Source organism: Corapipo altera, unplaced genomic scaffold (assembly GCF_003945725.1).
Source record: "Corapipo altera isolate COAL_440 unplaced genomic scaffold, ASM394572v1 48, whole genome shotgun sequence".
Lineage (NCBI taxonomy): Eukaryota > Metazoa > Chordata > Aves > Passeriformes > Pipridae > Corapipo > Corapipo altera.
In genome coordinates this window covers 2,580,881-2,701,196 of record NW_020884931.1, presented here as the reverse complement: position 1 = coordinate 2,701,196, position 120,316 = coordinate 2,580,881, and the positions used below count along the sequence as shown (strand labels likewise).

The 120,316-nt window shown below is 41.4% G+C and overlaps 4 protein-coding genes across 6 annotated transcripts in view; 2 read left to right on the top strand and 2 right to left on the bottom strand.

Moving 5' to 3' along the window:
- Positions 1–3,191, bottom strand: part of SPDYA (speedy/RINGO cell cycle regulator family member A) — an 8,328-nt gene extending 5,137 nt beyond the window's left edge. Inside the window, exons 1-5 of one of the 3 annotated variants that reach the window (XM_027659210.1) lie at positions 3,072–3,166; positions 2,930–2,944; positions 2,144–2,390; positions 1,231–1,289; positions 888–973 (exon numbers count right to left, since the gene is read on the bottom strand). In XM_027659210.1, the coding sequence (XP_027515011.1) occupies positions 888–973; positions 1,231–1,289; positions 2,144–2,372 (374 nt within the window). In that variant the 5' untranslated portion in view covers positions 2,373–2,390; positions 2,930–2,944; positions 3,072–3,166. Of the gene's footprint in view, positions 1–887; positions 974–1,230; positions 1,290–2,143; positions 2,391–2,929 lie in introns of all 3 variants that reach the window. The other 2 variants (XM_027659208.1, XM_027659209.1) reach the window with 2 other exon arrangements.
- A 12,140-nt stretch (positions 3,192–15,331) lies between these two features.
- EPCAM (epithelial cell adhesion molecule) lies at positions 15,332–21,922 on the top strand. Its single transcript, XM_027659351.1, has 9 exons — positions 15,332–15,479; positions 15,886–15,990; positions 16,597–16,837; positions 17,117–17,182; positions 18,360–18,423; positions 18,788–18,889; positions 19,056–19,250; positions 19,624–19,665; positions 20,312–21,922. The coding sequence occupies exons 1-9, from the start codon at positions 15,407–15,409 to the stop codon at positions 20,351–20,353; spliced, it is 930 nt and encodes a 309-aa protein (XP_027515152.1). The 5' UTR covers positions 15,332–15,406; the 3' UTR covers positions 20,354–21,922.
- A 5,398-nt stretch (positions 21,923–27,320) lies between these two features.
- Positions 27,321–73,972, top strand: MSH2 (mutS homolog 2). The gene is made up of 16 exons (XM_027659341.1): positions 27,321–27,551; positions 29,620–29,774; positions 30,200–30,478; positions 30,788–30,934; positions 31,934–32,083; positions 34,039–34,172; positions 51,392–51,591; positions 56,656–56,765; positions 58,953–59,076; positions 60,129–60,279; positions 63,162–63,259; positions 64,370–64,615; positions 66,098–66,302; positions 66,680–66,927; positions 70,968–71,140; positions 73,560–73,972. The coding sequence occupies exons 1-16, from the start codon at positions 27,332–27,334 to the stop codon at positions 73,731–73,733; spliced, it is 2,814 nt and encodes a 937-aa protein (XP_027515142.1). The 5' UTR covers positions 27,321–27,331; the 3' UTR covers positions 73,734–73,972.
- Positions 73,973–92,149: 18,177 nt separating this feature from the next.
- KCNK12 (potassium two pore domain channel subfamily K member 12) lies at positions 92,150–120,312 on the bottom strand (the record flags this gene model as incomplete). The annotated part of the gene is made up of 3 exons (XM_027659225.1): positions 92,150–98,343; positions 101,817–102,708; positions 119,985–120,312. Coding segments are annotated over 3 exons (1,257 nt in total), but the record flags the coding sequence as incomplete, so codon positions are not given.
- Between the last annotated feature and the right edge of the window lie 4 nt (positions 120,313–120,316).

Sequence of the window (120,316 nt, the reverse complement as noted above, 5' to 3'; positions counted from 1 at the left end):
ATAGATGATAGATAGATAGATGATAGATAGATGGATGATAGATAGATAGATAGATAGATGATAGATTGATTAGATAGATTGATTGATTAGATAGATAGGTAGATTGATTAGATAGATAGATTGATTGATTAGATAGATAGATAGATAGATGATAGATAGATAGATAGATAGATGATAGATAGATAGATAGATAGATATGCCTGTAGGTATAGCCAAATATGGAGGGATTACGTAGGCTTGGGAAAGACAGAGGACAGATTGCTCCTCTGTTTCAAAGTACAGACATTTTACAGCTGTTCAAAAGACTTCTCAGAAATTCTCTAGCAACATTTTTACATTAAATCATGGTGACAAACTTTAATAAAAAGTTACCCCTGAGATGCAAATCATGGTGAAATGTTCTGCCACAAATGCCTTAAAGGCTGGCAAAGATATGGAATATGTCTTATAACAGGAACTGTGAGCCATGTATATGTTGCCATGTATTGTCTTGCATATATTTGTTGTAAAGCTTTACAAAGTTCACAGATTCAGGTTTGTTTTTTTTAATTTATTTTAACTATGTATCACTACAGCAATGCAAAATCCCCTCTCTGCTGCTCAAGCTTGTTCCATCAGAGGGAGAATGTTGAATTTGCACTATTTAGGTACAGTATGTAGATTATCACAGAACCATAGAATGGTTTGGGTTGGAAGGGACCTTAAAGACCATCTAGTTCCCCCTGCCAGCCCCTAGATCAGGTTGCTTATGTTTCTATACTTCATATAGGACAGAAACAACTGCACATCAAAGAAGTCTTATCACTTATCATAATGATCAGTGTCATAAAGAAATAAAAGAGTGCGAAGTTTATCCTAATAAAACCAGATAATTTAAAAGTACTTACAGAGCAACGAAGAAGTTAATTCTGGTATGCTCACTTGTTGTGAAGTTAGCCCTCTTGAAATAAACAAAAGTCATTGCCAAGAGATACTGTTTTAAAATGTAAAATGAAGTGTCAATGTGTTATTTCAGCACCTTATTTCCTAAATTGACTAGCACATTTATCTTGCACCAAGATATTTCATCATTTTCATCAAGGACAAAAGCATGAATTGAGTTCCTTGAAACTTCCGTATGAATCCATTAGAAAAAAATTATGTTCTGTATTTGCATTAAAGTATCGAGTGATTAAGGGCACATTTCTTTCTCAATGTATTTTCTATTAAGTAAGAAGGAAACACACTTACCTTGTCTGCAATTTTACAGCAGCAGTCCATCCAAAGGAAGTCTTGGATTAGATCATCATCTGCACCAAGCAAAAGTTGTAGCATTTCAAACACCAGAATTGTTTATGTTAGAGAGTATTTGTAAATAAATAACAGATGGTCGTTTCATTAAACCAAATAAAAGGAAAGAAACTAGACCCACCAGTGGAAACAGAGAAACTGAGGGGAGTAGGAGATCAGGCGTGAAAAAATTTAAGGGACAAAAGAAGACAAACCACTATAGAGGCAAGATGGAAAATCTAATGACCAAATTTCATCCATTCTCAGTAACAGCAAGTGAAGGTGACAAATCACAAGTATTTCTTCTATTTGGGTCACTTCTTCCTGCATTCAGTGGTTCCAGGTAGTACCACACTGTTACCTTGGATGCACTACAGACTGTGGAGATCTCTGCACCTTGATTACCTTGCAGCCTTTACAGGGCAATACTTGTTTATTTGTGGTCAGAGCACCACTGTAGGTGAACATGGACCGTAAGTAACACGACCTCTCTGAGTCACTTCTGCATTTAAGGGGCGAATAAAAACCAAGTGTAACCTTCCACTATTATTTAATGTCTTCACTAAATTAAATAAATACAAAATGTTATGTGAAAGAGACACAAATAAAGAAGAGATGCTTGGATTGTCTATGGTGGTATTCAAACCTACCCTGGCTTCATTTGTAATTTAAAAAAGATACTTTTCATCAGTTTGGTAGCCCTTCTTGTATTTTTAACTTAAGCATTAAATATTTATACACCGAAATATAACAACAAAATATGTTTAGATAAAGAATTGCCATTAGTGTTCATATAAAAAGCACTCTCAAAATTACTGAGCTTAGAAAACATTCTGTTCAGTCAATACATTTGTATCTGTCATTATTAACCTACCAAATAATTTAAAGAAAGCTGTCATTTCCTGACGCTGAATAACTAGACATGGTCCCTTTGGACATTTATATTTCTGACTAGGGACCCCTTTTTCACAATTTTCTTGATGGTCTTTAAAAGCAGGTCTCTTTAGTCTATAAAGTTTTTTTTGCTGATGTGATCTGGATGCACTCGATTTTACATGAACAGTGACAGTGGGAGGTGTCTGACACACCAGATTGTGTTTCATTTCGGTAAGTAAAGGTTCCTGTTAAAAAAGAAGAAGAAATTAACTACAAAAACAGTCAGTTTGAGCATTGGTTCTCTACATTTCTTTAGTTCACATGAAGCGTTTCAGTAGAGCTTATACGTCAGGTGATGGAAAATCAATTTTATCAGTACTGATTATCTAAGCAGCCTTGTGCCCTAAGCCAACTATGTTGAGTCCTTCGATTTAGTTCTAATTTGATAAAGCTTTTTTTTTTTTCAGTAGGTGCCTTCAATCTTTTTCCAATCAAAATTTTGAAAAATAGGAAAAGAGCCTTTCCATAAAAAGTTGCTGTTTGTCAGATCCCCATAGCTCCACACCCTTACTTAGATCTACCAAAAAATCTGTGTTTCTCTGCTCCAATTTGTGATTGCGTCTTTTTAAAAGAATATTAATAGAATGCAGCAGAACCATGATGAAGCCATGTAACATTAAAATCAAGTCTTGAGCGCCTTTGTTAACATTTGGTTGCAGTCATTGGGAATTAAACTTTTCCCTCAAGTTGGGCGTACCCTGAAGGCACAACCAAGGAAACATACCTGAGCTGCTTGTAACTGCAAAATTCAAGAGGACACCAAATGCAGAGTGAGGAAAGGTATTTTTAGGCGGTATTAAATGTATTTACTCCTTCAGAAGGTCTCTCCACATGGGGCTGTTTGAGGCCAGCTCACAGCAGCCTACCTGACTCCCCAGGGCTTAGCTGGCTGGCACATAAACAGAAAAAGCCCTCAGCTGTGGCTGTAATTTTGTTTCCCCGCGGGAAAGCCCGAGGCGGCTTCCTTCCCTTCCTCTCCCTTCCCTCTCCTCTCCTCTCCCGCTCCGTTCCCGCCTCCCTCAGCCGCCTCCCCCTCACGCCGCAGCCGCCGCCGCGCGCCCGGAGTGGCGCCTCTCGCAGCCAATGGGCGCGCGCCAGGCGTCCGTCCCAGCCAATCGGACGGCGGGGCGCTCTCACCTCCCGCCCCTTCGCTTGCCGCCCGCGCCGCGGCAGCCAATGGGAGCGGGGGCGGCGGCGCTGCTGCGTGAGGGAGTCCTCGCCACCACGGGCCGTGGTTAAGGCTGACTTTAGTCTCTCAGCTGCCCGACAGCTTTGTGAAATCTTCCTTACTCCCTTCCTTCCAGTGCCTGGGGGGAGCCTGCGAGAAAGACGGAGAGGGGCTTTTTACAGGGGCGTGTAGTGACAGGTCAAGGGGGAAGGGATCCAAACTGAAAGAGATTTGATTAGATTAGATTAGATACTGGGAGGAGATTCTCTGCTGTGAGGGTGGTGAGGCACTGGAACAGGTTGTCCAGAGAAGCTGGTGATGACACGTTCATCCCTGGAAGTGTCCAAGGCCAGTTGGATGGGGCTTTGAGCAACCTGGGGTAGTGGGAGGTGTCCCTGCCCATGGCAGGGGGTTGGAACTGGGTGGTCTTTAAGGTCCCTTCCAACCCAAACCATTCTTTGATTCTATATTTAAAACATCTCCCCAGGATGATAAACATCTCCCTAGGAGATGCACGACACAAGGGAGAAGACATATTGAACTAAACATCAAACATAGAGGGTGCAGGACACCCTGCTTCCACCAAAGCAATCTGTGTAGTAGTGTGCAATTAGTCTAAGGCATTCTATTAAAATGTAATAAGAATGAAAAATTCCCTTTGCTAGCAAGATTCAGTGTGAAATTTAATGTTGCCTTTTGTTATAAGAGCTAAAGGTTTATCCAGGAAGAAATATATCCATTTTCATTGTTTCTTCCTGTACAAGCCGATTAAAGTGTAACTGGCCTCATCTGCTATGATAATGAGAAGAGAAGCCTCTCCTTCCTCATCTTTAATTAATAAATTGCTAGATTATTTAGGTGCTCTGAGTTAGTGAGCATATTCAGGGAAAGGACATACCAAGTTTCTGATCAGATAGGGAGATAAAAGACATATCAAGTGGTAAATGTAGTAACTAACAACATCTCTGTTTGAAACAGGCTGAAATCAGGAAACTTGGCAGAGGAGTGGAGATAATACCAAATACATCAGTCAGGCAAAAGTCTGTTTCTTTGAGGTTGTCTCTTCATATACACATGTTCACATTGACTTACCCTTCATTAAATTATTCTTTATTTTTGCATAATACTTTTCATCTAAGGAATTCAAAGTACTCATCAATTAATTGCTGTTAATTTGATAACTGTGAAAAACAGAGGAAAGGCAGGGTACAGAAACTTCCATATAACCATCTAAACTGTTCAGACCGGGAAACAAACTTCTTTTTGTTTTCCTCCTACTGGAAAACATAACTGCAATGATAATTGTGACGTGCATGCTTCCTTATTCTTTATACCTTTATATCAGTAAAAAGTGGTTTACAGTGTAAGTCTTTATCCACACAGAGCTTTACAGGGTTTGTATGGTTTCTCCTGTAGGTCTCCCCTTTCTAAAATAATTTTTGAGCTGGCGGTTCTGCAACAAAATATTAAAAGGTTTTTTTCTTTTCATTCAAAAATTTGTCACGATCAAGTTATTGAACAGGTATTGTCACTCTCTTCCCCCAGTGTGCTGTCCCCTTCCTGCCAGGACCGAGGGCTCTGCTCTGATTCAGATGAGCTGCACCACCTTGGCTCAGACTGAGGGAACTAAAGATACGAGAAAGAGCTGTGAGAACGTCTGGAACTCCACCTTTCTTTCCTTGCAGGAGTCTGAAGCCTGATGTAGGATTGTTGAGATGGGGATGATTCAAGGATTCAACTTGGAAACACTGTGGAAAAACATCAATGTGGAAAGGTTGATGCCTGAACACCGTGACAATAAGGAAATAGAACTTTACTTAAGTCCTCTGCATGATATAATAGACTTAGCTGATTCTCAACTTTGCTTATTATTAACTACAGTTTTTAGAGGGTTGTTGAACAATTCATCCAAGAATATCGGGAAAAATGAAACTTTTAGACTTCCAAGTCGCTCGCTGGACATCAGGGAGCGCTGTTTCACCAGCAGCAGTTTAAACTGAGACAATGCAGTGTTTGTCCAGCACAATACACTGGGATTCATGTTGTACATCATTCCTAATACTTCCTGTAGGTGGACATTAAACCAGTTTAGCCACTCTTTATATGTAATCACAGTTTGAAATCATATTTTAATATAAAAGTATAAATAATTTTAATTTTATATTAATATATTTATAAAGTTTAATTATGTTTTTTATATATATAATAAAACCTGTGTTTAAAATACCTGGGAGTCTTACAAAATCTTATTTCTGAATAAAACAATGTCCATATATACACTGGAACTTGATTCTGTGAGATATATAGTTATATAGATATCCAGTAGCTGGTCCAAAGAGACAGCTGCAGAGCAGTTAGCTTCCTTTGCATGAAAAAAGAACTTAAAATTTTTCAGTGATTGAGATGTTTACAGATAGATTAAGAAGCATCACTGAAGAAAAAGAGGATTGGTATGGTGATAAATTATATTTAGGATATACCTACTTTTTTTCCATATTTTAATATTTTTGAGATGCCTTTGGGCTCTGATATCCTTTCAGTGAATTTTTTTTGTTTAAGAAAGATAAAATACCACAGGAAAAACACGTGATATTTCTTTTCAAGCAAAGTCATGAAGAACCACCATTAGTTCTTTTAAATGCAGATCATTGTTCACAATAAAATATGTATTTTTCAATTATAGACTTTTCCCAGGTCTTGCAGAGAAATAGAAAAAAAAATAGAAATAAAAAATAGAAATAAAAAATAGAAAAAAAAATCTCTTTTCCCTGTAGAGAGGACTGCTGACCTTGCTGGGGGAGCCTGGCCTCAGTCAAATATGTTCTAAATTAAATGTACACAGGCTGAAAACTCCATTCCTAAAGACCATAACGAAACTGAAACATGCATCTAAAAAGCAACTTTGGACGTGTGGTTAATTCTTTCAGAATAAAGGGTGGAGCAAGTCACACGAGTTTCAGTAAATTAGAGAGGAACAGGTAAACCAGCTGAACCCACATCTAACACCAGAAACCTATTTTTTTTTCTTACGTGGGAAGAGAGAGTAAAGATTTAGATGAGTTGTGTGAAACAAATGATTATGGCATCATGGTGTCAGGGCTAGGGCTGAGCATAACAGATTGAATATGCCTTACCAGTTTGCTACTGGAGATAGCGAGCAAGGACACTGGAAAGGTGCCTTACAGCTAAATCCTTGCTTTTGACAAACGTTACAGCAAATCAGAGCTCAAATCAGTCCAGCAGTTTAATTACCTAGGTAGCCTCATCTCCTTGGACGGTAAGATTGACGGAGAGATAGACAGCAGGTTAGCAAAGGCATACAGTGCCTTCGGAAAGCTTCATAAAAGAGTTTGGCGAAATAAACACTTGAAGAAAAGTACCAAGATCAGTGTTTACAGAGCCATAGTGCTGTCTACTCTCTTATATAGATCTGAATCATGGGTCATCTACCGCCACCACTTGTGACTCCCAGAACGCTTCCATCAACGCTGCCTCCGTACAATCCTAAACATCCACTGGTCAGATTATGCGACCAATACATCTGTTCTAGAACAAACAGCAGTCACAAGTGTTGAGGCCATGTTAATGAGAACACAGCTGCGCTGGGCAGGGCACATCTCCAGGATGAAGGACCACTGCCTCCCTAAGATCTTGCTTTATGGTGAACTTGCCTCCGGCTGCCGCAAGAGAGGAGCCCCGAAGAGAAGATACAAGGACTCCCTGAAACAACATCTCGGCCTTGGCCATATTGATCATCATAACTGGTCTACTCTGGCCTCCAACCGGGAGGCCTGGAGGCACACCGTCTATAACACTGCTGATGCCTTTGAGAAAGCACACAGGATCACTCTTGAGGAGAAAAGACAACGCAGAAAGAATCGTGCCTTGCAGAATTTACCACCTAAAGAGTCCTTCTGCTGTGCCTTTTGCAACCAGACATGCCTATCCCGTATTGGCCTTTTTAGCCACCAACGCGCTTGTAACAAACGTGGGTAGAGCCCTTCCCAAATCTTCATTCACAAAGCCCGGCCATGATGACAGTATGATTAGAACCAGAAATGGTTCGGTGTCACTTAAGTGTATGTCACTTATGGATGAATGGGCAGGAAAACTGCTTCCAGCTTTGTTTACTTGAAAAGAACTTCTAAGCATACAGCAGCAGCGTTTTCTAATACTTAAGTCCCAGGACAGCTGTATGTGTCTTCAGGTACTGAGAAATTCAGGAACTAGAAGAAAAAAAATAATTTTCAAATTAAAGAGTGAATAAGAACTGCACTGACTAGACTAATATAGCAAGTGGTAAAAGAAGGTGAAGGCTGCCAGCAAACACAGTGCATGTTTCAACATGCTGCTCCTGCATACTTCAAAACAGTCAAGTACTCTGCAGCAGCAAATCCACATGAAGTGCCAGGGACATAAGTTTGAACTTGCTGTTCATTCCTGCTGTAAATAGACTGATATATCTTCTATGAACTTAACTAATTCAAAGCAGACAGGGGAAGCCCTTAAGATTTATTTTTAAGAATTGGCACTTGTGTGCTGGTTGTAAATGAAATGAAGCAGTCTTATCAGAAGAGTTCAAATTGCTTTGCCAAAATAAATAGATGGGACAGACTACATTACGTCTTCACTATCGTATCACAACAGGGCAAGTGATGAATGATGGATCTCTCAACATGGCTAACTCAAAACTCTCAGTGCATATTTTATGTCAAAGGGAAAGGAGATCTGCACGGTTCTTCTCTAAGCGTTTTTTGAATCCTCTGATGTTATCCACCAAACTGTAGCTTTTTTAAGCCACTGGAGGTTGTATTTTGGATTCGTGAGTATTTAATAACCATGGTTTCTTGTTACCCGGTTGTACCCATGCCGTTTCTTCGTGCTGAATTGTGCAAAGCCCTCTATAAACAGGACTCCTCTATACCTCCATGACCCTGGAGCCATTTGTTCCAGCTGCCAAGAGCACCAGGCTTCCTGAGGCACAGGAGCAAGGAGCAGGTGTGTGTCAGCCATGCCCGGGGCACTGCCGGAGTATTGCGCATGCACCTAGCGACTGGGTTGCCTACATTAACACTGAAAAATGGGGACTCTTCAGCTTCCCTTTTTCTCTACTTTCCTCTCAGAAACAACTACAAACCCTGGACTTTGAAAACATTTCTGAAGCAAATGTGGCTGAACAAAGAAAACTTCAAGAATTTTACTTAAGAAGTCGTTTTTATAAAATGGCGTTAGCTAAAGAGTTCCGTTCTGCCTGGCAAATAACACAAATGCTTTGTCTCACTGATGTAATGTATATGCATACATTAATACACTAAACTACAAAATATCTAAGCAACCTACTATCCAGGAAATATATCTTGTGTTATTATCTAGGGACATCAAAAGTAGAAAAACATTGGTGCTTTCAAAATAACATCCTAATTCTTTTCCTGAAAGCAAGTTCAGCATTTCTTAAATAAGAGCTGTTTGAGTGGCTGAAGAATAGGTGGGAGCCTTCAAACTCTTACCTAGCTGGCTTATTATTCTATAACTGGACAAAATGTGTTAATTTAATCAATTTTTCTCATTTCATTTTCCAGTTCCAAAGTTTACTGATCACATAATTCACATCACAAAATTCAGATCACAAAGTCTTTCAAACATGGTATCTATTTATTCTCTGTTTTTATACCGTTGAAAACAGTTGAATCCTTTTCCATGACAACATCCCCTATAATAGGGGAAACAATAGTAGTAATTAAGAAACAATAATAGTAACAATAGTAGTAATTAAGACAGGACAATTTTTTTGTTGTCAGGAGCCTTCATGGCATGGCATTCAGAAGACTCAAGCCATGAAAGGATTAATCAAGAGTAGTGTAGCTATAATTTCCGAAGGAAGAGAAAATTGTTTTCCTATTTGGCTCCAATGCCCTCATGCTGCTAAGAAAGGAGCTGCATGAAGTTTCATAGTGGGAAGGCAGAACTTCAAGGGCAGCCCTTTTGGAGACTAAAAACAGACAAATTAAAATGTCAGCTGGAAAAAGCCCAGGATTTTTTTTTTTTTTTAACTCCACACACAGTTAAATTAGAGTTGCCATAGTTTGTTAAACATTGAATGCCCCTCCCAAGAAGCAATGGGGTCTATAATTACTCCACAACAGGTCAAAAAGCCTTCTTGTTTCTCCGAGTTCGGTATTAACAAGCTGTAAAAATTCTCTTACTCAGAGTTTGAAGCAATAAAATGACTAGTCAAGGGTTGTAAATTAAAGTGCAAAGAGAAACAGATGAACTTTGGTAACAGCTATTGCTAACTGGAAAAAAAAAAAAAAAGGGAAACTTGTGAACTGTGAAAGTAGTCACAATACAAAAGCAATTTATTTCAGCGAGGGGAAAACCCCTGACACCAATGGTAAACCCAGCTTTCTTAACCCCACTCTCTACTGTCCGTTGTGCTATGCTAAATGGTGTTTGTGGGATGAGATTTTTCTGCCCAGCTCATGGGTGTATTTATTCACCTTTGCTTGGGGTATGACTACGCACACAAATTAGAGTGAGGCAAGAGTGGGTGGGGATTTACAGCGTGTTAGCTGCTCCCTGGAAACTGCCTCTGTGCATGCTGTGACCCTGTTTTCATTGAGGAACACAGGGCTTCTGCTCACTGCTGGGCACAGCTGTGTCCATAGGTTGTTGATGTGGGTTACCTGACAAACTATAAATCCACACCCTCACTAGCCTTGCAGCAACCTGTACCTATATAAGACAAGTCCAGCACAAGCAAATTCAATGGCAGACACCTTCAGGTTGTGAGAGAAGTACTCAGTGTGCCTTCTGATAACACCACACTGAGAGACAGGACAACTATCTGTCTGTATAACCATCTGCTTCAGTTCTGCCCACAGCACAGAGATGTTCTCATGTGATAAAACATGTTAAAAACCACTTAGGACTCTTCAAACAATTTTTAACAAGTGTTTTGACAAAGTTCCATCTGTATCTTCTTTCACAGAAAATGGCTAAAAAGGAAAAAGAAAAAGTATTAGATGCCAGAATTGAAACTATTTTAGTGTAAATGGAGCTTCTTTTAACTACAACTTGTGATCTGTTGTTTTCCTGTGAGCCCCTTCCAAACCTCACTAAACCAGTGAGTGTTCTAAGGGATCGGGCACAGTATGAAACCAAAAGGCTTGCCTTGCTGCTACACAGCAGTTGGTATGAGGAGTTACTAAGTATTTTACATCTAGTGCTGTTCATTTTAAGCAGCTTTGAACGCTGACAATAGATGTTCTAAAAAATGCTGTCAGTAATAGAGCCACGGAGATGTATTTTCAGGTAAGTAAAGACGAGGATGACAAACCTGTTACTGACCCCACCCTCTGGAGTTAAGACTAAGCCCTGGTAGAGAGGTGAGGATGCCACAACGTATCAGACAGGTTGGTTTCTATGATCCTCAAAGACGCAAATAGAACATATGTTAATGGCATGAGCATTTCTCTCCTGTGGCTACACCCTGTCTAGTTTTATGAACCTCTGAACCAACAGCCCTTTACCTCTTAGTAGCTACTCTTACTTTTAGGCAAAGGTCTCCAGCCCAACAGAGACCCAGGTTGTGGGCTTCTGAAGCCAAGGACAGTTTTATGAGGGTTGCCACTGCCTCTGAACTAATTTCCATCTCCAGTGTGCATTAAAATTTTGTCAAAATACACAGACATATTTTTAAACTTTTTTTACTATTAAAAAGAAGTCACAATATAGAAAGAGGCAAAAAAAACCCCCAAATGTGTAAACTAGCTTTTTTTTCCCTAGTGTTTGGAAGTTGTTAGACACTCAGTCTAGCAGAAAGACATGACTGCTCATTTGTTTTCTTACTGGCTCTACACCTGACCAGCTCCATATGGCTAAAACATCGAAGTTCTCCAAGACTCTCAATGTCCTTATTATTCAAATCAGCATAACAAGACTTACCTGTTATATGATGGTTTTGAAACCTGCAGGAAAAATAAAAAGTGCAGAAGCACCAGTTTTATTACAGTTCCTTGAGCAGCAGCATATGTCAATTTGTGATGACATGGAATATTCAGAAACATGTCCTGGACAAGATACTGTATATAATTTCTCAACACTGTTCTCTTCCTACAGTCCTTTCACAGCTTCATTCTGTGTAGATGGTCCGGTCTGCCAACAAATTTGAACGCAAACATCCTAAAGCTACCCTAATAAAGTTCCTGAGCAAGTCTATAACATAGGTGATGTATATAGTAACATCTACTGTTCAAAATAGCTGTTGTCACTTTTGAGCGTGTTTCTGATTGTTTCTTTCATTGTCAGCCTTAACCAGTTAAAAGCCATAATGAATTTTGAAAATCCATTGATTTTGTTAGAAAAACCTTAGCAACATTATGTTTTGCTATCTGCTATAATGCATGACCTATTTTCTAGGGACCAGACTTTGGTTATCTTCACAAGGGTACACCCAAAACCAATCAGGTTTGCAGCCTGTGAAGAATCTCAGTTAGAGCTCGATTGCCAAATACCCCAGTGGCACTGATCATGTTCTCTCCACTCATCTCTCTGATCTGCTGACCACAGTGCATGTCACAGCCCCACCTTGCATCGTTTCCTGATACTTCAGGAGTGACTCACACATCCTTGCGACTTTCCCTGAAAGCAGATTTCCCCACTTTCCTGTGCCTGGGGAGTTTCACAAAGCCCACTTACCAAATTTGTAGTGAAGACCTGGAAATGACCCGGTAAAAACCTAGCTCAGATCCCAGTATCACACTAATTCTTATTGGCTTCAGAAAGAGCTGGATTTATCTCTTCAGATCTGATTTGCAGTTCACAGAAGTCAACAGAAAATCTCCTCCTACTGGTGTCAACCTCTCCTGAGTACTTTAGTGAATAGAACTTTATTCTCCAAACAGACCTGAAGCAGATGTAAATTACAGAGCAAAAGTTGAAAAATGAAGATCGCATCAGTTTTCCAAATATAGTTTCACCTAGTTGGTGTATGTAGGTCTTGGTGACCAAAACTTTTTTTTCTTTTTGCTATATGGCAGAGTCAGTAATGTGCTCGAAGCATTTAAATTATAATTTGTCTGAGCTGTAATTATGATTTAATAAGAGTAAACCACAACTAGCCTACACTGCACTGCCTAATCAGCATTCAGCTATTTGATAAGAGGAGGTATCTCCAACAGTTGATAAAATTATCCTGTTTATAACCAATATGCGAGACCTTACCTTTAAAGCTGTGGGCTGAGGAAAGTTAATATAGAATAGCCATTGAATAAGGTCACGTATTCCAGCACAAAGAGTTAAAATTGCCACAAAAGTTACAAAGAATACACTGCCTCCCAACCCCCCGGAAACCAAAGTACTTGTGGATAAAACTACTGCAATACTCAGGTCCTTGCATCTGTTTAGCCACATGCCTGCTCTACTGGCTTTGATTCTACGAAGATACTTCCCTCAACTGTGAAAGAGGGTAAGATCAACACTATTGTGAATGGTCCCTCATTTCCATTGTCTTGCTGGGGAACAACATCACATAGAGCAACTCCCCTTCAAAACTACTGAGCAACATTTAAACAATTATTTTTTCAGATTTGGAAACCTAGTAAAATCATACATTGTGAGCTCTTTATTAGGTCCTGCAAACTGGACCCAAATTAAGCACCATACTACGAAAAGCAACATGATACATCTATCTTTGTACCACAGTTATGGTACAACTTTCTATAAGTAACACCTCACAGTTTGTAATGTGTCACACTAAAGAAAAACCACTGTAAGGGGCTTTACAGCCTTAAGACCATTAAATCCTTTAGATACGAAAGGTTAGGGCTATTTTTTACACTTCTACACTTTGTAGAAGCAGGGCTGTTTTCAGCAGTAGCCACTCCATGGTTTCAAGACTGCAGAGTAAGGCTTGGATTTTTAAAACTAGGCACAGAGGTTTGTCTATAGAGAACAAGGGCCAGGAGGAGAAGGAGGATTAGCATGCACCCAGCCTGTTCTGTTCTTCTACATTTAAGTATTTGTAATAAAAAAAATAAATAAGAAAAAAGGGCAAAAGGCTATAATAAAATTTATTGTTCCTTATTATTAGGGCTTGTGTCATTCAGCTTGGCAATTTGATAACAAGATAACTCTTCTCATCTTGAACAACCTGGTAGATTTACATAGAAAATGAGCTTACAGTAAGGCAGGCGTTTCTGAGCCCATTGATGCTGCTCATCTTTCCAAAAAACACCATCATTTGACAGCAGCAATGCAAGATGTATCTGAGTCTTCAATCTTCCCAAGTTTTCATACTGCTAGGATCAAGCTTTTATTTTGAGTCTTTGACAAGTGTATCAGAAGAATATAAGAAGCCACAAAAAAACTCAAAGAGAACCAAGATAAATGCTGCAAAACACCAGCCTGGGCGGTACCAGGAGCAAACCCAAAGAACAGCTCTTTAACTTGGACCCATCTGAGACAGCACCTACCAGATTGCAGCAGGGCGCTGGATACAAAATACAAAACCAGATACAACACAAACAAGCTGCGCACAAAGACAAACCCACAAAGATAGCTCACCTGCATTTCATTTCAGAACGTGTAAAGCTTCCAAAGTTTCATTAACTGCGGTCTGCCTGTACAAACGCAGCAACATGTTTTTATTGTGCAGTGAACTGGTAAGAGAAAATTTCAAGTCTTTGAAAACGCTGTTAATTTCTCATACGTGCAGGAACAGACTTAGAGGGATGTCATTCTGCTTTTTTCCTGTACTAAAATAACTTGTTTTTCTCAGGTACTAATATATCTTTCAGAAAGATCTATGCATATTTTTTAACTGAATTAATAAACTCAAGCTTCAGAACGTATTTCCAGTGTGGCATATCTTTTGTCTTCCATTTTGGCATTGCTTTTACTCTTAGGAAAGCCATTTTAAAGCCTGCAGCAGGCTTTCGCGTGTTTCCTTCTCAGCAACTTCGCAGGGCTCTGGCACTACTTCTCATTTTGTAGGTTCCCACAAAGCTGTGCTGCTCAGAGACAAAGCACCCAGGACTACGTTTTCCTGAACAAGGAAATGCGGGTGTTGCAGCACCAGGAGCGACTCTTCAGAACAGCCCTGAGGTAGAGAGCTCTACTGGGTATAAGAAACAAACAAACAAAAGAAAATAAAACCGAAACACATAACCAGCACAAAGATCCTTACGAAATAGTTCATTCTATACAGACAAGAGTTCTGATTTTTAAGTTAACTGAGGAATTATCAGGAGCTATGTCCAACACAGAGCAGCTCACAGGGCATCCCCGGACGCGAACAAAGCTCGCTATGGAGTACGAGCATTCACTGCTGGCTCTCGGCTCGACGAGGGGGGAGCGGAGACACCCCCCGCCGCCCTCCCGAGGGAAGATCCCGGCGGCCACGCGGCCAGGGCAGGGACCTCGGGGCGGCCGCCCCAGCGCGCTGAGGGTCAGCGGCCAGCGCGGGAAGCCCCGCGCCGGGAGGGGCGCCGGCTCTGCTCTCCCTGCCCGTGTGTCACCGCGCAAACACGCCCGGGAGCTCCCTCGATGACTAACAGTTTCTCCTCGACGGCGGGGGCAGCTGTCCCCCGGATCGCCGCCGCAGCCCCGTCCCGCCGCCCCTCACAGCGCGGGCGGGGCGGTTTCGCAGCCCTTTTACCGGGCACGGCCGCGCCTCGGGACGCCCCTCGCTCCGCTGCTCCCCCTCCCCATCCCGCCAAAGAGGCTCTGCTTGGGCCGGGCCGGGAGCGGTTCCCGCCCTGCCCCATCCAGTTTCGCCCAGGTGCGGGGGGAGGAGGGGGCGGCGGTGGTTTAATGCGCGCTCGGCTGTCCCGGGGGAGGAGCCGCCGCCGCCCCCCCCCGCGTCCCAGGTGTAACCGGAGCCGGGAGGGCGCGGCGCAGCCACCTCCACCTGCGGAACCTGTCGGGCGGCTCACTCCGCTCCGCCGCCGCTGCCGTGCACGTACCGCTCCCTGTCCGCCCGCGTCCCCGAGGACTTTCCCCCGGCCTCCCCGCGGCCCGCCGCCCGCCCCAGCCATGAAGCCGCTCTGCGGGGCTGCGCTCTTCCTGCTGCTGCTGTTCTGCACCGCCGTCTGTGCCCAGCAGAGCTGTGAGTACCCGCATCCCTCCGCCCGCCCTGCGCCCCGCTCCCGACGGGGCTCCCCCACCCCGGGACCCCCTCCCGCCCCCCGCTGTCCGCGGGGCCGCCCCGGCGGCGCCACCACCAAGTTGCACCCCCCTCCCTCTGGAGGTACAGGGAGGGATCAGAAGCGCCCGACCCGCGCCCCTTTGTCCCCGACCCGAGGGGAGCCCCGGCGTTCCGAGGGAAGCTCTCGCCCCGTTCTCGGGGAGGGAGGGCGGGTGGCCAGGTGGGAAGCGGTGGGCTGCGGGCACGCCACGCCCGGGCGGCGAGGGGCGGCTTTGTCCGTGCTTCCCGGCTCCCGGCGGCGGGGCGCGGGCGGCGGTGCCCGGCTCCCTGCCCGCCGTACCCGCTCACGGCCGCGCTTCTCTTCCAGCGTGCATCTGCGAGATGAACAAGCGTGTCACCAACTGCAGGATAGACAATACGAAGTGCTTGTGCGACGCCGTCGGCTCCGGCATCACCGTGTACTGCGACACCCGTGAGTAAAAAGGGCACGGTGGGGAGGCAGAGCGCCGGGATATAGGTGAAAATGACCCTTGAATCCTCAGCAAATAATGGTAGTAAAAAAAGAATGTTTCTCCCTGGCCTTCCAGGTCAAGTGGTGACGGAAGATAAGCGTTTAGGGTTCCTCCCGTGCGACTCCTGTGGAAGTGTGTACGCTTATATTGATGCAGGCTCTCCCCTCCTCCTCCATATTCTTTCTTTAGTGGCAAGGATTCCTCAAAGATGAATATTTAGCTTCCTTGCAAGCACATATCGTCACTTTTCCTACGAATCTGGAGAGGAAAGAGCCTTGTCTCAAGACCTTACTCTAGGTTTGAGCTCAGCTGAGCTGTAAGTGAGCCTTTAGCTGTAAAAAATGGAAGCTGTAAGACCTAAGGCTGGACTTCTTTGTCTTGAGAGGCCGACATACCCAGTTGTATTGACTTTATGCACCACCTTACACCTTAGACACCTGCTCTTCCATGTAATGGCTTCAAATCTGGTTGCTGCTGATGTAATCTCGTGTTTCTACGGACTAAGAGCTCTGTTTTGGACATGCGTGGTCTGATGCTGCATAACGTGACTTTCTGGTTATTTTTAGTGACTCCAAAATGCCTGTTGATGAAAGCAGAAGTGATGGGCTCAAAATCAGGGCGTCGTGAGAAACCAAAAGATGCATTTGAAGATACCGATGGCCTTTATGATCCTGAGTGTGAAAACAGTGGTGCTTTCAAGGCGAAGCAGTGCAATGGAACCACCTGTTGGTGTGTGAATACAGCTGGTGTTAGAAGAACTGACAAACATGATGCAGACTTGAAATGCAATCAATTAGTCAGAACGATGTAAGTCTTTCAACAGGGTGTGCTGTGCATGAAAACATTCCTGTATGAGGCTCTGCCTTGTGTGAATGATGTGCTGAGAATGAATGAAGATGGGGCAATAAGCACTTGGTTACTGCTGGGGTTTTTTCTTCAGAAACAAGGAGACCTTGAAGGAGTTTGGAAGGGGCCTTGGTTGCTTTGTTTTTATCTCACTGTTCTGTTTTTTAACCTGGGGTTAGATTTTTTTTTTTGGTATGAGTTTTATAGGCACATGCTTTAAGAATATTCATTATACTTTAGTTGGATCATCATTGAAATGAAACATGCTGAGAGAAATGCTCCTCTGAACGCCGAATCTTTAAAGAAGTAAGTGATGATTGTAAGATGTCATGTCATGTCTGCATGCTCTACTAGATACCTAGTGTAATTCTAAAAAATTTTTTAAAAGCACTGTAAAACTTATGAACTGATTTGTAAGACAGCTGAGACGTGAGCTTCGAATCCTTCATAGAAATGGCTTAATTTTTTATTGGAAATAAATTAACTGCTGAGATTCATTTCCATTTAAAATTGATTTCTACCTTTTTTTTTTTTTTTCTAAAATCAATATACTAAAGGAAGGGGGAGGTGATAGGTGATACTGGCTGGAAAGTAAACTGACAAAGATGGCAGCGGGACTACATAGAAGCAGCGGGAGAAAAAGAACAGTTTAGTTATTTTACCTGTAACAAAATCCTATTTCTCTCTGTAAGAGGTCATATAGCAAGAAAGATATGCTTGTAGCTATTAGATATTTCACTTTATGGAACAAAAGCTGCTGCCCTCCAGCTCCTCTTCTGTATAACACTGCAGTAGTGTGTTTATTTTTCAATAAGTGCATCTTCGTTGTTAGGAATAACTGAACTGTAGTATACTTTATAAAGAGAGTGTACTGGATTTGGTTTGGATGGAGTTAACTTTCTAGGTGGCAGTTTGTAAGGTGCTGTGTTTTAGACCAATGACCAAAACAGTGCTAATAAGTCACTAATATTTTAGATGTTGCTGAACAGGGCTTACATAATGTCAAGACCTTCTCAAACTCTCACTCTGCTGCCCCAGGGAGTAGGTTGGAGGTGGCCAAGAGGCTGGGAAGGGGACAGGGCTGACCTGAATTGACTGAAGAAATAACCCATATTGTATAATGTTACGCTCAGCAATAAATCTGGGGGAAAGTTTTTCCCAAGTAGCCATTGCTAGTGCTGAGTGATTGTTGCTTTTGCATCAATTGGGGGTTTTTTTTCCCCCCACCCAATGCTTTCACTTATCAAACTGTCTTTATTTTGACCCATGAGGAGTTTTTTTCCTTATTTTTGCCCTTCTGATTCTTTTCCCGATCATGCCAGGGGGAAGTGAGTGAGAGACTATGAAACATTTAGCTGCTGGCTGAGGCTCACCCCCCACAGAGAGACTGCAGGAAAAAACAATTACACTGGTCTTTTCTGCTTCTGAAATGATATGTGTAAACTACTACTGTTTCTAACACGTGGCTTTAATATCCTTACAGGTTCTTCATGGATACAATTACCAATCGCTATTTGCTGAATGGACGCTATATAACTAATGTTGTGGTAAGAGGCACATAATTTTTAGTAAAGCATCATTATTTTATTTTGCTGTGAGTAACTTTGAAAACGCTTGTTTGACTAATGCAGTAGAGCATGAGTCTTATTAGAAGCTCTCAAAGTAGTGACACTTATTAAGCAGTTAGCAAATAGCTGTATCTGAACTGAATGCTGAGAAATTACACTGTTCTCCTTAGTCTGTAGATGAATTCTTTGCTTCCATAAAAAAGTGGAATTTGAATCATACTGTAAACAGTTGGCTTGAGATGAAGTATCATAAACTTGATCCAGGATGTGGGTTCGTGAGGTGGATCATAATATTTTGCTAGGCTTTAAACTCCTTCTTAATACCACACTGTATTTTTTGCAGTATGAAAAGCCGTACATTACTATTGATCTGAAGCAGAATTCCTCAGACAAATATTCTGGAGGTGTGGATATAGCTGATGTGGCCTACTACTTTGAAAAAGATGTAAGTGTGTCCTAGGTAAAGTCTGCCAGAGGCTGGCTGTGTGTATTGCACTGCATTCGGGAATCTTGTTGTGTACAGGCTAAAGCAAGGTGAATTATTGCAGGGCCTGGATAAATGCCTACTATGATGGGAACTAGCAAGTCTCTCCTTTCCTATTGGTTTTTAGGTGAAAGGTGACTCCATCTTTCATACTAACAGACTAAATCTCAGCATTGATAACGAAGAGCTGAAGCTTGAGAGGACAGTGGTCTACTACGTTGATGAAATAGCACCAGAGTTTTCCATGAAGTCTCTGACTCCTGGCCTGATTGCTGTCATTGTTGTAGTAGTGATAGCAATAGTTGCTGCAATTGTTGTTCTGGTAAGTTCTAACAAAGCTGCCAACGGTGCAATTTGGGAAGTAATAATGTACCAGGGTAATTGGATGCTGATAGAAACAGTCTCCCTCTCTAAATTGGCTCACTTCTGCAGACTTGAGAGGTGGGAAATTGATGATAGGCATACTGTTAAAGTTAAAACTGAAGATTGTCACCTGAAAAACAAGTATAGGGAACAATTCACTGAGAGTAAGAAAGTACCTCTTGCTTTAAAGTAGTTGAGAGTGACACACAACCTCTTTTGTACCTCACTTTGGAAGGATGGGGGAAGGACAGCTTCAAGTTTTGTGTTTTAAAGCCAAAAGCAGATTAAGTTACAAGTAAATCAAGAATAAAAAAAATTGTGTTCTCTTACAGGTCCTCACAAGGAGAAGAAAAGGGAAGTACGTGAAAGCTGAGGTAAATAATTTTTATTTGTGGTCTACATATGGGGAGGAGGTTGACCAGAAACTCCGAAGTTTGGTGTAGGTTGAAAGCTTGCTTTGGGTGCTTCGTCTGTGTTCAAGGAGACTGAAAGTATTCGCATTCTGTAGCTAGTTTTCACATCTGTGTAGTTCTGCACTACTTCCAGTGGGAACTGGTGATCTGCTGTTTCGCAGATCTGGGGGGTGGGGTGCGCTTCTGACGGCAAGTACTACTTTACATATCTATGGCAAGGGGCTGTACAATCCACAGGAAATACTGATTGTCTTGTTCTGTAACGAAGACCTTTACTGAGGTATTTGCATGCAGGTTGCAGTGTCTATTGAAGAGCTACTTTCCAATGGAATAGAAAACGGTGCTTCACACCAAGTGTGGAGTCTTTTGTAAAGTAATTCAAACAATGATGTAGCTAAATAAAAACGTCTGCTTCATGCACACACCCTAAATAGTGCTTTGTTCTTAACAAAAAAAAAACAAAACTGGTGGTTTTAGTATGGTTGATAGTGTTGCATCAAACGCATTTGCTAGTAAAAATCCAAGCTGCTAAATCCCACCTGACTTCTTGAGTCTTAACGTTGAGAAGTAGCACAACTGTTGATTTCCCTCTACCTCCTCCCCTCAGGTGAAGGAAATGAATGAAATGCATAGAGGACTGAATGCTTAACGAAAACAACTGAAGACAAGCAAGATTCAAACAAGAAGACAGCAAACATAATTGAAGGCATGGATCTTAACTCTTAAAAGTTTCCTCCTGAAAGGGAGGCAGTTGTGCTCACTTACTGATTGGTAAAACAGCCAAGATTGGTAACCATGCTTTTACTATTTGTTGAGGGTTAAATCTTAAACGCCCCGTCTTACTCAAGTCAAACTTAACTATTGCTCCCTGATTTTACTTTTTTTTTTTATGATGATAAAATGAGTTGTCATCTGCTGTTACTAGGGTTTTGGAGCATACATGCTTAAATGGTTATTTTGCCCTTGTGGGAGTTTTGTTGAAAATGATTGTGTAGCCATATTGTAATGAGACTGTCTCCTGTATAACTAAACATGATGTTTTTATGGCAGTTTGTACATATTTGAAGTTGCTGTAACTTTTTTATGACTTGAATTAATAAAACTTGGAAACAGGCTTCTACTTCTTCCATGTTGAAATGATGATCTGCTAAGTTATCATGCTTACAAATTTGTAGTTTATTATTTCCTTAAAGGAAGCAACCTCAGCATAGGTGAAAATATCCTAGAACTCCAGTTAAGCAGTTTGTATTAGCCATCTAATATCTAAATAGCATGATAGTTTTTCTTGAAACTGTGAAAAGCTTGCAACAGGAGTGAAATACGGATTGTTGTATAAAAAATCAAGATGCTGAGAATGTAGTAATTTCAGGAATGCATAGACTACTCTTTCAAATGCTATGTTAGTATTTAAAATAAGCCTCTAATCTAGAACATCTCTGGTGCAGGGTTGGGGGTGGGCAGGTTTGGCATCTGATAGTGCAGCTGGGGAAGAGCAATTCACACTATTACTGTGATTTGCTAAGCTGTCCATTGCAAAGCTGTTGCACAGCAAGAAGCTGTTTCTGCTTTTGTTACTGTTCACTGTCCTGGAGGCAGACCAGACTTACACAGGCTGTCTGCCTCCCAGAGCCTTGGACAAGAGAGCTTGCTTTGACTGTCAGTAATCAGTGTCACATATGTTGGCTAGAAATCCATCCAGCATATCTGATTTATAAAGGAAATGCTGTAACTCCTGTTGCCAAAGAAATAATGAGATGCAAGATAAGGAACTGAATGACAAACCTTGTTACTAATGTGGTGTTTGTTTTGACCCCCACTGCCCAAAATGGGAAAAGTAGGATAAACTACTGAGAGGATATTTTATGTACTGTTCATAAAATTAAATGTGAAGCACACCCTGTCTGTGTGCCTGGCAGATACCACAGGGAAGTCGCTGAACTGTGTTGATGTACCTCTGTCACAGCTCACCAGGATGCCTTCTGCCTTTCAACAGGGTGGTACCTGACATGCTTGTGTTGCTGTGTTGGATATTGTACAAAAGTCCTGCAGTAGGGGGTTTACTGGAGTGTTTTGTAGCCTGTTCCAGCAGCTTTGTCAGTGGTAACTTCTGTAGGGCAGGCTCTCCCCCTGCTGATACATGCCACTCCCTTTGTGCCCAGGTATTTGGGCGGTTTGCTGAGGTATGAGTTTAGTACAATTCTGTAAGCTGTTAAATAAATAAAGCCAAGTTTTCAGTAAGTTTCTCTTGTGCTGAGTCCATGTGTTTTATTGTCTTCCCCAATGGTCCTGTGTCAATATTCTTTAACTCTCTTAAATGCCTGCAATATGGTATCTTTGCCATTTCTTTCTTCTCCCTAAGATCCTAATGCCATTGTTTTCTCTCCTGCTCTCCCTACCCTCCCCATCCCAATTTCAACCACGGTTTTGGCCTGTGGGGTGGAAAGAGTTGTGTGCTGTGGCTGAGCTGGAGCTGCACATGTGCTGACTTGACTGGGTTGGCTGGTATGTACCTGCTGTGTGGCCTGGACCTTCTCCCAGGCCGTTTGTTTGAACATCATTTTCTCCCTACTTTTCCCACACTAGAGGAAGGCATATAGACAAGACACTTTTCAGTTTTTTTACCTAATGAAGTTTTTGTGTTAGATATGAAGCTTAATGTTTCAATGTTGTCTTTTGGTCAAATTTGTCTGAAACTAGCCAAGGGGTTAGAAAACCACAAAGTTTACAGAAATGAAGTATAAGTGGAAGTAACTACTCTGTTTCTGAACTCAGTTACTATTGTACAAACACGATGCTGCTCAGCTCTCAAAATGATGATTAGTAATAGGTTTTTTTTCCTTAGTTTCCTGTTATAGTTTTATTGACCTCTATATTGGCTTTTACAGTGTTCTGTTTTGTTTACTAAACACTGCACTTGTCCAATAATCTGGATGTATAAAAGTGTGTACTTATAGGGAAATGGAAAATTATGAGGGGGGGAAAAGACCTGAGAAATTAGTATTATTTACCAATTATTGGTATCCTCCAGGTTTCATAGCCTTTTTTATAGCTAGAGGACATCAATGTGCTGGAATAAAGGCTGCTATCAGATAGTGTCAACTCTCTACATATGCATATAATACTTCTCATATATAGAGAACTTTTTAACTGCTGGCAAAAAAATAATTGCTATTGAAAAATAATACAATATTAAATAGCAAATTACTAAGTGTTCTCTATTTTGATACCTGGAAAACCTTCAGTAAAGTTAAGTGAGTTTCCTGTAAAAGAAACAAAGTAATAGAACTTAAAGGACTAGTAGTCACTGCATCAATTTTTAACTAGGTAAATATTTTGATGCTTCCATTTGTCTTATTCATTAACTACCTTACGTGAAGGAGCATATATTTTTAAATGTGAAGTTCTGCACAAAACTGAGATACCATGTTTCCCCTCTTTTAATGTAATGTCAATTGTGAAAAAGCATATGAAGGGCAGATTGAAGATTTTTTAAGCAATTTGAGACTGGATGAGAGTTTTTGTTACAGAGGAAAGATGGACACAAACTGTGCCAGAAACCCTAGTAATAGTATTTATCTTAGTGCCTATGTACAGCATGGGAAAATAGTGTTTGTACAGGCAAGTGCAAATCTATTACTTCCTTGTGAAATATTACATTAGCAAATATATATTATTATTACTACTGAGTAAAATTAAATACATGTTTATGCAAAGACAATGAAAGACTTTTTAGAAGAGGGTATGCAAATGATGTATTTGAGAGAGAATGACCAATAAAGTCTATTTATTACAACTTTCTTCCAAGACTTAAATAATCCCTAAGTGCAGTTTCCACAACTACAAAATGAAAGGTCAGCATTGCCTGTGTAGGGTCTGTTGACAGTTCTGTCCTCCTTATCTTCCTGAACAGTCAGAGTAAGTTTGGTAAGAGAAATAACATTGTTTGTGAACCATGTTTATTTATATCCTCACCTGCTGGACTTTGATCAGTATATTATACAGTGACTTCGGGTTACAGACTGTTTGAAATAGCCTGAAAGACATTCTAGGCAACTAAAAATGCTACCAGCCCTGCTGCTCCCATTTTACACCTGGTAGTTAGTGAATTCTAGCAGCTCCCAGGGGAGGCTGTGGGCTGGTATAACTAAGGTCCATCGCTGGGCATACAGGCAGTCAGGTACACTGCAGGGGTGCCTTGTATGCTGGGGACAGTTGGGCCCAAAACTGAAGAGTTTTATGAACTTTGCTAAAACCTTTGTCCTCCTTGGCTTAGCAGTGGCATGCAATGGCTGGCACATGCAAGAGAAAGGGTAGTGGATGACAAGGAGGTGATGTGTCATGTTAGAGGAAACACTGACCAGCTTATAACAGTGTGTAAACTTCACACGCGTTCAGGTGCCTGCCAAGTAGAGCATGGCTGTGCCAAATCTGAGTAAAAAAAGTACACAGAAGAAAGTTAAAAGGTTCTTTACAGGGCAACAGGCACATTTTCAGTTTTCAAACTTACATTATCTAAATATTCTTATCTTGTTAATGTTATCTTAAGTCTCTGCTGCACTGTATGTGTGCACATATAGCTACGCATCAGTTTAATAACCAAATTTTCTGGTGGCATGCCCACCAACTTGAAAGCATTAGAGATGCCAATGATCACACTTGTATACTGGTTAACACCTGGTGAAAAAGAATTATTTTTTTCTTAATTTTTTTTCCCTGTAGAGTTGTTAAAGCACATCCATTTTCCTAACTGAAAAGCCATTGCAACCTTTCTCTATATGCCACTTATGCATAAAAAGGCAACAAAATTAATTAAAGTCTAGATTAGCATCCATTTTCCATCTGTCATGTGTGTAACAATTAAAGCCATCTTCTCATTCCTGTTGCTCCTGGTAGGCAAGAGAGAAAGCAGGAAGGGTTCTGTTACCTACAGCATGGTGAAGCAACCAAGCCTGGCAACAGGGAACCGATCCCCACTCAGACCTGTGGGGATCAGCTGGTGCACTGCTGGAGCTGCCCTGGAAGAACAACTGAGACAAAGAAAATGGCAGAAGCTCAAAGGAAAGGTAATCAGTCCTGTGATGTTTTATGCAAGGGATGTCACAATATAAATGTTTTTCACGGACTGTGGTCACCAGGCTAAGAACATTAGCAGCCAATTGGGGTGGAGGCTTTAGGCAAAGGGAGCCTGCCTTAAGCAAACTGCTGAATGAGGAGGTGTAACCAGCCCAGGGGAGAGAGGGAAACGCTGCAACATGCAGCAATTACAGCTCAGCAGGCTTTACTTTACCTCTTTTGAAGATGGTAATGAGCTCCCTGGAGTCCACCTCCTCTCCAGCTGTTTGTACAGGACACTCTTCTCCTTCTTGTCCCATCTCCCACCTTATCTGTATGTAGCCATCCCTGCATAAGTGTACAAAGACAAGCAGTCTTTGTACAGCTATTAAAAATGTGTATTTTGAGCTGACCTGGTATTATTGCCTCTTGACAAGATTGCCTGACACCGTAGGTGCCTTAAGAGGGTTATGTCTTTGCTAAATGACAATTTTTTAGGCTGTTTTTTCCTACATGAGTACTGCTGCAAGCAAACTTTTTTGGGTAAGGGAAGTATTGGACCAGATTAGCCACTTCTAAATGAGCTGTCATTTTTACAAGTGCTATGGAGAGAAGAGGAAGATTTTGGGCAACTACAAATCTGTCAAAGCTCTAGTAAACTGCTTTCCTCCTTCCTTCCTAAGTCAAATGAAGGCAGATGGACTTTCTCTTTGCCACAAGAACTGCCTGTGGTCCTTCAGCAAAGGCATTTACAGAAGGGCTTTGAAGGCTTTTTCTGGAAAAACTGTTACCTCAAGGGTACAGGATTGGAGCTTGAGCGGGAAAGGCTGAAGTGGGGATAGGAAGCCAAGGCAAGCCCTGGTCAGGAATGGGGCAGAGGTGGAAACACCAAAGTGTTCCCTGGAGTGGAAGAGGCAGCACATGGCAATACCTTCAGACTAAGTTATTAGTGGAAAAAGGCCCAGTGGAAAAAGGATAGTGTGAAAACCCAGAGTAGTTCTTATGTGGGCATCTGAGGGCCTTTTGGAAAGCATCTATGAACACCAATATTAAAGAGGAGCACGTTGATTTCCTGAGTAGAAAAAGAAGTCCCAAAAGCATTCCAAAGCTGGAAACAGGGCTGGGCTGGGAGGAAGAAAGGAAGGATGGCAGATGATTTTCAAGAAGCTGATGAAAATAGGGTGGAAATGAGAGAGAAAGCAGTGGTATGCAAACAAAGGGACACTGTAGCAGCAAGGCACACAAACCAGAAGAAAGGATTTATGTAAGAAATGCTGAGGCATGTAAAATATGTGTTTTGTCTGTGGGTGATAGGGTGCAGGCAGCTGGATCGGGAAAGAAGAATAATGGTTTAGAACTGACTGGAAAGGTTAAAAGCACTGCAAGGCAAGAGGAGTTTTCAAAAAGACTTGATTTAGCTGATGAAACATGGGATTTCTCATTTCTTTCACAATAATCACTACATGAAAGTTTCTCACCTACACTGTTTCTATTCTTTTGTGTCTTTACAGCACAAGGAAAACAAACAAAAAAGAAAAATGCTTAGGTCAGTGCAAGGAAAAATAAAAAAACTGAAGCATTCTGGGCACAAGGGCTGCACTGTAGTCAGGGCTGGGGGTCTCGCTGAGTGATGCCAGGCAGTCAGTGCCCTTTCTGTCCCTGGGTAACCCCGTGGGTAAATGGGGGTCAAGTCTTGGGGTTTTTTTTGCCATTTGTAATATTCCTGGTGCTGCCCGGGAGGAGTGACCCCTCCTTGTAGGACGGGCAAGAGAAGCTTTGTGCTTGCCGGAGGGGGCACGTGGAGTCTCTGGGCACCATTCCCGCTGTAAGCAAAGCAGGGCCTGTCAGCCACGGTCCCTGCCTGCTGGCGGTCTGACTGAGCGGGGTGACAGCCCTGCTCTGGGGCTGTGTTACAGCATTTGCCTTCTGGCAGCCTGTGAAGCAGCTCAGCACACTGAGCCCTGAGGACCTCCATGCTCCAAGTCCACGGGACACTCTCCTCCTCAGTGGCACCTCGGCAGGGCTGCCAGGGGCACATCGGTTGTCCAGCATTAGGCGGGACATCAGGAGGAATTTCTTCACAGAAAGGGTGAGCAGACATTGGAGCGGGCTGCCCAGGGAGGCGGTGGAGCCACCGTCCCTGGAGGTGTTTAAGGAGGGACCCGACGTGGCACTCAGTGCCATGGTCTAGTTGACGTGGTGGTGTTCGGTCATAGGTTGCACTTGATTATCTCCGAGATCCTTTCCAACCTTAATGAGTCTGTGATTCCGAGACTAAGGCAGCGCCGCCTCCCGCGCTGACGCCCCCGGCCCAGCCCGAGCCCCGCGGGCCCGGCGTTGCCATGGCGGCGGCGGGGGCGGACCCTTCGCGCTCCGGCAAAGCGCGCGCGCACCCGCCATTTAGGGGCGGGGCGAGCCTGACGCGCGGCGCGGACTCCGCGGCGATTGGGCGGGGCGGGGCGGGGCGGGCGTGACGCAAGGTGCGGACCCCGCAGCGATTGGGCGCCGCCGCTGGCGCGCGCGCGGCGCTGTTGGCGGGAGGCGGTGGCTCCGGGAGCGGCGGCGGCAGCGCAAGATGGCGGTGGAGCCGCAGCGGGAGGCCGTGTGGCCCGAGGGCGCGGGGGCCGACGCGGGCTTCGTGCGCGCCGTGCTCTCGCTGCCCGAGAAGCCCGAAACCACTGTGCGCTTCTTCGAGCGCGGCGACTACTACACGGTGCACGGCCCGGACGCGCGGCTGGCGGCCCGCGAGCTCTTCCGCACCCGCGCCGTCATCCGGCAGCTGGCGGGGGCACCGGGTGGGTGGGGGCGCGGGGGAGCCCCGGGGTCGCGACTCGCCTCCCCCGGGGCTGGCTGCGGCGGGGCGGGACCCGGGTGGCCGGAGGGGAGCGGGGGAAAGAGGGAGCGGCGGGCATGGTGGTGGCAGCTGCCCCTGGTAGCCCCTGGAAGCCCCGGTAGCCGGTGCAGCGGTGCCCCGTTCCCAAGGGCAAGGCCTGCGGGGTGTCACAGGGATCTGGTGGTGTCTTGGGCAATATGTTTGCACGATATTTTCTGTACTAACCGAGGATGGGCCTCATAGCGTTCCATGGTGCAGGTGATGGGTAAATAAGGGTTTATTATTTACCATTGAATAACGATGGCCTGCAGAAGTAAGTAACATTTTATTATGAATTGCAGAAGGCTTTCTCTGCCGTCCACCCACTGATGCTTTTCATTTATCTCCTGGTGTATGATAGAGCTTGCAGATGTCGGATGTAAGAGCATCAAGATAAATTATCTTGTCAGAAGAGACAAACCTTAGTATTAGCCTTAATCTTGAGGAACACAGTGTTGCTAAATTATTGGCTTGTACTTTGCAAAATAAACCTCTTTGTAATGAATGAAGTTTTCTTGTGTGTGAGCAATGGCACTAAAAACAGAATGACATTCTCATGCTCTTCACTTTCTATTGTGATGAGCTCACATGTAAAAAAAAATAAACCAAAGAAACTCCAGCCCCTCCCCAAAGCCCCTAAGCTTGATGTGTCTTTCAGACTAGAAACACATACATCAGTATTATTTTTGTATTCCATTCAAAAGTGATAATTTTGTAGGTATAATCATGTGACTGTGAGCTCCAGTTTTAAACCCTTTAAAGTCTTATCCACCATATCCAGTTTAAAGTCAAAATAAAACTAGACATTTTACTTTCAGAATGATTTCAAAGCACACATAAACATCAGCTGCCCCCCTGCTAATGTATTATGCTGTCTCAACTGAAAAAAATAAGAAAAATTGTGGGGTTTTGGATAGTTCTGCACTGTGAAAGAAAACCTAATTATGTAGAATTAGATTTTTTACCTGTTTCAAAAAAAAAAAAAGTCTTACTAGATGTTTGAGGAAAGAAGAGGAAAGAAAATGAAAAAATACTGTCTAAAATAAAACCATAAAATCCTATGGGTATGGAAAGTCACCATTTTAACATCTTTCATGTAAAGGGAGTAAGGGCCTCAAATGTGAGGAGGGCATGCTACTAAAAAGAGAGATGTGATATTCAGTATCTATTGCTTGTACTTGGTATGTCATCTAGCTCTCATGTATCTGACACCAGTCTGAGTTAATTCCACTTCCCAATCTGGCAGAAAACTTAATGTACTCACCTGAAATCCCAATTTGTTCAATAGTGGAACTGCCTAATTCTGTGAGTAGGCTGCTGCTGGAGGTGGGGAGGTAGAAGTGTTGCTCCTCTGGGCAGCTGTGTGGAAATAAATTTGTTCAGCTGCATCATCTACCTGAACACCTCAAGGAACAGAAGCAAGAAGGTTTTAAATTAAGCACTTCCTAAGTTAGATGTTAATGTAAACTATGAATGGTTTAGGTTTTTTTGAGAATATGTTGTTTTTATAGGATATATTGTGATAAAAGGGAAGTGTCTTGCTGTCTTCTGAGTGTGATTAGGGTGACAGTCTGTTCTGTCAACAGAAGCTGCTTATCCAGGAAAGAAAAAATGTTATCCAGAAGGAAAACCTGTATCGGGCTTCTATCACTCATTAGATCAAAATGTGTGAAATGGTAATTAGTAAACCAAGTCAAGAATATCATAATGAGAGGGGAAGGGTGAGGGGAACGGATCTCTTTGTATATATTACCGTACAGATTTAGTGAAATTTGGAAATGAACACTGTTTTTATTTGGAGTTGGGGTATGCTTTCTTCATTAGTATTAATCAGCTGATTGTTGTGGGGTTTTGTTGTTTCATGGATTCTACGTGTTTGCTTGTTTGATATTAGAATAGTGGCTTTCCTGAAGGCCGTTCTTGGGGGTTCTGATTACAGAAAATAATTTTTATGAACAATTAATAATTGTGGGTTTTTTTTTTTCTTTTAGGAACTCAGAAACTTGAGAGTGTTGTGCTTAGTAAAATGAACTTTGAATCTTTTGTGAGAGATCTGCTTCTGATCCGTCATTACAGAGTTGAGGTTTACAAGAACAAAGCGGGGAGCAAATCTGTCAAAGAAAATGACTGGTATTTAGCTTACAAGGTATACTGTTCAACCTTTCTTTATAACTATGAGTTGAAAGAAAAAAAACCCCGTCAATCTTTCCTAAGCTTCTCTGCTTGGAGTTTTGGGATTTTAAGGGGCTGACATGGGGGGTATGATGGTAAATCATACGTGTTTTTAATATGTTGGTTATATATCTGTTATTTATCACTGTATTTTCTACTGATATAAGGCTGAAAGTTGTTCTGTGTTTTTGCCATAGGCTGGGAAATAAAGGAAACACAAAGTACTTTGCTCTGTGTAGATAATATGTAAAATTTAAATGCTTAAAAAATAGAACAGCTATATATATTAATGGACTGTTCAGTACTTAAGTTTTACCATTTGTTGTTCTTTTTAAAGACAAAAAAGGAAGTATATGTATATACACGCTCTTAAAAAAGTATTTTTCTTTTTCCAAATAGGGTTCTCCAGGAAATCTTGCCCAGTTTGAGGAAGTTCTCTTTGCCAACAATGACATGTCCACGGCCGTTGGGGTTGTGGGGGTTAAGCTGTCTACTGCTGATGGACAAAGAGTAGTAGGAGCGGGCTTTGTTGACACCACGCTGAGAAAATTGAGTGTTTGTGAGTTTCCAGATAACGATCAGTTCTCAAACCTTGAAGCTCTACTGGTTCAACTGGGACCCAAGGAGTGTGTCCTACCAGGAGGAGACACTGCAGGAGAGATGGGAAAACTGCGACAAGTAAGAGAACCATGGTGGCTTACAGTCACACAAAACTTTGTCTAAAAAGCCACATTCTAGTTTATTAGCTAGGCTCTATGATTTGTGGAAAAATTAAGGACCAACATGTTAACTCGAGGAAGTTTTGATTTATGCAAACGAAATGTGTCATGTGTCTGTTGACTCACTTGATTTTGATCAGGAAAAGTTGTTCTAAAATCTTGTCTTTCCTGCAGTGTAGCAGGAAATAAATACGTCTTCAGGGTTTGCTCCCGTCTGTCCCCTGAATATTGAAGGTAATTGATAACTCTGTGTGTTTGTGAACAACAGGTCGTTCAGAGGGGAGGGATCCTGATTACAGACAGGAAGAAGGCGGATTTCACAACAAAGGATATTGTTCAGGATCTCAATCGCTTGTTAAAATCAAAAAAAGAAGAACAAAAGAATAGTGCAGCGCTGCCAGAGATGGAAAAGCAGGTGAGCACAGAGCAGTGTTTAATGTTCCTTTGTTTTTTAGAAGTGGAGTGGTGTGTGCACCTGATGTGACCTGATCTCCTCTACACTCTCGCTGAAGTGTTTAGCAGTTCTGCTCAGCCTGAGTCTGTGTCAAAGCTGGATACCAGGTGGTCCTGGAAAAAATTGAGAAAACCCTTCACTTATCTCTTTAAAGTAGTAAGCTCTGGTAAGCAAATAGACTGCACAAGAGGTGCCTCCTGTTCATAATCCATCTAGCCTAAGGACTGAAATACAATTTGCATGACAGGAAAATTGGTATTTGAAAACAAAGTGATGTTTATGATAATATTTTTGTGTTGTCTTGTAACTTAAGTATGTGATTTAGTGCCTGCATGTTTGTTCTTAGCTGCAAACAAGAGGCAATTTGTTGAGGTAAACATGCTATAAAATGCCCTTCACTGCAGATGCTCACTGCAGGTGTAAGGTTCACAGTTATACTCCCTTAATGTGTCATTTCATAACAGATTAAAATTTTTTGGAGTGTGTTGCAGCTGAGCAAGTCAGTCATGCTGCTGCCTTTCTTTTGTACTGGCACTAGATTTTGTAATGCCATGCAGCAAGTCAGATCAGATCCTTGTTCTGGCTGAAAAGTAACCCTGAAACCGTGTCCTGAGATGATCCATGATATCTCATTTATCTGCAGCAACTTGTTTTTGTTCCTCAGCTGGAAACATCCTGATAACAGCTTTGGAAAACTGGCAAGGTGTGCACTTCACATTTTGTTTATCAGATTATGCAAATGTGGTTGTTGTTCTTGCACCTGCCTAGAAAGACGCAGCAGTGCCATGGAACGTCCCTATGGAAATGAAGTCTTGTCAAACAGGATGAGTCTTTCATTGTCCTGCCAGAATTCACATGGCTCAAAGTCTTCCCCAACTGTAATTTTCTAGGATCATTGATCAAATAGATTCAGGAGTGTTTCTAACTAGTATGTGGTGTGTTTTTTTAAAAAAACTCCAGGTTGCTGTTTCGTCCTTGTCAGCCGTTATCAAGTTTTTGGAGTTGCTGTCAGACGAGTCTAATTTTGGACAATTTGAACTGACTACTTTTGATCTCAGTCAATATATGGTTCTAGATAATGCAGCTGTTCAAGCCCTCAACCTTTTTCAGGTAAGAAATACATACTTGAGTTAGTAACTGTTTTACAGTATACTTACTTAGCTGCTTGCTAACTAACCTAAATGCCCAATTACAACTCCCCAGATCCTGATTGAGGGCAACTTGTGCATCTTAACTTTGTTTTCATTTACTCCTGCTCAGTGTGTGATTTAAACATTTAGCTACTGTTACCACCTTTTTTTGTTTTTGTTTCCTGTTAGTTTGTGTTAAATGTAGAAGTGAAGAACATCCAGGAGGTAAGAAGTGGCCACAGTGTACAGTGCAGTGGGAAAAGCCATAGCAGTTCCTCATGGCTGTAACTGCTGAGGAGTCTGGTTAAGCAGTGGGGGGAATACTGTGTCTTTCCTGGGGTTTAGTCAGAGAAGTTCACATCTCCAGTGGCAGGAGCAGATTTGGGGTGTGGGAGGGGAAGAGAGTTGTATGTACTTTTGTGATATGATAGGGAGTGCCAAAGCACAGTTGCTTTATACAGTAGTGCTGTTTGGGGAAGAGAACACAAGCCTGAATTAGATGGTTACAGGGGAACATGTAGCATATGGCAGGAGCACTGCTGCTGGTGACGAGAAGAGAGGGCTGGCTGCAGGGCAATGAACAGGACAATACTTGAGAACATTCTGAAAGCACCACGTCATGCTAACTGGATGATGTCAATTTTACTTTTTTACACACATTTTCTACAAATCCAAACAGGTTACCAGGCTCCTTCATACCTCCCACCATGTCTCTTTTTCTGCTTTGCTCCTTTTTATAGTTGTAGGAAAATGTGGTGTGTTGTATCAGCTTTTCTCTTTTGTTTCCACATTAGTAAGGTTTGGTTAGTGATCTTTGCTTGGACCTAATCCACTCGCGTTTCAGATTTATAGGAAGAAATCACAGATAATGGTCCCCTGTTTACCTTAGAGTAGTTTCTAGAGGAAAACAGAGCATATATTCAGCATCTGAGCTGGCTAACCCTGGAGAGAGAAGTTCTGAGTTTTATTTGGGTTTTGTTCTTTATTTCCTGGTGCTGTGCCACTGTCTAGGGCATGAAGCGAAAATCATATCTCTTCTCCCTATTTGTGGAGCTGTTCCAGGAAATTCTGTTTTAGCTGCATTCCTTTACAAGCCCTTGCAGGTGTTACACATTTTGTGATAGGAAATCCAGTGCCATATCTATGTTTAGGGGCTTTGGAGCCAACGGTTTGCCATTTAGCAGGAAGCTGCTTGTGGGGAGGTTTTTGGACAGTTTGAGTTGCCCTGTGAGGTATGTAGGTAAATATCTTATGGTGCAGCAGATGCAGTTGGTTATATGGAACTGTACCTTGCAAATGGAATGTGCTGAAATAGGTAATTTGTGTATAATGTGTGTACTCTGTGACACCATCTTACATTCAGAAATTTTTCATGTACAGTACTGTTCAGAACACTGAAAATGGGCACATCCACTTTAGGTATTAGATACTCCAGGGGCTAAATGTGTCAATATTCCTTCTCACTGTGTTCATTTCCTGTTGTCAGGCTTCTAGTTCTACATCCAAATTTTTCACAGGCATCCAGACCTGTTCCTGGTTGAATACTTCCCTGCTGTTTTAATTGCAGCTGTTCTTGTGTGGAGAGGGTTGAGATTTTAATTTCGAGTCAGGAGTTGAAACAACCTTGATTGTTCTTTTTCAATAATAAACAAAATTTTTCCTTCCTAGCTGTTTGTGCAAAAACCAAACAAAACCTCAAGAAAAATACCCCAAACTCTGTCTTAGGTCCAGCTAGTATTAAACCTAAACTATAGATAGTAAACTATAACCTGAACAGAACAAGTTTAGAAATGTTTTGTAGTACTCTGAAGATGATCTGGGGAAGCATGATAGTTGAATAGAAAAAAATCCACTGACCTGTTCCTAAGTAACAAAGCTGTGTGCCATTCATTGGGTGTCAATAAGCTTCACTAACTTTCTTTTTTTTCTTTTCAGAGTTCTGTGGAAAATGGGAATACTGCACAATCTCTAGTTGGTTTGCTCAATAAATGCAGAACCCCTCAAGGACAAAGACTAGTTAATCAGTGGATCAAACAACCGCTTATGGACAAGAACAGAATTGAAGAAAGGTAACAATATTATGTGTTTGATAGACTTACACAAGTTAGTAACTATTTTATACATGACTCTTTCTTTTTAAGCACAAAATACTACAACTAGGGAATAATGGTGGTTGGAGGCTTTGGTGAGCTATCCTGTAATGCATTGTAGTCAGAGCAGAATATACTTTTCCTTGAGATGCAAAGTGAGAGGTTACTGTTAGATTAAATGCTTTTTACAATTGTGTATTTTAAAGAGGAGGTACAATATGTTTAGATGATCGAAATGATTCAAATGATTCTGTGCTACAGGCTAAGGCAGTGTAGCAGCTGCTTCCTGTTGTTAATACTGCAAGTGTTCAGTCTGTGTAATAATATTTTGATGTCACTTCAAGTTTACCACTTAAAAAAAAAAACCAAAACAAAACAGCAAAACACCCAAACAATTAAGCAGTAGTAATATCTTCCTATTTCCAGAAAAAAACCTACTTTTGGTTTGGCAGTAGGTCACTCTTATCATATCTTGCCTTGATATTGTGAGCCCAAGTACGAGGGGTCTTTTTCTTTCTTACTCTTTGATCCTGCTGTCACTGTGTGGCTGCCCTACCAGTAGATAGCAGTATCAGTTGATAAGAAGCCTTAGAGAATCTGGCAAATCTCAGTCCTTCAGAAAGGAAAACTGCAAAGGTTCTGTTCCTACGGCGTGCGTTTGTCTTGGTTATGTTCACCATGCAAATACAAGTTTTTTGAACTCCTGCTAAATACAGCTCCATTCTTATGATCTAAAACCGAACTTCATGCAACTCTAGTGATCAGCAGGTTAATGCATTGCAAAATGTATATTAAAATATATCTTGACAAAGCAGAAGAGGCTGGAAGACTGGATTTAACTTTGATAGCTTCTCTAACACTCATATTTTAGATGAGGCATTGCAGGTATGTCTGTATATGCTGTTGGGCTTTGGCACAGATCCCTACTACCGAAAAAGAAATTTTGGCTTGGACATGCTGATATTTAAATAAGCTGTGTAGTAGTTGTCGTGGTCTAAGTCCAGCTGGCAACTAAGCACAGCCACTTGCTCACTACCATCAGAATGATAGTTTTCTCTCTAGATTTCTGGAGACTGAACTATTCTGCTTGTCTTCAACAAGTTTTTCTACTTTTCCTAATTGTTTGCAGAATGAAGTGTAGTAACTTGATCAGAGCCCACTTAGAAATGTTGTTAATGTGATACTGAAATATTTGTTCCCGGGTTTATTGGATGCTACATCTTACCTCTTGCATGTGTTACAAAAGCTTTCGTTGTTCTTGAATAAGTACCCAGGATCTTCTGCATCTGTCAGTTTTGGATCCTAAGATCTGATCCAAGTTTAATTTTAACCAATTTTTTGTTGTTTTTAAGATTTTGAAAGTTATAGCTCCCATTTTGTAATTTTCTTATGTCAAAGTAAATGTTAGAAATTTTAACTTTTGTGTCAGACATGTGTGCATCAGAAGTCTTACAAATTTGGAAGAGATACACTGTTTTCTTTATAAAGCTGGGGTTGAGTTGTAGCAGAAAATGTAACTTGACCTGTTCTGTAGAGTTAAGATCATCTCCACGTTTTGTGCTGCGATTCTGTATGGCTGATGTTGACTGTGTTTAGGAAAAGCTATATTTAAAGGAGGAGGGGAGTAATTAAATGGAGTTCAGTTCTTAGTGAAGCTTGTAAAGGTCAGTGTATCCAAGTGTTACAAAGTTGAAAGAAGTCCGTTGATAACCTCCTGTATATTGTCCAGCCATGGAGTCATTTGAGCTGTAATTTGTTAAAGGTTGTTTGCTTTAACCTTTACTTATGGGCACTGAGATACCACAGTCATACTTTTTCATTTTATTCTGCTGCATAGCTAAACTTGTCTGAATGCATCTTGCTTTGAGGTACTACTTTGAGAAATTTAATTCTTTGGGATAAAAGCAATGTCATATAGTCATAAGCTGTTTGTTTGCCATCTTCCCAAACTTCACGTTTTTCAAAGTGTGTAGGACTGTTCCTTTTTAAATCCAAAGGAAACAAGCATAAGAGAAGTCGTTAGTGGGGCTGATGAGATGTATTGACAGATTGAAATATCTTTTGATAGATTTGCAGTTGCCAAGTTGTTTTCTAAAGGCTTTGCAGTATATTGTGGCTGTTTTAAGGATTGCAAACCATAATGGTGTTTTGAGAAGGAAATACCTGGACTGCTCTTCCTTTATGTTTCCTTTGTAGTCAAGGGAAGCTACTGATGATTTCTTGGCTTGAAGTGTGCCATGTTGAAGGACCCCATTTAACTCTAACCAGTGCAAAACTTCTCAAAATAAGCAGAACTGCCCAAGCTGGACTGGTGTTTGGTGACAGTGTTTTGAAGGAAGCTTCTTGTTTTGGTTGTATAGGAGGTATTTTAGCTTGCTAGTTCTACACTACTGGGATAATAGTTTTCTGAAAGTTTGACTTTTTAAAAAAAGTTAGGCTGTTGTATTCCTCCACTAAGACCTCCAGGTGGTGCAAGTCATCCTTTGGAGCTAAAGGAATCAACTTCTTTCTGTAGTTTGTAATCTGCAGTGTGTTGTTAACCTCTATGGATAAGTGGAACACGGTGTTGCATCAGTAGTGTGTATTAACCATTGATACAGTAACAACACAAATTAAAGTACATAGTGCACATGCTTCAGATAAAATGATATTTACTGGAACAGCTCCTAATGAGAACTGAGAAAATTGGGGCTCCTGACACTTGCCTGTCTTGTAAGACTTGGGGTTCTGCCCTTGTCCACCTGGTTTTCCTTGATTAAGGAAATAATTATTAGTCATAAGTATACAAGATACAACCCTATATCTTCCATGTGGTGTGTTCAGAAGGCAAGTACATGAAGTTCTTATTCCTTGTCTTGTAGTCAGCATATTTCTGAAATTAAAATGTAGTCGCAGAGACAGGAAGTGCAAATACATATATTAATTACATAACACAGTTGACTGTAATACAGCAAGCAGCTTCAGTATGTAGTGTTTATTCTTCAGATACTGGAAAGTCTGAGAAATGTGGCACAGTGTAAAACAGTGCTTGTTCTGTTATGTCTTGAGGAGAGAGTTCATGCTGAATATATTTTATTTTTTTCCTGTTTTGGGGAAAAACTGACATTTATACACAGCATAAATAAAAGATTGCAGCTCACCTTTTCAGTCCTTTATATATATTGTGGTTGAACCTCTTATATGCCTGCATCCCATGGTAGAAGAGATGCAGGGGTCTCAGAGGAGTTAAAGGCTGTACTCAAACATCACTTGTTCTGATTCAAGCCTATTTTGAGCTTTTCTCCGGTGTTCCTAAATATCACACTGCATGGGGGCCACATTGTGGAAATGAGCCCTGTCTCTAGCAGAATCAGAAAGTAACATATTTGTGAAGCTTGAGGTGAATAAATAGCTAGCAGGATAAAAATTCAAGTTTGCAGGACGTTCCCACGAATCAGTCTTGATTGATAATTAAAGTAACAGGTTTAAAAACGAAAAAAGTTCCCCGAACTTGTTCCCTTGAGATGAGAAGAAGAAACATAACCAAAGGCCCTGGCTCTCTTGGAGGACTCCAGTCAGCCCAGCAGCTGCTGGGGTAGAATGTGATACTTTGATCTTTGCACAGGCTGGGAGAGTCGGCTGAGCTCTGGGAGGGGTCAGCAGTGCCCTGGCAGGAGCCAAGGGTGACCCTCCACTGGGCTCCACTGGTAAGAACAGCTCGAGTAACCTGATTGTTCACATCTGCTTGGAAGCTGTGAGGCTGCATCTGGAGTAGTGTATCCAGTGTAGGGCTTTGCAGGACAGGACAGACAAAAGGAGCAGGTCCAGTGGAGAGCCACTGAGGAGGTCAGTGAGCTGCTGCACGTGTGGTGAGTGGGGAGAGGCTGAGGGAGCTGGGTTTGTAGTCTGGAGAGGAGAAGACTAAGGGGCAGCTCTAACTGCTTGTTTCAGCTGCTGAGAGAGTGGGAGTCAGAGAGAAGGCGAAGCCAGGTGCTTCTTGCAAAGGCACAGCAAAAGCATGAGACAGAACAGACACCAACTTCACCAAAGGACTCTCCAAGCTGAATAGAAAGAAAAAAGTCTGCCCCATGAGGATGGTCAGTCTCTCTCAGAGAGATGGAGGTATCTCTGTTCTTGTTCAGTGTTCAATTGAAATTAGCCTTGTTTTGAGCAAGGGCTGGACCTAGAGGCCTCAAGTTCCAGGGTAAATTGTTCTGCGATAGCTCTTCACTGCTTTTGTGTTCCTTTCTAACCTGCAGTTGTCCCTGCAAAGCATTGCAGATAGGCTTTGTTGCTTTTTTCATTGTGGTTAGCAGCTCTGGAAAGACCTTCAGTACTTTTCTGAGTACAGGTCAGTACTTCTCCACAGCCACAGGCTGATTTCAGGCAGCTGAATTAGTATGTGGTGGCCTGTGTCCTCAGTAAGGGAAGGGAAAATGTGACCAGCTTGGAGGTTTGTCTAAATGACCTGATTCAAATGCATTTTAGATGCTCAGAGTGCTCTTAATGCCTTTAAAGAAGCTTCTGAAATACAGGTTGAATCTGAACCAATTGGAAGACAGAAGTATGATTTCTTATTGTCATGGAGATCGTGATGCAATAAATACTTCGCATAAAAGAAGTTGTCATTCCAGTGACATGAAAATGGTGTTGGCTTCCAATAAGCCTCTAGAAATGTTAGAAAAATGTCACCTTTGTCATTCCAAAAGTTATCATTGCTAAGTTCCTTGCAGAAATGTTTGGAGCTTGAAGCTCTCAATGCTTCTCCTTTAACCCTCTCCCCTCCTTTCACCTATGTTTACTATTTTCAAAACTACCAGTTTACCTGTGTTTTCATTTGGGTCTGCTTGTGAAACTGAGGTTGACATTGAGTGCTGTCTAGAGACATTAAACAAAAGCTCTACTAGTCAGGCACGTGTCACACAGGCCATGTCTCTAGGAAGGAACTTCCATCAGAATGCCAGGCACCTGAAACCTTTTAAAAAGCTTAGATTCTTGTGTTGCAAAAGACTTATTTTTAGTTTTCTTGTCTGACAAGCTGAAAAAAAGACTCCTTTCATGACACCTTCAGGTGTGGGAAAGACAATGTCGGTGTTTGTATTCTGTACGTTGTCCAAATAATTTGTCTTCTAGGTCAGGGATCAGCAATCAGTGTTGCAATTCGGTAAATTACAGGTGGCGTTCAGTGGTGCAGCACTGGAGCAGGTAGTCATAGTATCTTCTAGCCTCACCCACTTCTTCCTGGCAAGTCTTCACTTGGTGCAAAATGAATAGAAGGGATTAAGCTTTTAGTCAGTGTCTTTTGCATCTGAATTTTGAGGCTCAACAGAAATGAAAGTTAAAATTTGATTGAAATGTCAAATTGTTTTTCAGACTTGTAAGACATAATCAAATTGCTGTTTATTTAGGGAAATGTGAATCTGTAGCTGCCATACTGTTCTTTGTCTCTCAGCCTGCCATTAGAGGTGGATGGCATTTACTGCCATTGTTAACTTTTGCTTAGAATCTGTGTTTAAGTGTTCAGGACTGTATGAAAACTTTTACTGTGTATGGGTGCAAAGCTCTCAGGTTGGTAACAGTGTCCTTGGTAGTCACTATTTTGAACATTGTATACAGGAATATGGTATATTCTCTGTGAAAGAACAGTGGACACATTATTGTTTCTGCTCTATTTAATTTATATGCAAAGACAGTAGGAAGGTGGATCTTAGGACACTGCAGTGGAAGCTCTTGGCAAGATAATTTTGTCTTGACTTGCAATTTAATTTCATTTCTCATGTATGAATCTTGTAGAAGTCTTTAATGTTCTGTTGACATACAGTTTTGAGTTTCTTCTGTGCAGAATGAATGCAAATGAAGAAATATTTGGGTTTTTACGGCTAAGAAATAGAACTTGTTCAGTGTGCTCTTAGTCTGCACAAGATTAAAGAAATGCACAGGTTAGCAATTCAAAAGAGTATTAGTGTTGATGGAGTAGTGTAATAAACTGAATCTCTTAATTTTAATAGTGTATGGCAACTTGTAAGGAATAAAGCACAAAAAAATAATAATAGAAACACCTTTCCTCAGCTGTCTCTAGTCTTTGAAGAGCGTGCAGTAATATAGTTTTATCACGGCGTTCAAAAATACCATATTTAATTAAAAGGGAAGACTGGCAGAAAACCTCTGCAGCTTTAGGCAGTAGGCTGAGAAGCAGCCCCTGCTGCTTTCCATCCTGGGTTTCTCTGGAAGGTTTTGGGTGGAGCAGTTTCTCTATATGGGGCTTACAAACGTGCCCATGACTGTGTAGTACTTGATGGGTTCTTGCTCTGTTGTCTTCATTGTTCTTTGTTATCATATAAGAAACGGAGGTTTATTAATAATTCTTAAAAGATGGGCATTTGTTTTCTAGAAGCCTAAATACTGTGTTGATTGAATGACAATGTTCAAAAAAAGTAAAACTGGTTGTTCTTGTCTTTATTCAAATTAGGATCTTTTTACCCTCATGTCCTTGACACTTGCTCACACCAGCTGTTCTGTATGTAGGTTTCTTTGGTCTTCAGTGGTCAAGATTTGGTGTGAAGGTTTTTATATTTGTTTTTGACTCCTATGCACCGTGCAGCAGCCTGTGGTACCGAGTTGTTTTGTAGATGGCTGACTCTGTCTGTAAGCACTTCAAATCAAAAGGTGCAGTCGGTTGGTTCCCTTGTTATTGGCACTGGCACTAGTGTCCCTCTAGCTGCCTCATTTATCTTTTGATGGGGAGTTTATCATTCTTAAATAATCAAGGATATCATGCTGTATAGCATCTAATCCAATAAAACCAGGCAGTTGCCAAAAGGGGCAATCTGTACCTCCTACTTGCTTTTTTTTTGGTCTCATATCTCCAGATTAATTTGATTTGGCTTGTTCATGTGATGAAAACTAATCCATGAAAAAGTGAGGGAAGTTGTCATCTATAATTAATCCTTTTGCTCCTCTGCAGCTGGTCCATGACCTGCTATCATCATAAACATTAGAAGATTAACATCTTCTTAAGTGCAGGTCAACTAATACCAAAAGCCTGTTGTTCAGAGTTAATAATCTGACTTGTGTTTGCTTTCTCTTGGTATTTTGACTTTTTAGAGCCTATGCTAATTTTAATTTATGTTGTGAGTTGGATTACCAAACTTGCTACAGGAGGATAGAATGGATATCTGCCTATTCTTGGACTGGAAAAGTGTCTGAATCTGTGAAATAGAGCTGAGCACTGGCATTGCTTAATAAACCTGCTGCTTTCCTGACGAATTCGCTCTGAAGATGCTGTTTGACTATTTTTAACTCCTACAGAAAGCAGACTATGACAATTTTGTGAAAAATAATATATGCATGGAAATAAATAAATAAAATCTTTGCTAACATTGGACAGACAAAAAACATGTCTCTGACGAAGTTTTTGGGTGATACTTGGAGAATGTTGGTTTATGAGTTATCCTCTTATCACTTCTGTCTGTGCAGTTCCTTGAGGGCAAGAGACTGTTTAGTCCAGCAGGATTATGATGGGTTTTTGAAATTGGAAAGGATTTACTGTGTAAAACATCTTGTATTCAAAATTCAACTTTGCTGATGGATCTTCTGGTTTTTTTTTCTTGTATAAACATGCATGTCTAAAGGTTGGTAACACTTTGGCATTCTGTGCAGTATTCCCCCTCTGTATTGCTGTGAAACACAGCTCACAGCCTGTGAAGGGACACATCTGTGGTGGTACCATCAGGAGCACTGCCAACCTTGCCCCATAAATGAAGGGAAAATGATTCCTTTCTGCTTCTCTTACTTTTTGTTGTAGGGAATTTGTGTGCATGCCTCAAGAGTCCTGCAGTTCCTCATTTTGATGTGTGTCCTGGATACAGGGGGCAAAGTGAAGTTCTGCTTGTTTTGTGGTGCTGCTTTATTTGCATGTTCTTCAGCATGATGCCAGGCACTCCTTTTCTTCAGCATCTAAAAATATTGCTGCTCAGCAGTCTGCTTCAGTAGCAAGCTCTTAATTGTATCAAGTGGTACCTTGCTGGCAAGAATTAGACCAAAGATTTTGTTTTTCTGCTGAAGAATTGTTTTCTTCTTTACCTTACCTCATCTCCTGGGTTTGGAAAGTGTTTAAACACTCATGCAAGAATAATGAATTATTGTTAACTTATTTCAGCATACATAGGTATCTTGGGAGGAAGAAAACCCCAGTGTTACATTGTAGTTCACTGGTTTTCCTGACAATCCTGTTTTTTATTTTTAATCTGAGCTTATTAGCTTGCCTCACAGTCGATTCATACAGCTTCCAAAGCTTTACTTGGTTGTCACAGAAAATAGTTACTTTGTGCCTGGTACCCCTGTGATAATCTCAGGGCTTTAATTTACTATCTCTAAGCTTTGACATAATACTCAAATGGTACATTCAGGAATTCATGAAGGGTGGGAAAAAGTCTGTTGCTTCTCTAAGAAATATTAATTTTATGTTATATGAGTATAACTGTTGTAGAGGAATGAGAACTCTTGATTATTTGGAAGAATGCATTTATTTGAGTTAAAAGTTTGTGTTTAAATGAACTATCCTGAGGTTAGAAGTATCCAGTATTGTAGGTTTGGGGACTAATTAGGAAAACTAGAAAAGGCAGGAGACTGATATTTGGATGTGGCTTTCTCTTATATTGCTTAATCTTTCAGGTTAAACAACAGGGAGCCCGATCTGTCCAGCTGCTTAGTAGCATGCTCTGTGTACCCAGAGCTCTGGAAAGTGCGTGCAGTTTGATTTCTGTGGCTTTCCTAGGGTCTAAAGCTGCTCTTCAAGGGCTCTGTACTGCAAGGGATTACTTCAAAAGAGTTGCAAAAGCAGTCATCATATTTATGGTTGCTTCAACTTATATTTAAGATTAAAAGATGATAGTAGTGGCTTCAATTTGAAGAGCTGCCCTGTTATAATGGAGTGAAGACCAATTTTTAGTGCTAAATATGTCCTGGGGGCATCAGATGTACCTTGAGATCCCTTGATTTAGTTAATTTAAAACTTGAGGGAGAAAGTGTGGCAGGTAGAAGAACAATGGGCAGCACTATTATCTCACACTTTTCATGGTGGCAGTACCAGTTTCTGCCATCTTAGAAGTGTTGGTGGAACTGTGGCTTGAGGGCATATTTTCTTAGACATATTAAGACAACATCAGGATACAACTGGGCTTGTCCACAGCTGGCAGGGCCACCCCAGGGCAAGGTGGTTCAGGGAAGCCAGAGGTGGAAAGCAAACACAACCACAGCAAATGAAGATGTGTGTTTAAGGAGGGGACTGCAACTGGGAGCATCACCCTCAGTGCTAACCTGAGCTCCCTTTTCCAGACTACCATCTTTTCTTCCTCCATGCTCCGTGGCTTGCCTGTGTAAGGAGCAGAACAGCTTTCAAGCTCTACCACTGAGCCAAGTTATGCTTGGTCTCTATGACTGTTTTGTTCCTGCAGGGAAGAAGTTTTGAAACTGTTTGGGTTTAGAACTGTGAATCATTGCAAAATCTTTTTAGAAGCTAGGGAGGTCATCAGAGTACAGGGATTGCTATAATCTTACTGGGATGACAGCGTTGTCTTTGGAAGAACACAGACATTACAGGTAAACTGTGACATGCATCACTGTGGGGCTCTTTGTTCCTGGTTTGCTGTTGCTGTTAATGTATTATACAATTTCTTTTCATTGTTAGAAGCCTGTAATTTCACATCCCTCGCATAAAACAGTAATGCCCTTTAAATTCTGCATGGAGGATGTATGTGCCCTGTTGTACTTCACTGTCATCTTCAAAGTTTTGTTATGTAGGCAAGGTATATCTTTTAGTTTAGGGGGTTTTTTGTTGGTTTTAGGTTGTAACAATAGTTTTCAGGGAGGGAAGCTGTGAAGTGATTGGATAACAAAGAGGCATTTATAGCATGTTAACTGAGGAAACAAAACCAACTTTTTGCCAGCATGCCAGAAAGAAACAATAACAGGTCACACGATTTGGGTAAGAACAGGTGGGAAACAGAACAACTTGAGCCATTTAGCATGGAGGGGAATAACATGAATGTGTAGACTGCTCTTTTGGCAGACAGTAGGGAGAAGCCTTCCTTGCCTGGGCACAAGCCTCTCACCCAAGCCTGTTGGAACTGCCTGTGTTGTCTGCTTCTGAACTACAGGCACCTGTGCATACAAATTTGGGAGAACTGAAAGAAGTCTTGCTCAGGTGACCAACTTGGGACACTCGCTCAGATGTCAGATTTTGGACCCTAATGATATTTTAGGGCCAAATTGGTACAATTTTATTAGAACAACAGGAAGATTTTGACCCCTTGTTTGGGATGTTCTGTCTCATATGTAAGAAGTGCTGGAGAGGTGTGTATACAACTCAACCAGAGAGCAACGTTGTCAAAAGCATGGATTCAAGTCTTGTGTTGTCGAAGTACTGGAGGAACTGGTGCCTGTGGTGAGCCCCCTGCAAGGCTATTCCTGTGGTTTGGGTAAAAGTTGGTACCAGCTGGATGCTCACTGCCAGAAACCAGGGCAACTTCTCTCTATGCAGTTTCCAGTGTGAGCTGAGTGGGGATTGAGCAGATCACTGATCCTAAGCCTGTGGTGTATGAGTAAAATAAAATGACTTTTGATGGTATTAGTCTCTCTAAAGCTGCTGGTTCCTCATTCCTCAGGTTTTGTGTTATTTCAGATTGTTTACAGGGATTGCTCCAGTTTCATAAAAAAATCTTTTGTGCCTAACTTAACACTTCCAAAAGCATGTGTGTGTTGCCTAAATATTTTGCGTTGTTACTTCTTTGTGCTCGTCTGAGAAACTTGGAATGTAATTTTTATAAATGCGTGCAGCAGCTCTGATTGTATTGGGCAAAATGACTTGGGATGGTCAGTGTGATTTTTATGCTGCTAAGACGTTAGCTGGACTGAAGTACTTCTCTGTATCAGGCTTCAGAAATCTGATTTAGGTTCCCATGTGCCCATGTTAGGTGTCTGTCAATACTTCAAAGGCCTGTATAGCACACTGAGGTTCTCTGGCATGAAAAGAGAGCTTTGCAAATTTAAGGTGATATCTACTGCTTACCTGAGGCAGTGAACTGGACTTTGGTTGATTTTTGTGAGAGAGATGATTGTCTAGGGAATGACTGGGTCACCAGGAGAAGTTTATAAAGGGAGCTTAGGATAGTGCCTTGCTTTTTTCTGGCTGGAAAACACAAATGCTGTTATTAATCAACTACAGCAACTTGCTCTGGTGGGGGCTTCCTCCAGGGTGTCAAAATCCCAAATGCTTTGTGTGGAAAAGAAAACCCAATTAGAACAGATAAGATGGTGTTTTATATGTCTAGGTTAAGTATGTCCAGGGAGGATTTGCCTTGGCTACATTGGATTAAGAAGAGATCTGGGTTTGAAAGAAACCCGAGGGAAAGCAAAGTAGTGGTACATAAAGTGTTTTTCCACTTTCCTTTGCATAAAGAAAATATGAAATTAAACTGATACAACTGTGCATATTCTGAAACTTGTGGTGAGATGAAAGGCTCAGTATATCTTAAAGCACTCGTTAATGTGTCGCTTTTGTAAGTGGTGTTTCTCAATTGAAATTTGCTATAATCAAGTTGAACAGGAAAGTTGATCTTAATCTGCCATCAAGAAACCCTTTAGCAGGCAGAGAATACAAATATGCACTCTTCAGAAGATGCAGCTGTTACATAGGGGAGTTACAAACTTTAAAATCTTCTTAAAAGTCAGCTTCTCCTCTAAAAGAGTACATTCTTAATTTGATTTCAGTGTTAACAATTTTTTTTCCTTCTGTCACGTGAAGTTTTTAGTTAGTACATTTTTTTTACCCATGAAAACATCTACGAGTATTTGGGATTTTAAGTCGCTCCCCCTGTAGTAGTAATTAAATATGTATTACTCATTATTAAATATATATTACTGATTTTTTATGGATCCAAGTTTCATGAAATGATAAAAAAACCTCAGAGCCCTTTTTCTGAGCAGAGGTGCTTGAGGGAAGTGTTCTTCCTCCTGCATGCACAGAGAGGCATGGAACTACCCAGGGTTTTGCAGGATGGTGGTGGAGGAGAAGTTTACATCTTAGATGCTTTATAAATGAGTGTATTGTACAGCTTATTGATTTGTTAGATTTTCTTTTTTGTGCTGGCTGATCCTGCTCAGGCATTAAAAATATTCCTTTCATTCAAACTGGTCTTTTATTTTCATATCTTAGTTTAGTTATTGTTTCTGCAAACTGACTTCTTTTTATCCTTCTATGAAATCTGTATACAAATCAGTCTTGATTAATGTTTCCCTATTAACTTAAACTTCTATATCTAGCTCTGTAAAAGTCTAGAAATATAATTAAGCCCTCCTGACAGTCTCTGTGTTGAGGCAGTAATGAGTGCAATAACCTTAAAGTGGTCATGAAAAATGCTGCATAGCTGTAGCAAAAGAAGAAACAATCTCTTCCGATGTCAAATGTGATGTCAACCTCGGTGGAACAGAAGCGTTGTGTTGAGACCTGGGAAAGTGTGAGACATTTATTAGATTGAAAACAGATTTTTGTTGTCTTTTTTTTGTGTGTATTGCATTAGTCTTTTGTCAATAGTAGGTTCAAGAGATGACTCTTAGTAACAGTAAAACTGGGGAAAGGTGAAATGCTTTCAGTTGGATTCCAGTATATCCAGCAGACCCTTGGAGATAGGTGGGGTTTTTTTCTGTCTCTCAGAGCACACTAAGCCTAACGTTACTTATTATTGCACAGAGTTTAAAGCTGATAAACAGCTGTGGTTTTGCATAGCAGGAATAAAAGGTAGTTACAATTTCCAAGTTCAAGAAAAGCACTTGTGTTGATTTTCACTTATGTTAGCGGAACTTTTGTTTACTGTTTCTGTGGTTTAGTTTGCAAACTTAAATAACTGTCTTGAAACAAAGATTTCATTTATGTTCTAATGTGGTTTCACTACTTATAATGTTTTCTATTATCTTGACTGTGCTGCCTTAGATCTGTGGTGGAAAGTTTTGCCCTATTTTCCTTTCCCTTTTGGTTGTGTGGCAGAAACAAGTTATCCAGTGTTGTCAGCTGTTGTTTGATTACACTTTCTTGGATTCTTTTGTTTGTTTCTTTTTGTGTTTTCCTTTTTTTTTTTCCCTCAGTTGAGCTTTATATTAAAAACAAACTTTCATTTGATTTCATTATTACTTGTGAGCATTATTCATGGCTTATGGTTGCATTACCTTAATGTTACCCCTTCTGTTCAGCAACCTTGTATGTGTTCTTACCAACAGGAAATTGTTATGCAAAATGTGGCGTGAACACAAACCTGTCAGACATATCTTAGTGGTTGGCAACTGTAAGGGGGAAGATAGAACAGTACTAGTAAGGTCATGAAATGTTAGTCTAATTATCATGGGTTTGGCAGAGGAAAATTGTTCATGCTGATCTGAGACTTCTTTGAACTTGTCATTGTTGTGGACAAAAGAGGAGGGGAAAAAAATAAATTAGAGCTTTCAAAATGCCTTTGACAAGTCCTTTTCCAAGAGGCTGTTGAACAAGCTGAGGGAGACATGTGATGAAAGTGAAGGATTTGTTTGTGCAAAAGGCACAAGCAAGAAAAAAAAGTCTAAATCCTGATAGAGATAAGCTCAAGAGTCCAGAAGATACTCTTTAATGATCATTATAGCAGCTGTACTGACACTTTTATAGGTGACACAAGTAAGGACCAAAGTTTTAATGAAGACCAAACCAGGCCAACTGATTGGAGGGAACAGGAATAGTTTGGATTTTAATGAGAAAAAGTATAAACCAATGTGTATAGAAAGAATGAACATGTTCTGGTTGTGTCTTACAGAGGTTTACATGGATTCAGGAAGGGTGTTGGGCATCTCTGTGTCAGGTTGAAGGCAAGTCTCTGTGCAGTTGGGTTTTAAAGATAAGGTACAGTGGCATTATAGAAACTGTTGCTGCTGGTCTTTTCTCAGTGCAACATTTAACAAGTTCCAAGAAGTGATTGTATGTATATATCCATACTCCAGTATTACTGATTGTGTAAAGACCTCTTGGAAGAGAAGCTAAGAGCTCTGGCTTTAAACATAAGCTATCAGAGGGCAAGATAGGATCTAATGTTGATGGTGAACTTGAATTTTGCACAATCTTGCGTGTGTGAGATTGGCCTTCAAAATCAGAAAAAAAAAAAGTTTTTATACTGGAAAATTTAATGTTGAAACTGTGGAGTAGTCTGTAGCCTAAGCAGGTTGGATAAAACACCGAACTCTAGTTTCCTACTGCAGGCAAGAATAGTATTTTTCAAGATTAAAATTTACTTTTTTAGTGGAAAAACGTCCCTAATGTGTCTTACTTTCTTCCTAGTACTTTTTTTAAGTGACGAAAGGTTGTTTTAAACCAGAAGTTTGTGGAGTTTTGCGGGTAATAAAACTTGAAGGTGTTTGCAACTAGTTCCTCTTTATGGATTGATATGTGGTGGTATTGTGATAATTGAGAAGTGATAGATATGCTTACGAATCTTGAATATTACCTGGGAAGTGAGAGCATGTAATACCAGGATAGTACAGCCTCTTGTGTGTTTGCCATGACTGTCTCTGCTAAAGACCAAGGAAGGTAACAGTAACAGCACATGGGTCTGCTTTGTGGAGAAGTTTTCGGTGAATCCTGTTTTGTTTTTCCCAAAGGAATGGTTTCCAGATTACATGACTAAAAATGACTGAAAATGACCAAGTTCCTTAGTTTCTGTGAGGAGGTACAAGTTGGCAAGATGGTTCCTTCTCTAATCCCTTGGGGATGTTAGGAAGACATCCGGGTAGTGGGCTTATATTTAGGCTGTTAAACAGTTGTATTGGGTGTCTTTGGTTTGGTTGGGATTTTGTTTTTGTTTTTTAATATTTATAAAAAGCTGGTCTTTAGAAAACGTGTTTGATCACTGGTTGCTGCTGGTGCCTTAGAGAAGACAGTTTGTGATGTGAGTCGTAAGTCAGGTCTGCTTGGTAAAATGTAGGGATTTGTCATAAACACGGCAATGTATCTGCTGTGACAAGATCACATAATTCTTATTATTCCTCCAAACCTTCTTGACAGAAGCCTGAAAGCTAGAAACTGTGCTCAGAAACACCAACAGGGATTAGAATTGAAAATTACTTGGCTTTTATCATGTTTCTTTTACAAATCTTCTGCATTCTTGCAGTAGGTATCCTACGTATATTCCTGTCTACTTATCGCACGCTCTGTGTACATGCTGAAACTTGAATTTATCTTTTGGAAGGAAAGCACCATTATGTGTTAGTAATGTCGATCTCTGTATTTATTAAGGCAGTAGTTGAATGGGTAAATGTAGAGGTAGGATTCTTCTCTCATCTTTTTAATTGATTTTGTTTGGTATAATACAGAAGGTTCATGAAGTGCTGGGGGTAGAATACTTTCTGCAACAGAAGGACATCCTTTTTGAATTCTTTATATACAGATGTGTACCACTACCTGTCCAGGGGGTCTCTGTCTCTTGTGTTGCCTTAGCCAAAGCCTTGCTTTCTTGAGTGAGCCTTTGCTAATTACCTGAGGCAGTGTACCATGTTAACCCCTGTGTACTGTTGCCAGCAACTGGCACTCTCTGCAGAACACTGCATAGTGTAATGTAGAGATTACTGCTTTCAAAATGACAAAAAACCCCGTCATTTCCCATGCAGTTTGCAAGTGCAAATGTTACTGTAATTGAGACGAATGCATTTTTCTACCAGTAAGCAAACCAGGAGGAATAATATGGTGAAAGCTGTCCTTTCTTTGCTTACATGTCTCTACATGAAATTAACTTCCCTGCTGAAGCCAAGATATTGATAGATGACATGTTAATGTGATTAACCAGTAATGAGTACAGTATATAATGTGTGGAGGTCTCTGAAGGAGGCAGAGCTCTTCCTTCCTATTCTGAAAATATGACTGAAGAAGACTGGCCTCTCCAGAACAAACAATATCTGACTTCTTTGTTTAACTGCAAATGCAAAATATGTAGACATGATGCAAAAAAAACAAAACAAGAAATGTATGAAAGTCAGTTACATTCTAGTGAAGAAATACAATTTAATGCTCTGTCACTTCTTGTTGAGACTTACACTTGCTTTCAGCAGTGAAAGAATATTTATTTCACTATTAAAAAAAAAAAACCACATAAAAAACCCCAACCAAACAAAAAACCGCCAACAAAAATAGCCAACCCAAAATGTCAGGGAGCTGCAGTAAGGGAAGGCAGGCTGGGAGTCGGTGGTGCCAACAAGGCTGGCAGACAGTACAGACGTTGATAAGAATGCAGTCCCCCAATAGCTGCCATGAAACAAACAGTAGTTTGAAGTAAAAAGTGAGGATCATACCTGGCTAACCCAATAGCCTTCTACAACAAATTGAGGTGGTTGGATAAGGGAAGAACAGTGAATGTTGCTTATCATGATTTCAGCTGTCCCTGTCTCCCATTACATCTGATGAAGTATGGACTAGGCAAGTAGACTGTGTGGTGGACTGAAAACCAGCTGAGCTGCCAGACTCAAAGGAGGGTGATCAGGGGCATGAAGTCCACCTGGAGGCCAGTCACTAGTTGTGTGTTCCAGGGGTCAATACTGGCACTATCCTTGGGAATACCCGGAATGTGACTGGACACTGTCCCGGGCAGTTGATTTTAGCTGTGACCCTACTTTGAGCAGAGGTTGGAGTAGTCAGTGTCCAGAGGTGCCTTCCAACCTTGAGGACTCTGATTCTGTGGTGCAGGGTTGCCCAGCTGCACAGTGTAAATATTGGCCTCGACCACAGGAAGCTAAACTCTGCCAAGAGTGGGTGTTTTTCGTAGTTAATGCCTCTTTTTTTCATAGACTACTGGAAGACTTCTTTTATGGTTCAGGGAAAGGATTAATCTCAGAGTTGATTCTGAGAGTTAACATACCTAATTGAAGAGATGTTGGCATCTGTGCTCAAAACAGTTTCCCTTCAATGCTGTTCATTAGAAACCCCAAATTTTCAAAACTACAGAAGCCTGACATAGGCTAAATATCCTTGCTTTCTCAGCTCATGGGTTGTCTTAGTTTCATTTGTTTTTTTTTTAAATAAGGCAAGTTGGCCAATGGATACAGCCATAGGGAAAATACAGATAGGAGCTGCTGGATAAGTGTTTTCATTCTCATTGGTGTCATAAAAGAATGATATATTATGCCATGCTAATCATTGTTATGAACTTCTTACTTAGGTTGAATTTGGTTGAAGCGTTTATGACAGATCCAGAACTACGTCAGTGCCTTCAAGAAGATCTCTTACGTCGCTTTCCAGACCTCAACCGGATGGCAAAGAAATTTCAGAGGCAAGCAGCAAACTTACAGGACTGTTACCGAATGTACCAGGCTATTAATCAAGTGCCTAATGTTGTAGAAGCACTAGAAAAACATGAAGGTAATACTACCCCCATCTATTTTCAGTGTTTCATAATATACTGATGATGCAAAGAAAGAGTGTGTAGATTTCCAAAAATGACTTTTTTTCCTGTGTTCTTTTGTTGCAAGGATAAAACTTAAACACATTTGAATTTGAAATGAGCTGAAATTATGAAATGTCAGTCAAATACTTAATAATATACATAGCCAAATCCTTACATGAATAAGTGTTCCAATTAGTGTGTACCTGAAATACTAGAACTTTAATACTTGAATACTTGGGTGATGGTGTGGTAATCTTTGATCTGGACGTGTCTCTAAGAATTTCTGACCAATTGTGTGTGTTATTATGATCTTACAAAAAAGATAACATACATACGATATTGTTGTCTTCCTTTTGAAGACATTTTGCACTTTGGGTTGTAATTAAACACAAAAAAAATCAGTTTAAGCATTATTAGTATAATGGAGTGGCTTTTTTTTTTAAATCAAAGTGCTGTATTTGATACGAGTAATGTGGCAGAGTTTTGTCTGATCTTCATTAGTAGGAAGAGCAGTACTGTGACAGGCAATTCTAGAAAACATAAATGCTGCTATTTCTTTTTCTTTTCTGTGTGTAGCCAAGAAAATGCAGGATAAAATCAGCATAATGAAGGGATGATTCAATTTAGCAATAGCAGTCCCAACCTGCCAGAAAGCATATTTTGTAGAAGCCCATTAATTTGTTTGAAAATCTCTGTACATAAAGCAAACACCAAAACCTTAAAGAGAACTGTTATTTGAAACGGTATGGTTGCAAAACTCTCTCTCCTGTATTTGAGTAGGCAGTAAAGCTACCCAGTGCCTTATACTTTTCTGTACTATAGTTTTATAACTTTAGGTAATGAAACTTAAATCTTCTAAAATATTAATCTTAAAATAAATTAATTTTTAGTTGCTGGCTGTGTTATTTCCAAAAGCAGTTAAAATCTGAAGCTGGGAAGGAACTGGCAGATACAACTTTTTTGTTTGCTTTTGTTCTTAAAGAGCTGTGCCACTCTTTAGCTGCCTCAGTCATGTCCCTTTGGCTTTTCCAAACAGGCTCTACTTGTTTTAGCCTTGACATGGAGCTCTTGGATTCCCATCTTAAACTGAGGTATTAGGTCAGAATGCTGGCTTCCTGTCTTTATTTCTTTTTCTATTAGTTGTCATTTGGATCAACAGAGTTTCTCTGTCATAACATTGGGGTAGGAAAACAATTCCATTTTTAGAAGTTTTGAGGAGCAAGCTGTGTAAGGCAAACTGCTAAGCTCACCATATGGAAAAATTAATAGACTGCAAAAGGTTCTTGCTGTTCTACATGTGAATCAGTTGGCCTTAGTAGGGCAATCACCAGCAGTATATCAAAGATAATTTAAAATAGGCAACGTGCTATTTTTATTTTTCTTTGTGCTTGTACCACCTGTTTAAACTACATGAATGGTCTGATAATTTTGAATGTATGTGACTGATTCAGACTGGGTCTGGTAATATTTCTGTTTGTGACTGTACAAAATGTTTTAACTCATCAAGGGATGGGAAGCCAGAAAGATTTTTGACCATTCTGAGCATCTGCCAGTTTCTGAACTTCTTACCTCATAAACGGCTGTGGGGAGATGGAGCAACTATACCATGAAGTGCTCAGCAGTGATTGCCTTTCCCTCAGTGTGAAGCATTGCTTAATTGAGATCCTTGTTTTTATGGGTGGTGAAACCTGAGGAGGGAGCTAATGAGTGAAGATGACTTCTTCTGTTTTAGACGGATGGGAAAGGACTCTGAGTCATCAAATCATTTTGCTATGGCTGGCAAAAGGGAGCAGCAGTTCATTACTCAAATTACTGGGGCATAAAATGTTGGTACTTAAAGGATTTTTGTCTTCAAGAAGCTACTGAAACATCTTCCTTCCCATCTCAAATGGACACTCTTTATCTTAAGACTGTAAATATGCAGGACACAGAAATTGGATGCTGGATTTCAGGTGTATTTTTACCATTCTGTATACAGTGATTTGAATCCCCCCTCCTCTGCTTTTGGAAATACCTTTTATTGCCTGTTTCAGGTACTGTTCTTTCCAAGACTGTTGCACTGGTGTATTATAACCATGTTGTGATCAAAACTTGGCTGTTTCCCCTCCTTTCTCATATCCAGCTGATTATTCCCTTACTCATAGTGGAAACACATTTATATATCAGTGTCATCTTACTCCATGTTAAATTCTACTTCATTTCTATTAGCCCAGTTTCTAAGGTCAGTTAGTGCTGATCTATTTCTGATTCATCTTATTCCAATATAATCTACTGGTATCTTCCAATTTGTATATTTTAGTGGCTTTTGTAAGCAGCCTTCTTTTGTGCAATAATATAAATTCACATATCTTTTAGAGATAAATGCTTGTCTGAGCCCTGGAGGGACTGTATTGCTGATGTCCTTTCAACTCTTTCATCCTTTGCAAGTGGGTGATGTCCCCTTTATCTGCCTCCTGATCATTTCATAAATCATGGACCTTGCACCTTAACATCTCCTGTGACACCCTGCTGAATGCTTTAGAACAGCCCAAATTAGGTCTGCAGATTTCCCTTTGTTTTAGGCATTCATCATCTCAGAGAGATGTTACACTATATGTGTATGATCTGCCTCTAGTAAACTGTACTATATTTTATCCCAATTTCCATCATTCTTTTCCTTTTATCCCAATTTCAATTATGATATCAAAATGGCTGGTGCACTTAGTCATGAGATTTGTCTGTATTCCCTGGATAGTGTCAGTTTGTTGCCAGACTAACTGTGTTTCAAGTCTGAAGGTTAGTGCTTGATTTTAATTTCTATCCAACACTTTTAAACCATATTAATAGTCACGTTTTTAATGTGTGTAATAAACACTTCTCTGTACTTCAGTAAGTAAATTATGGTTTAAATTAAAAACTGTACCTGGGAACAGATAGGCTCTGTGATCAGTATGCATCTGTGCTTTTGACTGTACACAGGTTCATTAGTCTTTCTCTCAGTCGTTAGCTTACATGCTGATAATGTTGAGTAGGTGCAAAAGTGGTTTTTTTAACTATGCATCTTTTCTATGCAGGTGCAAAACATGTTGAGCTTCATTTAGAATTTTTCAATGGTGTTTCTTGCTCATATTCTCTTAATGATGGGTGTTATGCTTTTAAGAAAGGTGTACCCATATAGCTTTTAAAAAGCCTCAGTATTTACTAACTCCACTGTTTTACTTCCTTCAAATGCTGGATACTGAGTTTCGAGTTGGACTGAAAGTGTAAATAAATTTTGCAATGTATCAGTTCTGACCATATAATAAATATATGTAAATACATTGGGATTCTATTTACTTAATAAATTAATATATTTTAATTTTTGAATGCGATATTGTTCTGTGGTGTCTGAAGATGTTCTCTTCAAACTTAAATAATGAAATAATATAATGAAATGATATAATGAAACTTCCCTACTTAACTTACTCCTTTCAGTAAAAGAAATTCTAATAGCTACTTCAGGTTCAAGCACAATCATTTTTCATTAATTCGGGAATACTGAAGATCATTTCATGGTGTGTACCATGTACTCTGCTAAAGTCCACTCTGCTAAGTCCACTCTGCTAAGTCCACTCTGAAGAGTGGATGTGAAGGTTTTCTGCTCTTCAGTCTCTTCCTTCTTTGCTGACTCCTTTTATTTTCTAGGTGTCTTCTTACTGGAGGAGAAGAAAATACTGAATGAGACCAAGCAAGAGATTTGGAATAAAAAACAAGCTGTACTTTATTTCATCTCTCTCTTGGTTTTTAAGATTTTAATCAGCAGAAAACTCCATTTTTACAAGTTAAATAATCTCTCAATAATATATAATTTTTTTCTCCAGTAATAGAGACTAATCAGTTTAGAGCTTTAACTTTAAAAGCTTGAGGGAGTGGGGAAGCAAAAAGGCATGGGAGGAAAAGGAATCAAACCAAACATTTTCTTTCTACTTGAATTACAGAGCTGAGAGAGAAGAGAGATTCCCTTGGGTAGTCATGTCCTCACTGTGTGACTTCTATAAATTTGTATGGAAATTTTTCTTATGAAAGATTAGGACTTTTTTCCCTTGTCTGGTGAGAAATTGAGAGGCTGCGGAATAGACAGAGCTCAATTCTGTATTTCTCTGTTAATGTGCAAAGCCTTGCCTGCAAACATTAGAGGCAAATACCATAATTCTGTACATAATCCTGTGACTCTAAACTCCTAGTATTGGATTCAGTTTGAGACATTTTCTGTAAATCACATAGTCAATAATGCTAATCTTTCTGTGATTAAATCATAACTTGAAGTGGCTGCAAAGGTGTAAACATTTACTTCCTGACAGAATGTTTTCAGAGCTGGCTGCTGGATGTAGGTGCTTATTTGTAGACCTGAAGAAAATACTTCTTTCACAAAATTGGCAATATTTGTGCATGTTAACTGTAAACTGCTTTTGGTGACTTCCAACCAATATGTCAATTAGTGGCACAAAGTATCTGTGCTAACAAGATACCTTGGAAGAGACTAGTTTAATTTTGATGACTTCCTGTTTTGTGGAAACATCAGTGACTATAAAGATCTGGGTTTTTTGTGGAAAACAAAATCAAATAACATACACCTCTATTTCTATTTGTCTGTGTTGTAATCTACTAAATATTCCCAAGTTTTGGTAATTTTGTCTTAAGAAAAGTTAAAAACTGATTGTGTATGATAAGACCTACACTTTTTACTAAAGCCATTTCAACTTTTTATGTGCAAGAATTGGTAATATTGAGACAGCAGGTTTACTTTCAAAGTTTTGCTTGTCTGTAGTCTTACTCATAGTAGAAGGGAATGAATACAACCAGTTATGAACAAAGATGACAGAATAGGTACAAACTCGATCAGAGTGTAGGTGGGATAATGCCAATTTAGGAAAAGGTACACGTACTCCAGTGAAATAATCACAGCCCATCTTAGTAAAAATTAACCAGCTATGTAGTTGTGTTGTTTACCTTGGATAAGTGAATTCTGGTAAATTTGTGGGGTTTTGTGAATGATAATTTTTCTTGTTTGTTCTTAACAGGAGCTCACCAGATGTTGTTGTTGGCAGTGTTTATAACACCCCTTAATGATATCTACTCTGACTTCTCAAAATTTCTGGAGATGATAGAGACAACATTGGATATGGATAAGGTATGGGCTGGTGTGTGGGAGGGGTTTACTTGGCAATTAAAGTTTCTTATTGAACTTTGCAATCTGCTCTACACACTAAATTTAATTGATCTTCTATATTAAGCAGTTGGTGATAATTTATCTGTGGAATATATGAAGACTGTTATTAGTATAGCAGTTTAATATCAACAGGATATTCACCTGCTATCTGAAATTATCTAGCCAGTGAGAAAAGGCTCTGTATACATGGATGCTGTGACCTGAAACTATTTTTCAAAACCTCATCAGTACTAAAAGTGGAGAAGTAATTTTGTCATTTCTCTGCTTCTTTGTATTTTTAAAGTTATTGTGATATGTCTCATATCTAGAATGTAGCCAGAATATGTTTATTACATATTTTTTTGCTTCTAAGTTCATTAGACTTGGTGCAATTTAGTGGGATTAAGTCTTCATAACTAACAGTTTGCCTCTCTGAAAAATTATTGACTTAGGCTTAAAGACTGACTTTACTTTTCTCCCATTATATTTGTTAGAGAACTGATAAGATGGATTTTGAAATGGACGTACTTGGTTAGAAACGTATTTAATGTTCCTCTCTCAGCAGGGTCTTTCAGTAATTTTGGTAAATTTGGGAAGTGTTTTAAGATTGCCATAAGTGTCAGTCTCAGTTGACTCTGGAAGTATGAAATCTCTCTAACCTCGTGCCAGATGTTGTACAAGGGCAAGGTGTCGAACCTGTGGAAACTGCAGTGGCTTTAAAATTTTGAACACGTGTACTTTTCTCCAAAGGCAGAAGCACTGCATTTTATCTCTTTGTATTGTGTTATGCATCCATCAGCTGCCTTTTACTGTTTATGGAAAGACTGTTTGATTGACATGTTGCTGTAATTTGTGATATATGGTAATGAAGAAATTTATAGCTTTATACTAGTTACAGGCCATCTGTTGATGCAGTTTGTGTGCCCTGGGACTCTGTTTTCTTTAACTAACAGCTGTTCTAAGCCTTCACCCTTCATAGTCCAGCTCTTTAAACTTCTTTTCAGGTTCTACTTTAAAAACGTTTTGTTGTCCTAAACAGAATAACAAGTCAGTTATTTTTAATCAAGTACCATAGAATCTGGTATGTTGGATTTGATTTTTCCTCCCCATCAAGATACTGGAAAATAGCTATAGATAAGTCAACACTGGTTTTACCAGGAGAATAACCCTTGTCTATATGAATGTTAAAACTTGCACTTTGACTTGAAATTCCCCCTAGATTTTTAGGGAGTTCAAACAAAACCAGCTCTATTCTGAGTGCAATTGAAGGGTAGGTTGTCATAGCAACTAAATTATGTCAATAATCCATTCTAATATAAAAAGAAACATCTGAGTTCAAAAAGCGTGGGATGTGGTTATTCATTTACCTAGCTGTAATAAAAGTTGAGAAACTGTCACTTCCATTCCTGTCTTTCACAGAATCATAAGAGGCCTTTGAAAAACCCTCTATTCCAACCTCCTCCTCAACTTGGGGCAGCTTCAGTGTTTGTTGGTGCTTTCAGTATACAGCCACCTGGCAGTGGAAGCATGGGGAAGAGAGAGAAAAAAGATGAAATACAATTTATTTAATCTGTGCCTCTGAAAATGTTAAGTTTAGAAGGAACTGTGTATGCTTTTCAACTCAAGAGCTGAGTTGAAATTGGGGAGGACTTTTGGTGATATTAAGTAGGTTCCTTCCATAACCTTTTGAATCTCCTTTGGGCAGGAATTACTGTTTCAGAAACTTCCGTTTCCAAAGGCTTCTTGTTTTGAAATGCCCCATCCTTTTACACTCTGTCTGGATTAGCTGCAGAAGTCCAGGCTAGCATACAGATTATGTACATAACAATTTAATTTCCCCTGACTTCTCTTTTTTCTCTGCCTACTGCTCAGTTACTTGTTTGTAACTAAATAGGCAGGCAACTTCATTTCAGCAGAAAGGACTCTGTTAAATTGGTATATTTTGATTGTGTAAAGTATATGATTTGAGAAAATGAGTGTTTGAGGTGTATTTGTTTTGCAGTTGAATCAGACACCAACTATCATAAAGAACATTGCATTACAAAATTATACGTATTTTAAAAATTGAATAACTGATTAAGTGAATTCATTTCACTGTGTATGATCAGGGAGGTAATTTTTTTTTATTGCCTCTGTTCATGTGAATTTTTTCTTGTTATTTTTCCCTAGGTGGAGAATCATGAATTTCTTGTCAAATCTTCTTTTGATCCTAATTTAGCAGAATTAAGTGAGAAGATGAATGAACTGGAAGAGCAAATGCAGTCCTTGTTAAAGACTGCAGCCAAAGAACTAGGTAGGCTTTGGAACTGCCTTTGATTCTTACCTCCTTTGTAAAATGTTTTGCGATCAAGTGATGAAAACTGGTATAGAGGAGTTAAGGTATGTTTGTATTATTTTGTTGTTGGATCGGTGTGACTTTAGTTGTCACAGTACAATCTGTTGAAAACAGAGTGATTTTTCGTTTAGAACTTGGCCTTTATTTTTTTTTGAGGACATCATTCCAAAGCATTTCAGAAATTATCAAGCGTGTTGCAGTATACTGCAGAATTCATTTTGTAGAACTGTAACACATCAAACTATTTGCTAAGTCTAGTTCTGTTTTACATCCTTTGAGGACATGCATTGAAACTTCCCCCCCACCCCCCGTGCGTTCTCCTGAGTGTCCATTCAGGACATGCTAGTTTTCTTTTTATGTTTCTTTGCAAAATGTAGTGTATAAGCAAATGAGACATTTAAAGAATTGATTACCCTATGCAAAAAGTTCCATGTGCAGCTGATGAATCAGGCATTCAAAGAGCAACTTAAAAAAACAAAAGCCACCAACTTTTAATGCAAATGTGGCAAAGAAAACTGGCAACACCATTTTAGGTTACACCTTTAAGGGCTTGCATATTTTTTTTAGTCTTGGTACTTTTTTTAGCGTAAACAAGATACCTGGCTGAAAAGAAGGAAAGACAAGATCCTGTAGGGATGAGATGAGAAATCTCACCAGCAGAAGTATGTGTTAGTAGAAGGATCACAAGAGTACAGGTGCTGTGCTTGCAGCAGCAATGCAGAATGCCCTTGCAATTTGCTATGAACATTTTTCACTTTTCTGGAGAATTCATAGCAACACAGTAATTGTGAGCCTGATTTGAATATGCAGTTTCAGAGCATATCAGTGTAAGAGCAGAGAATGTATCAGTGTGCTCCTATTAGGTCTGGATATTTCTCATACCTGTACAGAACCAAAGCAAGTCTGCTGAATCGGCTTATGGAAACTGGGGAACAGTGAGCAGAAATAGGACAGGCTGCTGGATTTGTGATAATACAGTTGCTTTCTTTTTCTTTCTTTTCATCCAAAAGGTTTGGAAGCTGGCAAAAGTATCAAACTGGAGACAAATTCACAGTTTGGACATCACTTTCGAATAACTTGCAAGGAGGAAAAAGTTCTCCGCAACAATTCAAAATATGCAATAGTTGATACACAGAAGAATGGTGTGAAATTCACCAACAGGTACAAGGTCATCTTGGTGCTTTTTCAAGCCTATTGTGAAGTAATAGAATTGTTCCTTTTTAATTACACCGATGAACTGGTTTCCCTGCATCTTGAATGGCTGAATTTTCGTGTTTTTAATTGGCTCACAGATTGAAATATTGAGCAAGACTGGCATGAAGGAAGAATAGTCATACAATTTATGTTAAAAGCTGCATTCTCCATTGCCAACTGTTAGCTATTTTTGGTCCTTTGACTTGGGCTAATTCCTCCGTTTTAGCTGCAGCAAGTAGCATAATTGCAGTCACTCTGAAGTGTTTATACAGACACTTTTACAAGCTGCAGTAGGGAAAGAGCTATTTATGTTTATCACCAAATATGACATGCAGCAATTTTGTTGGTGATTACCTTTTTTTTTGTTCCAAGTCATGCTCTAATTTCTGTTACTCCTATGTATTGAACATCAATTCAGTGCCTCTTTTGATTAAGCTATTTAAAAATTCCAGTCTTCAGGCTGATGCTGTTTCAATGTCTCCTTGTCTGGACAGCAGTTCTGTCACAGGTCAACTGAGCAAAAAATCTATTTTTTTTGGTTGAATTTTAGCTCTTTTAGAGCATTCTAGAAGGAGCAAGGACTACATTGGTCATCAGATGTCTCTGTTCTTCAGTGTTTTTACTCAGAGCAGACTGAAGTAGCAAGTTAGATATGCAGAATTGGGTGATAATCTCTTATCTCTCCCTCAAAGCAGATCCACCTTGGAAAGTAGATACCATCTACAGTAGCCCAAGGCCTTGCCCAGGGGCCCATCCTTCAGGCATCCTTCACAGCCTAGCAGGGCACAAGTTCCAGTGCTGAATCACTCTTTGTGAAAACTTTTCTGATCTGATCTAATGAGAATTTTCCTTTCAGAAACTTGAGGTCTTAGTATCTCATCCTTTTGTTGTGCACCTCCAAGAAGAGTCTGGTGCCTCTTCCCTCTGGGCTGACTTCAGATTCTCAGCCTGGGCAGGCATTTCTGTCAGCCTGTCCTTGTGTGCCATGTGCTCCAGCTCTGTATCTTTGTGGTGACCATCTGCTCCAGGTTTGATCTCCCTCACAGGGAAGAAGAAAACAGAGACAGCTCTGCAGATATGGTCTCACAAGTGCTGAATAGAGGGGAAGAATTACTTCCTTCAACATGCTGGGTCCACTCTTGCTAGTGCAGCCAGCATGGGCTTGGCCTTCTCTGCCTCAGGGCACACTGCTACCTTGTGTTCAGCTTCTTGTCCATTGGGTCCCCCAAGTATTTTATGATTTTTTTTATTGTTTGGACTACAGTCTCTACTGTTATGTGAAGTTATTCCATCCCAGGTGCAGGACTTTACGTTTGCCTTTGCTGAAGTTGTTGTCCACCTATTTTTCAAGTCTGTAGGTATCCCAGTGAATGGCAGCTGTGTCCTCCCGCGTACTGACAGCTCTCCTTCCTGTGGTATTGTTCACAGTCTTTGAGAGTTTATTCAGCCCCATCATTCAGGTTGTTAATCAAAGCATAAATAGTATCAGCCCTGGTATCAACCCTAAGAAATGCCTCTGATAATCAGCCACTAGTTGGACTTCAGCCTTCTGACAAGCTTGTCAATGGCAGGTCCTAGAGAAAATTAATTTTTAAGTCTCCTGCATGTGCTACCTGGAAGGGTAAAAGCAGCAGAATTTAATATATCATGCAGTCTGTTTCAGACAAACCCTGCTTGTACTGCTCTATGTATAACTGGTCCTGCTGGAATTAGCAGCAGAGAAGGGAGTTTACTGAGGGAGAGATCTTGATTGACAAACAAGTATGAGGAGCACTGCCTACAGGGGAAGGTTGGTTTCAAGACAGGACTATTACCAGTAGTGACTGTTTTCTGTTAATCAGTCACTTTCATAGCAATAAATCCTTTGCTTTGAAAAGGAGGGCAAACATATTGGTTCACACCAACCAATGTGTTGGTGTATTTCACACCAATTTACTTAAATGAACAAAGTGTAAACCTTAATTGCATTTTGTTTTAACATTTACTCTGAGGATATTTTTTAAAAACATCCCTGCTTCTAAATATGGTATGAATCTAAATGTATGATGAAGTTAGGCTTTTCTGTAACTGAGAAGATGGTACTTAGAACCTGTTCTGTGTCATCTGTTACTTTCCCTTAGGGAAGCAGCCCATGCATCACTAATAAAACAGACTTCTCTGTACTTACTTGAGTTATAGTTGCTTCTCTTGGTGGTGCTAGAAGCACAAGGCTGACTTCTGCTTATAGTGTGGGTACACTACTTGAGTGTGTTTCTTATTCAGTCTTGCAGACTATGTTCCTTGTTTGAGAGATGAGCTTGAGCAAACTAAAGACTTGTTTAAACTCTTGGTTTCAGCTTGCCTTATTTTGAAGACTAGAATCTGTTTTTAGTGACAGTAGTTCACTGAGGTTTTTACTAAATGAAATAAGTCAATGCCTTCAGCTCTGATAAGCCTGCTGTAGGACTCTGGGCTAATTACACAGTTGCTTAGCAGCAGTTTTTCTCTACCAGTTCTATAATGTGCCACATCCCATAGCAAAACGGCCAGAAATTCAGCTTTAAGCGATAGTCCTTATCACACAGAGTGTCTATAGCAAACAACTACTGGAAGATTTTGAAGAATCATGTGTTGATGCTGGAATTGGTGGTTTGGCCCTTGTGGGTGTTCTTCAACTTGGAATTAATATTGCAGATATCCTGGTGTGAACGAATTGTAGATTAGTTGCTTTGTGGTCCTTGTGCTGAACCTTGCTCTTAAGACAGGTGGGGGACAACCGGTATTGGCTCATAGATGAGGAGGCCAGAAGTTTGGCATTGCAGGTGAAGACAGAACACCACGGCTTCTAAATATTATTGTTTTTTTCACAGCAAACTGAGCTCTGTCAATGAAGAATATAAAAGGAACAGAGAAGAGTATGAAGAGGCTCAGGATGCAATTGTTAAGGAAATCATTAGCATTGCTTCAGGTGAAAATGCCAGTTTTGATGGGTATCACAGTCTGGAATGCTGGGAAGACTTGCAGTTGCTTTGAGAGCCTTCTGTAGAGGCTCTCATTCCCCACAGAATTAACGTGAAAAGTGAGGTGTGGCTTTCAGACCGTTGTTGGAAGTTTGAAATATGTTGTCTTCTGTGGCCAGACCCTTTCCTGGCATTGCTACAAATGGGCAGTGATGAGGTGTGTGCAAATGCTAATCCCATGGAAGGGACAAAAGTAAGCCCATAAAGGCCACATCTATCCTTCACCTGCCTCCCTGACTCTGGGCACCTTCACCCAAATGGCAGAAGTGGTAAAGGACAACAGAGAACTGAGGGAGTGGGACCCGAGGTCTGTGAAGGACGTTGGTATGCAATATAAGATCAAGTTACTCATTGCTTAAATGGTACAATAAAAAAATCCTTGTTTTCATAAATAATTACCATATATTTTGCTCCAAGATTGCCTACTGACAGAGCATTCTTTAGTATTCTTCACCAAAAGCAAAAGAGACATTGGGGAATTTGGGCTGTAGACTCCTGTACCTCATCCCTTTCACTGGAGAAAACCAAACACCAAAACTTAAGAACTGTTACTGGGGATGCTGGGCCATCTAGTCTGGTGCTCTGGTATCACAGGCAGTGTATCTCATAGACCTCTCCCTCCCATCATTCACATAAACATAGATGGTTGCTGTGCCTGAAGTGTCTGTGCTGTGTCTCTTTGCTCGCCTGAGCATCAGAATGCAGTGTGTTATGGAGGAAAGAAAGGTACTGGATTTCCAGCCATCTGCCACTGCGAGCGTTTTCCTTCCTGTACTAGGATAAGCTGTTTCTCACTGTCTGGGTGTTGAGGCAAAATAGTCAACATGGCCTCACCTCTCCCCTGTCTTAGTCTGAAGAAGTCCCCTTAGTATTCAAGGCATGGGAACTTCAGGATTACATCTTGTACTCTCCCAGAAGGTGACTGCCACCATGAACCAAATTGTTCATGCAGATGAACTAATTTTATGGGCTCACTACAGGCTTTAAGACACCTCTTCAGCAAGGGCAAAAAAAATTGCTAACAGTATGGAATTTGTGTATCTCCCTAATCAAAACAGGTTATGCAGAGCCAATGCAGACAATGAACGACGTGATAGCTCAGTTAGATGTGATTGTCAGTTTTGCTCACGTGTCCAACGGAGCACCGGTGCCGTTTGTCCGTCCCGTCATTCTGGAAAAGGGACAGGGGAGGATTGTGCTGAAAGGTGCAAGGCATCCTTGCCTCGAAATGCAGGACGAGGTGGCTTTCATCCCCAATGATGTTACATTCGAGAAGGGCAAGCAGATGTTCCACATTATTACTGGTAAATATTTCTGTTCTCTTTTTCTGTTGTTATTTACTTTATAAATGTCTTGAGTATTTCCAATAAGGATGTTTTTTTAAAAAAAACCTAACCAACAATAAGCAAAACAAACCAGCAATTTGATAGAACTCTGTCAAAACAATTTCTCTAATCAACAAACAGCTAGCAAAGTACTTTTCTTTCTGAATGGGGAATAGGATTTAGCTCTGTGAAAGAAGAGAGGGTGTTTGTAAGCTACTGTCGTTTATTATATTAAAAAAAAGTGTCCACAATATTCTTGTGAAATGTTACCTTTGATTATGGATATTCTACATGTTTCTGCACATACAGGCATATTTCTCATCATCCAAACTAATATTAATGGATTTGGTTATTGTGATTGTAGTTATGGTGCACTCTTTGTAGAAGGCGATCACTAATTTCAAAAGAGTCATTCATGAAGAGAGAGGCTGCTAGGACAGTAGAAAAAAAGAATTTAGTCCTTCTTTAATGTTTTCTGTGCCTTAGTGAATGTAACTCCACAAACCAGGCAACCTCAGGAGCTGGAGAACCTGAAACTGCTTAAGTGATTTGGAAAATTCCACCGGGTATCAACTGTACTGTAGCCACATAGGCATCTTTTGTATGCAAGATTTTAAGCAGCCTCTTCATTAGTGTTTTCTTTGTTAAGTATTAAGGTTGATTTTAAATGCAAAACATGTTTCAATGACGGTACCATTTTTTACCCTTTTCTCTGGTGTAATTAAGATAATTTTACTACGCAGGAAAACATTTTTAGTGTTTATAGATTTAATTGAATCTTAATTTCCATCCATATGTCCTTGACATACATTCTGAGTAGCAAAGATCTGAAATTAGAGAATGATTAACGAATGCTTCTAAGATAATCAAAAAGCAAAACTGAAAATCTGAAAAAATTCATGGTAAGACACTTGTTTTTCTGGTTAGCAAAAGCATAAAATTAGTTTTAATGATCAGTTTTCTGGAAAATAATTTTTATTTCATTTGTACTTCATTACAATTAACTTATTAATATCTGGGTTTGCTGATTTTAAATCACCCATTAGCTTGTACCCACTCAGTATCTAAACTGTTTCATTTTTACAGGGAAATTTTAATTGTCTTTTGAGGTGAAAAAAAATTGATGTTATTCTTGAGCAGCAATACTGATGACTTTAAAGGTTTAGGTATGAACACATATTTTAGATGACTGCTTGTACTTCTGAAAAGTCCTAAAACTTATGCTCTCTGATCACTTTTCTTTTTGCAAAAGCACAGTGAGTAAGACGAACCAAACCAGCCTTGTTAGTACTGGAGCCACTTGTTGCACCTGTTAGACAAGTTTGCTACTTTTTCCTGGCAAGAGAGTTATAAGTTTAAACATTCTTTGTTTTAATTTAGAGCCTGTTCTCCTCTAAAAGAACTGTTGAATTGTAAAAAGATGGTTTTTTAAAATTATTTTTTGCAAAATTTCTTCTCTAGGCCCTAACATGGGGGGAAAATCAACCTACATCCGGCAGACAGGAGTGATTGTTCTTATGGCCCAGATTGGGTGTTTTGTTCCGTGTGACTCTGCAGAAATAACCATTGTGGATTGTATCCTGGCTCGGGTGGGAGCAGGAGACAGTCAGCTGAAAGGCGTGTCTACTTTCATGGCTGAAATGCTGGAAACTGCTTCAATCCTTAGGCAAGTCCTGTGCTTATTTGGTTGTGTTGGTTGGTGCTGATGGGGAAGGAGGTGCCCTAAGAAAGATGCATTGATGTTTTTCTTTTGTGTAGAAGAACCTCAGTGGAGGATCTCAAGGCCTTTTTAGCTGGTTCATAAGTTCTTGAAGTTGCCTTCTGTTTATTTCAGTGGTCAGTACAGAGCTGCTACTGGGAGGCCAAAGTCTGAACGGGACAAAGCAACTGATTTGGAATGATCTGTGTGACACCATGTTTGCACTTTATTTGTATGTTGTTATGTAAATAGGAAAGGTCTTTTGCTTCTTCATAACTTGTGATACTCCAATATCCTGAACTCATGCTGTTCTCAAACATTATAAAATGCTCTTGTGTTTTTAGGACAGCATCTGAAAACTCCCTGATAATTATTGATGAGCTGGGAAGAGGAACTTCAACCTATGATGGCTTTGGCTTAGCATGGGCTATCTCAGAATACATTGCTACCAAAATCTGTGCTTTCACTATGTTTGCTACACATTTTCATGAACTGACAGCTCTTGCTGACGAAGTGCCAACAGTAAATAACCTACATGTTACTGCTCTGACCACTGATGACACACTGACGATGCTTTATCGTGTCAAGGAAGGTAAGACTGTGTGTATGGTGAATCAGGGTAAACTTCATTTTGCCCTGAGAGAGGAAAAAGTCTTGATGGGAGGGAATAAATTAATGTCATACTTCAGGCTTTGGGTTTATAATAGACACGTTCTTCTCTGTCCATAGAGAGTGTGTATGGCAGGAGCTCTGACCATGTGTGAACACAGTTGGTGATGATGTTGATGATTATTTGTTAAGACTTCTAGGTTATTTCTGCCACTCAAGTTGGTGCTTTTGAGTCACTCCCTTTTCCTTTTTTAAGGACCAGAGGGAATGGTTCCAAAGGGTTATTTTCTGTTTTCTTAAATCAGCCATTTTGATGTGCTGGTAGAAAATACTTATGTTCCTTAAACTGTTCTTTTAAAAGAAATGAGTGCAACTTTTTTGTACTGGCAATTTTTAATAATGTCTATTTCATTGTGATAAGATTTAGCCTTATGTTGCCCAATTTATGCAGTAGTTTGATGTAGGAAAAATCATATGGTTTATTTTTAGCAAATGGCATCATGGTGAAACAACAAGTAGCCTGTTTTGTTAGTGTAAAATCAGTTAGATGTATTTAATTAAAATCCTTTAGTGGATCCAGTTATTCCTTCAGTGTTAAATTAAACAATTTTTTATTAGGCATAAATTTAATCTGTTCACTGCAGTAAGCAGTTCCTCCTGCTTCTCTATATCCCCAATCATTTCTTGTTCCCTTCAGCAGGAGCCTGTATTTATGCTACATAAAGGAGGGCTGTGTAACTGTGGCTTGCAAGGTGTGCTCATTTATGGCCTTCTAATTTAGTTGTCAACCCTACAGTGATTTTTTTATCGTTCTCATTAGAGCATTTTGGTCAGGTTGGCAACCTCTGGACTGATATTTTGATTTAAAATATGGGCAGAGTACTGTTACTTTATATTCTCACTTAAAAATACCTCTTAATTTTCCTTTTCTGAGTTCCACAATGAAGGAATGAGTTAGATGACTCTCAAATAGGTAGAACATGGCTCCTGTAGAGCACTCTGGCTAGACTGGATCTGATCAACAGCTTACCTTGTGGAGTGGTTTTTTCTCAAAAAAGGAATAATTATTTGAGGACTTAGGCTGTTAACTTTACTAAAAGAATTACTCAGTATCATCCATCCTTGTTAAGGTTAAGGAGCTAGTCCATGTCTCATCTCAAATCCTGGAGACTGACGTTTACCTATATCTTTTTCGTTAAGGATTTAATCTTACTGGTACAATTACTGTACTATGTTCCTCATTTTAAAAGCTGTTTTGTTATGCTGACATATCAAACACTTACTTTTGCTTGCCTTGTTCATCCTTGCCTTGTTCATCCTAATAACTCTGCTATTTGTGAACAGTGCATGTTCAGTATGTGTTATCTTGGCACTCTCTCCACTATTTCCTCATTTCTTTAGGCAATTTAGGACTTCTCAGTTCGTTCCTTCTGGCATATATTGTTCTGAAATGTAATTAGTATGCTGCCCAGCTATCAAATTTTACTGAGATGCTTTTAAAGATATTTTTTATAATCTTCACAGGCTATCACCATACTATTAAATGTCCTTAGATAATTGGTAAATGTGGTTTTATATCCTGATCTGAGCCTCCCTGGAGTGGTACCATGCAAGTTTTGCTCCTATGACATTACTAATTCACTATTTCTTACTCATTTCTTTTGGTTTTAAATCCATGAAATTACTTCATTTCTTGCCGTTTGATTACATGTATGACCATTTCTAATTTGGTATTCCCCTCTGGCTATAATCTTCCAATTAGATTTTGGATACTTTTCTCTAAGATGAGGAGGCTGCCCTGAACAAAGGGAATCACAGCAGGACCAGAAGTACTGCGCTCCTCTGGTTTTACTGAGAGTCTGCTTACAGCTGGGTAGATTAGCTCTGGTTGCCACAGCCTTGTTTCTTTAAACCCTGAGTCCTTGCCTTTTGGGATCTTTATTCCTTAGAAATGCTCTTGGTTCATGCACTTTTCCAGGCTTCTGAGTATTAGTCCAGAGTGCTGCGGTCCTGGCACCCAGCCTTGCCCATGGAGAGCCAGTGTCTATGGTTCTTCCCAAGTGTGCTCTTTCCCATCTTCTCCAGCATATGTTGAGCTCCTTCCACTAAGTGATGGTTTAGAGCCCTCTGAATGCATTGCTCAAATCAGTGCTTAGAAGATGATTTAGTGTGGCATGGGAACTGAAGAAAAATATAGTAATAAGCTGCTGCAAGCACACATTGAAACTATGAGTGGTTTTGGTGCAGCGGGAGCTGGTGATGTACATTATCTTCAAACAAGCCTTCTTTATTTAGATGCCTTATTTTGAGCAGGGTGGTTGGGGAGGGAATTAATATACACTATCAAAACCTACCTTCTACATCCTTTGGAATAGCAACTCTTAGGATAAAATCCCCTAATACTCCCCAGATAGTTGGGTTAATTTTCTTTCTCCAACCCACTCCTTTTGTTTTTTATACCTGTATTAATGTAACTATTCGGGTCCTGATAAAAATTTTAGAAGCCCAGTTTCATATTTTTCTTGAATCATCTTTGCTGTTTTCAGTCATACCCCTCTCTTCTGTGTACGTGCAATGTCTTTTCATTCCATCCATTTTCTTGTAAGTGCTGTTGAGTGTAGAGGCACAATAGTTTGTATCTGTCTATCTATCTATCTATCTATCTATCTATCTATCTATCTATCTACAGAAGAAATACAACGTTATGAAGTCTTCATCTTAAAATACCTGGTCTAAAATTGGATCTCTCTCACATAAGTTTTTGCATTTAGTGTTGTACTCTTTCCCTTTTGGAAGTGTTAAGTTGCTCTGACAAAGATGTGAGTAGAGGCAGCTTGGATACAGCTGTGTTTTGAAACAAATAACAGGTTTCATGTCATTTGAAATGCATAACTAAATCTGAAGTGCGTGACAAGGAACTTTTTATACAGTATGTTCAACCCTGTCTTCATGCTTCAAGAGTGTGAGAAGATCTCTGAAAGAGGAGACACAGTAATACTGTTCTCCAGGCCTCTGCTCAGGATTCTCTGAGTGAGAACTGAGTTAGCTTTGTGTCTGGGAAGGTGTGTGTTTTTAGTATAAAATCAAGGAGACTAGTTTCTGCTTAAAAATGGTAGTCTCCTTTTGAGAAGTTTAAGAGATTACAAGGTTAATGAAACAGAAAAAAATCTAAATGCTAAGTTTTCCTTTACCTCTTCTTTGGATAATCATTTAATAGATGATTAGTTAACTGTCATTTTGCATGTGTAATTCATTTATTCATAACTCTTGGCTGGAGACCAGAATTAAAAGGATGTAGTAATATTTGTGGGATGCCAAATGGAATTATGGTAATGTAAACTAATGAAGTTGACAGATTTTGAAAATTGTTTTATGTAACCATGTATAATTTAGATATTTTGAGCAATTATGAGAACTTTTCTTTCTCAACCAAGTGTTATAAACCATGTATTAATTAAAATAAGTGTAGACTTAAAGTTGAAAGATTTTGATATAATTAAAGGGGGCTCCTGGAGACTGAGGAGTTATGTGGTACAGATGCAAAGGAGAAAAGGGATGTTTGAGAATGCAACATTTTTAATATTTATGCATACACACACTTATATATTTATATAAATAACTAATTTATATTGTATAAGTGTGAGATATATATATTAAAAAAAGGCAAATTACTATATACTACAGACTGTGCCGAAGTGCTTTAATAAAAATCATTATTCAATGTCGTTCAGGTACTAGAGGGAAATTCTTTCTGCCTGAAGAATTTTCCATTTCTTCCTGAAGCACTTTGGAGCTCTGCAATTACTGCTCTAAGAGAGCTTAATTAAATAAGAGCATATTCTTTAGTCTGTGTTATCAGGTTTAGTTCAAAAGGTAAATCAGAAAGTGTTGGGGAGAACCAAATGATGATACAAACTTAATTCTTCAGAACAGAGAACTATTACAAGCTTGTTCGTATAATTTCTATGTAGCCATATTATCTTTTGAGCACTGTTAACTCTTGGGTTATTTCTCTGCATCCAGGTTTTTGTGACCAGAGTTTTGGAATACATGTAGCAGAGTTGGCAGCTTTCCCAAAACATGTGATAGAAAGTGCAAGAGCGAAAGCCTTGGAGCTGGAGGAGTTTCAGAACATTGGCAAGTCCAAGGACTCTGAAGGAGAACCATCAGCCAAGAAACCCTACAGAGAGAGAGAGGTTTGCTATCAGAAATGTTTTTTAAAAGTTTTTTTGCTGGAATAGCTCAAGCAAAATAGTTTAAGGATTCAGATTCCCCCAGCGCTTGAGGATAATTACCTTTAATACATTTTTCCATAACAAAATGTTTTAGCTATGAAGTTTATAAGAATTGAAGAGATGTTCAGGGATAGCGGGTTTTGATTTAGATTCATTTCAACTTAACATAGGCAAGAATTTTATCTAAAGATGTAGTCGTGAGGTTGAAACTCATTTTTTTTCTTAAAGAATAGTGATCACCAGTTAGGTATGATTGGTGAACAACTGGGGTCATACAAGGGACCATGTCTCTGCCTGACCTTTGGAGTTTTATTTATTCTGTGAACCAAGCCAGAATTTTGTGTTCATCGCTTTTGTTGACTGTTTAGTTTGTGTGCAAAGTTTCTTGGGACTTAAGACAAAGCTTTATTATAACTGTGTAGATTATTCTTAGCTCCGCAGTTGGATTGCACCTGGTTTTGCTCCCCCTTGTTTGAGAGCTCATTAGTGCCAATTTCTTAAAGCTCAATGTGTTCAGATCTGTTCACATCACAGAAAAGCTGAGTACACAGCTTTCTCCTTTGTGCCTTTCTGTGTCCCATCAGTACTAAGACATCTCACAAGCTGATCATATCAAAGGACCTGGAATGTCTGATTTACAGATGTTATGAAGTTCTTCCCATTTCACATGAGAGAATTTTAGCTTGGCTTTCTCTACTCAACTGGGAAGTAAAATCTTCTTGGCTTTGCACGGTCTTTGAGCACAGGTTGAGGAAACCCACATCTCATCGTAGATCTGATCATGTCTACATTGTATAATACAATTGTGTAATGTTGAGTGAACTGTTTTTTCTCCCTTTGCCTTCTTTTTAAAGAAGCTTCGTTAGCAGGCAGTGTGCAAGAAAACAAGGGCTTGCAGGAAGCTTTCTCAGGATGTCCTGTGTCATCTTGTTGCTGGATTAAGAATCCTTCCAGTGACATCTGTGGCAGCCTTCTAGGAAATCCATGTGCTGCCTTATAGCTTGCATTGGTTTTCACCAGTGCAGGTCCTCCTTGCTGTGTGCATAGAAATATGCTTATAGATCTTAGTTCTGTGTCCCAGCAGTCGATCTGAAACTTCACAGCCTTGCACCTCATTTATCTCTTCCTGGCAATCTTGGTAATACTCCAGTGTATGGAAGCCTTGAAGTGTTAGTCCATATCCAAAGCACTTTCTACATTTAAAAAACCTTTACTTTAAACAGAGGCTGTTATCTGTTACTTTATTTTCAATTTCAGAGGTCAACTGCGTTTGTTCCTGACTCAGTAAGTGGATCTGATGTTGTAGATGAATGATCTCTGTTTTGTTGTACTTTTACTGCCAGGAGATTTTCTTTCCAACTACCTCAGTTGCTCCACTATTACCTTTCCTTTGTCAATGTGCTAGATGTCATGGTGAAGAAATTTTTAGATTAGTTGGACATGGCTGCACGGTCATACATTGATGTAAATTAAATTGACACAGCAAACACTTGTGACAAATACAGCATCATGTTTTATTCTTGGATATTTCAGTAATACATAATATTTCACAAACTCTCTAGGCAATAGAATGACAGAGCTTTAGATGTCTCACCCAGGCAATTTATCTGCCTTGGCTGACATCACGTTTAGAGGGAAAAGTGTGCTATTACATTTCTGAGTGCTTTGGAGACTTGGGCACTGAAAACTGCATTAGCCTTAAATGATAGGGGAAAATTAAGAAAACCTTTTAGTAGAATTCTAAAATACAGAGGACTGGACAAAATTCTGTATTATGGCACATTGTTTCCAATACGGGGATTCTGAATACTGTTCACTGAAATGTTTGTTCTTGCTATTCAAGTCAGATTGTTTAGAAGTTCCACTTCGCCTGTTTGTATAAAAGCATATGCATAAAGCTTAATTATCATCTGTTCTCCGTGGTGACGGCCACTCTCCAGTTGCTTGGTTACAATTTGTTCTTTCCTTTTGCATATTGAAACATTGCTTTTGATTTACAGTCCCCTCTAAAAGTAACTAGTTTGGGTAATATGGCCATTCTTATGCTGTTGTTGCTGGCAGTCCTCACCTCATGTGGCTGCACACTGGGATTGAATGTGGAACATATATAGGACATCTCAATGTTAAGTATTGTACTTCTGCTGATGAACTGATGCTTTTTGCTCAGGGACTGAAAGGGGAAAGAACTCCTGATGCCAGTATAACTGCATTGTTCTGGTGTTGAAAACTTGATAGCAAGTGCAAAAACAACCATGTTTTTTGCCTGCACTGATTTTCTGATGATGAACAGTGCTTTGTATCTTTAGGGAATTTGCAAAAATCCTGCTTGCAATCTAAACATTCTTTCTGTTTTCTTTTACTTCTCTTCCCTCCATTTCAGGAAGGTGAAAAGATAATTCAAGATTTTCTTTGTCAAGTGAAAGCATTGCCCCTGACAGACATGTCAGAAGAAGACATCAAAATCAAGCTGAAACAGCTGAGAAATGATGTGCTGGCAAAGAACAACAGTTTTGTGAATGAAATAATTTCTCGAATGAAAGTTACATCATTATAGGTGTGAGAACAGCATACAGCTCTTGGAGCCTATTTTGCGTTGAAAGAACTATAATTTTCTTGTCTTGTAGCTTTTATACTTTATGATACTTGTACTGATTTATGTAGGCATTTTTTTTCCTGGATTGTAATTATTTTGTAAAAAATTCTGAGCACATTATGTGCCAGATTCCTGCTTTAGTTGTGACCACTGTACTCTTCTAGAAGTTTTCAATAAAGTGCTTTTTCATATTGAGAGAATTATTGGCGGCACAAACAGAATGCGTAGTATTTTACCAGAAGTGTGCTAGAAAGTGTAACAGTTGAGGTGGCATACAGCTACCACAGCCTTAAAACACAACAGTGCATACACAAAATTTTTGTCCCATACCATGATTCTTTTTTGTGGGATGCAATTATATTAATTAATTCATCGAAGAAAAAAACCCCATCTAATCTAAGTGTGCCCAGGTGGCCAAGAAGGCCAGTGGCATCCTGGCTTGTGTCAGAAATAGTTTGGCCAGCAGGACCAGGGCAGTGATTGTCCCTCTGTACTCGGCACTGGTGAGGCTGCACCTCGAATCCTGCATCCAGTTCTGGGCCCCTCACTACAAGAAGGACATTGAGGTGTTGGAGCATGTCCAGAGAAGGGCAGCAGAGCTGGTGAAGAGTCTGGAGCACAAGTCTTAGGAGGAACAACTGAGGGAGCTGGAGGTATTTAACCTGGAGAGAAGGAGGCTCATGGGGGGACCTTATTGCTCTCTACAGCTCCCTGAAAGAAGGATGTAGTAAGGTGGGGGTTGGTCTCTTCTCTCAGGACAAAAAGAAACAGCCTCGAGGTGCTTAAAAGATGTGTAGACTTAGGGACGTGGTTTAGTACTGGGCTTGGCAGTGCTGGGTTAATGGTTGGACTTGATGACCTTACAAGTGTTTTCCAACCAAATGTTTCTATGGTTTTCCAGAAATTTTTTACTTGTGTCCTTGCACAGAGCTGAGGAGGGGTGGGATGGATAGGATTTTTTTTTTGTTTTCTCTGTGGATGGTAATGCTTGACTCACATATACTGTGGGCCTGCTCTTTATGCCTGAGTGGTGATAAGTCTTGCATATTTTGGTGGGTTTGTAATGAAAGCAGAGGCTGGAGTGAAGTTACAGTTTAACTGGAACTTCTGAGTTGGTCGTGATTTGTGAGGTCTGTCTGCAAGGTAAGAATGCATTGATTTTTATCTGATGTACTTCTCTCATTGAGACAGTTTGAAAGCATGCTGGTACAAGTTTATTTTCTCCTTGAAATTTAGCATTTTAAATTGTAGCTCAAGAGCACTACCTATATTTAAAACTGTCAGTGTTGAAAGACTAATGGGAAAAGGTGTTTATCGCATGAGATGATAGGAATAAAATCATGCTGAAGATGCTGGGCACACTTGCTGTGTTCAGAGATTACATCAGTGGGTGTGTGCTGAGGACAGCAGTGCTGCTGTTAAAGCTGTGTTGGATTAATATGTTGCAGTGGTCTGCATTTAAACATTCCAGCAATAGTCACAGAAGAGGTGTGGTGTTCAACTTACTGTTGGATAATACTTGTTTGAAGTTAGGCTAGAACTGGGACATATTAGATCTACTTCTTAACAGAAGAACTAAAGGCTTGTTTGAGAGGTTTGAATGCTGCATAACACCTTTTTGGTCTTAAAATGCATTCTACTTAAAAAGGCAAAAATAGACTTGCACTTACAAACAGCACAGTTGATGCATGGTCTGGAAAAGTGTGCGAATGGAAAAATCTGTTACATAAAGTAATGAAAAATATAGCTGGGTTTGCAATTTGATTGGTTCAGGCACAAGCTATCCAAAAATACAGCATTATACATAAAATAGACAAAGAGAATCAATATAGAGGATCAAATACTGCAGTGACACACTGCAATTTGTGTTGGATCAAACTGCTTCAACCGTTGCTAGAAACGAGCAGTTCTTGTGAGCAACTGGAATGGCTGGTACTTACAGCCTCATCCTGCATGTGCTGAGATCCCTGTGGTCTGATCAGAGATGCCCCTTGCTCAGTGCCCTGTCCATAACTGTGGGACAGGCATAAAACCGTCACTGGTTACCTCTTCTAGGAACTTCTCTGTTTTCCCCTTGACCCTGTGTGAGCCTTCAGTGTCTACAGCACTCTTAGCCAAGGAGTTGGTTGGAAAAGACCTCTACGATCATCAAGTCCAAATGTTGGCCCTCACTGAGCTCCCACTTGCAATAGGGACCACTTCTGTGCTTTGAACCTGACTCCCAGTTTTATTCAGTCCCTCTTGTTTGTATTCTTTGTGTCCCCTCTTTCCACTCTGGACACGGCGCATCAGTTCAGCAGGTGCAGTATGCTGAGGAAAGGCTGCTTTTATTTTTGTACTGCAATTGGAGGCTGACAGAACTGTTCCCGAGTAACCAGATTTGCCCATCTGAGGGTGAGAGCAGTACTTGTGTGTTACTTGGGAGTGATGGGGTACCCTGACTGGACCAGCTCCGTGCAGCACCTTCCCCTCTGTGCTTCGGAAAGGGAGTTGTGTATCTGCAGCAAAAATGATTCAGTTTTTCTTGTGCCCTTCAACACTCAGAAGGAAGAAGGGTAAAAGTTAATGGGATTTTAAAACTAATCTTTTGAACTGTTTTCTCTTCTACACTACACTTCCCCCTCCCTCTGAGTGTACTGCTGCTGCCGGATATAGGCAAGAGGAGATCAGGCAGGGTTAAGTCTCCATATGTCAGTGCTGCTTTCAAACTGGGTTACAGGTAGTGTGATTTCATGTGAGCAGGCGGATGGCTATTTTTGCTAGTTCCAATTTAGCTTTTTGTTCAGAAAAATACCTATGAGACAATTCCAGAACTTGTCTGCTTATTACAGAGTTGTGCCAAGGATTCAGAGACTGTCAAAGCTTCAAAACAAAGTTATGTGGCTATTGAGGAGCAGTGAGGCCACGTACTCTCAGCCTTGAAAAAAGATGCAAGTTTCTCTTTGCTCATTCACTTGAAAAAGCTTGTCCCTGAATACTTGCTGCAGGCAAGTGGTGTTTTTAGACTGTGCCACTCCTGTTCATCTAGAAAAGCCTTTATAAAGAAAACTGCATTAGGTGGGGTAAAACAAAAGAGGGCACATGAACAAACACTGAAAGAATTATTTTCCTTTGATTGTTTTACCGCCCTTTTAGTGATCAGGAGTTCAAAGTTCAACCAGATTGTGTGCAGGAACACCTGGTAGCCAGCCTGATGAGAAAGTGCTGGGTTCACCTCTTGGATTGTGCAGGTGAGATGGCAGTCAGCAGGCTCCAATAAGGACTGAGGGACTTGGGGATCAAGCTCACAAATCCAGGGAAGGCAGCCTGCTGGCTCTGGACTTGGCTGTACCTGTTCTAACTTGCAGCTGTGTGTGTTCATCTCAAGTAATAATGCAGTCACTAAATGGCTCTTTGTCTCTTTCCTCCGCTGGAGCTGAGGTGGTTTTGGAGTCTGAAATGGCAGGAACATGACTGAGATGAGTCCTTGCCCAGTGGCAACTGCACTGGCGCTGGCTTAAGGAGACTTTAATCCTCAGAGAAAGCTTAGGATACCTGCTAGTGAGAAGTGGGCCCGTTAGTGGCCTGGCTTTGTTAAGCGTAATGACTTTGCACTAGCTCTTAGTAGATGTAGCTGGTCTGGGTTGATAACCACTCTGTAAGTGACTGGGAGTGCTCATGGTCCAACTTTTCTGGATTTAGGGAAGCCTGTGCAAGAGCTCATCGCTGTGCTGGAGGAGATGCTGCCTTTGCAGCTCAGCTGAGGTCTGAGATTGTGTGAGAAGTTTCATCTTGTTTGGTGTGAGATTAGGGTGACAGTTTAAACTGGTTTTAATGGCATTTTATGTGTTTTCAAACACACAACAAACATACGCTGAGCAATTTCTGTGGATACAAAAGTGTGACAGTTGGCCTTACTATTCTGCAGTGTGGCAGATTTATTTGAAAAATCGAGGAAGAGCAGTTGCTGCTTTGCATCTTAAGTAGTGTGAGGTTGTACATTGAATGTTTTGCATCTTGCTGACCTGGGAACAAGAAAAACAAGTGGCCTCAGGAGCCTGAAGCCTTAAAAGAGAGTGGAAGAGGGTGCTGTCATTTCTGTGAGATGGCTGCAGATGAAACTTGCCTCTTGATACTGCCTGTTTGCTGAAAAAGCCTTTTTTGCAATTGTGTCTCAGATATTCCTGTTCCTCTCCCAGCCTTGCAGCTGCCTTTCCCAGCCTGTTGCTTTTGCTCTCCCTGCTCCTACCAGGCTCCTGTACTGTTCCCATACACAGAGGAGCACCTTGCAGTGCTACTTTTATGTGTGTGTGTCTCTCTCAGCTATCAGCAATGCTTTTTACCCTTTGCATGGGGTGGGACAGGGGTAGATATATCCCTGCACGTCCTGCTTTGCCAGTCAAATTGAGAGGGAGCGAACTCTGCTGTTGAAGAGGGAAGTGACAATTTCTAATCATTCTCAGTGGCAGCTGGGACTTACCCTCCTGACATGGTGTCCAGCAGCAGTGCCTGTAGCTAAGGGAAACAATACTGTAAAGCAGATGGCAGGTTGTGTTTGCTCCAGCAGCTGCAGGGAGTAGCACTTTCCTAGAGGTGAGAAATGTATTTGCCTTTTCACCACTGTGGAAAAAGGTGCCTTGGTGCCTGGTTTGAGCTGCTGGATGCTTGTGGCAGTTTCTGTAAGGGTGTAATCGTTCTGTCTTCATAGGGACGGTTGGAAAGCTGAAAACAGCTGTGCTAAATAACATGAACCAAGGGAAAAGCTGAGAGCAAATAGCCTGTGCTTATGAGAACATTCCCCCTGCTGATCCACCTGGTCCTGCTGCACACATCAGTTGTTGTTTGTCAGGGCAATGCACTCTCATGAGGGGCAGCTTCAGTGTGCTCTTTTTCCAAAAATTAGGCAACTGTTCCTACATGGGTTGCTGTGGGCTCTGGCAGCAGGCCTGACTGCCCTGGCAAACAGCAGACCTTTAGCCTGTTCAGGGAGGGCTGTGCAAGTCACACTGGCAGCCTGGTCCCATCTCCAACCTGCTGCTGGATCATGCAGTGCAGGGAGGCAAGAATCTGGTCAGCACTCCTGAAGTGTCTTTGCCAACCTGAAGTTGCTGGTTTATGCCGCGAGGAACATGAAAATTTTTCGTGTTGAGATTTCGAAATATAATCTTGTTTTCTACTTTTCTACTCATCTTGTTTTCTACTTGTGTCTTTGTGCATAGAAGTGGCACCAAACTTCAGGACGGCATCCACCGCCATCAACTTTAGAGGTTGTCAGTCTTTTTAGCATGCCCGCCGGTCCCCTTTGCGTGGCCATTCCCACACCACTGTGATGCTTCTGACAGCAGGCAGTCCAAGCTTTTAAACCTCTCTGCATCCTCCTGACCCCATCCAGAGCTGCCTGGGGACCTGCTCTCCCTACGCAAGTGCATCCAGGCTGGTGCTGTAGGGAGCCAGACTGAGCCCAGCGTACCGGGCCACATTCTGTACCTACTCTCCAGGGTCTTTGACTTCAAAAAAAACATTCTACAAAGGACCAAAAATGTAGCTGTCAGAATACGGTCCCAAGCCTTGCAAGGAATGACAACATGGGTTACCATGGTGCAAGCCTTGTGGGTTTTAGGTGATTGTGGGAAATGCCGTCCAGAAGCAATTCTCTTCTGCCTGGATATTTTCAGTAATTTTTTCTGATGGTTCTGCTGTAGGTTGTTGCTGACCTGCATGTCCCTTCCTTGTTTCTCAGGGTCTCAGTGTAATGGCAAGTAGTTTTCCTTATGAAGAAGTTAAAACTAAACAGTAAGCTTCATATCAATGTTCAACACCAAAATTACCAGCAGGGTGATTCTGACGCTCATTTTAGTGCAGATAATTTGGCTGTAGTCTTTTGTTCACCATGACCTGGAAAGGCAGCGTAGGAGTTTTGATTTCTGTACCTAGTGATTGCTCCTCTTTTCACCTTGGGTGGTAATAGATTTTTCAAGCTTTTGCTCTCTTTCCGCTTGCAGCCGGACATCTTTCATATCTTCATATCTTCATTCTGCCGTGACATTTATCATTCAATCCAGGGATGCTGGGATGCAGCACAGCAATTCACTCGCACGTTAATGGCAATCAATGACATTAAAAGGTAAAAAAAAAAAGCCTGCTTACTTAGTGCCTGTGCTGTATGAAAGGATGTGTGTTCAAGTGCCAAAGGCTAGTGATGTAGGTGTAGGAAAACAAGGAGGTGCATGTGAGTTGTGTGAGATGCTCCCTCTGTGTGGATGTACATCCACACTGAAACTCAAGTAGCCCCCGGGGTTTAAAACCAAAACTAAACCAGCTTCCTAAACCTGCCAGCTGTGCCTGTCGAAAGTGCCATCTTCACATCTTCACACAAGTCCCAACCTTGACTTGGCAGCTTTGCCGCAAGGGTTGCCAGTCTCCCAGGGTGCCAGATGTTGGCACACTATCAGCAAGGGTGAGAGGGCTTGGGAGGGGGGTTCAGTAGGTGTCTTGATACCCCAGCCAGGAGTCAAAGCACCTAATTCTGCCTCCTTCCATGCAGTGAGCACTGGAAATGCCAGTGTGGTTACTTCATTTTGTGTTGTCTGCTATGACAGTAGCCTGAGCACCGCAAAACCAAACAACTGGAACAGATGGCATAGCATAGCCTGGCTGTGAGGCAACTTTGCACTTCTCCATGCTGGCATGAGAGACTGAGATGGCAAGAGTGACTGCAACAGCTGGGAGCAGCTACCTGGGGTAGCTCTGATAGTGCTGAGTCCATAGCATTACCTCCTTTGGCCCAATTTGGGTGCACCCTGGTTGCTGGACCTGGTAGGAGCCCTGGTCCCTAGCACAGGTTGACCCTTCTCTGAAAGTGTTCTGGAAGATGCTATTTCAGCAGTCCTTTGGCCACTGCCATTTTGTTCTGGTTATTCCCTTCAATTTAAATAAAGTCATCTGAGACCAAAAATGCCTGTTTGAGGTTTCCCCAGAAAATGAGTAGCACTTGCTAAGCAGGCAGTGGACCACCATCACTGTGAAATGCTTGCATGGCTGGGTAGCTTGCTTAAAATATTTGGTCTTCTGAGGGGGAAGTGTGCCCTCCCCAAACACTGCTGATGCTGAAGGCACTGGGTGGCCTGTGCTCTGCAGCTCCCGTGGGACCCCAGCTGGGGCCTGCCCATCCCACTGCAGCAGAGCCCACTCACAGTTCAGTAACACAGCAGATGGAGCAGAGCTAAACTGGATCTAGCAAACCTGAGTCTTATTCCTAGTCATCTGACATACAGTTTCACCTACAGTAGCATTTTAATGGCTTTTTTTTTTTTTTTTTGATTCCAGGAAGGAAATCAATTTCCGAAAGGGAAATCTTGAAGAAGCCCCTCTTTCTGTGCTGCTGGGGCTGAATTTCAAGCATGATATGTGATGATACGACACTGGTTATGAGAAAACCGCAGTGCTGTTTATCTTTCTGCTGTAGAGAGACACAGGATTAATTCTCTGTAATCTCTCTTGTAAGAGATGTGCTCATTCAGTGTGAATTAGAGGAGCTGCATGAAGTAAATGCTTTTTTTTTGCCCTGAGATTAGACTGGCTGTTGATTTGGCCCATGAATCCACACTAATGCTGTTGTGCTCTTAGTAGTTCTCAATGGTTTAATGTCTCTCATGAGTGTAGTTTGTAGATAAAAGTGTAATTTTCTTACTGGAAAACTTTAGAAGCTGATAAGTATCTTACCCATTAGTATTGCAAAGTTCAGTTTTACTGTTTTTTTTTAAGAATGAGAACTGGTCTCCATCAGTGACTATATGCTCATTCATCCTGTGCACATGAGAGGAAATAAAACTATCCAAAGACTTCGCTGCACCTCCCACGCATCCTGAGTAATGCACTCCTTAGGATCTTTCTTTTCCTATTTCCCTTATCAAAGGACATCAGGTAAGGCATCAAGGCTGCTTTAAGATATTTTATGTGAACAAGAAGTTTTTTTGGGATATGGTAACCAGTGCAGTAATCTGACATTTGCAGATAATGCCTGAAAACTTGGGTTTTGGCTCTTCCAAGAGGACAAAGGGGCACATGAAGGGTGCCTGGTACGAACTCCAAGAGCTGCTGTGCCTGCTCTGGGCCAGTCCCATTATGAGGGGAAATTTAGTCTGGAAAATGGATTGCAACACATCTAGTCTATAGGGAACAGACAACCATTAATGCATTTCACAGGGCACTCAGAGAAACCTCCATACCCATCAGTCAGGGTGGTTTTGGAAAACCTTCCCATGGTCACAGGAGTTAAGTGCCTCTCATGCACTTAAGTGTATCCCGAAACACAGTGTACTACTTTGCAGTGTATCATACACATGTGGAAATGGACAATGTTAATTCCTCTGGTTTTAGTACTGTAGAATTGGATAGGGAAACAGGGAGGAAGAAGGAGCCTGTCCCAGAGGAGCATTTATGTAAACTGCGGTGGTACAAATGGAGAACAATAGGGTTTTCACTTCAGATACCACAGTCTGCTTGATTTTGCTGTTACGTGAGTTAGTGACAAAACTTGCATCGATTTGAATAGAGCAGGATGAGGTCACTGTGAGTCTGGGTGATGTTTCAATTCTCACTTCCTTGGGTAGTGAAAACAAAAGCCCTGAGCCCTTTGAAGCTGAGTGGGGTCCTAAACCTGAGGGCTGTGGTGTGGGGCTGCAGCACCCCTGTCCAGCTCTGGCTGCAGAGGAGCAGTGTGTGGTCAGCACAGAGACCACCACTGAAAGCATCTCGATTAGACATCAGTCTTTAATTAGTCGCCAGGAGAGCTGCTGTATGCCAGACCCATTTGTATTCACTGTGCTCTCATCTCTGTTTCTCCCAGACTTTGTGACTATCACCTGTCTTCTCAATCTCATTGTTACCTGTCTCCGTCTTCCCTTCCCCTCTGTAGTGACAACATAGATATTGGTTGGGAACAGAGGCCAGTGATGAGGGAAGCACATGCTAAGGAGGGAGTCAATCCTCTGTGGGAGAAGGACAGACTGCGATTTTTGGATGCCCTTCACATGCTGCTCTAAAAAAGCCACACAAACAAACAAACAGAAGCTGTTTGCGCTCAGAAATAGTCCAATTTCTCCTTTTACAAAAATGTATACGCTAACAAAGTCTTTCAATTCCAGCTATGGAGGAAAGTGGCTGCAAAGATCGATACCCTTGAACGTGTGAAGGCAGAACACCTTCAGGACTCGAATGGCAGAAAGTTTGATACAATCAGGTTCTGTTGTGCCTGCTGAAAATTCAGCTTTCTAGAAATGCAATCAAGGAAAATTTAAGCTTGAGATAATGTTTGAAATAGGTAACCTGAAGGCTGTGTTAATACACAGCCCGTTCCTCAGATGCCTTTGCATTCTCCCAGTGGGTGGGTTAGAGAGGAAAGCTGGCAGGAAACCTTTGGTATTTTAGGAAACTTGCATGGCCTGTTAAAATAATTTATAATCACCTGTTAAGATGTAACAGTAATATGAGCATGACAGTATGTTGTGTGCTTATGTAAGTTCATATAAATGCCTCCTCAAGTTTAGCTCATGTTGACACTCTTGACCAAATGTTAGGAAACACTTAGAAAAGTTAATATATGTTTAAAATATATAAAAATTTAAATAGAGAGATAAGAATGTATTAAATTAATATTTCTAGGGACAGCTTTCTGAAACAAATAATTTCCCCCCCCTGTTGTTCTGTACCCTTTGTTAGGCCATGTTAAAAACATCCACGAGAGTGGACAAGTTGTGATGAGGAGGATGTGAGGTCATGCTGTGGTAAAGCCCGGGCTGGGCTCTGCTTGTGGCAGTTTCAGAGAGACCAGCTAGAAACCAGGCTAACAGAAATAAAAGTTCTCAGCTTCAAGGTACCCCAAAAGTCAGCAGATCCTATTTTAAAGTGGACTGAGCAGCCAAAAATGGTTGCTGGATAAACCGTTCAGAAAGATGTTGGGTTTTATCCAGTTCACAGTGGAAAAGTACATGAATGTGGACAGGCATCCTTGCTGATGTCCTGAAAGGAAACAGGTTCTTTGCTTCCCTCCCGAAGCAGAACCAGTCACTGCTGTGGGTGGCAATACCTTAAATAAAATCATTTGGGTGTCACCCTCACCTCCTCATGCAGCCCCTCTCTGGAGAAAGCAGCAGATGTTCTAACCTGTATTTTTAGTGGTTTGCGACTCTGTGCACTGTCCAGATGAAATTCCCATCAATAATATATTGGAATTTGAATGACTAAATTTGCTCAGTAGTGGGGGAAAAGAAATCCACGTGGGGACCTATCACTTCCCTCTCCCTGAGCTGGCTCCACAGACTGTGGTATTTAACTGCATCAGGGAAAAACCTTTGTGGTTTGAATTGAACACCACACTACTCAAAAGGCAAATGTTTGTACTCAGAGTCTTTCCTCACAGTCTCAACATGCACCTTGCAGGTGCTTTAAGAGCGTCCAACCAGTTTCCTGCCTGCATGACAAATGCTGACTGATATCTCCCACACTCCCAGAGCTGCCTCATGGTTGTATTAAACACCAAAGGGGTACACTAGAGACACACTGGAAGGTACAGAGCTGATGTTAATAACACCTAGCTGCAGTTTCTAGAGTTTTAAAAGGTTTTAGAGCAAAGATGACTGACAGTGCTGAATGATGCAGTGAACATGAACATATCCTCTCCTGACTATATGGAGTGTTACTGGTGCTGTCTTGAGCATATCAAAGTCAGCTCTGGTGCTGAGAAACCTTTTTCTTGACCCTGGACATCTGTGAGTACCAGCAGTGTCTTGGAATGATTTGCTTTTTGGAGGTTGCTTCTCTTCTGGTAGGTTGTGCAGACCGTCTATGTCATGGCATCTGATTCTCATCGGAAGTGGGAGATGTGGGGATCGTTCTCACTGCTGAGCCAAAGGGCTGATGAGCAAAGAGGAAATGTACAAGAGGAATAGGATGAGAGGAAATGGCATCTAGTTACACCACAGGAGGTTTAGATTGGATATTAGGAAATATTTTTTCATTAAAAGGGTTGTCAAGTATTGGACCAATATTGGAACAATGTCCCGACCAGGGAAGTGGTTGAGTCCCCATCCCTGGAGGCATTTAAAAGCGATGTAGATGTGGCATTCAGTGACATGCTTGAGTGGTGGGCTTGACAGTGCTGAGTTAAGGCTTGGACTTGGTGATCTCAAGAGGTCTTTTCCAACCTTAATGATTCTGTGAATCTATGATTCTATGAAAGAGTTGCTGCAAGCAGCAGTGTCACCCTGAACACCAGGCTCCTGCCAACCCACTATCCCTCCTCTCGTCCTGTCGGGCAAAGACAATTTCTTTAAAACCCTTTAATAAAATTACATTCTTTAAAAAAACAGCTTTTGAATCTCCTCTACTGGAGTTGTTTTGTATTTATTTGCTTGAAGGGCATCCAGGAGTGCTTCTTTGGGCACCACTGCCAAACCATCCTCTCCTTGCAAATGGGATGGATGCTGGCAGTACTCTGGATGCTGCACCAGGGCTGACAGTGGAGCTGAGTGTTGCTGTGGCTGGTCTGTAAAACCCTTGGGCTTCTCAGCCCCTAGAGCCATGCCTGGGGCCTGTGGCACTGCAGGTGATGCAGGGGCCCAGGAGTCACCTTGCCAGGGAGGCCTGGGCATGATGGTGGCACCTGTTCCTCTGCTCAGAGTCCTGAGGTGGCCTGCAGGTCTGATCAAAGTGAGAGAAAGGAAGGTGAGAGATGGCTAAAACATCCCAGCTGATGCACTGAGACCCCTCATGGTGTTCCCATCCCTCTCTATGGATATGTGCAGAAACAGCCCTGGGAGAAGGGTCTGCTGGACAGCCCTCAAACGCAGCCCAAATTCCCCTAGAGACACCTGGGTCTCCCCACACTTGGCTCAAGGGAGTCTAAATATCAGGACCTGCACTGGCGTGTGTATGATGCCAGGGATCCCACGCATTGCTGTGCACAGGGAGTTATCCCCCACCTGCATTAGCTGCTGCCTCTGCCTGTGTTAAGTCCTATTTTCTGCTGTGGAGATGCACAGAGTGTGTATGAGCCCTCTCTGATGGTATGTGCTGGCTGCAGCCATCATCAGCATCTCTACAGAAAAGCAAGCAAAAGCACCTGTGATATGAGGCAGGATTTTGCACTGGCTATTTTTCCACTTGTGTTGGAAAATAAACTGATGTACTCTAGCAAGAAAGTGCTTATTATATTTCTGTGGACTTCCAGCAGAGTCTGTGGCTCCATATTTCTCTGTTGGCTCTGCTCTTTTGTCAAAAAAGAGTGAACAATCCCTCACAGTTGTTTTCGCTTGCACTTTTGAGGTGATATTTTTACAGCAATGCAATGTAGGTCAAAATGCATTCAGGTTGAGAAGTGATAAAAAAACTTCTAAAAAGTTAAGCTCATTGACTTTTTAACACTTAGATATAAAGCAAAAAATAAAGTAATTTTTAGGATAGCTTTTAAAATTGCTGAGAGATGCAGTTGTCTTTTCACTGGCAGTTTCAGAACCTAGAGCTATGCTTTTTTTAGACTACTTTCATAAATGGATATTTTGTTACAATACCACCCAGATGAGCTGCTTTCTGACTCCTGCTTCCTAATTCTGGTACCTGCATGATGGGATGATTTCTTCCCATCAGCTTTTTACATGGCAACATCTGCTTTCAGTTCTTTCATTAGCCTTTAATAATAATACTCTCACTGCTGTGGCCTGATGTCTGATTTTATCACCTTCAAGTGCACAAGGGAGCTGGTTTAGTGAAAAATTCAGAAACTGCAGAATACTCTCCTTTTCTGTTGGAGCCAAGGTGCTCAAGGTTTGTGGGGTTGGGACCCTGAGCATCTTCAGAAGAAACCACATAGAAAAATGTGCTGCCTACAACACTGGTCTGGGGCTCAAGGGTCTGCTGTTAATTCCTGTACTGGTCTCCCATGTTGTGATGGACAAGTCCTTGACTCTCTAGTGTCTGAGGCTAAACAGAATCGTTTAGGCTAGGAAAGACTTGAGACCATCAAATAATGTATATTAGATGAGGATGCCAAAAACTTCAGAGGCTTGTGGATAAGCTGGTCATGAGATGCTTGGAAACCACCAGCAGCAGAAGAACCAGCGACAGAAGGGAGCAAAGATGGAGTATCTGATTCATTCACAGGCTTCTTGTTATTGAGGGTTTAGAAAAAAGGTAATTGCACTTCAGATGGAAACAGTGACTAAAAAATTATTCTTGATGGTTCACTTTTTTCGCTAAAGGGCTGTGGATACAGCTTCTAACTGCCTATAACGATTTTTAATATAAGGTAATTTCTGCTTAAATGAACTTGCAGATCTCAAGGATAATGCTAACATTTATCATCATCTATTAGATCTACATAGGGCTATATCACTTCTTCAGTAATAACACAGATGATGCTCATGAGAGGTTGTGTAATTGTACCTGCATTTTGAAAGATGAAGGATAAAAATAAATCTTGGTACAAATCAAGATTTTACTTGTAGTCATGAAGAGCCAAGAGTAAAGATTCAACATGATTATATGGGTATGAACAGTCTCATCCAGTACTGACTTGTTCCTTTTCGATTGCTGATGGTTTTTACCATCAGATTTCAGTAATGAGTGTTTCTCTCCCTGTATAATTCAGATGAATTTGTTTGATTTTGCATTGCAAATACAGTTGATGTAATGAGCCAGGGAGTTGTTGCAGCTCCTGGCATGGACATGTCTCTGGCCAGGAGTGCGGGAGAAGAATTCAGACCCTGTCTGACCAGGCAGGAGTGAGCTGGGGAGAGCCCAAGGCATGTGGATAGAGCAAAGGGACCCCTTCATGTTATCCCAGAGGAGTCCTCCTGGGTTTGGTTCCTCCATTGATTTCATCACTTATTTTGCTATATCATGAAGCTGCAGTAGGGTGTTAGGCTCAACAGTTTTTCTTTCCTGGACATCACAGGTTAGTAGAAATTCCTCCCTGGGAAGACACTATCAAATTCCCACATATTTCCTAATGAAAGAGCAGAAACCTGGAGTCACTTGTCCCATACAGTTTCTCCAGGAAGGGGTAGGGATGGCCACTGGTCTGTGGCTCAGCAAGGGTGGAGGGTTTATCTTGTTAGGAGACAGAAGAGCTGAAGAATGGCACAGAACTGGTCTATCAGTATCCAACTGCCTCTAGTGCACATGCCTGCCCTCAGTGTAATACATGGTAGGAGATAAACCATACTGAAAGCAAAGAAACTAGGTGGCTACTCTTAGCACAGCAAACCCAAGCACATTAGTTACGGATGCACTAGATCCATTAATTTCTCTGGTTTACCAGGAGCATAAGAAGGGAGAGTATTTTGCAGTATTTTGCCAACTGATTGACATTTAGGTGATGATGGATATATGGGCATAAAACTTTGCCCAACACACATCCACCCGCAGCTGTCGGGGTGAGGGAGGGGGGCTTCCTCTCCTAGTTCTGCAAATATGCTTAAAGAGAAAGTGTCCCCAGTCATTTGCCACTGCTCCAGGGCTGAATCACTCAGGAAGCCATCTCTCTTGATGTCGACATGATGTGTGTGTTAGAGGTAAAAAGAAGTTTTCATGCAGGGGACTGCACAGGAAAAAAGACTTCCCTGCAAGCCCATCTGTCCCAAGGCACGCAAATATGTTGCTGCAGCTTCTGCTGGCTAAGGTTACAATAAAACAAAATAACACTGTGAGGGAAAGCACTTTGTAACTCTGAGGAGGTGAGTCTCGAGGCCAACTCTTCTCGATTTTGGTGACTCCTAACATCTTTTTCACGAGAGTCTCTCTCACGTGCTCACTTGTCCATCTGGGGACACGGCAGATGACCTCTCTCCCAGAGAGGGACTCTAAGTCTGTGCAAGATCTCATGGGTTGCAGGAGGACCAGCAGGCTCCAAGCCAATGCAGTGGTATTGCTGTGACACTCAAATGCCAGTAAATTCCAAAATAAAGGGTTTGATCACAGCATTAAAAACTTCCCACACGAACCATTTTGAATGACTGGAGGGTGACAATCTAAATATAAATCTTAATTTTTTTTTTAAACACTGGTTTGAGGCACAGAAATACAGCTTCGGTTGACTTTCAAGAGGAGTCTGTGGGAACATCTGACAGCAAAATTAAGTTATATGTTTCTTGTGGGAGTTTGTTTCCTACAAAAACTGCAAACCCCTCGTTTCCCTGGCACTTAGATTTTTAAACCTGTAATCCTAACAGGATATGAACTGTTTTCAATTACCCCCAGTGATGGTATTTCATCCTCCAAAGGAATCACCTGGGGAGTGGAGGGGAACAGGGACATTTAGTGCCAATGCGAGGGTGTGATTTATTTTTAGAACCTGTGTGGTGATCAGCTCAGCCAAGGAAGTTTTGTCACCGATTTCAGCAGGTCACGAGTTCACACACAGCTTTTGAATTAGTTTGGGAGAATAAAGCAGTGGGAAGGAAACGGAAGATCTGGAAGCAGACAGAGGAATAAATGGGGTAAGAGACCAATTAAACTGGATAAAAGCAAAGAGACAAACAGAGGGCATGGTGAGGGCTTTAATGACTTCTATAGCACATTTCAAGGGTATTTCAGGTGAAACCTTTTTTGGATCACTCATTTAAATAGCGTCATTTCCACCAAAATAACTGGTTACATGACCAGGGTGAGGTGGATTTTAACCTTTATGTAATCTTCCTACATAAATGTAATAGTTGCACAAAATGTACTTTTAGGATACGGTATAAAGAGAATCACAGAGTCATAGAAACAGTTAGGTTGGAAAAGACCTCTGAGATCATCAAGTCCAACTTTTGACCAATCACCACCTTGTCAACTAGACCATGGCAATAAGTGCCACATCCAGTCATTTCTTGAACACTTCCAGAGATGGTGACTCCACCACCTCCTTGGGCAGTCCATTCCAACGTTTCACAACCCCTTCTGTGAAGAAATTCCTCCTGATGTCCAATCTGAACCTCCCCCGGCACAACATGAGGTTATGTCCTGTCAGGCTGTTGCTGGTTGCCTGGGAGAAGAGGCCAATCTGCACCTGGCTGCAACGTCCTTTCAGGGAGTGGTAGAGAGTGATTAGGTCACCCTGAGTCTTCTTTACTCCAGGCTAAACAACCCCAGCTCCGTCAGCTTCTTCTCACAGGACTTACCCTCTAGACTCTTCGCCAGCTTTGTTGCCACCAGCTTCTGGACTTGCTCCAGCACCTCCAAGGTGTCACAGTGTGTTTCTTTGTGCGTGATCAGATGTCCACTGGAGACGGAAGGACAATGAAACTCAGTCCCAGGAAAATCCAGCAACAGTCATCCTAACTCAGTGAAGTTTGTAGCTTGTTGGCTGGAACCACTGAAAAACCTAATACATGATTAAACCCCAAATCCCATTGCACGGGGTCTAATGAATCACCTGTAACTGCCTCACCATGTACACACCAGCCCTTGTGCAGGGCCCTGTCCAGCACACTTGCTTCTCTCCAAATTAAGACCACACCTTTTGTCACATCTCAGTTAGGTGGGAGCAGGATGGAGGTGTCAGAAATGCACATGTGCACATTGTAGGGTATGCTGGAAAAGGGGGAAGCCAGTGTGGCACAGTGGTGACATGCTGGCAGACAGCCTGAACAATCAGCTGGTACCAGCACATGCATGTGATAAAATGCCACGGACACATTTGGGAATTTGAGGCAGCCCCATCATCTCAGTAAACACCTAGTAGTGTAGCATAATGTAAACATAAACATAGATATAAATGCAGCCATTACGAGAGGGCTGAATTCTCCTTGCAATAAATTGGAGTAAGGGCTATTTTTACCCTCCTGCCTCTGGAGAGGGTTTTGGGGGGCCTGTAGGCAGACATATGCTCTGGCTGGGTACTGGCATTCCCGCATCTGCTCCCAGAGGGGTCACCAAGGGTCTGAGTGAGCCAGCCCAGACCTGAGGGCAGTAGATACAACCAGCAGCAGACACAATGGAAGTTGTCTCCCAGAGAGCTGGTTGTCTTCTCCCACCTCCTGCTACACACCAAGGCTGGATGCTTTCTCAGTGGCCTTTTGTTTACACCAGGATGAGGCCCTTGAGAGACCTTGAGAGCAACTGTGGGGGCTGCTGGTGCTGTTCATCCAGGTGAGTTTGCTCTTCCCCTCAATTTCTTGGCTGCCTTCTTGGAGAGCAGAGCTCAGTGCCTCTTGTTTTCCCATCAGGAAATGAGCTGATGTAGTGGTGGTTCCTGGTGGTTGCCCAGGAAAGGATACATTTGCAAACCAGTAAGGTACCAGAACAGTAACATCAAAATGGAGAGGTGTAGAAAGTGTAATTGTTACTTAAAAAAAAAAAAAAAGTATTTACAGAAAATATGAGTATTTACCAAATTAGTAGAATTTTCCCTCCATACCCTATGATGGAGTACTTTATGGTTGGAATTCTGAAGAAATTAAAATATTCCAAAATCTTAACTTCTTTGAACATGGGAGGTCCTGAATAAATCCCAGAGGAATTGGACTCCCAGCACAGCATTTTTGAGGACACCTAACATCAGTGGAATCAGTGCTAGACAGCCAACGTCTTCCCTTTCCCCTTTGCTGCTGGGCCCAGCATAACTTCTGGTGGCTGCAACTCTTCAGCCCTTATCCTTTCTGCCAGGAAAATAAGTTATGTGTGTTTTGGCAAGAAAGGCTGTTAAACCAGCCCCTGCAGGTTGTGTGACTGGCTGGGGTGTCCCAGCAGCAGCAGGTGCAGCAGGTGCCCTCCAGAGCATGTGCCCAGCACCAGCTCTCTCCAGGGCTTGTTTTTATTAGCTGAGGAACTGGGGACAGCAACAGGGGCTTTAGCTGGGTTTACAAACCAGAAAGGTTTGCACTTTGGGTCTATGTTATCTAGCAGGATTAGCAAGCCTCAGTGTTTGGTGCAGTGACATTTATCTGTTTGTTGTGTGATTGATCTTGTAAGGGCCTTTCTAGTCAATACCAAAATTTCCAGGATTTATCTTAATACCTTGGACAGATGGATCCTATTGATTTGAATGGAAGCTGTGGAGAGGGGATATATCATGAGTTCCTTATAACTGTTTACAGAGCAAACAGTTTCCATCTGCTTTCTCCTTTATTGTAAAGCAAAGGCAAAATTTAACTCAGCTGCAAAATTTAACAGGTGACCATCCTGTACATTAGAAGCACGTCACACCAGTTATTATCCTGCCTGGCTCTGTTTGACCACACACAGTTTAGTCAGCATCTGTGGAGTTCTGGGGTCTCCCCTTATGGCTCTGAGGTCTCCAGGCCATACATTTACAAGGGAATCTCTCAACCAGGAGGGGCTTCTGCCTTACCTCCTACTCTCCATGCTCAGAAAAAAACCAGTACTCACATACACATCCCAGGCAACATTTTTTTTTCTCCTGTTTATTTCAAAAGTCTTTGTAATAACTTAATTGCAACATTCCAAATGTCACCTGGAATTTGACATCCTCCCAGATGTACAGAATTCATACTTGACCATATATCACAGCATTAAAAACACACAGTAAGGTTCCCCAAACACCATCAGTGGGTTCTTCCACAGTGTCATTAACCACTAGCTCTAAGAATCCTTCCCCAGCACCTCTGCACTGCTTTGCAATGTGGCTGCACATCAGCTGTCTCTGCCTCCTAGGTCCATAACCATGCTTCTGTGAATGAAGGGGTGCCAAGCCCAAAATACCCATTTTTGTTTGTAAATTGTATATAATGTACCAGTAGAAATGTGATCTGTATCTAATTGGCTTTGTATATGGCTTTTAGTCCTCTTCATTCAAAGATTTTATAGTGGAAAAATCCTGAGCTGACACAAAAAATGGGACTGATTCATCAAGAGCACTCATAATTACGGTATGTGTTGGAGGCAAAGTTCCTGTCAACCCAGAATTAAAGCATTTTAAAAATTGCCACTTGTTTAAACAGATTTCAATCTTGAAATTTATTCCAGTTTAATGTTCTGCCAGGAAGCATCATCTGAAAGAGAGTAAAAAAATCTATGTTTTCTAATCACCAATTTACAGGAACTTATGCTTCTTCATTTTACCACTTGACTTGATAAACACAACTGAAACTGTGCTGGAAAAATGCATCCATCTCCTTTTGACTTCTAGCAGGCATTTAAAAGTCATTACATCTGTTTAATTGGGCTATTTATTACCTGCAATTCAACTGAGTTACTCCAGATTCAGGTAACAGCAGCACTTGCTTCTTAGAGCATATCACCTCTTTTGGCTTATTTAGGTAATCTCTGTAGAGTTCAACTCTTTGGGAGAATGTTGAGTGATGCTGGGCACTGGAACCTGCTGCAGCTGTTCCTCGCTGGCAACATGTTATTTTTTCTGACCAATGCTCAGCTGAAATTCCTTTTGGTTGTTACAAATGTCCCTGGCTAACACCCATATGCAACAGTAGCAGTAAAAAGCTTGTGTAAGATTTGCTGCCATCCTCTGATTTCAGTACCAGTGATGAGAAATGCCCCTAACAGGGTAAAGACAGCAGCAGAAACTGGTTCAGCAAGTGCTGCAGCTGTTTGTAGGGCAATGTCAGCACCCCAACCACCCAGCTGATGCTCTCCTGAACCCAAGCTTCTCCCACTGCTGGAGAAGCATCTGGCTGCTGTGGACAGCGGCAGCTCTGCTCACAGCTTTTGCATGTGAGATCCTTACCGCCTCATTTAGGATTATTTCGCTTTTCTGGTATGTTGGTATTGGGTGTTTGGTTTTTTTACTTGGGTTTTTTGTTTCTTTTTTTTTTTTTTCGAAAAGCCATGACCACTTGAAGGTCAGCTGTCAAATGGACTGAGCGATCAGTGCAGGAAAATTGAAAATCATGACATCTTGTGTGTAGGCTGTGAATAATGGACAACATTCTTTTGATCATTAAAATAGAAAATTATCTATTTTCCAACGTTTTTAGTCCATTAAGAAGGCAGGGATATGAGCACATTGCTGATGATCTGCACTGGTCTCCTGGCAGTACAATCACAGGGGCTGGCAGTGGGATTGATCCCACACCAGGGGAAACTTGGCCAGAGGAGGCAGCTGTGGATTGCTATGACATTCAACTCCTCTCCAAAAATGACAGACACCTCGAGGCAGATCCATTTTCTGCTGGAGACTGGACCATTATTCATGGTCTCTGGACCATGGACATGCTTAAATTTGTGGACATTGGCAACTCCATCCCTGAGTGCTATGCAGCCAAGGCATGGCCTCAAATACATTTTGCTTTCATATAGGTGAAGAAAATATAAGCCTTGCCTGCCCTGGTGCTGGCAGAAACCCAGGCTTTTCCCCAAGGTACAGGTGCATTGAGCTTTGGAAAAGAATGCTATTGTAATTTTGTGGTGCATGCCTGAGCTTTGGGACACCTTACTTTCTGCTCAGAGCACTTCTTCTGTTGCTTCACTATACTTGTAGGATGGTAAGACAATTTTCCCTTTTTTTTTACTGATAATGATCTCTTAGCAGATATAACCAGCCCTTGGTAATTGATTCATCTTGCAATATTTATATATGCTGTCATCCTATGAAAGTCTAAACAAATCTATCCATTTTATGAGGAAAGTAGGATCACAGGAGGATTACTGCTTTGCTGATGCAGGGGGGAATGTAAAATGAGTTGATAACTGCACCTGCATCCCAAACACTCCAGTTCCAGGAACAACCCAGGGTTCAAAGGTGGTCAGAAACAGTCTAGCACAAGCTATACACACAGTACTTCGCTGTGCTTCTCAAGAGAGGCTCAATACAATGTCAGTCTTCTTTTTCCCTTTTTTCTTTTTGCCTTTCCCTGTATTTTTGTATGTTGGTAATTCAAACAGCACAGCTGCTGTCCCTGATTCAAGGGCAGGGGCAGGGGCAGGCGTGTGTGATTCCTAAAGACAGGGACTGAGGTGATGGCAAACACCTCCTGAGGCACAACAAAAGGGATTGCCAGCATCACCCAGCCAAGCTGCTTTAACCACCCCAGTGCCAACTCCCAGCCACCAAACCAACCTACGAAGGAACATCTTTGAGTATCAAGAGTCAGTACATTACCCTTGATGCTGTAGGTATGTACTCGAGGTCTTTTTGATAAAAGTGGTTAGCAGCAAGTAGAACCCCATGATTTACATTTCTTTGCCTGAACTGGAATTACATTAGCATGCCCTTGGTTTGCAATTGCCAAACAGGTACAAATATTTAAGGTTTTGAAGGTTTATACATGCAGTTCTGTTTGCAGCAGTCAGGTAGGCTCGGTTTTAATCCCTTTAGAAGCTCTATTCATAGGAATTAATGTACAGCACAGGGCATTTTCCAAATGAGATTTACATACTTCTGGCTAAGAATTTGAAAAAAAATTAGATGAAATGGGCCAATGAAACAGGAAAGTCTTTTTACATAAAACTTAATCTTTAGCATATTTCACTGGATTTCTGTTGGTAGGAAAAATATTGTTTACTAATTTCAGCCATGATACACAATTTATACTCAGGATTTAGATTTTACAAAACAATTTTTAAAAGAAAAATATTCATAAGAGTGACTAATTTTGGTGTGTCTGGGAACATCTGCTGGATATTTTGCTGGTGTCAATATTTCATCTATTTGTAATTAATACAAAAAGGAAAGAGATACTAACCAGAAAACAGCACAGAACTGATCACTGTTTTATAATTCAATGCAGAAGTGAGCAAATACCAAAACCATTGAAATAAACTGCAGAAGTAAAACTACTGAGGCTTGTAATAGGAAACAGTAATGCCAGCTCAGTTAAAGATACCTACCAAGCTGTGCTCTTTTAAAAAGAAATAAAATAAACAGGAATGTTTTTTGCGCATGTACCTTGAGACTTGAATAACTGAAATCAGCTGGAACTTTGAAACTAATATTTTTGCAGAGAGTGCCCAACAAGGTAGTATTCCAGTGAGCTAAAAATGTGTTTGTATATGTAGAATAGTACTTTTTATTTTTGTAAATAAACAATGTTTACACACACAATCCCTCCCCACCTCCAACAATCTGCAAACCATTTTCAGATGTGCTTTCAGATACTGAGGTTTTACAATAAAATTGGAACTGAATTATTGCACTGCCTGTGCAGTCTATTGATGTTACCACAAGCAAAAATTTTCTGGACATAATTTTACTTGCATGGAATAGGAAATTATACCCATTGAGAAAACCTGGCTGTTTGATTTGCAGAGTCAGAAATAGCAGTAATTTTTTCTCATTGTTTATTGTATGTTATAAAAGCATTACTTTTGCATTGACTCACTGGCTTCAAAAAGTACTGTTACATCTTGCAAAGTATAAAAGGAATAAGGGAACACCTTCGTATTTCTTAAGACTGTTTGATAAAGCACCACCTGCTGGAGAGCCCAATCCTGAAAACACATGGGATGATGATATTACACAATTTTAAACCTACCTGCATCCCATGCTGAGTCTGGGCTTGGGAGCTGTCTGGGACACACCTGGATCTGACTTTAGACCTCTTTTTGGCTATGCAAACTTTAGGGCAATCGCATTTTCTTTTTGATGGTTTAAAGTCTTATTCTAATTACAGAGTGGATGTTACCTATTTAATAAACAAAAAGAGAAAGAAAAAAGGCATGTGTCTTTATTGGTAGCCACAGACTGTGGCTGTGTAAACTGAAGTAGTCCTTCCTCAGTGCTGTTGCTGTACAACATATTTATCATGCATAATGAACCACTTACTGTGTATGTACTAATATACATATCCTTTGTGGAATCTCAGTGGAATTGCCTATTATTTTCTACAATGTAGTTTCTGTTTCCCTAGCATTCATGAAAGCAGAATTTGAGCTCAAATATGGACATATTCACACACAAAAAAAAGAAATTGTATATTGGTTGTACAATGAGCAATGCACAGTTCATTAGTTATTTTGTGTGAGTCAAGTATTAATTTGCCCTAATTGAAGTTATTATGTAACATAGCATTTATTGTATTATTTAAATATAGCATTGCAAATGTGTATTGGTTTGGAAAGGCACATTAGTAATCCAATTAGAGCAGAAGCCATACCCACAGATTTGCTAGCGATCAGCAAAATACGGTTTTGTTTAGATTAGCTCCGAACATTCGTTGCGATGATTTGTCACTGAATATTTTTCAAGTTAAAGGCTGGAAAAATACTAAGAAGTGAGAACGGTCTCATTGCTACAGCTAATTTTCATATAATTATAAATTCATCCCACATAGGCAATCAGGTTTATACTCTGCCCACATACTTGGCTATATGACCTCCACTACTACTATAAGTCTTTCTTTCAGTAGCAAGCTAAGACATGACTGAAATATGGGTAAATGGTCATAATATACCCAAATTTTCACCCACAGAAAGCTGGGGAAGGGAAAAGACTCAGGGCCAGGGCTGAAGCAGTGCTGGGACACCATGGTCATAGAGAGCTTTGGTGTGATTCTTACACCTCTCCTATCTTCCACCAGTAATTCTGGTTGCAATCAGAGCTCCTAATTGGGCTGCCAACTAGCAGGTACATAGCAAAGACGCACAAATACCCATCTTGCATTTTCAGTTGTGCCTCCTGCTGCATGGCCCCAACCACTGCCTAAAGAACATTTATATATCTTGCTAGCAGTAATGGGAGTTACTTGTGCAATGCTTCTTCTGCAGGGAGACAGGCAAACTGCAGCCTCGTCCTTCAGAAACTTCCATGTGCGGCTGAGGTCACTGAGATTACTTCTCTGAACATCTATATGGTCTGAAGGACGTCCTTCCTTATTGCAAGCAAATAAAAAAAAATCTAAATTTTTTGCACAAAATGAGAACTGTGCTTTGCAGATGAGAAGAAACCAAAGAGAAACAGATGACATCTCAGTGTGACTCCAAACTTTGTCCAAGACACAAACAGGGAAGACAAACCCCAAGAAGTAAATGTAGTGACTTGCCAAATGCTACAGGTTTCACAAGAAACTATTCCTTGTAATTGTTCTGCCCTGAGCTCAAGGGGAAAGAGAAGATGCTGCTTCACCATTGTCCCTCATTAATTTTCACGTAAATTTTAATTTTCATCTGCAAGGTATTAGCACATGTGCCAGGTGAACGTGGTATCTCCTTTGTCTGACCAGCTCACACCTGTGCCATCATTGTTCTCACTAAGGGCTGGCTCACAGAGAAGTCCCAAGTCCTGTAGCTTTCTGCTGCTCCTGAATGCTCTTCCCTGGGCTCAGGCAGCAAAAGACTAACCTGGGGCATGGGGTCTGAGCCCAGGTCTGCACTGCCTGTACAACTTCTCAGCAGGCAACTGGGATGTCTTGGTCTGTGCCAGCTAGGAGTCACTGCTGCTGTTCTGCAGGGGGAGGCTGAGGAGGTTGTATTAGGGAAGATGAACTTTTAAATCCTAAGTTAATTGCATTCTTTCAAGGCTATCAAAAAATAAAACCTAGAAAAAAAAATTTCAAGAATGTAATACAACTCCCAAATTACCTGAAAAGAAAGTGCAATCTAGTGCAGTGTGCTTTCACTGTCCCACTCTGTTCCTTCAGTTTCCTTCTGATTTCTTGTGCTTCAGCCTGTGTCCAGGTATTGCTGGTATCTGCTCTGTCTGTGAAAACGAAATACCAGGTGGAATTGCACTTGGTGCAATTGGTGCATGTTTAGGGGTTACTTCACAAAAGGAGCAGGTTGCCCCAGGGAATCTCGAGCTGGACCATGCACAACCAAAGAGGAGTTAGGTGCCCATGTCTGGTAAGTTTAAAGAGGAATTGTCATTAAGAAAAATGCTAAAGGAAGAGCACAAGGGACTACAAATGACTGATCTCAAATCTCCTATGTCCTCTTGGCTCAGGTACTCATGCACACAGGTGATGGGTGCCCAGGTAGTGTTAGCAGGCTAAAGAGTAGAGACTTGGAGCTTGGTTTTCATGCATCCTTGAAAAATACTTCAGCCACTGAATATGAGGGAACTGTAAGGCCACCCTTTGTCAGATGCTTCCCAGTGAGACCTGGTCAGTAACTTTGCTCTGACCCTCTCATAAAATGGCTTTACTGAGCCAGATGGGGTTGGGGATTTTTACAGGGCTTAGATACGAACTGGAGGTCCCTGTAGTTGAGCTTCTAGGGATATGTGCACTGCAAGAAATAGGGGCACTGGTAAACAACTGGGCATGCACTTTATATGCCTCTGAGGCTAAGGAGAAGCAGAATGGAGTGTATCAAGGATCCTGGGAATAAATAAACATTAGACCTAAGTGCATAGAGCAGCAATTAGATGCTCAAATCCCTTGAGAAGCCCAGCTGTAGGACCTGGTCCAACTTCCCCTGGGGTCAACAGGAACTGCAAAGGGTCCTGCAAAGGCACCACTGTAAACGACGGTACCAGACAGACTCGGAAACATTTAAATCATGTTATAACAGACTGCCTTTGCCTAGATGCAGAAAAAGTACAGAGGAGGTATGTACAATTTCATATTACATCACTGTATTTCCCAGGCAGGAATAGGTAGTTTGACAACAATTTACAAACATTTAAACAGGACCCTAATTATGGTTATATTTATCCTTTAAAAACAACTTACTAAAACTCCCCCCACCTTAATTTGCAAATTTTTCCCCACAGAGTTCTTCAGCTCACAGAATGTTAATGCATTTGAACATGTTTTTATGAGCAAAATAATAAATTCTGCTGTTGCTTGGGGTCCTATCTATTCAAACTCCTAAGTCCTTTGGGACAGAGCCCATCTGCCTTGATTTATACAACACTTCACAGAGTGGGGTCCCTTCTAATGAGTAATAATCCTTATGATGGCAAATGTATCAAGATACAACCCTGAGAGTCTAGCTGCAGAAACAGAGCGGGGTCCCATTCACACTTTTAATTAACAAACACATAAACCATCATAGTTATTTACCTGTAGGAGTAATCTCAAGGGAAAATAACAAATTTTCATTCTTTTGGTTCCCCGCCTCGGCTGTTTCCAAAGATGTCCCCTGTGTCTCTGGACGGTGCCTCCCTGAAAGAGGTCTTTCAGCTTCTGCAGCCAGTCTTTGAGACTTCTCCAGACCATGAGCTGTCCCTACACAGCCTGCTTAAATTTATCCTTCAGTGAGCTTCAAATTAGGATCATGAAACACTTCGAACGCTTCCTGCTTCTTCAAAGAGCACGAGTGCACAGACAGGAAGGCACTCTGATGCATGGACCTTGGGGAGTCTCCCTACCATCAAGAAAGCTCCTGCCTCTTGAATGCGGACTCTAGTATACCACATAAGCTTAAGTGTGAGTCTGTGTCAGGCAGAAACAGAACACAATCATCACTGCCTGTTTCTGGCCAAATGCATCTTGACAAAAGCTGTGACTACATTTAGAGTGTGATACAGATCCATGTGTGATGGTTTATCTGCTGCTCTGATTCCTTTTCGTCAGGAAAAAGATACAATCATTGCCATACTTCAGCTGGCAGGCTCAGGTGTGCAAAACCTCAAATTAAAAGTTAGTTTTCCAAGGTTAAATTCCAAAACATTTTGTACCACTACAAATTTAAAGGAAAGCAAAAATGATGACTACCCCAAACCCAGACAAAGTAAAGTAAGTAAACAACAGAGTAAAATATCTATATGAAACTTCATGGAAATATTTTCAATCATTTCTAATATTCCCAGTTTGTTTTCATCAGCTTCTTCAATTTATTCAGTGACCAACCTAGTTACTCATGGTCTTGCCTACAACTTCAAAAGAAGTTTCCAAGAGCAGGTCACTGTGTCTCAGAATACAAGCTTCAGTTTTGTTTCTTGCCTGGAATCAGCAGAAGCCTTTTTATTACCTTCATAGCATAGCAGAGAGAATTTAGAGAAATGATCCAGAGCTGCGCATGTATTTTGAAAGAGATTCGCAGTAATTCCTCTGCACCCATTTGTTATGCTAAACTACACACTCCAGACCAGGTTTGCTTCTGGTTATTCAGTGGTTTGGGCTAGTGCAGGTTAAATATGGCTTAAGATGGTAGCAACAGCCAATGGTCAATTTATGACTTCACATCAGCATTCTGGGGGAAGCTAGCTTTTGGGGGGAACTCCAAAGTACTGCTCTTCTGTATAACCTACACAGTCAGATTTGTGGGAAACAAGTACAGGGCTGGAGCCCTCAAAAAACTGCAAGGAAATAATTTGCATGAATCTCTGCAACAATACTGCAGAAGCAAAAGATGCAAATTTAGGACAACAGAGAGCCTGCGTTCATTTTAGTGACTTATTTTAATGTGAAAGTAATGAAATAAGCATTTCAGTGGTGATGCAAACATTTGACCATACTGGCTTCTCTTGCATTACATGAAGTCAGTACTGAAGATGACAATTGCCTGTTTCCAGTTATTCAGTAGGCAGGAATAGTTTTGCACGCTTTGATACGGTCCTTGATAACCCCCTGACTTTTACGAGTTAGGTGGCAGGCAGTCTTTCAGACATGACTGGCTAAACTCCATCATTTGTATGAGGGGAATCCAGCCCACTCAATCCTCTGCTGTTGAAGTCAGTAGGGTTATTGAAGGGAAGCACAATCACACTAAAGGTGGTGTGGCGGCGGTCACCTACATGTCCTCCTGCTGTGAGAAATTGCTGAAGAGCATTGAGCACAAAGCTCAGGGCCAGATCTAGACTTCAACAAACTGTGAGATACTGGTTTAGCCAAACCTTACCAACCCCATGTTTGAATATGGAGCCAAACTTGCCCACAATGCATTTTAACACAGAGTTTGGGTTTAGACTCTGTTCTGAAGAACAGGCTGGTTTTGACACCATCCTAACCATGCACACCATCCTTCTGTAACTGCATCAGATTCTGCATCAAAGACATCCAAGTCTCTTCCAAAAGACCCTCAGGGGAAAATTGTAACATAATGATAAATATCTCAATGCATATTAGAGAAAACTTATAAAACCCCCAGAGACTAAAATGCTGAACGCCCAATGAATACCAAGGCTGTGTCTGAATTTAAAACTTTCCAGTAGCTTACAGTGATAATTCCAGCCTAATCACCATTTCATTTTTATTAGAGAAACAAAAGGAATTTCAAAAACTCTACCTAGAATCACTCGTTTCTGCCAAGCGGTTGTTCATGATGGCTAGAGCACCCACCCCTGCAGAGAAACCGTTTTGTCTCGTATTGATACAAACATTCCTGGGGTAGCCGTTGGCTGTCTCAGACAACTGCTTTTGCAAAATGGCCAGGGAGACCTTATTGGATGCCGTGAGCTCCCTCATGGAGATCATCTCTCCAGAGAGCCTCCTCCCCTCGGTGTCACTGTCGTACTGTCCATCAGTGTCCACTGAGATGTTATGTCGACGCAGGCGGGCTCCGGGGGTGATGGCGTTGCGACGGCTGAGGCGGGTACTTGATTTATGGCACTTTGGGCAACATCTGCATTCGAATTTTTTCAACACCCAGTTCAAAACTTGCTTGATTACAATTGAAATGACATTAAAAAGAGAGTATATGCAACATACCCCCATAAATATAAATACAAAGTTTCCGAATCTGTATAATCCCTGATTTTGGTATGCAGCGTTCTGGCTGCTTACCAAATCTCCAAAGCCGATGGTGCTGAACGTGACAAAGCAATAGTACAAGGAATCAACGTAGTTCCATCCTTCTACCGCCGTGTACATTGCGGAGGCGCAGCAGGAAAGGGTAATAGCAAATATTCCCAGAATCAGCAACACATGGTAAACGGATGGCTTCCAGCCCACGAGGCTGCCCACCCCTGACATAGCTGGCCCCCTTCGGAAGTTGGGAGGTAGGAGACCACTTCTTCGCAGCTGTCTCTCGTGGCACGCCTTCATGATAAATGCCAGGAGGGAGATAATGCGCTCCAAGAAGAGGTTGAAGAAAAGGATAGTCCCAGCACACCCAAAAAGGCCATAAACGATGAGGAATACCTTTCCAGCCACAGTTGCTGGTGTGGTCATTCCAAAACCTGTGGTGTGGAGATAAATGGGTAATGTTAATGACATAGGTTTTCATGTGTAAGCTCAGGATATGTGTATTTAACAAGGGTCTCATCTCACTGGACAAAAGGAGTGCTATCTCTAAATCAGCTTAGGCCAACATAAAACTGAGTTCTGCAAAGAGCAAAGAAGGCACCAGAAAGCTCAACAAGATGACTAAAACCGGAAAGCAAGAAAAAAATCCTTGCACATACGAACAGCAGTGTATTAACAGAGCAACACCACTCTGTAAACGCAGGTGGAAGGATCACCGAGCCCAAACCTCTTCAAGGTGGGATGAGGTGAAGAGATCACTTCACTGCTCCCATATGTGCCAGCCCAGCATGACCTGATGGAAAGTTTAAGCTCTATGTTCACAAGTTGTAACCCACTGTAACACTTCTGTTATAGAGGTCCAATTATATAATTCCTGCTGAGAAGAGGCAAGTTTTCAGGCTGTGTAACTCACCGCTCATATATCAAATATTGTTTTAAACATAACAGCATTTTAAAGTCTTATCCAAATCCCAACTGCAACTAGACCACCTGGTATCATCACAGAGGGAAGGAAAAGCCATCACGCTGCAGAGCTGTCTGGCAGACTGGGAGCATTAGGAACTCTCAGACTGATAATTACAGCAGGGAAAAACACTGCTGCAAAGTTTAATAGAAAAATCAGAGTATAAACACTCAGGGAAGATGCAGCAACAATATTAATTCACCTCTTCTTTATAAGAATTACTTATTGTAATATTACTTATTATGACATTACTCATACGCATAATTTTATGAACAAGCAGTAATATCTTGTAGTTACAGATGGTTAAATAACAGCAAAAGTGATCTTAAATTTGCATGCAAATAAATACAGTAAGTTCACTCCATGTTATTTGCTGATAGCAGTTGTATTATGGAAATGATTTACATATATTTCACATACTATCTCAAGAAGATGCTCCTGAAACTCAATTCTGCAGGTATTGCCCTTGTTCTACTACTCTTCCCTGTAAGAACACTTGGTGGTTCAGTCAAAAAGCACACTGACAGGATCGAGGTGACTGCTCATGTCCCATTAATAAGTAACTGCATGTAATCTAAACTAATGGCCTGTAAAAAATCCACATGCTGAAATTATTGTTCCACAAAAATACTGAGCAAGTAACATATTCAAGGAGGTAAATACCAATATCAGACCACATAAATAAAAGTTTGTAAAGTTTCAAGTCCCTTCCAACCCAAACCATTCTATGACTCTATGATCAGTACCTTCACAGTAAAACCAGCATTTTCTGTAAAAGTCAGTGAAAAACTTGCACAGTATTACCAGAAAATATCACCAAAGAGGTGATATTTTGTTTTCTGGACCCACTGTATCTCCACTTTGTAGTGTTAAAAAAGACCACCTCTGAGCAGACCTGAAGAAGCCTGCCTTGGGGTCCCAGGTTTAACGTGGCTCATTGGGAAGCTCTTCCTAGTTCCTTCTCCTCTGTGGGGTAGACCTGTTCTTTGGATTGGGCTGGCTGCTAGCAGGAGCCGTCTCATCTAATGATGAATAGTGCTTGGCCCTCAGAAGAAGCTGGGGAGCCTGCTGCAGTTGCCAGCTAGAGATACACAGCCAGCTTGTTATGGAAAAGGCATCTGTTCGCCTCTGCCTTGTCAGCAAAGCATTTAAACATGTGCTTCACAGCAAGCATGTGAACATCACCATCAAAATAAATGGGTTTATTGTCCCACATATGGCTAGACACATTTATTAATTAGGGAAAAAAAAAGAGGTAGCGACAGTTTGGATCAAGTTGTAAATGTGCTGAAGCTTTTCAGTATTTTCGGTGATCATTCATGTGAGGTGTTGAAGTTTTATACTTCTGATGTTTTGAGATTTTCTGAAGCATAATGTCACCAAAATTCAGTATGCAGCTATGCAAGGTGAAAGGACCCATCACAGCAACGAGAGTGCTAAAAAACAGGTGAGACAAGGAAAACACAAAATCATAGAATCATTTAGGTTGGAAAAGACCTTTAAGATCATTGAGTCCAACTGTTAGCCCAGCATTGCTAAGCCCACCACTAAAACATGTCCCTCATGTAACTTCAGGTCAACAGCTGGCTGAGGGAAGTGCACTCACATACTCTCCACACAGGGTCTTCCTTTGCCAGCCGTGTTTGTCCCTTTGGCACCACCTGGACCACGGGGGGGGTTAGTCTCAGTCTGTTCTGTACACCACCTCTGAGCTCAGCCCCCGCTCAAGGCTAAGGTACATCATGATGCCTGGATGAAACAAATTAATCCAGAACTGCCTGTGCCTCTGAGACAGTACAAGGAAAAAAGCACAACGGTGCTTTACATTTTTCATGGCCCTGAGACATATTATACAGGTACCTTGGGGTTGACTTTGTGTGGCTCAGATGCAATATTTCAACCTCCCTCACACTAATTCTGCCTCACTCTGATCCACCAGTTCAAATACAAGCTCTATGGCAGCAATAATTTCGTGTGTTTGATACTTCTCCTCCCCAAACAGAATCAGCAGAGACGAGTTGATAAACACTCTCTTCAGCAGCCTCTCATGAGTAAATGCTGACAATAAATAAGACCCTCATCCTGACTTGTTTAACAGGTTCTGTGGTTACAATTCTGCTCTTCTGGAGTTTAAATTACTTAACCTGCTGATGGATTCAAGAGGTAGTACAGCTGGAAAAACTCGTGACATGCTTCCTGTTGTTCTTGCTCTCTTTTACCTATTTTCTTATGGGTAAAAGAGATAGTTGATGCCAGAAGATAAAAAAGAATAACAGTTTTAGTACCTATGAGCTCTTCTTTCAGGCCAATTGCTTTGTCTTACTATAGTTTGAGATTAAAAAGGTTGAAAATTTTCCAGTAAAGACGTATTTATCCAGAGGTGGAATAAAGTTTGAGTCACTTCAAGAACTACACAAAAAAAAGTCTTCCAGCCTTTACAATGGCATAATGTGTCCCTGCCTCTCTCAGGCACTCCAGTTCTTCTTATACAGCTGTCCTGCTATGGGACTTCGCTCACACAGCAAGTCAGCACACCAAAACAATAATTTTTAAATCCTAGAGTGAAACAGTACAGATTATCAGAGTAGCATCACCTCTACATAAATATAATGTAGCTACATTTAAAGGAATAAAAGAAACTTAAGTGGCTGAATACACCTTTTTAAACAAATGATTCCTCAGAAATAAACAATAACAAGAACAACCATAACCAGAATTCTGCTTCCAGAGGGAAAGAAGTTCTTGCAACACAAAGACTAAGTTCTTGCAGGATTGGTCCCCAAGAGATGGGGGTTACAGAACACAGACAGAGAAACAAAGAGCAAGCAATTTTGTTTCACGTCTGTTCCATGCTTGCTTTACTTCATAGCTTTCCAACAGTCCTGGTTGGTCTTTATTGACTAACATGTAGGAACTAACATCAAGGAAGAAAACATCCTATTCTGAATTCCAAGTCTGGGTTCTGGTGCTTCCTCCAACCCTTTTCCACCTGTTGGCATTTCATTATTATTTCCCCTGAGAATCATACCTGTATATTTCACAACTGCCTCTCATCTATTCTATAGCTCCTCACCACCTAACATTCAGAAACAGTTGCCTTGGATACAGGGTCACAGCTGAGAGCTGACAAAACTGCTGTATCCAGTGCTTTTACCCAAGGAATGAGACTACTACAAGTCAGTTCTTCCACCTGGCTTTGCATTTTCAGACTACAAATTAAAAACTTACTTTCCCTTTAACACTCTTTCTCAGCCCGCTTTACTAAAATACTGTAAATCTTTTTAGAGCTTTTCCACTGCAAATCCTTTAATATCGAAGTTGCTCTAAAAATCCCATTTGATCTTATTTAGATTACTGTCTGGAAACAGCTCCTGAACAGAAGCAATCTGTCTAGCACTGGACAAATTAAGACCTTTTAAGTTAGACCTATGCGATGTCTGAAGACATGAGCTACAACTGCAGTTTTTAGAGCTGGCCTAACCTGGATCATACACAAGCTCCTAGTCCTTGGTGACCCATGCACTGAGCAGATATTCCATGGAGAAAATGCTGAGCGACCACGCAATTAAGAACTGACTCCCATAAACATTCTACCTATTGATCGACCCATTCATCCATCCACCCTTGGTCATACCCATACACCACCTCAAGATGAATAAGCAGACAGTTTCTGGCATTTCCTAACTTTTTAAAAATTATTTTAAAGGCATTCCTTTAACATGCGGAACAGACTTGTTGTCCCCAGAGCCTACAGTAAATAGGTGGTCAGAATTCCTGTAAATTTGCTGTGTGAACCAGAGTGACCTAAACCAAGTTCGGATTTTTTTTGGTTTGTTTGTTTTCCTAACTGAATGTTCAATATATAAAAAAGTGCATACATGCACCCAGAGACTTTGTGAAAAGATGCCCAGTCTATTCAGTGACCTGAAACACTACCATGATAAACTTAATGAATGTAGTTAAAAACCATCCAGGTCTCTGCTGTTGCTCCTTGTTTCATCTCCATCCATGAAATATTAGTCAGGTGTTTGAGATAACTGCTACTAAAAAGGAGCAACAGTGGCAGAACAGAACCAGGAAATGATTAATTGAACATTAAGGAGTTTAAAGGAGCTGCAGGCAATTATTAAAGACTTTCCACAGCATCAGTTTTATTCTGTTTACACACAGCTGTGATCAGGTTATTGGTTATCCACAGCACTGCAATGCAGTGAACACCAGAATCAATCACCCTCAGCATTTCTCTGCTGGACATGATTTAAACCACAGGCTAAAAGGTCACGGCCACAATACTCATTCTTCTTTAAAGTACATTGGTTTTAAAAAGGGTTAATAGAATTGTAAGCCTAAAATAACCCAAGCTTCATTGGGAAAAAAAAAAAAAAGTGATTAAATTTGCAATGATGGCATTCAATAACTGAAAGGTGAAGTTAATAAAATAGTTGTTAGTTACCAGGTGCATGTGAAAGGTATGAAAAGAGACTAAGAGGTAACAATATTTTTCTGTAGAAATGAATGACAAGGATGAACCTAAAATTATTCCCAGCTGCAACTTGGGTGAGGACAAGAGACAGGCCTGGGGTAGGAGCATGTGCCCAGGGCTGGGAGGCAGAAGGGCAACTGCATCACGGCAGAGGTGCTGGGACTCCCAAGTTTCTCTGGAAACCTGTGATTTCCACATGTGGGCAAGGGGCTTGAACTCCCACAGGCAGCCATGGAGGGCAGTAGGATGTTATGAGAGGCTGCCTGGAGGGAATGATGCAAGAGGCTCCTGCAACAGAGACTGGTATGATGAAGAGGGCTGTAGAGGTAAGCAGAGCTGCTGGTGGCTGGCATTGAACAGAGCAGTCATGTGCTCCAGAGAGGAAATTTGGGAGGAGAGGTGGTGATGAAGAACCTCTTCTGCTAGAAAGGCAACAGGGCCGCCAACTGGAGGACAAGAAGCTGCAAGGAAATCTGTCTCATGAAATGCCCTGAAGATGGGAATGTGAAGCTTGACTCCCCAAGCAGAGTATTTACATGCAGAGGTGCTGCTGTGTGGGGCTGACACCTGGCCATGTCAGCAGGCAGGTGAAGAGGAGACCCCACGCCTAAGGAGAAGCTACCTTGGGTGACAGAGCAGGAGCAACATTTTTAGGGTGAAGGATATGCTGGTCCTGAGAGGAGCATCACCTTGATGGGGCCTAAGGCATTGGGGGTGCCCCCTGAAATACCTTAGGGAAGGAGAGAGGACTAACCTCCTCAAAACCTGGCTGCTCCTGAACGTTTTTCTCCTCCCTGCAGCAGGTTTCCCAAGGGTGTTTTTCTACGCTGAAGCATTCTAGTTGAGTTTTCCAAGAAAGACCTCAGTTTCTAGTGGGTACTCAGCAGGCACATTTGACAGCTCAAGTAGCCTAACCTTTGTAAATTTGAGTGATAAATGACCCTTAAAAAGATAAGCAGTGGGGCTTCATTGCCAGCATCAGCAGTATTCTTGATCTTTTCATTCACCAGAAGTAGGTCAGCCTTTTCCCTCAGTGGTACTGCATGTGCCTTTTCTGTGTACAGCTCGTGAAGAAAGTGCATACCCAAAGACTAACTAAACAAGTCTACCCTTGCTCACTACTAAATGCCACTATCCTAAAGACATAGCCCAATAAATACTTAAGGAGGTCTGGCCAAGCTTCTTTGGCACAGAACCAAGCCCAGGAAGAAGCAGAAGTGTCTCTAAATCAGTTTTATGGTTCCCTGGCTGGGGCTGGCTGCTCCATTATATACCTTGTACAAGCAAATGGGGATTGACTTGTGCCAAGTCACCAGTGTTACCAGCTGAGCAGCAGCTCTGGCCCATGGTCTTGCTAAGCAATAGCCCCTGAAGAGGGAACACATGGGAAGAGTGACAGCCTTGAGGCTCAAAATCTTTGACAAGCTTATGTTCAGGTTTTTTAGCTAATCCATACTACTGCAGCAGAACATGGTTTCTAATGAGGGAGAGGGGACCTCTCCTAGGAGATGATAGAGAATGAAGCTCAGGGAAGAATGAAAATCAGGAGTATGAATTCAAAATACACAGAGAAAAAGAAAGTTGATTCTTGCTGAATTGACTGTATAGAGATGGAGGTGACCTGTGGTGTGACAATATTCCTTTTCTATCATCATATTGTTCACAAACAAACTGTCTTTCAATACTTAAGGTTTTATCGTTCCTAAAAGTAATATAATCTTCTCTGCTAAATTCTTGAGGCCAGTCTCTGGTTTACAGTCATAAAAATCAAGACTGAAATTATTTTCTTCATTATATGCTTTCTTGGACAAATCTTAAGCAAGATGATACTAAATCCCCTCTTGTTTTGTCAGTTACTCTACCCCTTGGCTCGTTAAAACAGAGAGAATAGGGGTTAGTGTTGCCTAAATTAGTGCTAAACCACCTCCCAAAGGAAAATGGGATGAGAGCAGGGTGTTCTTGCAGCCTGTCTCTTCGTGAATTAACCTAAACTAGTCCAGAGCCGCTTCTTGTGGCTACCTCCACACTCGATGATTGTAGGGTCCTGTCTCTGGTTTGTTTTCTTTCCTTATCCTAACAGCTGGGGAAAACTATCTTGCTGTAATCTTTTCTGAAATGGTGGTAGTGTTAATAATGGAAAAATATAGCCCACATGCCCCTTGGTTACTTAAGTACGTTATATTACTGTGAAAAACGTCTCCCTTATCTCCCCTAGAAAATAAGGGTCTTCAAACTCTTGCATTAACAGCTGTTGGGGCGGTGTCCAACCTCTGCTGCTCACATTCCAGGTTGTGGGCAGAAGCATCTGCCTCAGCTTACTGCACTGCCAAACCTCAGCTAAAACACAGAGGTTTCTGAGACACTATGAGACAGAAGAAACATACCTGAATTTAGAGTAACTATTTAAAAAAAATCTACAGAAAACAAAAGTATGATAACCAAGAAATACACAAAGTGTGTCTCAGTAACCACGAATATACATCGAGGTATAGCTCATGGACCCCAAGACTCACCAATTCCTTCCCTCTCTTGAGATGTGGCCAATATCTGAAGCCATACATTCCCACCTCCTCTGATCTTCCTTTAGTCTCCACGTTCCAGGTTAACAAAAAAAAGGCAGAATTCTCCTGCAATCGTAATTTTTCATCTTTTAAAGCTGCTTCCATTCTTATTTTTCTATGGTTGTCGAGAATGTTTTTCATGGGGATAATCACGTATCTAAGCAACACCCTAACAGAAAAAAAGCTTATGCCCTGTCATTTCAAACAGGGTTTCAAACATAAGCATTCACACCTGCTTTTGCTGTTTATTGAAACTTGCAGTTGCATTTCAGATGTCTGTGTAGACCCGAGGTTGAGCAATTTTTTTTTTTTTTCTGAGCTGCAAGGGAAAAAGAATAATGGCATTCAAATTTTGTTATGTTCTTGAGACATTATTGGCTTCAAAAGAATATTTGCACATGTACTGTCACTTCACTGCCAGTACATCTCACAATACTTCTTGTTTCAGGCTAAGAAACAGCATTATCTGAATTTCACAAGTGATCTTGGGCGTATGTCGTACTTCCCCACGTAAGAAGTCTCATAAAAAAAAGATGTCACTCTTGGACTTTTTGAGCCTTACAGATGGGAAAGGCTGTTTCATGGTTACATTGCTGGCTTACCTTTTGAGTGGATTAAACAATAGACTTGCAGCATATTTTTCTTCTGCCAGTGGTGTTAGCGTAGGTAGGTGTTGAGAGAACATCTGTTTCTTGATAGCTGTGTCATCTCTTCTGCTTTATGAAGAGTTAGGATATAAATATGGACTGGTGGGATAGAAAAACTCTGAACATGAACAATCTTCTCCACTGTTTGGCTGTTGTTTTTTTTTTTTTTTCAAATCTCTCTACAAAAATGTACCTGGACTGGTTAATGGTTTAAACATGCCTTTATGAGCCTCTTATTTTAAAAAGTTTCAGCTGAAAGTAAAGAAGCAAACTGTCAAGTGTCTTTTTGCTTGGGCAGCTCTTCTAATTTACTCATGAAGGCAGGAAGATTTTAAGTAACTTTAACAGAAATACAGTGTTGCAGAAATACGGGTGACAGGACTGCTGACTAACCAGTTACTTCCCCTTTTCTACTTCTGCGTTTAACTCTTCCTTCCTTAGTATGCATTTCCCTTGACTACTTTTTAATTTAACGATACTGAACAACTTTGCCACATTACCAGGGTAATTATGAGCTTTCGATTTTATCTGAGATTTCCCTGGTCCTCCCAGCTCTGCCAATAGCCCTTTTTGTAAATCAAATCATTTTATCAAACAACTTCTTTCTACATCTCTCATGAAAATCACAATTTGGATTTAAGACCTTTACACTGCAGTCATTTCCCCCCACTTCCATGAGTCTTAAAGGAAACTTGACTCCCTGCACATTGAGCATGAGTGACACTGTATTTTTTGTTTGACCTCAGAAAATAAATATATTGTTTGCACAATGCTCAGGCTGAGCAAAGAGATGACAGAATATTCAATAATGAATAACTGAAAGGATCTCATCTGGTTTTAACAGAAATTTACTGAATTAGTTTCTCAACCAGTTCTCAAATGGGTGAGAACTCGTTGCAGTTTCTGCCATGATTAAATTTGCCTGTGTTAGACTTGAGAATGAAAGGGAAACATTTGGCCAATCACTTCTGATGGGGAAGAAGCTGCAGTGGTACAAGCTCAGAAAGGTTAAAATCCATTGAGAAATTGTGAGGCCACAACTGTTATCAAGGTAGTACTGCTTTTTTCATCCACTTACTACGGATTTTTAAACACGAGCAATAGCAATGTCTCACTCATAATAAGTAATCCCATATGTTAACATCAAACCATTCAATTTCTTATCTTATTCCACTCCAAAGCTTTAATTACTTGAAAAGGCTGCTAATGCTTTGCTTCATCTAATGCAATTAGATTTAATTTTCATTCTACCTCTCATTTGATTCATGAGGGATTGCACTGAAACCTCCCAATGTCTAGGTGTGCCAGCCAGTGCCATCAACAGACCCACCGAGCTCGGGAAGATGTATTGTACACAGTAATAACGAGTGCTGGCAACAGCAGACCTACATTTGTTTTAGAAACTTAGTGTGCCAATAAAATGAGTAAAGCAGGATTTCCTAAGGCTCTGTCACTGGTCTACTATCGACTTCAGCAGATGTAGGCTATTGAGGAGATATTTGATTTGCCTGGATTGCTATGCAACTGCCCCTTGGATTACAGTTCTGTTTGCTACTAAAGCGTTTCTATTCACAGGAGGTTTTTATTGTCACTTCCAAGATTTACTGTGCTCGGGAGGACTTTCACATTTCAAATGTTCACCAGCATGAACCCTAATCTTTGCCCTAAACAGTCTTCTCCCAAAATGCCCTCAGATATGCACCTGGTGCTGACACACTACGAAAACTGTCTCTTTTGATAAAGGTAAGCAAGGCTCACACAGATCATGGTCACAGGTCATGTTTCCAACAATATCAAGTTCTCTTCACTCTAAAAATTGCAGATGAAATGTTCCAAGTTGTTTTTTTGTTGCTCTAACCCAGGTGGTATTGTGGCAAGAGGTAAAATTCTCATTCACTTCAATTGCTGCAAAGATACAGTAACAACTGCATTCATTAAAATAAAGAAATGACATTGTATTTTCCAGCATAACACCAGGAGTGGGTATTGTTACATGACGTTAATTGCCAACAGAACTATCCTATAATTGCTTTCCCCTTCTCTCCACAATGAAGAGCAATTAAAGTTTGCATAAAAACAAGACAGTGTGCTGATGAAGATGACCCATCGGTACAAGTGAGAAAAAATGATGAGGTGTGTATGATCTGTGTCAAACTGAAGACAATCAAGAGAAGAAAGAAATAGACCGAAAAAGAAATGGGGATCAATAGCAGGATTAACACAAGGGAAGAGGGACAGGAGTGATGAGGAACAGAAAGAAACCGTAAAGCTTTACTTTTGACTTCTTTGGTAGCTATTAACATGAAAGACTGCAAGGACATCAAACAAATATTCAAAAGTTAATCAAGAAAACAAATCACCAGTAGACAATGGCATGCTAATCCTGGGGGAGGCAGCAGAAGCTGTAGAAATTAAGAGCACCTGAGACAGGCAGGTGAGTGGGGAGTGTTAGACAAGCTGCAAGAGAAAGAAAGGGGGAATATCCCCAGGACTGCAGAGCTGGGGGAAGAGTCTAGGGCTCCAAAGGAACACAGCCCATAGGGTTTCAAGCAGGATTTGGATTTATGAGCCTGCAGCAAACAGAGCAGCTGATAAGCCTGGTAATTATGATCCCTCACTGCTATTACAGACGCGATAACTGGTTTACAGGGAGGTTGCTCAGTAATAAGAGACGGACTGGCTGGAGCCTCGTGAGTCACCTCCATGGATGGAGAGCTGTCAAAGTGGTGTTTTGGCACACCAATGTTTGGCTTGCAGTCACATCGCCAAGCTCTTGTTAATGCACAGGGAACTAAAATACAGGTATTTGCTACCCAGAAGACTGAAGGCCAAATGGAATGTTCTGCTAACCAGGAGGTATCTGCTCACTAAGCAGACACTGCTCCTTCAACTACCCGAGCTAGAGGTACCTTGAGGGCTGCACAAATGGAGAATTCACGATTACAAACTCCAGTTGGTCTTCATTTTGAACCTGAACCAGCACACAGTAAGTTAGTATAAAATTTCCCCTGACTTCTGAGATGCTGGACCATATCTCATGTGATGCTAGGCAAATTCTTTATTCCCTGGTGTTATAGACAGGCTTTGTGTTTCAGGTGGTTGCTCTGAGATGCTGTGGTGTTTGACATTCAGCTGGAGACCCCAGGTTTCAGTGTTCCAGCTGAGCACCTCAAACTACACGGGCACAGCAAAAAGAAGTGCGATTGGTTGGCTGTCCTCGACTTAAACTTCTCCAGTAGTAAAACAACAACTAGATCTCCATTGTACTGATGCTAGTGTTTTAAAACATTTGGTTTCATAGCTAGGGTTTAATATTTAAGAAATCTCTGAATCTGTTAGAGTAAGTAATCTAAGACACAGTGCTCTGTAGAAATCACTCAGTTTAGATGACCAAAGCACAGTAATAGCTTCATTTTCTGTTGCTGGCATAACCCTACAAGTGCAGGCAAATCCTAAGCAGTACTGAGACTGACAAAATATTTTCAGATTATTTTTTCTTTTAAAAAGGGCTTTATTTAAAGTACTGGGGTTTCTCCCTCCTGCCTTCTAGAATAAGACCCCCACAAATTTATGACCAAAATTATTTCATCGAGACCCTACAGTGGGGACACCTCAAGTTACCCGTGTAATTACATGGAGGTACTCCAAGTAAAGCTTCCTGTTTTTGCTCTCAAGGACAAGAAGGCAAGCTGTGTTTTAGATTACCTTCCTGCTCAGAGCACAAAACCTATGCCCACATACTAATGAAATGCCTATCTGGTACCCAAAGAAGTTAATACTCCTATGCAGCTATGGCAGGTAGAAAATATTGCTACAGTGCCAGGTCTTCCTCTGAGGAAAATCACTGTAGGCTCACTTCTCTCCACAGAAGTATGCTGACCATTCACCTGCTGCCCTCTGAGCCTCCTGCTCTCTGTTCCTTATCGAGACTACCCAAGTGAGAAAATAACTTCCAGAAATCCACCAGCACATTGATTAAAACATGACATGCACCAAAGGAATCAGATCTGCCTGAAACACACTCTCATGCTGGCTGCAGACTGTATATAGGATGGCAAGGACAAATAACCTGACACTGCAGCTTAATGATACTGCTTGCTCTTCCAGCTGCTTTCTCATTTGGTTTTGTTTGATTATTTCTTAACTTTAAGAAGGTCAACTCTGGAGGCAACTCCCCCCTAATCTGAAGCCTCCCAAAAGCTGCCTGTACAAGCCTCAGGGAATAGCAGAGCAATGACACTGATGCTGATCAGGTTTACATTCTGGTTTGGATGTCGCCTTTTGGATGCATTGGCTGTATAGACAGTGAGACTGCATTTACGGAGAGCAGAGAGCCAGAACCTCCTGTGGCTACGGCTCAAGTTCATGTCCTGAAATACAGCAATGAAGAAAACAGGGCAAATATTCTTACCCCTTAAAACCTTCAGATCATCTCAATTATTGTGAAATTTCTTGCCAAATTATCCTATGAAGTGCCTGCTCTTGCAGGCTCACTCCCTGGCTCCTAGTAGTGCAGTCCAACAGCTGACCATTTGCTTGCTGAGCTGTCCAACTGTACTTTGCACATCACTTCCATTAAATTATCACCTCCAGAACAACTGGACCACTAGATTTTTTCTATGCCAGAGGATATTTTAGACTTGAGTGGTTATGGTGCTTATGTTGTGGAGCACAAGCAGAAATGATATGCTGAGTATGACAGATCCCTACAGAGGACCCAGAGAGAAGCTCCAACCCAGCTGACATCCTAAGCAAGCAGGGAACAGCTCCCAGAAGCCAGTGAGATGGAAGAAAACACCGAACATTGTGTCTCTCATTTAAGGTAAGAGTAGAACGTACCCCTTCCCTTTGTGTGGAGCTGTCAGTCCACCAGAATATTGAGTCATTTAACAGGATACCTCAGGGACAAGGAAAGGATGAACAGTCTTGCTCACTCCTACACACTGTGCCCTGAACACCTGTAGCCTTCACACAGTTTTACAGAGAGAGGATCCTTTTATCTTTTCTTCCCGGGGCCCTTCTCAAGCACATGTAACCCAGACATGTTCCATCCCAAAACAGTTTGCCCACAGTAATGGTCCTTTACAAAATATTATATTGAAAAATCACTTTTACAAATTGGAGTACCTCTTTTGACCTCATTTTTTAATGTCTGGTATGGATTTCTATAAATCAATTATATCACTGGATTTATGAAACATATGTTCTTATACATAAGAAGCTTAAAATCCAAATTTGATAAGTCTGTGTCTCAGTATGTTTTACTAGTGAGGCACCTCAGGTTTATTCGAACATTTAAGAGAAGAAAAAAATCTTAGTATAGAGTCTAGACTCATGGACTGAAGTCAGAAATCCAGAGCTTCAGGCATTCCAGAGCTGCCTGATGTACTAGGCAGAATGAATCTGTGCTCCTAGAATACGGGGAAAGCTATGACTGATTATGCTGCAATACTTTACCAGGAAGAAAACTGGTCTGACTTCTGCTTTTACTTTCAGTCTTTAACAAAGTGTTTGGAACTATCGATGGTTTGCATTTGGAGAAGGAAAGAAAAAACTCAACTGAAAAACAAAGTCTACTGTCACTTAGACCAAAGAATCAAGAATAAATTTCACCTAGCTGCTCTTTAAAGAAATCAGAACAATAATAGCTGCCTACAAAAACACTACCTTTTGGAGTGCAAAATAATGACTGAATAGATGGTGTAATCTGACAGCAAACAACCAGAAATTAGACTGAAGAATTTTCTTACATAGCTCTGAAAAATCAAGATATGTCTAATGAAAATAGACTCATCATTTCATTATTCAAGCACAAACAATGCAACAGTAGAAAAATGAATGTCCAGATTGCTATCAAGAGGGTGTTTTATGGGCTGTAAGCCACTTGCTTTGTGGGTTATTCAGCAAAATGCTTTAATATTAGACTTATCATTTAATTTTAACTCTGATTTATTAAAGATCCTACTATCATGTTTTTCACCCAGAGGATTTGACTGCATCCCTGTGCAATTAGGGAAATGCAGAACTGCAGCCAAGGAAGCACCTAATGACGGGGTGCTGCTCAGCTCTGCAAAGACCCTGCTCAAGGAAGGCGGATGGAGCAGTTTTCTCCAAGCCTGGCTATGCCTAACCCTTGCTCACACAAGGATGAAGAACTGGAGTCTCTCTCCCTCTGTTCAGCTTACACAAACCCCAGGAAAACTTGCAGCCCTGTTCCTGTGTGACTATATTGATGTCTACGTATGAAAGATTTAGTAGTTTTATTAAAACTGTCGAAAGCAGAGTGAGGGCTTTAAAAGACACAGTGAGATACTTGTAAGCTGGAATCCTCTACAGATAAGAACCTGAGCAACCTGCGGGTGCTTTACCCTTGACAGACACTGCATATACTTGCTGTTTGTTAAGCAGTGAGTAAGAAAGCTTTCCAACACCTCCCTAGGACAGTAGCGTGTTTAGCTGGAGCAATAAAGTTGTTTTGACACACTTAACTGATGAAGTTGTTGAGGAAGGCAAGCTGTTTTGACTCCGGATGTCTGGTAGTTCTTGGTGAGGTTGAGTAAAGACACAGTTCTTGTCAATTAAGCATGACACGAAAGCAAGTCAAATTGCTCTGAACCAGGACAATGTGGTGTGTGAGCTGACAGTGGAATTACAGGTACTCCAGGCAGGTAGGTACATAAATGAGCTGGCTGGGAGGGGAAAAATGGACCACGAAAGAACAACTCCGGAACTGCTCCCTCAGGTGACATTCTGATGCCTACCATTTGGTTTCTCCCTGATGGGACCACGAGCCAGACAGCTTTGGGCACATTTGACTAACAGTTTGGGGTTTTAGTTGGATAACTAGTTAATTCACTGGATTTTTTTTGCTTTTGCTGGGCAGAGCTGCCAATAATAACTGAATAAACTGTGTGGTGGAAGAAACCTTGCCCATGGAGAGGCAGCCAAGCTCACCATAGGCTTTGTCCCTCTACGAGCTGCAGCAGCTTGAAGAGGCATGCAAGGAGGACTGAGGTGGGGGTAGCAGTTCCTCTTCATGTGCAGGAACTGTACCTGTAGCTGGTAAAAGCTATTCCAGGATGGAGTGCAACAGCCTTGAGGGGTAGGAGACGCTGCTCCTGCTGGGCTATACAGCTTGGCACCCCCAGCACAGCAGCTCTGCCGTGGCCTTTGCTGTGCCCAAAGGCAGAACTTGGCTTCACTTTGAGCTACCTTCTGCTGCATTTCCTCACCCAAAGCAAAGCCTTGTTCCATAGCAGGTTCTCTGAACTCACATAAAGTACTGTAAGTAATCCAGGAGTAAGCACTAGCAGGTAGAATGCCAAGAGAAGGTACTGCTTGGGGAGTCCTTGTCATAACCTGGCCTTTGTTGTAGCTCAAAACAGTCTTCAGCCTCCATCTCGCTGAAGATATGGGGCTATTTTTGGCTATAACGAGAGAGCAGTGCCCTGACGCCCTCAGTTGTGCTACCCGAATATGAGAAACACAGTTCTTGGTTCAGCCGTTCTCGGTTCAGCCATTTACAGCGGTCAAGACCCGCAAAACCCCCTGCTGATATCCTCATTCCCTCTGCTCAGGTACAAATGACTGCAGATGGGGCAATGGAGATGCAAACAAATGCAAATGAAGAGAAACATTTTACATTTCAATAACCTCAGGGAGGAGAAGGCAGGGTTGGTGGGGAAGAGATGCGTTTACACATCACCTGAAAATTTCTCTGTTTGCTACAGCAGGTGTAAGGAAAGAGTGAGTTTGTTAAATACAGGGACTTCTTCGTCCAGCCATTCAGGTCAGTCAAAATGATCTTTTTTAAATGTATGTTCCAGTGATGAAGAAGGCCTAATGCTTAATTAAAATGGTTTTCTAGTGACTGGACTATTGAACATACTTGCAAAGCAAAAGTTAACTGAACTATTCAATGCAAAAAGTAACTACCTGACAACACTGCTGTAGTCACCATCACGACTCTATTATACAGATTAGTCACTATTGCCAAAATATTTTCGAACCTAATGAATGTAAGTGCAATAATGAGCTGTGTGTTTCTGCCTCTCTAATAAAGGGGAAACACGACATTTATGCTCAGAAGCCCCAAGACAATTGGCTTGTTACAATACTTAAAATCTGTCAGAGTTAAGATCAGTAGGATTCTGTGTCCACAGGGACAGGATTTCTCAAGCAATAGCCCGAGACCAGCAGATAGCCACGGCTTTACTTTGGCTAAATCTCCGACACAGTAGTTCTTAATTGTGCTTTTAGAGTAAGAAATTTTAGAACAAACCCCAGTAATTTTATATTAAAAAATATCCTCCCATCAAAACTCACCATTTGCTTACAAAGTGCTGCTCTTCCTGAACACCTATGGGATCTTAACAACTGCAGCCAGCTGTGACCAGCGATACACGGAGAACGTGTATTATGCTACAGCTGGAAGACACACAGATTGTGTCTTTAATCACATACACATCTTAACTTTGCCAACAATTAAAGCCGGTACCAAGTTCAGCGGCCAGGCACCTCGAACGCCCGGCTCTCACTCAGCATCTCCATCAGCCCGCTGCTTTCGGGGCCCTGCGCCGTCTCTCCCGGTACCGAGCCACTCTCTCGGCAGGCGCATCCCGGCGCGGTGGGGGCGCGGGCAGCGCTGCTCGGGGATCCGCCAGCCCTGCTCGCTCCTTCGGGCCGACTGTAAGAAACCCAGCCGCCGGCAGCAGAAGTTTAATGGGTAGGGACGGGACCCCCGACGCCGCCGGCCCGGGGCACCGACGGCCGGCGGTCCTGCGAACCCGCGGGAGCCGGAGCGCTGCGGGGCAGGAGAAGCGCCGGTCCCCGGCTCCGCGCAGCGGGGCGGGCGGTGCGACCGCGACTCGCCGGGCTGGGAGGTTAGCGGGGGGACACAGGGAGCCGGACACCCCTCTACTGCGAGGCCCCCGGTTGTCACAGCAACGCGGCAGCGCCTCTCCCCAAACTTTGGTCGCTATAACGACCGGGCCGCGGCCGCGGCATCCCCCGGGCGGGCGGTTCTGCGCCGCGGGGCCGTCGGGGCGGCGCTCACCTATGGTGGAGACGACGGTGCCCACGAAGTAGAAGGCGCCGGGGAAGTCCCAGCGGGGCCGCAGGGCGTCGACGCGGATGCCCGCGGCCATGGCCGCCTCGTAGCTCCGCAGGAAGGCGCGCAGCTCCGGCAGGCTGATGTTGAAGATGCGGCTGAAGTTGTGCAGGGTCCGGTTCCAGCGGAGCTGCGCCGCCGCCTCCGACGGGCTCTCGAGGGCCGAGAAGACGGTGGCGCCGGCGCTCAGGTACGCCGCGATGAGGGCGGCCAGCAGCAGGAACCGCCCGTTGTCCTCGTTGAGGGGCGCCAGGCGCCGCCGGCGGCAGGAGCCCGCC

Bases quoted from the DNA above. Each gene is read 5' to 3' on its own strand.
- EPCAM (XM_027659351.1), top strand. From the start codon at position 15,407: ATGAAGCCGCTCTGCGGGGCTGCGCTCTTCCTGCTGCTGCTGTTCTGC. The intron at 19,251-19,623 runs GTAAGTTCTAAC...GTTCTCTTACAG, and splicing joins TTGCTGCAATTGTTGTTCTG to GTCCTCACAAGGAGAAGAAA. The intron at 19,666-20,311 runs GTAAATAATTTT...TCCTCCCCTCAG, and splicing joins GGAAGTACGTGAAAGCTGAG to GTGAAGGAAATGAATGAAAT.
- MSH2 (XM_027659341.1), top strand. From the start codon at position 27,332: ATGGCGGTGGAGCCGCAGCGGGAGGCCGTGTGGCCCGAGGGCGCGGGG. The intron at 51,592-56,655 runs GTAATACTACCC...TGTTCTTAACAG, and splicing joins AGCACTAGAAAAACATGAAG to GAGCTCACCAGATGTTGTTG. The intron at 63,260-64,369 runs GTGAAAATGCCA...TAATCAAAACAG, and splicing joins AATCATTAGCATTGCTTCAG to GTTATGCAGAGCCAATGCAG.